Source organism: Peromyscus leucopus, chromosome 4, assembly GCF_004664715.2.
Source record: "Peromyscus leucopus breed LL Stock chromosome 4, UCI_PerLeu_2.1, whole genome shotgun sequence".
Lineage (NCBI taxonomy): Eukaryota > Metazoa > Chordata > Mammalia > Rodentia > Cricetidae > Peromyscus > Peromyscus leucopus.
In genome coordinates, this window is record NC_051066.1 from 16733906 (window position 1) to 16878084 (window position 144179).

Here is a 144179-nt window from a genome sequence, read left to right on the forward strand (position 1 = left end):
TTAAATCTTTGAACCATTCCCTAAGAGAAGAGAATAAATATATTTTGTGGACTGATCTACCTTTAAACACACTAGCAGATAATTCCATTTATTAAGAGCTGTAACATTCCCACAGTTGTCTGAAAGTTCTAAAGTCCTGTAAAGCATTACACACACACACACACACACACACACACACACACACAAGTACTACAGTACTACATCGTGTGAGGCAGGTTGGCTGCTCAGGGAATAATAGCATATTGGAATGAGTGCTCAGAAACAAAGAGCTGTAAACCAGCTAGAAGGCTCTTGCACACATGTAGTACACATACACTCAGGCACACACACACAAACATTAAATAAGTAAATGTTCTTTAAAAAATGAATAAAAACTAAGCTCAAAAAATAGCACTCTATGGCTCTAAATTCTCCAATCATTTCACTCAGAGTAGAAATAAAAGACCATGCAAGGCCCATAGAGACCTGATTGTAAGACCTTGTAATCTACTGGTTTGCATCCAAACATGCTGTCTCTGGGCTCCCAAAGATATCATTAGGATGTAGATTTAAGATCTTTGCATAGGCTTTCTCCAAATATTCTCATATACTCTTTCACTTACTTCAAATTATTGTTCAAAGGGTTACCTACTCAGTAAGTAGCTGTCCAACCACTCTTTTAAATGTTTCTATTTCCCAAAGAGTTTCTTACCTGTCTTTCTTGCTCATTTTTATCTCACATGTGTGATATAGAAATATAGGATATAGATATGATAGGATAAATGGGTAGATTATTGAATCTACTTTTAAAGAGCAGCAACTTGTTTGAAATGTTTTACATTGCTATGGATTTTAGTTTATAGATACAAATTTAGAGTTGATTTTGTTATATTATATATATATATTTCTACTTTTGTTTAAGATATTATGTTTATATAACTCATTTAAATTGTAATGGATAATTTAAAAATACAGATTAATAATTAATTTTTATGATATTCAAACTTATAGTCATGTTAGTTTAGTTTTTTAGGTATATGTATATATAGATATAATTTAGATTGATAAGTAATCTTCAAACACTTCAAAGACCTACAGAATATGGCATTTAACATGTTTTAACAACTTAGACTTTCTTGGATAATGAGACACATCTGCTCCTGGCAGCACTGATTTACTTCAGAAAAAAAAGATGAACGTTGAAGACATTCCAAGGAGTTCATCTTCTTCTTGACAAAGACAGTTGTTTGGGCAAGAAACTGTTCTTGCATGGACTGCTTGACAAAATGTTGTATAAACTGGACATGCAGAACCCATAGGAAGGTGACCACTGAACTTTAGGTTCCTACTTCATAGAAGAAACTGCCAGACATTCTCCAGGACACAGAGAGAAGCAACTGAGAGACTCTAGGTCTGTAGACTAAAGAATGGATGCCCCAACATTGCAAAAGAACTTTGGGTGACTATCCAGACAGCCAACTGTTTCTGTCATTCTAGATGTTTGGAAGCTGCTTACAATGTACTTCCTGTTTACTTAGGTAATATTATATCCTTCTGAGGTCTTTGAAATAGTTAAAGATTAGATAGTTATAATTATGGTTTTCCTTGGTTTTTATAGGAGATAATGTAGATATGGAACCTTGGACTCACAAATATAAGACAGATAGGATATCTTCTTTGATTTTTGCCAAAAAAAAATCTAAACTAGATATTATAACTACAATTCTTGCTTGATAACTATTTTGTTATATGTAACTTTACTATGTTAAAGTTAAACCCTTCCTTTTTGATTACACAGAAAAGGGGAGGTACTGTGGGATGTTCTGTATGCCTGAATGTGTTGCTCTGATTGGTTGATAAATAAAACACTGATTGGCCAGTAGCCAGGCAGGAAGTTTAGGCGGGATAAACAAACAAGGAGAGTTCTGGGAAAAGGAAGGTTGAGTCAGGAGGTGTCAGCCCACAGTCCAGGGAGCAGCATGTAATGGCACACAGGAAAAGCCACAGAAAACGTGGCAACATATAGACTAACAGAAATGGGCTGAGTTTAAATGTAAGAGCTAGCCAGTGAAAAGCCTGAGCTAATGGCCAAATAGTTTTAATTCATGTAAGCTTCTGAGTGATTATTTTATAAGTTGCCTCAGAGTCTGTGGGGCTGGGCAGGACCGGCAAAAACTTCAGCTACATATGTGTCATTACTTTTCTTTATTCTGTAATTTACCCATTTGTTTTAGCTTAATATCTGCCCATTCTCACACAATATAAACTCATTAGAGCAATAATTTTTGTTTTTCTCTTTCCCTTCTTTTATTTGTATTGCTTTCTTTTTACTTTACTACTGCTCTTTTTCAGTACCTAGAACAAAAAAAAACCTTTGAAATAAACATTTTTCAAATGAATCAGCTAGTGGGTAAAGAGGCACAATTGGAGCCGTGTCCCAGTTGAGTTGGTCATTTAGTTTTACATCACCTGTGCCCTCACTTGTAAAATGTGATTCATGATCCTTTTTAAGGTCTCTTTTGTGATCGGAAATTAAAGTCATGATCATAGACCTGCAGACACGTAGTGTTGCTTTGAGGTATTCTCTTTGTACATTGTTAGAAACTGAACTGCTGTGGCTGTTAGAAGGGTACTCACTGTTATCTGTGTTAAAAGCTGAGTTCTAGTATAAACTATGAAGGTGGACCAGAGATCATACGAGCTCTTATCAGCATGATAAATAAAATTTGTCTGATAGTTTCATCCTCACATCTTTTTGCTTCTTGGAGCAAACCAAGCAGTGCTCACTATGTCCACTTAAAATTATGTATTATGCAAACTGCAGTACTTAAAGGGATGTTAAAATTGAAGATTTCTGTTGAGGTTTGTGTTCTAGGAATGATAGCATGAGATGACAATTTTAACAATAGAATTTAAGATTCTAAGTAACTTATCTAAATCTGGTTTTGTCAAACTTCAAAAGTGCAACTTCAAAGAAGCCACTTAATCTTTATGCTTCAGTTTCTTAGTTGTCTTATTAGTCAAGTAGAGATTTAACATCCCTCACTGGATAATTGTGAAGATTTCATAAGGCAATAGATGTAAAAGTACCCTGAAATTTTCAGATATCCTACACACATATTACCTGTTTTTAGTGTACTTGCACAATCATTTCATTTCATTGTTTAATTTTTTAAATTTCACAAAGAAGTCCTCTACTGACATCCTTTCTGCCCTCTCTCCCATTTTCAACTTTTCTTATGTCCCATCCCTTTCAAATCTATGACCTCTTGTTCTATTATTATAACTAATATATAGCTGCCTTGAAACCCACTTGGGCTTCTACTGTTCTATGCAGTCAGCATAGTTGGTGAGTCAATTAAGATATCTTAAAGGGAGAAATGGGTTAAAAGAGAATTTTTCCCACATTAAAAAATGGGGAACATTTTTACAATGAAGGGTGTTTGGTCTCTGTTTGATAACACATTAGGCAGTCTGAAAATGGAACAATTAAATGAGAGGATAATTAATGTTGATGGGATTTACATAACATCCGTTATAAATATTATTTGTTTGACCTTTTTGTTTTATCATTAAAAAAGTTGGTTAAGGGGGCTGAAGAAATGGCCCAGGGTTTAAGAGCACTTCCTATTCTTCCAAATGTCCTGAGTTCAATTCCCAGCAACCACATGGTGCTGTGGATATCATTCTATATAAATAAAACACTGATGGCCAGTGACCAGACAGGAAGTATAGGCGGGACAAAGAGAGAGGAGAATTGGGGAAACAGGAAGAAGGAGGAGAGACACTGCAGCCACCGCCAGGAGAAGGAGCATGTAAAGATGCCAGTAAGCCACCAGCCACGTGGCAAGGTATAGATTTATAGAAATGGGTTAATTTAAGATATAAGAACAGTTAGCAAGAAGCCTGCCACGGCCATACAGTTTATAAATGTTATAAGCGTCTGAGTGATTATTTTATAAGTGGATTGTGGGACTGCGGGGCTTGGGGAACCTGGAGAGAAGCCCTCCAGCAACAACATGGTGGCTTGCAACCAGCTGTAATGAGATCTGATGCCCTCTTCTGGCCTTCAGACATACATGCAGGCAGAACACCATGTATGTATGTATGTATGTATATATATATATATATATGTATATATATATATATTATACATATATATAATAAAACTTTAAAAAAGAAGAAAAAAAAGTTGGTTAATATGAGTGCTAAGATAAAAGTTTTAGAAAAGCTTGTTTAAAAAAAAAGATTATAGAGAAATTCAGACCCAGACAGAAGAATTCAAAGCTGAACCTATCTCAGCATTGCATTATACAGTTACAGAAAAACCGCCTAAGGCTTTCAAACAGCCAACCTTAATCTATCTGATAACCTTACAGGAACTGCCAAATGCTCAAGACTGTATACAAGCTGATTGAACTCCTGTGCAAATGTTAGATTTGAGGATATTCAAAGAAGCTATAGTCTCATATGGTATGCATTCTCCATTCATGAAGCAAATGTTAAACTCATGGTCGACTTGTAATAGAATTATCCCTCAAGACTGGAAAGATTTGGTTATAGCTGTCCTAGAAGCTGGTCCACAGTTACAATGGAGGAACTGGTAGAAAAATGATGCTAAGACAATTAAACAATGATGTAGGGCTAGAGGTATGGAAATTTCCCAAGATCAACTTCTTGGAGAAGGTGATTATGCTGATATACAAAGACAATCTTTATATGATGACCACACCTTAATTTTATGCCAAATGGCAACCTTGAATGATTGGAACAGAATTGAAGAAGTAGGAAAGAAAATTGAGTCATTTACAAAAGTTATACAGGGCCCAAAGGAAACCTTCATGGATTTCTTACAAAGGCTGTCTTCAGCAGTAAATAGAATGATACCAAAATTCAGAAGCTAGACAGATAATAACTGAATCTCTGTCTTTTGAAAATACTAATGTACAATGCAAAAGGATAATGGTTACAGAGGTCATTAGGTCAGTAAAGGCAAGATCAGCACCCTTGGAGAAATAGATCTGAGATCCAATTAATATTGAATCTAATGACCATAATGATGCTTGGATAGGAGAGATGATTTCCAGAGGTTTGAAGAAAATTAGTAATGTCAGGTGTTTCAATTGTGGTAAACAAGGTCACCTAAAAAGGGAATATAAACAGTGCATTCCTAGAAACAATGTTTTTTCAAAGAGTAATCCCAACAGAATGCACCACCCTTCTGGATTATACAGAAGGTGTGGTAAAGGGAAATATTGGATTAACAAATATAGATCTACAAGGGACAGACAAGGTAATTCTTTGCCTTTGCCATTGGGAAACTCCCAGAGGGGCCTGTTGCAAGCCCCCAATGACAAATTCATTTCAGTCTTTTCCTACTATCAAAGAAGAAACCCCTTCCCAGAGCAATTAAATAACCTAATGCCTATTGTAAAAAACATACTACTTGGGGTTATAGAACAGCTAAAGAAGAGAGTACAAAAAAAATTTAAGGAGAAATCATGAACCAAAATTGACAAAGATTAGAAAGGGAACCTCCCCAAAGTTAGGGTTGAGGGAGTGTTTTGTTTTTAATCTTTCAGGAGAATGGAGGCTAAGGAATCTGAAGAACACTGGACAAATGAGACATCTGAAGAAAAAGGACAAGTCATCCAGAAAAAAAATGTCCCAAGAAAAAGAGTAAATTGGCCTATTGGTATATCACATATCTAACAAGATAAAATTTTATAGATCTTCCTAAATGTTTTTTTTTTTTTGCTGTTCTCTACAGACATATAACATAAATGGTCTTTATTTAGTCCCAGTTCAATTAATAATTAAAGCTGGCTTTGGAGTTGTAGTGTGGCTCTCTCCTTCTCAAACCCAAGCATGCTTGTTAAAAGAAAATGCAAAATCTCTGTTTCATGTCAGAAGAGCCAATTGATATGGGACAGAAGAAAAACCAAAATTAATTATTCTATAGCCACTAATCTCATGATCTTTTGGTTTTATTTTCACTCTTCAAAACTTTTTTATAAGATATGAATATTATCTCAAAATTTATAAGATTAATATATATATATATTTTAAACTTTTTGTCATATTTTAATGGTCAAATAGAATACTAACTAATCCTAGGAAAGAGGCTTCATCTAGCTTCTGTACATGATTTTGGGTTTGAGTCTTTATCAGTTTTCTTCAGGGAATCATGACTGTGCCTGACAGTGACTTTGAAGTCTGCAAAAAGATGATAGGGCCCCACAACGATGATTCCATCAGGATGATGATAATACCACTAAGCTGACAAACATCACCCAAAAATCTTCTTTGGGCTACAAAATGCTCAGAACAACCTGGAGATGGCTAGCTGAGATGATCCAGCCACACAGACTACTCAAGCAAGGATTTGAGACAAGCCCTGCACTTTCCCATTATGCAGAGACTGGACAACAAATGATACAGATATCTCTCCCAGGACTTGATAATCAACCCAAAATTTTCTTTTCGGGGTTTTCTAGAGGTAAGAATGTGGCTGACTTGTTCTATTTCTCTGAACTTTCAGCTTTTACCCCAGTGTCTGGCTCCAGGTTTTTTATTAATAAGACCATTTAGCAGTTCATGTTACAAAGGTAAGTACTTAAATTATAGTCAGAAACTATATTTACTTAAGAAAATCACAATAATTGGCTCTCCCCTCAAGGCTATGACCTCTCTAATCATGGGTAGTGAAGTTTACAAGACCAAGTATTAGTTCTCTTGCAATGAGGAGACTTAGATCCAATGCCAGTGCTGCAGCACTGGGGATGTATGTAAGGGCTAGTGATTGTTGTAGCTCACAGGCTTTACAGATGCTTTGACTACTGATTGATTTTTCTCCTTTAATGTATTGCATAGCACCTTCTGATATGACAAGAGCTAGCCCTCAGGAAGGAGGCTTCCAAATCAGTGCTAATTCCATTCCTCCAAGTCTGGTGGTCAAAATGTATGGTGTCCCCAGAAAAAAAAAAAAAAAAAAAAAAAAAAAAAAAAAAAAAGCAGAACCTTCAAGTTCTTGAAGTCATTCAAAGGCAAAGGCAATAATTTATATGTTTAGGGTACTCTTTTAATACATCTTTAGTAATATGTACTTTTCTTTCCTTCCTCTCCCATAAAATTATGCTCTCTCTCTCCCAAGTTCTTTCACCATTTTTCCCTTTCCCACTTCATAGCACCTATGTCCTGCTTTCCTCTCTGGCAGAGATCCTTCTCTCCCATCCACCATGGACCCTCTCTGTTTTCCTGGACTCTCAGTTACTCCCAGTTGTGTACTCATAGATCCATCCTTTTAAGTCATTAACCATATGTTAGATGTTGAAAGTGACAACAAATTAAATGTTGTCTTTGTATATTAGTTTACCTAACACGACATGACATGAGCACCAGGAAACACTCAAGGAGAAAGGCTGTTGACACAGTAGAAAAGTCAAGGCCTACACCATTACAGTGTTGAATCCAATCACTCTCATGAGTTCACTGTAGATATTTATGGATCATTGTGGGCTTAAGTAGGAATGTGACATTCTGAAGGGGTGATAGGAGAGGATTTCCTTCAAAAATGTGAAATTACCAAGACAAATTCACTGCTAACTTAGGAATTGGATGTTTTACAAGATATCCAGTTTGTTTTTTTCAGGCTTAGCATTTGTGGCATGCAGCAACCGAGTTGTCATGGGAGCACAGTAAATGTTCTAAGTACTATACTTGGTCCTATCACAGTTGTAAAAAGATAGATTATAATCAGTACCCCCCCCCTTTGGCTTCATAAACATTGACATCATGCATGATTTCTTTTTCCAGAACCCAGGGCTTAGGAATTACTACTAATCAAACAAAACACATATTCCCTTTGGTACTGAATTAGATTGGGCAGAGTCTGTACAGAGCTCCTAACAAACAAGAGAATGAATCATTTTTCTAAGCTAGTAAGTCTTATTATAGTATGTCATACCAAGAAGGGAAGCCACACATTTTTATTAATGGATGGAAGGGAAGATATAAGAATAACCATCATGACATCATTATTGGAAAATGATATTCAACTAAATTTTATATTCCTATAATAGCTATACATGCCTAAGTAAGCATGTATAAAAATGAATGCATATGTTAATTAATGAAAGGCAGGAAGCCTAATGAAAATCTTATAAGTCTCTAGAAGTTGGTTCATTTTGTAGAATTAGAAAATTCAATGTTGGGGACTTGGTCACTACTGAATAAAAATACAGCTATTACTTCTGATTTTGTTCATGTGGCACAGCTACAGAAAGTAAGCACCCTTTAGAAGAAGCAAATTCATACTCTACATTATGCACAGTCTCATTAGTCAAGGGCACACCAATAAGCCCTGCAGAAGAATCATTACCACCATTTGTATTTGAAACACAAGTCTATTCTTAGAATGTCAGTACCTTACAAATACACTAACTGTTTTTAAAAAAGTGACTATAAGGCTATATAAGACCAAAGAGATTCTTTAACAGAAATGAGAAATGCCTTCTTCTAAATTATCTGCTAGATCTCCTTCAACCTTAAAGTCCTCAAAACCATTTATGCCCTTGATTCTGACACTGTCAATTTTGGAAAGATCTCCAGCTCATATATGAAGGAATTTCTTTTATATGATACAGTTAGGATGTATAATAACCAGGCCCTACAACATCCTAGTAACTGTAAAGGTATAGATCAGACATTCCATAAAAGGTTTTCCACAATCATAATTTTCCAACCATAATTCACAGTTCTGTGCTTAATTATGTTGCAGTCATTAGTATACTCAAATGTAATCTCCTAATGTCTCACAATGTACTTTAGGATAACAATGTATCTCAGTTGTTTAATAGATTCCTGGTACATGCAACAGCAATTTTGCCCCAAACTATTTGGTGAAACCATAGCTTTCAGTAGCCCTAGGCATTTTGTTGTTGTTGTTGTTGTTCAACTACTCATCAAAATCACCTATATATAGTTTTCTAGGTCAAACAAATGCTTTAAAGACATTTGCCTATGCATATATTTATTCAAGTTTTGTATTTCCTCCAACAGTCTCTCTCCATTGTGTTTTTATTTGAGATTTTTCTTCAAATTTTAAGTTACTATTTTCCATAACAATTTCTTCCCCTTAATATTTATTTTAAGGCTGTACTCAGCAAGTCCTCCAAAACAGCCCTCTCTCCAATCTTAATGGATATAAATATGGCAAAATAACTGATATATTATTTAGGAAGCAACCAAAATGGTCCTTTAAACAATATAGTTTTGCATTCCAAATGCCTTAACTTGTGCAACTCTATCTTTGTTTTCTGTATTAGGATTCCACACAATGTTGTTTGTAAAATAAATAGGAGAATAAGTAATGTTGTTCCAGCTGTACTAATAGAAAGTGAATATTTCACTTTGATGGGTCTTCTTGCTTGTTGACAAACCTACTATTGAGCAGTAGCAGTGATGGTGATAAGTAAAAGTACTTTGGGACAAAAATATTTTAAAACACAGTGCACAACAGTGACTAAAGCTCATATATTCCAAATACTTACGGTTCAATGTAGCAAAAACAGTTAACTCAAATTTTTCTTCATAATTCCAATGTTAAGTACACACACACACACACACACACACACACACACACACACACACACTACTTGTCATTAACAAAGATTTGCATTACAATATTTCAGAAGCACATATGCATGCAATTTGACTCTTCATACTGGAGTAATTACCTAGTGTTGTAGCTGGACTCAAGGGATTTGGAGTAACGTAATGAGTAACTGCAAATCTTCCAAGAAATATAGAGCCATATGTCTCTGGGACTGGGTTGAGTCTGCAGCTTTAGATAAGAATGTGAGAAGGGAATGAGAATGCTTCCAAAGCTAACTACTAATGTGAATAAAGCTGGAATGCATTCTTCCCAAGCTGTTTAGGGTAGAATTTGTCACATAATAGGAAACTGGTTGCTAAACTTCATAAGTTGTTTTCTAGTGATCAAAGAACAAAATATCCAGATACTTGGGATTTTCATACTACATGTTCAAAATTACTAGAACTTCCATTATTTTTGTGGTTACAATGTAAAACTCTCAGGAGCTTTGGCAAAAGAAAAAAAAAAAAAAAAAGGCCAGAAGGAGAATGAAATCAACAAGAGTTAAAACACAGTAGATCAGAGAAGTGAGCTACAGACATTCAAGGACATTCAAATTGAAGCTAGGAATAAAATGCAAATTAGAAAAATGCAACCTAACCAATCAGATTTATTCATTGTTTGTGTGTAGAAAAAGAATGGGGTATATTTGTAGAATCACAACAGTTCACACTAAGGTAATTTAAACTAAGCAGGTTTCCAAAATAGTCTAGTAAAAGGTTTATTCAACATTAGAAGAAAAGAGACTGTACTTAGGTCACAAGAAGTGTATTGTAGCCGGGCGGTGGTGGCACACGCCTTTAATCCCAGCACTCGGGAGGCAGAGCCAGGCGGATCTCTGTGAGTTCGAGGCCAGCCTGGGCTACCAAGCGAGTTCCAGGAAAGGCGCAAAGCTACACAGAGAAACCCTGTCTCGAAAAATAAAAAAAAAAAAAAAAAAAAAAAAAAAAAAAAAAAAAAAAAAGAAGTGTATTGTAGCTATGAATAGGGGTAAATCAGCAAACTTTTTCTAAGTTTCTTTATTATCTTTAAGATTCCAAGAAAGAAAGGATAAAGAGTTGTGTGTGTGGGGGGGAGCCATCTACAATCGTTTGACTTTATTTAAAAGAAATAACCCCAGGTAATCTGACTCCATCCATTGAATGGCCTTTACAGGGAACTGAGCTTTCCAGGGAAAAGGAGAAACTGTTTGTGATGTATAACTTCATTACAATTAAGAGTTCTCCCTGCCCCCCACTCTACTTCTTCTGGACTTGCCTACCCAGTTTCCAAAGCCAAGTGAGCCAGTAGAATAAATATCCAAGAATATGTTGTCTGGTGGTTTTGCTTTTTTCCATTTAATCTCATTTATTTTTCTATGTAACCTTTCTTAGGCAACTAATGCAGACCATGTACTTGATCAAATAGAAAGAAGCCTTATGAGTCCTTTCTCCTCTGTTATGGGATGTTGACAGGCAAAATATCAAGCAGGGAAACACAGCTACTATGAATGAGTTCAAAAGTCAAAGCCATGTGTCCAGATGACAGTTTTACACAGGACTCTTCTCCGTTCTCTGCCTCTTCCTTCTTTCTATCCTCTCTTCCATGATGCCCCGAGTGGTAGAGGAGGTGACATAGATGTCACATTTCTGGCTAAATATTCAACCAATCACTTATTTTCATCACTTTGACCAGTTACGAATTTTTGCAGTTATACTACCTGCCTCATTAAGAAGCTTCTCTGACAAAAGCTGACAGCTGCAATAATATATGGGAATAAACATCACCATTTAAAAGACAATTTAATTGGCATGCCATGCCTATTTAGTAAAAACAATAGCTAGAGCTTTCACACTAAGGCCTATGACCTGCCTAGCCACTCTTTTGGCTAGGTTTAAGGTACCAATTTTCTACAATATTTAATTCCAAAAATGACTCAAAAACTCTAAAACTCTAAGCCAGATGTTGGATTTAATGCTGGATTATCTTTCTGTTCTCTTATTTATACAAGATGTTTGGTCCAATAAGATGTAATTGTGTTTATGACTTCATTTTACAGATCGAAGTTCAAGCTATGTTAACATGTTACAGAAAAACACAAGAGCATGAGAGTCCAGGTCACCTGACTACTGCAATTGGCTATGATGCTTGTTTTCTGGAATAATGGTTGACCTATGGGAGGATTAAGTAGCACCTGGGGCACATACATTAACTCAGTAATTGAATTCTGTGAAAGTGCTACATGATAAAATTTCATAACTGAAACAAAGGAAGGTTTTGTAGAGTAGTAATCACACTTCTCTTTCTTATAAAAGCAGGAATCATAACATTGTTAGTCATTATTTAGAGTCACAGTTATTAGATACTGATTTATGGATTTCTTTTGTGATTTAAAGAGCTGCTTGTTCTTTCTATTTGCCAATCATGACTTCACTTGCTACCTGAAACAGAATGACCTGGAAAAGTAGCTGAAACAATGGGCCGTTGCCCTTAACCTACTGACTGTCAAGAACACTTCTCTAAAATCTTGCTTGCTTGCCTGCCCCTCCCTTTGGGATTTGTGTATAAAAACAGACTACAGGGAGGAGGGGACTGAACCTGCCTGGACTGAGTCTATCAGGTCGATCTCAGTCCTTGGGGGAGACCCTGCTCTGGAGGAGGTGTGAATGGGGGGGGGGTGGGCTGGAGGGAAGGGGAGGGGGGCAGGAAGGGGGAGAACAAGGGAATCTGTGGCTGTTATGTAGAACTGAATAGTATTGTAAAATAAAATAAAATAAAATTAAACTAAAAAAAAAGAAAAAAAAAGTAAAAAAACAAACAACAACAAAAACAGACTACAGAATTACAACCTGGACCCAGGACTGAAGCCTTTCTGGAATTTCCCTGGCTTCTGCACACCTGTGACATCACCTCTCTTCCACTCTCATTGGTGTCACAGTGTTTATTCCAGAAAGATTCCCACATTTCTAGAGCCTCCTGTTGCCCAGAAAGATCTCTTTCTCTGCAACTCCAGAGAGGCTGACACTCCAGAGCCTTTTTGCCCACTGAATGTCTCTGAAACAGGGAAGCAAGTGCCACCCCCCATGGGATTCCAGGGTCGCCTTCCAGTGGTGAAGGCAACTGTCAGTCCCAGAACCAGACTCTTCATGTGGAAGAAGAGACTAAGCTAGATGTTCAGACCATGCAAGGACCCCCAGGGAGATGGGCAGGAAGAACTGAGCTGGCTTGAGTACCCTGCATGAGATTGCATCTAAAACCTCAAGAAGATATTGAGGTGGCATGGGTCTCCAAGGAAGAGCTTCAAAAAGATACTGAGATACTGGTATTGACCTCTGGAGAAATAGACATACTAGGAACTTAAATGGGAATGTATAGGTTCTGAGTGTGGATGCTTGCCACTGTCCCACAGCTCTGTGGCTATGAGATCCGACTGGGCCCCAACCTGTGCTTCCACTGCCATCATTTAACCTAACCGTGTTCACCTTCCCTAATCAGAGACTACTGATCTCAGAGATCTATGTGTGGCCCTAAAGCAAGTCCTTTTAAGTCACTGCTGTGAGGTGGCAGGACAGGCAGGTACCTGCTTGCAGGAGACACCTGTCTTCTCCATCCCACCCTAAGCACCACATGGAGCTAGGCATATATAAACTTCCCAATTCCTGGTTAGAGAACTCTTGTCAATGGGTCTGCACTGTCCTACAAACTATGCTTGACAACTTTAAGAGATGATTTAATATTACACATTTATACTACAGAATAAAGATGAAGCTCTCCAAATTAAAGACTCAGTGAAATTGGTTAGATTACCTTTGATGTCTTCTGGCCATCTCAAGGAACTCTAGATTTGACTCTGATTGACAGAGCCCAAGAGGTCTGTATGGGACCACCTGGCCACCCAGACCAGTTGGTGTCTGCTGGCTCAATAACCTCTGGATGGCTTTACTACCAGATACCAGGACCTTCCCAGTCCCAGATGATATTTACTGCCAACATTGTTAAGCCTGAAGACACCAAGGAAGCACCCCCTTTAGCTTCCCCAGAGGATGTATTTCACCCATGATGCTGTCTCTCCACTATTTCTGATGCAGTCACAAAACCTCCTCCTCCTCCTGCTGCTGCTGCTCCAATAAAATCTGCTGGCATGCAATGTTCAACAACTTCATCCATCCGGCCAGCTCCATTAGAATCTGGTCCACTGTGTTTCAAGGATGAGCTCATTCAAACATGTTAACTAAGGGGAGTGCTAGGTAATTCCCTCATCCAAGAAGATGGAAGATATGTTATTCTGCCACCTACTTGTCAATGATTGTAGAGAAATTACAAAAGAGATTTTCTCTTCATGGCTAGTCTAAAGGACAAGCCACTTCCCAAAATTCAGATCTGGAACATTTTACAGGTGGACACTGCGGCTTCCAACGGGGGGCATAGCCCTTCACACCAGAGACTAAAAGCAGCAAGGTGTTGAGAAAGGGGTTTGCTTACCTCAGGGGACAAAGAAATTAAAACAGAGATCAAGTCCTCCAACTGCTAGAAACTGTCTGGGCCCCCGGCTATGGCAGTGGTGACACTGCCATATTCACATAGAGCCCATATGGGCACACAAACAGGGGTCCTATGCATCTGAACTTCTAGAAGTAGACTTTAGTGAAATTAAACCCAGCAGATGGTACCAATACTTGCTGGTCATGGTGTGTACTGTCTTAGGCTTCATAGAAGCTTTTCCTACATGCACAGAGAAATCACTTGGAACTTGCACACATGATACCACCTCCAATCAGGCCACGTTGAGAGACTAAACCCCTGAACCTGCAAACCAGCCCCAATGAAATGTTTTCCTTTGTAAGAGGGGCCATGGTCATGGTGTCTCTTCACAATAATAGAAACCCTAACAAGTCTAAATTTGATACAGGAATGGGACATTGCTATGATAGGCCTGACTATGGTTCTCTTTGGCAGAATTTGGATTTTGGATAAGGAAAGCAGTTGAATATTTTAAGTGGGGAGATAAACAGATTAAAGAAAAACCTGATACTAGATGGAATAAAGAGAGTGGTGCCCTTAGGGCACAACTCCACCCAAGTAAACTTTTAACTTGTGATAATTAATTAAAGAAAAGCTTACGGCCGGAGATGTGGTGGCACAAACCTTTAATATCAGCACTTGAGAGGCAGACTGAGGTGGATCTCTGAGTTCAAGGCCTGTCTTGTCTACAGAGCAAGTTCCTGGACAGCCAAGCTTAGGTAGTGAAGGAAATCATCAAAAACAGAAAGTTAGTGAAAATGTATTTGAATGAGGTGATCATGTTCCAGCCCCAGCCAACAGCAGAACTTGGCAGCTTCATCCATGTGGTTCTGGCATTAGAATCAGGGATATAAGAAGGAGGTTATGGAATATCCCTCTACGATTAAGAAAAGCCACTGGGGCCGGGTATATGTTGGGGGAGGGGTTCTGTATAGAGGCCTAGAGAGGCCATTATGTGATGCTGTGAAGCTGAAGCCTGGATTACCTTCAAGCCACCAAGATGTTGAAGATGCCAGAGTTGTGGGATTTCTACCACAGAAAGCTAATAACAGGAAGTGGAAACAGTCCAAGAGAGAGAAGTGTGTTGCAGTTAACAAAGATGAAAGGAGTTGGAGATCAGAAGAGCATTTTGACATCATATGTGGAGTGCAGAATTTGGAGTTTGCCCAGCTGTTTTTGGTCTTGTTTTGGTCCAGTATATCCTCACTATGCTCCCTTTATTCCCTTCTGGAATGGTAATGTATAGCCTGGGCCATTATATGTTGGAAGTATGTGATCTGATTTTTCATTTTGATTTTATTGGGTATTGCCCCAGTGAGTACCAGCCTCCAGCAGCTCATGGCTCAAAGGGAATCCACGGAGTCAGTGTACTAAGACTTTTTATCTGAGGAAGTAAGGGAAAACACACACACATTCTCTCGATGGTTTTCTTCTGACCTTTTCTTTAGTCTTTTTCTGTATTCTTCCTCTACATATTTCCTGGTGTATTCCTTCTTTCATTCTTGATGTTTTCCTTCTAACTCACTTTATTTTTTCCCTACTGCTTATACACCCCAACAAAGTCTTTCAAGCAATGTAAAAATTACAATGTAGTTACATTTTATTTTTCAAGTGAATGATTACAATGAATACAAGTAAAAAACAGCATGTTTTCCATATCCCTTATATTAAACATTTTACATATTACAAATGAAAAACAAGTTGTCCCAAGAACCCATATACATTCATGTCCAAGCCACTTGTTATAGATTAACAGAGTGTGAGCAAGCAAGGTATTCTTCTTAGCCAAGTCTTTTACTAACAGGCTGCATATTGCAGTTACAAAGAAAGGACCAATCATTTTATTATTTATCTCAAAAGGTAACCTTATAAGAAATCTTAGAAGGATCACAAATCTAAACTTTTATATATAAAGAAGAATCAGTCAGTTCTATTTTAAATTCTCAGGCACCATATATACTCATCAATAGTTTTTTATATTGGGAAGTTGAGGGCAGGAATGGGTACAAGGAATTAATCATCATCTTTGATCATCAACCCATTCTAGCAAGAAAGGTACGTCAGCTAATAATAATTGGACTGTTTTGTGTTTGATCCCAAACCTTAACGAGTCCCTCACACAGCTATGTGCCTTTCTAAAACGTCAGATTATCTTTTTGGGTTTTTCACCTCAAAGCTATTTGACAAAAACATCTTCATCTGACCTTAAGTTATTTTAAGGCTTTGTTTCAGCTATGATATAATCCAAAACCTGTGAATATATCTCCCAACATTAACAGTAGAAGAATTTGAACTAGCTGGGCTACTGGGACTCAATTGTTTCTCTTAATCATTAATCTAAGCCATAGTCTATATAGCTCCTCAATAGAAAGTCATGTGTTCTAGCTGTGTGACACTTCCTTGTTTTATTTTTATCCTCTGCAGCCTCTATTTTATTAGGAGCAGGGGCAACATTTTATTTCTCATTTATCTATGTTAATTTTTCCATTAAACTAACCTCTATCTTAACCCCTTACTATACTTTTAAAAAGCCCTTCATCATAAAATTCCTATTTAAACTAACACTACTATTATTGTATACAATCATTGCTTCAGTTAAACAGTACAGCTTAGGAGGAAATCATTTCCATAATAATACACAGGTAAAGATGCCCAGTAGAATGAGATATTTCCAAGAGATGATCATCCTGCACTATGGGCAGTGGGGATCTCCCCACACCCATTCATAGCAGGCCAGATACCAGAGAAAAATGGCGGCAGCAAGCATGCAGACACAGCAGTAACAGAAAACATTCTGTGGCCAAGGCTTTCAGAGCCTTGCCTATCCAAGGTTCACCCATCAGGGTTTTGTTTCCTGGTGGGTCAATCCCCTGAAGTCAATTGACATCTGCTGCTCCTCTGACATGGCCACCAGCAATAGGAGATTACAGTTAAGAGATTGCCTTTTGTCTCAGAAGAGACTTTGGATTTTTATACAAGGTTGAGACTTTTATAGACTATGGGGACTTTTGAAGTTGGATTGAATGCATTTTAAAGTTGGGCTGACTGAGCCGGGCGGTGGTGGCGCACGCCTTTAATCCCAGCACTCGGGAGGCAGAGGCAGGCGGATCTTTGTGAGTTCGAGGCCAGCCTGGGCTACCAAGTGAGTTCCAGGAAAGGCGCAAAGCTACACAGAGAAACCCTGTCTCGAAAAACCAAAAAAAAAAAAAAAAAAAAAAAAAAAAAAAGTTGGGCTGACTGAATGCTATAAGCCTATGGGGGCCAGAGAGTGGAATGTGGTGGTCTGAATGAAAATGCCCCCCCATAGACTCATAGGCAGTGGCATTATTGGAGGTGTGGCCTTGTTGGAGTAGATGGGCCTTTTTGAGCAAGTGTGTCACTAGTGGTGAGCTTTGAGTTTTCAGAAGCTCAAGCCAGGCCCAGTGTCACTCTCTCATCTTGTTGCCTGCTGATCCAGTTATAGAATTCTCAGCTGCCTCTCAGGCACCAAGTTTGCCTGCATGCTGCTGTGCTTCCTGTCATGAATGATAATGGTCTAAACCTCTGAACCAGTAAGCCAACCCCAAGTAAATGTTTTCCTTTATAAGAGTTGCTGTGGTCATGATGTCCCTTCACAGCAATAGAAACCCTAACTCAATCACCATGCATCCCATCCAACAATTTCGACATAGTCAACTTTCTTCTCAGATTGTTCAGGACAACATAGGGGCTCTTCAGAATGAAACAGATTCACTGGCAGCAAAGTTCCTCCAAAATTCTTGAGTATTAAACTTGATTAACACTGAAAAAAAGGAATATATGTTGTTTTCAATAAGGAATGTTGTTTTATTCTAATCAGTCAGAAATAGTGTGAGAAAATTCGAAAAAAAAAAAAAGTAATTTAAAGGATTGAAGTTAGAGGTACAAATAAGTGCCAATCAAGTGCAATGCAGATAGCATGCCAGGATATATACTATTTTGAAGAAATCGAACCATTTCTTCAAAATAGATTCATAGGTGTTAGAAGAGGAGGGAATGGCCAAGCGGTGGTGGCGCATGCCTTTAATCCCAGCACTTGGGAGGCAGAGGCAGGCGGATCTCTGTGAGTTCGAGGCCAGCCTGGGCTACCAAGTGAGTTCCAGGAAAGGCGCAAAGCTACACAGAGAAACTCTGTTTCAAAAAAAAAAAAAAAAAGAAGAAGAAGAAGAAGAAGAAGAAGAGGAGGGAATGAAGTAAAATTAGGTATAAAAGAGCAATTATTGGGTACTGATTTATTGGTTTATTTTGTGATTTACTTAAAGCATTGCTTGTAGTAACTATTTGCTAGTCACAACTTTACTTGTGTCTCAGTCACTGTTCTGTTGCTGTGAAGAGACACAATGACGTTGGCACCTCTTATAAAAGGAATCGTTTGATTGGGGGCGTGCTCACAGTTTCAGAGGCTTTGTTCATTACCATCATGGTGGGAGCATGGTGGCACTCATGGTGCTGGCACAGCTGAAAGCTATATCCAGATCTGCAGGTAGAGCAAGTACCTGGGCAGGGCTTGGGCTTTTGAAACTTCAAAGTCCACCCCCAAGTGACACACTTCCTCCAACAAGGCCACACATCCTAATCTTTCTTATCTTATCAAACAGTTCCACTCCCTGGTGACTAAACACTCAAATATAAAGCCTCCAGGGGACATTCATATTCAACTACCACAACTTGCTAACTAAAACAGAACTTGAAGAAATAACTGAAACAATGGGTCATTGCCCTTAACAACCTGCTAATGGCCACTCACACTTCTCTAGAATCTTGCTTGCTTTCCTGTCTCACCTTGTGGTTTTAGAGTATGAGAATACAAATTGGACCAGGGATTGAAGTGTTTCAAGAGCTATCCTGGTTTCAGTCCACCAGTGACATCTCCTCTCTTATCCTCTCACTGTTGTCAGAGTGTTTATTACAGAAAGATTCCCACAACACTAGGATACGGTTTAATAATATTTCATGATACTAAACATTTGACTCTTTACATTAACAGTATGGGCAAAGACACTAGTTAAATTCCTAACTCCATTTGTAGCTTTGTGTATCATTCTTATTTTATGACAACATAATTTAGTCTTTAAAGTTTTTAGAAAATGTAGATATCTTTAAATCAATGTCTTGAAATAAAAATTTCAAAAATGATAATGATATTTTAACAAATTCCTACAGTTTCTATATGATTTGTGACACTAAAAACTCATTTGGCTGGTGAATAGCTCAAAAGCATAGCAAATATTTGGCTAGCATAATTATGACCTGGTTTCAATCCCTCCTATCACAAAAACAACAAAAGAAAACCACTAAGTTATTTTTATTTTTTAAAAAAATAAGAATTAAAACATTTCTAGATTAAATATTCTTGGAATTGATATCCATATTTCTTTATTTATGCAAATCACTTATTAAGGCTTATTTCCATCAAAAACTTGATTAAAGAATTACTTGATGATGTATATCTTGGGTGTGTCTATGAGAGATGCAAATGAGAAGGAAAAAGCTACCCCATTTGTGGATGGCACTAGCCTATATGCTGTAGAGTATTAGGCTGAATAAAAGGAAAAAAGGAAAAGCCAGCTAAGTGCTGACATTTCTACTCTCTGCTTCTTGATCTGCCTAGATGTGAGCAAATTCCTCCATCCCCAGCCTTGAGTTGCTCCTGCTACCTTTCTGGACAGAATGAACTGTGCTTCCCTAAACACAGTGGATAGTGTCTGTGAAAAACAAACCCAAATAAACTTTTTATCCTTCAACTGTTTCTTGTAGGCTGAGGAGATAGCTTACCTTGTACTGACAAGGACATGAGATTGGTGCCCAGAACCCACAGTCCCCCACAAAAGGTGGGTAGCATATAAAGATGCTGAGCTTACCCCCTGGTCTCTACATGCACACAATCATGTACACTCACATATGTACACACATACATATACACAGGTCAAAAAATGCTTATCAGACATTTAGTAACAGTAACAAGGAAAATAATTTATTATTTTGCTTTGTTCCTATAAGAAAGTTCAGAGTATTACCAAGATAAAACAATAAGAATTCACTTTGTTTTACTACCTTTTTCTTTTCTATTTAATTGCCTTGCTGTATAGCCCAGATAAGTCTTGAACTTGAGATATTCATGATTCTCAATCTTGAATATGGAAGTTATAGGTATATACCAGAACATCCTGCTTAGTAATTCATCTTTATATTCCTGGGTCAGTTAAAACATAAGTTATAGATTTGTTGATATAAGCTACGTGTAAAAAACAAAACAAAACCATACTAGTTTAATAAACAAAATTTAGATGTTTGTTTACTCTGGGCCTGTTATGGGTGAAAGTCAGTCTTCAGGCAAATATTATTCATTTAGAGAGTCAAGAAATCAAGCTTGCCTGTTGGTTCATTTTCTAACAGTTTATAGAACATAAATTTATTACTTTCTCAAAAAATACTGATTAAGAAGATACAATAGAAATAGATACAACACTGTTGATTGTAATTGTTATTTTTTATGGTCATATACAAGTATTTAAATTATCATATCTTTCCTTTTTTATAAAAAAAATATAATAAGATAAAACAACAACTATAACATCAAGGCAGGACAAGGAAATCAAACAGAAGAAAAAGACCCCAAGGGCAGGCATAAGAAACAGAGACCCATTCATTCACACACTCAGGAGTCCCATAAAAATATTATGCTAAGACCTGTAATACATACACAGAGGAACTGGCATAAACTTGTGTCAGCCGGGAGTTTGCTGCTTAAGTCTCTGTGAATTCAAATGAGCCTTCCTCAGATGATTCAGAGGGCCTTGTTCTCCTGGTGTCCTCCATTCCTTCTGGTTCATACACTATTTCTGCCTCCTCTTCTGCAGGGTTCCCTGAGCTCTGAAGGAGGGATTTGATGGAGACATCCCATTTAGAGCTGTGTGTTCCAAGAAGTCTTCTTCTGTGTGATGTCTGGCTATGGATCTCTGCATCTATTCCTGTCTGCTGCAAGATGAAGCTTCTCTGATGATGCCTGAACAAGGCACTGATCTACGAGTATAGCAGAATTTTTTTTAGATCAGTAGTGTTTGGTTATACCCTATGTCTCTGGGATATCTAGCCTCTGGTTCTTGGACAACCAAACAGTATCAGATATGAGTTCCATCTTAAGGAGGTGGCCTTAAGTCAATCAGACATTGGATGGCTACTCCTGAAAGTTCTATGCCACCATTACCTTAGCATTTCTAGCAGGAAGGACAGATTGTAGGTTAAAGGTTTTGTGGCTGGGTTGGTGTTTGTATTTCTTCTTTGATAGCCTGCAGAGTATCTTCCCTTACTAAATTCACTGGAACATAGGGGTGAAAGCTCCATGTAGGCACCAGCTAAAAATACCATGTTGTTTTATGATTATAGCTCTGTGGTACAACTTGCAATTGGGAATGATGAGTCCTCCAACAGTTCTTCAGGATTGTTTTGGCTAGCCTGGGTGTTTTGTTTTTCTATATGAAGTTGAGAATTTTCCTTTAGGAGTCTGTAAATACTTGTGCTAGAATTTTGATGGGGATTGGGTTGAATCTGTAGCTTACTTTTGGTAGGAGGGCTATTTTTACTATGTTAATCTTACTGATCTATGAGCATGGGATATCTTTCCTTTCCATCTTACATCTTCTTCAATTTCTTTCTTCAAAGACTTGAACTTTTTATCATACAGGTCTTTTACTTGCTTGGTTAGAGTTATATCAAGATACTTTATATTATTTGAGGCTATTGTGAAAGGGGTTGCTTCCATGATTTCTTTCTCAGTCCATTTGTCATTCATATATGTGATAACTAATGATGTTGTGAATTAATTTTGTATCCAGGTACTTTTCTGAAAGTGTTTATCAGCTCTAGGAATTTGCTAGTAGAATTTGGGGGAGGGGGGCTTTACTCATGTATACTATCATATCATCCGCAAATAAAACTTTGTATCTTGTATCTAGTTGATCTCCTCTAGTTGTCTTATTGCTCTAAGGCTTCAAGTACTATATTGAATAGGTATGGAGACAGTGGACATCCTTGACTTGTTCATGATTTTAGAGGAACTGTTTCAAGTTCCTCTCCATTTAAGTTGATGTTGGCTATGGGCTTGCTGCAAACTGCTTTTTATTAAGTTTAGGTAAGCCGGTTATATACCTAATCTCCACAGGACTTTTATCATGAAGGAGTGTTGGAATTTGTCAAAGGCCTTTTCTGCTTCTAATGAGATGATCATTTCTTTTGTCTTTCAGTTTGTTTACAGAGTGGATGACATTTATTGATTTTCATATATTGAACCAACCCTACATCTCTAGGATGAAGCCCACTTGATGATGGTATATGATCTTTTTAATATATTCTTGAATTCTACTTGCAAGTATTTTATTGACTATTTTTGCATCTATGTTCATAGGGAAATTATTGGGTCTTTACATGGTTTGGGTGTCAGTGTAACAGTGGCCTCAAAATTGCACTGAGCATTGTTCCTTCTGTTTCTATCTTGTGAAATAATTTGAGGAGTATTGGCATCAACTCTTTGAAAATCTGATAGAATTCTGTGCTAAAGCAATTTGGTTGTGGGATTTTTTGTTTGTTTGTTTGCAATGTGAGAAATCCATGGGAGTCTGCTTAAGGAATACTAGGGAATTTATTAGGATATAAATTGAGGAAATATGCTCATGGATATAGAACCAAGTAGACAGCTGAAGTCATCCTCTGCCCTGACTGGGAGCGAATCCACTTGGCAGTTTGATCATACGGGGAAGCAGGAAGCAGGGAGAAGGGGCCTTGTGACTCCTCTTCCTTTCCTTTTAAGAGGTCACATACAATGGCAAAAAGCATTTCTGGCCTTTAGAGTCCCCACTGACATGTCAGGTGTAATTCTAATAGGTGTGCCTTTATATGCTTCTTGTTCTTTTTCTCATGCAGCTTTTACATCTTTCTTTGTTCTGTATGTTTAGTGTTTTGATTATTATATGTCAATCTACCTTTCTATTCTGTTTCATTCTATTTGGTGTTTTGTATGCTTCTTGTACCTTGATAGGCATCTACTTCTTTAGGCTAGTAAAATTTTCTTCTATGCTTTCATTGAAAACATTTTCTGGGGGTTTGAGCTGGTTTTCTTCTTTTTTTCTCTATTCCTATTATTCTTAGGTTTGCTCTTTCTATAGTGTCCCAGATTTTCTGGATGTTTTGTGTCAGGAGGATTTTAGGTTTAACATTTTTTTGATACATGTATCCATTTCTTCTATCATATCTTCAACAACTGAGATTCTCTCTTCCATCTTATGTTGATGGAGCTTCCATCTGTAGTTCCTCTTCCAATTTCTAAATTTTCATTTCCAGAATTCCCTCAGTTTGGTTTTCTTTATTGATTCCAGTTTCATTTTCAGGTTTTAAACAGTTTTCTGTTCAATTTTCCTTCCACCATTTATTTGTGCTTTCCTGGATTTCTTTATTTCCTCATAGTACTTACGTTTTCTTGATTTCTTTAAGTGATTTTAACTTCCTCTTTAAAGACTTCTATCATCTTCGTGGTTTTAAGGTCCTTTACTTGTACTTTAGCTATGTTGGAATATTCAGGGCCTGCCATGATAGGAAAACTGGGCTGTGTCTCTAGTGGACATATATTGCCATGGCTGTTATTGATTATGTTTCTATGCTGGCATGTAGGCATCTGGGACTGTGATGATTATAGGTCTAAGTGATGATTTCTGGATTTGTCTTTGCTGAGTGTGTGTGTGTGTGTGTGTGTGTGTGTGTGTGTGTGTGTGTGTGTGTTTCCCTTAGTTTCTGTTTCCTCTGTGTATTTTTGAAGAATGTGATGCCTGTGTGTTGCCAGGTAGGAAACTTTCTTTGGACTTGATACTTGTGGTCACTGGGAGTTGCAGGTAAAAATGTGTTTTTTGCATATTGGGAACTAACATTTAGGATTGGGGATAGGCTAGAGGTTTGAAAGGGTTCATAGGAGGAAGGAGACCAGAGTGTTCAACCAGGATCTGCTTATTTCAGGTCCTTGGAATGGAAGGAGATAGTGAACAGAGTTCACCTCTGCCACAGCACTGGGGATGAGGCTAGGGTTGTATCTAAAGGAACAGAAGAAGAAAGGAAGATCTACAGACAGCTTCCCTGCCTCCCTGGCAGGAGTGGCCTTCGGGTCAGCAGTGACTGCTTGCTGGAGTAGGGCCTGGGATAAAGCAACAGTGGGGAGAGGGAAGCAACCAGGGGAGGTCTGTGGGATCCACAGGAGATACAGCAGAGGATGAAGGAAGACTGAGTCATGTTGCAGAATCGGAGATGAGACTCAGGGATTGGCTTTGGAGGAGAGGAGGGGACTGTGAACTTCTTCAGTTAGCTTATCTGTTTCCCTGGTTTGCTCACCTGCTGTGTTTACAGGGAATGGGTGTTGGTGTTGGTGGCTGGGATACTGGGATGAATTGTGGGAAGGAAGGGTGTCGGAGAAGATAATTTGTGACCAGTTGGGCATGGCGTCAGAGAGGAAAGGGATACCAATGCAGGTGTTCTGCTACAAAGTTGGGGATGAGCTTTGGGGGATTGGAACTGGAGGAGCAGAAGGAAAGGCGAAGATTTGCAGTCAGCCTTTCTGCTTCCCTGGTAGGAGAGGCCTTTGTGTGGACAGAGGAAGGAGGTTAGGAGAGAGAGAGAGATCTGTGGAATCCACAGTAGTAGATGAGGGTGGGGTGGGGGACAGGGAAGGCTGCAGCATGTGTTCTGTTGCATGAGACTAAGGGATTGGGTCTGGAGAAATGGAGGGAGAAATGAAGAGCTTCAGTCTATCTACCTGGTTCCCTGATGAATATGAGTTAGCGATTTTTATTTTAAACCACAAGTTCTATCTGCATGTTATTTAGATTGGTTTTTAATATATATTTGTTTCTATTTTTAGACAGCATGATGCACAAATACATTCACAATAAATGATTGCTGCCACATTAAGTTTAAACATATTACTACTATAAACACATTACCATTACATAGATGCGAACCACACTGGCATTATACAGACACTAAACAAACAAGCATTTTACAGACACTCTTTTAGTCAGGGTTCTCTAGAGGAACAGAACCAATTTATTACATCTTAAAATAGTAACAGCCAAATCACACCAGAGAAGCTGTGCACCCATTAGTTACTCATCCTTGGGGCTGAATGACTCAACAGTCAGAATAGTCCCATGATAGCTGTTTCTTTCTTGAGGGTAACAACCGGTCGTTCTTTAGTCCCCATGGTAGGGTACCTCAGTAGTCCCAATGTGATGCCAGAAGTCCAGCGGGTTCCTGGAGAGTTGCTGGTTCCTATTGCAGCATGAAAGCTTGGAAACAATGGTACTGCCATCACAAAGCAATTATCAGCGGCAGAAACAATGGGGCAAAGCAGCTAGCTGGTCAGAGGGAAGCCAAGTGAGCAAAAGTGAGATAAGCTTCCTTCTGACTTTGCTTATTTTCTCTTCAGTCCAGAGAACTCTTTGCAGTATTCTCTGTAGGGCTAGTTTGGTGGACACAATTTTTTCTAGCCTGTTATTAACATGTGAAATTTTTCTTTTGTCTTTCAACTGTGTGTCTTCATTAAGGTTTCATTACTGTGACGACACCATGACCATGGAAACTCTTATAAAAGAAAGCATTTAACTGGGGCTAGTTTACATTTCAGGGGTTTAGTCCATTGTCATCATGGTGGGAAGCATGGCAGCATGCAGACAGATACAGAGCTGGAGAGGTAGCTGAGAATTTTACATTCAGATTAGCAGACAGCGGGAAGAGAGAGTGAGCCACTAAGACTAATTTGAACTTCTGAAACTTTAAAGCACACCCCCAGTGGTATAATGCCTTGAACAGGGCCACACCTCCAATAATGCTACTCCCTATGAGTCTATGGGGGCCATTTTCATTCAGATCACCACATTACACTCCCTGACCCCAAAGGCTTGTAACCATATCAAAATGTACGATGCATTCAGTACAATTTCAAAAGTCCCCAAAATCTAAAACCGTCTCAGCACTATCTAAAAGTCTGAAGTCCAAAGTCTCTTTTGAGACTCATGAAATCTCTTAAATATAATCCTGTGTAAAATCAAAATGAAAAAGCACATCACATACTCCCAACACACAATGGCACAGGATATACATTATTGTTTCAAAAGGGAAGAAAGGGAATATAGTGAGGAAATACTGGACCAAAACAAGACTGAAAACCAGCTGGGAAAACTCGAAACTCTCCATCTCCATGTCTGAGGTCAAGGCACTCTTTATATCTCCAACTCCCTTCAGTGTGGTGGTATTCTAATTGTACTGAAATGTGATTTTGATTGTATGTTAATAAATAAAGTTGCCCAGGGGTCAGAGCTATTAGAGCCATAGCAAGAGTGTGGCGGTGGTGGCACATGCCTTTAATCCCAGCACTTGGTAGAAGAGCTAGGTAGATCTCTGTGTGTTCAGGGATACAGCCAGCATTGGAGACATATACTTTTAAGACCTGGGGGGCTGTACATACAGACAGTGATGAGGCAGTCACGTGTTTGGGTTTACAACCAATGAGAAGGCAGAACAGAAAGACTATTTGAAGACAGACACACAGGAAGTAGCTCTCTTTCAGGGAAGCTAGGAGCACTGCAGGAGGTAAGATTTTAGCTCTGAGCTCTGACCACTCGGCTTTCTCTTTTATATTGGTTCTGTGTTCTTATTTAATAAGACAGTTGGTTACATCTACACTTCAGTTTTGTTGATTGCAACATACTTCTCTGTCTTGGGCTGGTTCCACTCCCTGTTTGCAGCTCTCCTTAGCAGACATTCCACAACTCTGGCACTTTCAACATCTTGAGGTCTCCAACATAATACAGGCTTTACTTCTATAGCTTCACACAATGGTCTCTTGGTGTACAGACTTCCCTGATGAACACCTGGTCTCAGAGGATTTCCTTTACTGCAGAGGAAGATTCCACAACTCCTTTACTCCCATATCCTTCCTGACTCTAAAATCACACCACTGAAGTGGCCAAGTGGTCTGAATAAAAATATTTCCCATTAGACTCATATATTTGAACACTTGTTCCCTAGTGAGTGGCACGATTTGGGAAGCATATGGAAGCTTTAGGAGATGAACCTTGCTGGAGTTAGACAGACTTTGAGACTTCTAGTTCTCTCTACCTGCTTTGTGCTTGTAGTTGAAGATCTGATCTCTTAGCTTCATACTCTGCTGCTGCCATGCTTCCTCTACCTGGTGGACTCTCCCCTGGAACTATAAGTAAGAATAAACACTGTTATCAGTTTTAATCAGAGTAGCCTCTCTTTCCTCAGATGCCTGCACTGCTTCTTAAGAAAAAAATGGGCCCATATATAGTCAGTCATGTACAGAAGAAGGGTTTCAGGGTACCAAATCCCTCACTACTGAACACCTTTCTTTTGATATATTCAGAGTGAGCATTCACTATTGTCTTTAGTTGTGTACCCAGTGGAGACCTGCTGGTCATTCAAGTTCAAATGAGATCTGACCTAAATCCAACCATATTTTCACTACTTATGGTACCTGATCCTCTGGAAGATAACCTCCCACAACTGCAATGTGACATGTTGTGTCCTAACCACCCATGTTCTTTGATTTAATGAGGCAATTAAATATTCTATTGTCAAAATCACAGGATTAGGGGAAATTATTCAAAATACCAGTGTTATAGCCATGGGACATTCATAGACAATTCTATTAAACAAAATACAATGACACTATATTTCCCTTTCAGAATGTCAATTGGGACTGACCTAGGCAGTCTACATATATGTGTGACAGTTGTGTAGCTTGGTCTACTTGTGGGACTCCTAGCAGTGGAAGCAGGGCCTGTCCCTAACACTTTGGCTGGCTTTTAGGAAACTACTCCTCATACTGGGTTGCCTTGACTACCTCAACTTGATATACCATGCTTTGTTGACACCCACGGGAGATCTGCACCTTTCTGGACAGAAACAGAGGAGGACTGGATTTGAGGGTGTGGAGGGGAGGTGGGGGAAGGGAATGGGAGGAGAGTAGGGAGGGGAAACTGCAGTTGGTATGTAAAATAAATGTGTAAATTTAATTAAAAAAAGGAAAAGAAAAAAAAAAGAAAATGGCATTTGCCTTTGCCCTCAATGGGCAATGGAATGGGACCAAGACTTCACCTAAATTTGTCTTCTACTGTCCACTTCCATCAAAAATTATGTATGGTATATATTGTTGGGAAGGACTAATTAATAATGCAGTTCCTCTCATCAATTTCTCACGTGAGGTTTCCAAACAGTCCTTCCGTCCTGCAGGGCTTTCACGCACTACTTTCTGGTCATGCAGTCACAGTTTACCTTACTACAGAAAATTTATGTTAATCATGATGTCAAGGAACTTTCCTCTCTAACCTTGTCTCCTAATGTTGCCCTGAGGTTTATAATAGAGGAAACTCAATAGCTGACTTCTGAACTTAAATTGGCTTCTTGAAGTCCTGAACTAGACAAATGGCTCCTCCAAGGTATACACATCTTAGAGTAGGCAATGGTGGCAGAGAAATCATCATTGTCATTGTTACCTATGACAAATTCTGCCAAGATTTCTTGGGATGATTTTCTTTCCTGTCCTCTTCCCCTCATAAAGGCAAAACTGCCCCAGCTGTTTTTCTAATTGTGCTCTCAGAAGGAATTACAGCACTACAAAGTCTCCTTTTTTATATGTTACAGATGGTATCCCACTTGTACGACAAGTTTCAAATATACACATCATCACCAAATGGCTGTCCTATGCTCTGGATCATTACCATCAGTTAAATTTTATTGTGGCCCCTTAGATCTTCCTCTGAGTCACTTTAATTTACTTTGGTTCTGAGAGACCCCCACCCCAGTTCCCCCTAAGGCCTGGAGAGCTGAGGAAAGGGATATCTTAAAATAGCCAAAACCAAGTCAGTTCCCCATTCCCAGACAGGGTGAAGTCAGAAGTTTTAAAAGTACAAAATCAGACTGTCTGGTGGTAGCTAACCACGAGACGCCCCCCTCCCCTGAGATAATATGACCAAATTTTGGAGATGGGCTGTAAAACTCCTGACAGAGCAAAAAATAAGATAAAAGTCCAAACTCAGGAAAACTGGACCAATCAAGGGTGGACCCGTACTAACCCCTCTCTGAAGAATTCTGTGGTTTTTGCCTTCAAAAGCTGATCTCCCAAAGAAAGAGGAACTCTCCTCCCTGCCTCGCTGTGCAGGGCACTGCGGATGAGGGTTCCTTGCTAGCTTGTATTGCGCCAAGAAGTAAACCTTGCTATTGCATTCTGGATATATCTGGTCTCCTGGTGGTCTCTTTGGGGGTCCTTATCTGGGCATAACAGTTCAATCTCCAGTTGTTGTCTGGTCTTGTCGAAAGAGGCTCTACAGACTTCTCTCTTGTATGAGAAGTCCCCTTCATTCCCTCCAACCTAAAGTGTCTTCAACTATTTACCCACACTGAGTTGGTTTTCAGAAATTAGTACAGTTAAGGGCTCAGAATGGGAGGTGAGCAAATGTTACACCCTGGTGCATCCTAAAGGGTCCTTGGCCCTCCGGTTTTCTCACTGTGTGGAATTTTCTGAGTTAGGAGGCATCCCAGGGAAATTTTCTATTGGGAGGTGGGAAGGGGAGCTTAGCAGAAGGCTTTCAGGGGCTGCAGCCCGCCGGGCACATCGGCCGCCGGAAGTTCCCAGCTTCAGAGCAGGAAGAGCTCTCCGGCGCACGCGCCCTGGTGACTAGCGGGGCGGAAACTGGACGCCCGAGCCCCAAGGCCGGGCGGGGGCTCGGGCTAAGCGCAGCCTCTGGCGGCCGGGTGTGTTGACGGTGGGGGAAGAAGTTTAGCCGCCTGTGAGAGCAAAGAGGGAGGCCGGGAGGAGGATGCGGCTTGGCCGGGGCGCCCGCTGCAGGAGCTCGCCGCCGCCTCAGCCTCGGCCCCCGGGGCCGCCGAGGGTCCACCCGCCGCCCCGCGTGTCCGGGTAGGTGCTCCTGCGGCCGCCCGGCCCTGGGCCGGCTCCGCTCGCCGCGCTTGTCGCCGCTGCTCCGGCCCGCGCCCTCCGGCCCTGTCCCCGGGGCCCTCCCTCTGGCGATTATGCTTCCCCAGGACGTCCCCGGCCCTCCGGGAGCCCGCTGCTTTGGCCCTAGGTCCCCTTTTGCTCGTGTCTAACTCCCTCCTCACCTGCATCCACGCCTGTACCGTTATGCCTTTTCCCTTTCTCCCCAAAGCAAGCAGCTGCACCCCTCTAGCGTCTTCACCCGTCCCCCTCATCTCAAGCATGGGTACTGAAAACTGTCGTTCTTGTTAGCTCATTTCAGGGCGACTTTTCAGCTCTCCAGACCACACACTTGCCCCTCACTGCTCTTATTTACCAGGATGTGACAGGCTAACCCCGTGATTCAGTGTCTAGTTTTTGGATATCAACAATTTGCTAACCCCTTTTATCTTTTGCTGCTGTCTTCTCCATAATTCTTCCTCCTCTTAAGTATGTGTATTTGTGTGCTGACTCAAGGGAAATGGGTGATAGAATTTTCTCCCTCGAAGAAATGAAGGTCCCTGTAGCAATAAAAGGCACCCCTCTATTTCTACGACAGAATACTATGGCTAAGCTGTCTGTCCATTCTTCCCACGTTTCTGACACTTCATCTATATCTGAATAATTCCGAGCTTAGTTTGCCCAATTAGGAAACTTTTCTTATTTTCTTCTACAGTTGAAATCCACTGTTTATTTGGGCTGGAAACTGAAGTGGTAAAAGCCTTCAGTGGTCAGGTGCTCAGAGAGTGTAGTTGAATTGCCAAACTCCCTACCTCTGTTCTGGTTTTGAGAAAGTCATTTAGCTTCTCCAGCCTGTAGTATAAAGGGGATGGTGATAAAATTCTGGTAGTAGTGCTTGTACAAGTTAATGCAGTTAAAGTACTTGAAAGAGCCTGGGATATGGTAAATGCTTCAGAAATGTTACCTTTATCATCACTGCTTAGCCTGACATGATGTGATTGTTGGTAAGTTGATGATAGGAAAGGAAGGTAAGAATTGAGGGTTGTGCAGGGTAGTGGTGTGGCATGGCTTTAATTCCAGCACTGAGGGAGGCAGAGGCAGGTGGATTTCTGTGAGTTCCAGGACATCCACAGCTACACAGAGAAACCCTGTCTCGAAAAACAAAACAAAACCAAAAAAAAAAAAAAAAAGAATTGCTTGTTTTTTACTTAACATCCTTTTTTAATGTATATATGATTTGTACTGCATTATTATTTGAATTAATATTTCTTCTTTAAAAATACAAGGTTTTAGCTTTTTATATTCGCATAGGAAAATTGGTGAGTTCCTATTTCAAATATCTGTGTGGAACAGGTCAGGTTTTATCATTGTTTTGAGAACAAATGAAGTAAAATATGTAGCAGATTTTTCACAGTGGAAAAATTACAAGCTGATTTTAGTACTACAAGTTAAATACTCAAAGCTGAGATGGTAGTCCTTGTGCATGACTTATATAGAATTGTTACATGAGGCAAAGCTCTGCCTTCATCTGGAAGACTGGTAGCTCTTTTCATTACACCTGTTATGGTCATTCATCTTCCCAGGCTTTTGCCTGATTACTAAAATTTACTCATCTGTAAGTGGTGACTTCTTTTTTTCCTATTTTTTTTTATATCTTCTATGAACTGTAATTTAAGATATTTTTGATTCACTTCATTATTCTAAGTAATAAAAATTTGAACTATTTGCTCTCCTAATTACACGAAAATATATATGTACATGTATTAGTTACTTTACTTTTAAAAGTTCTTGTTACTAAAAACAAACCCAGAGCCAATTATTGGGGTGAACGCTGGAAGATCAGAGAAGCAGAACAAGCCACAGCTAACCTCACCTCACCAATTCCTCAGCTGATCCTTTATCCTCAAACTGGAAGCCTCTGCGTCCTCATCCGAATGGCTCTCAGCTGAACTGCTGCTCAAAAGCCTAAAAGCTTAACCAGCTCTAGTTCCTGGTTTTCACGCCTTATATACCTTTCTTTCTGCTTTCTGCCGTCACTTCCTGGGATTAAAGGCGTGATCCACCATGCCTTGCGGTTTCCAGTGTGACTTTGAACTCACAGAGATCCGGATGAATCTCTGCCTCCCAAGTGATAAGATTAAAGGTGTGTGTGCCACCATTTTCTGGTCTTTATGTCTATCTAGTAGCTGTTCTGTCCTCTGACCCCAGATAAGTTTATTAGGATGCACAATATATTGGGGGACACAATATATCACCACACTTTACTGTTGCTGTGAAAAAATACCACTACCAAAAGCAACATAAGGAATTTATTTTAGGCTACAGTCCTCAAGGGGGAGTCCGTAATGGTGCAGAAGGTGTCACAGCAGGCAGTCTTAGCAAGAAACCAAGAGAGTGCACATCTACCACACATAATGAGTCTTTGTCTGTCGCTACAGCCAGCTCCCAAATAATGACATGGAGACTCTTTGTTAATTATGAAAGCTTGGCCTTTACTTAGGCTTGTAACATCTTAAAGTAACCCATATTTTGTAATCTATGTTCTACTATATGACTTTATACTTTTCTTTCATTCTCTATCTCTGACTTGTTCTAAGTCTCCTGGCATCTCCTCTGTGTGACTAGATTCATCCCCTGTTCTACTTTTGCTCAGAAGTCCCGCCTGTTTTCCCTGCCTAGCTATTGGCTGTTTAGCTTTTTATTCAACCAATCACAGTGACACATCTTTACACAGTGTAATAAAATATCTTACAACAAGTAAGTAAATGGGGTTAGGCTAGAAACTCCCAAAGCCATCTCCCAGTGATGTGCTTCTTCCAGCAAGATGGAACTACCTAAATAGTCCTTAGCCCCCAAACAGCACTGCCAGCAGGGCCACATCTTCAAGCACATGAACCCATGGGGGACAGTTCTCATTCTAATCACCATAGTACATAACTTTGGAAATAAAGACATTTTTCCCTGTAGAACCTGAGATGGTTTTTGTATTACCTATTGAATGTGCATTACACTTTGGGTGACATTGCCTTTGCTGAAGCTATACCTTGGCATAGAATAGTCTGAAGTTTTGCTTATCCAGATTCTATGTCCTACCTTTAAACTAGTTGTTAATATTAGTTTCTTGGTTTGCTCATATTTGCATTTGTTTTTTTTTTGGCTTTGAAATAATATAGGAAGCACAATTAGAAGAAAAACAACTCACATAGAATCTGACTTTTTTTGTTATTTTGGTGTAGAATCTGACTTAAAGCTTATAGAAACTTTGAAGGGGGAGGGGAGAAAATTGGCATGTAGTGTCTATCACTTGCTTAAAACTGCCTTTATTTTATAAAGGTTCATTACTTTTAAAAATATTTAATGAGTATTTGTTGTGTGCCACACATTGGAAAACACTGAAGTCCTTATCCATGGTCCCAGAAAAAAATCAAAATTTTAATACTCCAATGTCTTTCAGAGTATATAATGAATTCATCTCCTAAGCACCTTTCATGATACTAGCTGTATACCATTCTTGAGAGAAAGTTTATTTCAGAGAACAAAATAGTCACTGCTATCAGATTTTTAGGATTAATTTTTGCCGAGAATTGGATCAGGAATGCCCTGTTAGAGAATAATTATGATGATGACCTCCTCAGTACCACCCCAATTATAGTCTAGTGTGGCACTGACAGATGGCCACAAGTAAGCAGATCCATTGAAATGAGGACTGCTAATATCAAAGATAATGATAGTGGCTAATGTTTATAGAACATTGTGCCAAAGACATACTCACATATTAACTTACTTAAACTGGGAATCCTTTAAAGAAGGCTTTGTTGCCATTCCCTGTTTGCAAATGAGGGACTTGAAGCAATATCACTTCCACAGTTGAGTAAGCTATGCAGTGACAAAGAGTGACTTAGAGTCTTATCCTTTGCTACCACCTCTCAAATCTGCCACTTCTTGGCCGACTACCTTAGATAAGCTTCTTACCTTTTTGAATATCTTATTTTTTTAAATTGGGTCTACATGCTGAGGTTTCTTCTGGGTTGTTTAGGGAAATAAAGTAGTGCTTTTGTAGAGCAGTGGGGACAGTTTATCTGAGGCCTTAGGTGTGACCAGATATGGAAGACATTTGTGTTTGATTGTCTTGCTCATTGTCTTTTTTTCAGCAACACACAATAGAATGAATACCTTGATATGTTAGATGGCTATTAATGTTTTTAAAAGTTTGTGGAGTAGTAGTATTGTTAGTTTCAAGAACATACTTGGAATGGCTTTGAATATAGCTGAAAGAGTAATTTGGATTGAGCATGCAGCTCAGTGCTAGAGTGGTCCATATCTAAGGTGCTGCTTTCTGTTCCAAGTAATTTGGACAAGAAATGACGAAACTTTAGGTAGGAAGAGTAGAGTTGAAGTAGCTTTTATTTTACAAATACTTGAAAGGCAAAATTGATAGGACTTGGTGATGGATTAGATTTGGGATCTCAGGAAGAGGCGAAGGCTGGCACCTGAAGTATGTAGAGAGGCAAGTATCCATGACTAGTAATATGTATGCATGTGTACCACAGGTATGCAGTGCCTGCGGAGGACACTTCCGGAAATGGAGTTACAGATGGTTGTGAGCCACCATGTGCTAGAAACTGAACACAGGTCCTCTGCAAGAACATCAAACACATCTAACCATTGAGCCATCTCTGCAGATCCCAGGAAACAATTTTGAATGCAGCTGAGAAAAAAACTACAGAATACACTTTGGGTTTAGTAACATAAAGACAGTTTTGAATTTCTCAGTCCACCCAAAAATATTTGATGATTAAATTCTGTTTTAATTGCCAAAGCTACCACTGTAAACATAGAGGGGGAAACATCTATAGTGTGAGCCATTTTTTTTCCTTCCTGAGCTCAGGCCCATGTTTTTTAATGACATTTGGATGCTATATATATCTGCACCCCGCACCCCTTAGTAATTTAAAGTCTTTTTAGAAGACTCACCATAAGATACTGAGTTCTAGATATAGGTATGTAGTTAAGAATTTGGAGTGTAGATAACAGTGGACAGGTAGATGCATGTTCATTACTCTGTTGTGAATAGTGCTGTCAAAGCAGTTTGTTAAAGTTGACTTGGAAAAGAGTGACATTGGACCAGAGTGTTAAACAGAAAGTTGAACTTGGGTGGAGTGGGTAGTATAGTAGCTGAGAAGTATAAAGAAATACTTCAGGTGTTTTGACAGCATGTATAGACAGAGGTTGTTAATGCTGTAGCTGGCAAAGCCTTGATTGAGCAGAGTCCCAGTCAAAGAAAACAGTGATGTGAAGGAAAAGGAACTTTAGATGTATCTTACATTGTTTTGAGGTAATCTCTTTTGGTAGGTCAGGCTGTCCTTGAATTTTAGTCCTCTAGTGTAGGGAATGAATATGTTCATGCATAGCATACCCAGTAAATGGGTTTTAAATTGCTTTTACAATTTTCTACCCCCGGTGTGTGTGTGTGTGTGTGTGTGTGTGTGTGTGTGTGTGTGTGTGTGTGTACACGAACATGCCATGGTGCATGTGTAGGGGTCAGAGGACAATGTGAGGGAGTGACTTCCTTCTACCATGTGTTCCAGTGATTGAACTCAGGTCATTAGGCTTGGCTGTAGGTGCACTTAACTGCTGAACCGTCTCACACAAACATATTTTAAAACAAAAGGCCTAGGAAGCATTGGTTTTAAAAGGAGAGAGAGGCTCTCTAAGATATGCTGCTGAAACACTGTGTTATTCTAATCTAAGGTAGTCTCCTTACATTTTAGGTTAAAAAAGTTGTGACTTTGAAATTTCTTTCTACACTTTCTTGTTGTCCTTAATAGCTGCTGCTCCTGTGTTCTCCCTGCTTTTTAGTTTAGTAGGTTGCAGTAAGTAGCAATTGTGCTTTTCATATGTCCTTGAGTGGTTGTCATTATTATTTCTTAATTGGAATAATATCTGAATTGTGCAACATAGTTATATACAACTGAACTTTCCATAGCTAAAATTTACCAGATTTAAAACTTAAGGGAGGCCCAGCCTGGGTTACAGAGTGAGTTCCAGGAAAGGCGCCAAAGCTATACAGAGAAACCTTGTCTCAAAAAACCAAAAAAAAAAAAACAAAAAAAAAACCAAAACCAAAAAACCACAAAAACCTAAAAAAAACAAACAAACAAAAACAAAACAAAACAACAACAAAAACTTAAGGGGCTAGGTGTGGTAGCACACACTTTTAATTCCATCATCTAAGAGGTTGAAATAGGAAGATTGTCAGTTCCAGGGATTTAGGAACTAGGTAGTGAAACAGTTTCTCTAAATGCATCAAGTCTCAAATTGTGGTTTTAATAGGTTGTATGCACTGCAGACTTGAAAGTGTGCTGTTAATAGCACCTTTAATAACACCTGTAGAACAGGAACATATTTAGAAAACATGCTCCCCCCACCTTTGGGACTACTGTTTGCTTACAATGCATAAATCAGAAGTGAAAATTTTAACTAAAGGAGCAGTTTTATTCTTTTAGTAGCTAATACAGATATATAATCTTATATAACTAAAGCATGGTATTTATTAAAATATTTCTGGTATTTATTAAAAAGAATATATAGAGGCTTAGGAGATGGCTCAGTAGTTAAGATCACTGGCTGTTCTTCAGGGGACATGGGTTTATTCAGAACTGTCTGTACCTCCAGTCCCAGGGGACCCATTACCCACTTCTGGTATCCATGGGCATTGTATGCATGTAGTGCATAGACACACAGGCAGGTAAAAAAACACCCACACATAAAATGAAAAAAGAAAGAACATTTTGTTGCTTCCCGCATGGGTATGTTTTCTGAAGCAAACTAATTTTTAAAAAGTTTTATATAAAGTGTATTTGTAAACTTCTCAGTTGCCTTACCTCAAGTAATTAAATAATTTATAGAGGAGAAGAAGAAACTTTTTGAAGCTGTCTGTTTTCAGTTGACAGCAAGTTGAACAGAAGGTACAAAGATTTCTCAAATTTCTCCTGTGCCTGTACCTACATAGTTTCCACCATTATCACTCTCATCTACCAGAGTGGTTCATTTTTTACAGATGATTAATCTGACTTAACAGATCATGATTACTCCACTCCTTACACTAAGAACCACTCCTATTATATAGCCTATGAATTTCATCAAATTTATATTTACCTATCATGGTAGTATCATACGGAGTATGTTTGCTGTTACAGAAATTCTGTGTGCCTCATCCACCTGTCCTCAATCCTGGGAAAAACCACTAAATTTTAAGAAATGATTTTGACTTTCCAAAATGTGATATAAATGAGGCATACAATATATATTTTTTTCATTCTGACTTCTTTTACTTACTAGGCACTTAAGCTTCCTTAGGCTTTCATGGCTTGAATAAAATACTGCTTTTAACTCTGAGTAGTATTCCATTGCATGGATGTCCCACCATTTATTTATTTGTCCTATTAAAAGACATATCTTCAAAGTTTGGGCAATTATGAATCTAGCTGTTATGAACAACCAATTTGTAAAGATACAAAATTTCAACTCCTTTGGGCAAATAACAAGTATTGTAATTGCTATGTGTAGGATTATGTTTAATTTTATGACACACTGATCAGCTGTCTTCTAAAGTAGTTGTCTCACTGCATTTCCTCCAGCAGCGAATAAGACAGTTTTGTTTCATGTTTTTCTTTGCATTTGGGGTTGTCAGTATTTGGGACTTTGACCATTTTAGTAAGTGTAAGTGATGGAGAAGTACCTCTTCCTGTACATTTTTGGTATTTGTGTAGTCTCTGTCCTAACGTGTTTGTTTTCTTGTTGTTTCAAGATCTCCTTATTTTCTGTTACAGTTTTGTTTTGTTTGTTTTCTTTTCAGCTGCACAATTTGGAAGTATTTTCTACCAGTCTGGCTTATGTTTTTGTTCTCTCAACAGTGACTTTAACAAGTCAGAACAATTATTATTTTATTTCTTATGACTTGCATTAGTTCTTTAATGGATTATACTTTCGGTTTCATCTTTAAAGTAATCATTAAATCCAAGGCCATCTAGGGATTTTCCTGTGTTATCCTTTGGCTATATTGAGGCAGTTTCCCATCCTCTCCCAAGAATGGATTAGGGAGACAGTGAAGAGTACAGTGAGAAGTACTTTATTGTTGATTTGGGCTTAAGTACCTTAAATGGGATAAAAACAAACAAACAAGCAAGCAAACAAACAAACCTAGAACAGACTGCTGTGTAGGATTTAAATGAACTAGGTTTGAAATCTGGTGGTTTGAATGAGATGTTTCCTGTAGCCTGGAATATTTGAATACTTGGTCCCTAGTGGAGCTATTTGGGCAGTTTAGGAGATGTGGCCTCCCCAGAGGAAGTATATCACTGGGGAATGGGCTTTGATAGTTTAAAGACTCAATTGCTAATTTTCTCTGTATGTTTCCTGCTTGCCTTTGGGGTATAAGTGCATAGCTGTTCCTGCACTCCTGCCTGCTGCTTTCCTACCCTAATAGACTTTAACCTTCCACAAGGGTAATCCTAAATAAACCCTTCCTTCTCTAAATTGCCTTGGTCATGGTATTTTATCACAGCAATAGAAAAGTAACTAATACACCAGCAGAGAGCTGTTCCAGTTCTGAGAAATGTGATAGCTCAGAAATTCTCAGGGTTTGGGGTTGCCAATGAAGAGCAGTTGCTTGCAGAGCAAGTTTACAAGTAAGGGTATAGAAAGTTTTGGAGGCTGCAGAAATGAATTCCCATCTGTAGCTGAAATTTGTGGTGTCAGAATTTAAGGCAAGAATCAGCCTGCCCTGTGCCTCTTGTTCAGTCCTGGATGTTGGCCCAACCATGCTTCTTGACGAGGGCAGAAGCCTCAGACTTCAGTGGTCCTGTCCTCAGAGTTTTGAGTTAATCTTCCTTCTTCAAAGAGTAAGCTGCCTGAGAGACAGGCTTCTTTTCTTCTTGGGGGTGGGGGTGGGGAGGAAGATCTGGGGACAGATGCATGGCCATAGTCAGGAGCAGGGCTTTCTCTTCTTCCTCTGTCTACACCTGCTGTAGTTCTATGCCTGTGTCCTGAAGTCAGAATTTATAAGGTGTCAGGTGCATGTGATTCCAGATTGACAATATAAGCATGCAAATAAAGTGAAAAAATAGGAGCAATCAGGGAAGAACTGTCAGATCTGTGGAACTGGAGAAGAGGTGTGTGGGGGGATTGGGGAAGGGGGAGAAGAGAGACTGAGAGAGGAAGACTAAGAGGGCTAGCTGAAGTAGTAGAGTTATGAGGGGAATGAGTAGCTGAGGGGAGAGAAGCCTGTGAGCTGGGGGAGGAGTTGTGAGGTAGTGGAGGAGATGGGAAGAGCTGCTATGCTAGCTAGCATGGACTTTGAAATGTGTAACAGGTACTTGTGATAGTGAGGTAGCCTGGAGGGCAGCGTGCTTTGGTATGCTAATCGCACCATGGATAGCCATTTGTCCCTTTTGCGGTTGGTTGGTAGCAGGGAACTTGCTTCACAAGTTCCTGAGGAATGCTGGCTTTTGTCTCACCACCAGGAAATGGAGTTTCCTTTGGACCTGACAATTTATTGTTGGTTTTGATTTACCTACATTGTTCTGAGGAGTTTTCTGTTTATGACAAATACTTATTTGTACATTTCTTGAAGTGTTCTGGTCTAGTTTAGTATTAAGGTTATAGTAGGTTTGATATTCCAATGGTTTGTAGAGATTATAATATCATTATACCATTTCTTCCTTCCCTTTCATCCCCCCTCTAAACCCTCTTACATACCCCTCCCCTTTTTCTTTGTTGTTACATACATACATACACACACACACACACACACACACACACACACACACACACACACACACTGTAAGGATTATGTCCTTTTATGGTGTCCCAGCCTAAAAAGCGGGTGTGCCCTCCCATGGACTCTCTTTCTGTATCCCCTCTGTACTTTCCCTCCCTGTGGTCTCTCTGTCTCTTTGTTTCTCTTTCTCTCTGTCTCTCTCTCTCTCCTTCCTCCTAATAAAGCTTTAAAAAGGTAACCATGGCTCGTGATCTTCCACCACTGCAGCATCCAGTGCTCTCTTCTGGGGGGCGGTGACTAGCCCTTCACACATACTCATACACATTCTTCAATATCAGTCTGTATAATGTTACTTATATGTATGTTTTCAGGGCTGAGCATTTCATATGGAATAGCCAATTGGTGTGGAAGGCTTTTTCTCCTATTATCAGCATTCTTTAGTAATCTATAGTTCTGTGTACAGGTTGAGGCCTTGTGGTCTTTCCCCTGTATACTTTATCATGTCTGTTATTATCCTTGCACAGCTCATGTTTAGGCAGTCATGTTGGTGAGACTTTATGAGCATAGCCTACTTCTGACTTTATGGGAGACAGAATCTCACTGCAAACTCCCTGAGTTTGCTAGCTTTTATAATCTTTCTGCTCCATCTTTTTACTATGTTCATGAGTCTTGGGTTCTTTCATAGATATATCTCTTGGGCCTTTTGTTGGTTCTGGTATTGTATAATGGTCTCTCTTTGTCACAAAGAAAAGCATCCTTGATGAGAGGTGAGGATTGCATTTACATTGCTCCAAGTTTCTTTTCCTTTTAAGATTTATTTTTATTTATGCATATGTGTATCTCTTTGTGTATATGCCAGGTGTATTAGGATGCTCACAAAGGGTAGAAAAAGGTGCTGGATCCTGTGGCATTGTAATTACAGGCAGTTGTGAGCTGTTCTACATAGGTGCTAGGAACCAAACTCAGGTACTCTGGAAGGGCAGTATGCACTATTTATAAACCACTGAGCCATCTCTCCATTCCATTAATGATTCATTATTTTTATGTGTATGTATATGCTTGTGCCTTAGTGAGTTTATATGCACCACATGTGCACAAGCACCTGTGAAAGCCACAAGGGGGCTGTAGGGCCCCTAGAACTGGAGTTATAGATGATTGTGAACTTCCATGTCGGTTCTGGAAACAGAATCTTGGCTTCTGCAAATATAGTAAGCACTCTTAACCATTCCCCAAATTGCTATAATTTCTTCCTTAAATATTTGGTAGAATTATCAGTTCAGCTATCTAGGCATGGTACCTTCTGTTTTGGAAGTTTATTTTATTATTGATTTAGTTTTTTTCACAAATCAGCCTTTTCTCATGGTCTATTTCCTGTGTGAATTTTGAAGATCCTATCTCAGGAAATTGGTCCATTACATTTTGACTATCAAATAGTGGGTATAGAGTTGATTGTGTTATTTCTTTATTTACTTTATTCTATTATTTATTTATCCATTTCACATCCATGGAGTCCTTTATGATCTTGTGTCCTTTCTGTCAACAGTTGGTGTCCTTTTTTTTTTTTTTTTTTTTTTTTTCTGGTTACCAGCTGTGCTGTATGCTTATCAGTTTCACAGGTCTTTCCAAGGAATGTCATTTTTTTTTATTGCTTTCTTACTTTCAATTTTATTGACTTCTTTTATTAACTTTGGATTTAATTTACTTGCCTTTTTTTTTTTTTAAAGTTTACTAAGGTAGACATTCAGGTGAGATTGTAAATCCTTCCTGCTGTTTTGATAGTTAGTTGTCTTTTGTTATTAATGGGGCATTGGTTCTAAGATTCCTATGAATGTCTAGATAGAAAGTTGCTCAAGGACTTTATAAAAGGGGGCAGTATTTTCATATAACCAGGACATAACTTCTCATATGGTTTAGATGAACTCAATATGACCCATATTACCTATATTGTATATTGTATATACAGAGAGTATTATATTACCTGTAATGTAAATAATTTATTATTACAGTATATTGTCTTGTTTACAGAAGAAAGACAAGTAAAAACAAATGTAATTTTTAGTATATATGCAGTTTGTTTCTTTAAAAATAATTTTAGTCTGCACTTTGTTTATTGACTCCACAAATGCATAACAGAGGTCAACTATATATTCATTCATGTTCCTAACTTTCTTTTAGGGGTTGTTTTGGTATATCTCACAAACTTTAATAAGTTGTTGTTTAGTTTTCATTTAGTTTAGTGTATTTAGCAGTGTGCTGTTCAATATCCACGTATTTTGGGTTTTCTCTACCATCTCTAGCTTTGATTTCTAGTTTAATTCCACTGTGGTTTGCTAGCAGCATTATCTGATTTATGCATCTACAATCATATAACAGTGAACAGGGATTCTGGTTCTCACATATTCTGCCACAGTAGCTGTATGTCACATCTTATTTTCTAGTTATCCTGGTCGCTATAAAATGGTATTGCACTGTAAGTGGGTTGTTTTCTCAAATAAACATGATCTGACACACTCAGGGGAAATGGAACACAGACCTGCATATTTTCACAAAATCTTTAAGATGGTCCCAGTTGACCAGATGCAGAATATAAAACGCATTTAAATATTGTTTGAGGAAAATAAGATTCTCATGAAAATTATAGCTTCCCAGTATAGTTTATTAGCTTTTGGCAAATAATAATACATTCCTGTGTAACTTGATACACATGGAACAGCTTTTCAAACTTTGCAAGCTAGTCAAGTTTTTTTAGGTACTTAAAGAGTTAATCTGCGATATTGCCTACAGCTTTAATAACACAATATTGTAATATACTTGCTCTTGACCTACTATCAAGGTTGTGATTGTCTCTTTTGTTTTTCTGTAAGATTTTGCTGCATTTTAAGAAAAGAAACATTGTCTACACAAGTTTACTCAGTTCCCAGAACTTGAAATGAACAAATACGGAGAAATTCAACTTTATTATGGGCTCACAGCATGCTTATTTTAATATTTAATTTTTTGTTCTTTGTGTGTTTGGTTACTTTTGTGTTTAAAACTTAAGTTTCACTGAAGGAGGTGTTGCTAAGTTTTATTTTTCATTATTAAGTTATGGAATTAAAGTCACAAAATATTTCTTACTGTGTATCTTTTGATAGTGAATATTACAGTTCAACTCTTAATAATATAATATTTTATACTTTGAGAATTTTATACATTCGTACAGTGTATTTTGCTCACATTCACCCCACTTTGCTCTCAGCAGCAGTCCACTGCTTAAAAAAAGTGTCGCTGAGGAGGTCTGGGAGCTGCATTAATCCGTGGCTATAGAGTTACCTATTGAGACGGCAATTTGATACTATGCCCATTTAGAAAGTAGTAGTACAAAGTTTTCTCAATTAGGGTTATCATTGCTGTGCTAAAACACCATAATCAAAGCAACCTGGGGAGGAAAGTGTTTATTTGGCTTATATATCACATCACAGTCCATTGAGGGAAGCCAAGGCAGGAACTCAGACTGGGAGGGCAGAATCATGGATGCAGGAGCTGTCCTAAGGGTCATGAGTCAGTGCTGCTTAATGGCTTCCTCTTCATGGCTTGCTCAACTTGGCTTTCTTACAGAGTCCAGGGGTGTCTCCACCCACAATGCCCTACAGGATTGTCTGTTTAGATCCTGATCTTCTGGAGGAATTTTCTTAATTGAGGTTCTCTCCTTTCAGATGACTATAGCTTGTGTCAAGTTGACATAAAAGTAGCCAGCACATAGATTGATTCCAGGACCCATGAGCTCTCCTGCCATGAGTTCTTGACCAGAGTTATAGTACCAGGTATGCATTTTCTCCTCTGTTGCTGTTCTTAAATTGAATCAAAAGTAGTTGCTTACCCTTTAATTTTCATGTCACTATTGCACTGTGGACAGACATATCATGCCAGGCAGGTGGTTATTGTAGCTTCTGGGATTCACAGATAGGTAAGATTGTTGATGATATTTCTCATTGAGCAGCATGCTAGCACCCTGTTGTATTATGAAAGCTAGCCATCAGGAAAGAGGCTTCCTAGTCAGTAGTCACTGGCATTCTCCGTGTTCTGAGATCACAATGTGCAGTATCTTCACAGTAGGGGTTGGTGGGCAGCCAAGAGCAATAGCAATATCCTGTATTATTTGTATTATTTTTCGGATGTTTTTTTTGGATATTGGGGGCATCTAAACTCTTCATGAATGTAGGTTATGTTAGAATCCTCCCACATCAATCAGTAATCAAGAAAATGTTTTACAGACTTGGTTACAGGCAATCCAAAGGAGGCATTTTTTTCAGTTGAGGGTCCTCTTCTCAAATGACTGTAGCTTGTGTCAACTTAACCAAAACAAATAAACAAACAAACAAAAAACAAAACAAAACACAACAAAAACCTAACCAGGACACTGAGGGTTAAGAGCAGTAAATTCTTTCCTGCCATGAGTGATAACAGAGCTATTTGATACTGCTCCATTTATTAGCTACTTTTGAGTTTAGACAAGACTATATTTCTGTAGCTTGATATTCTTGAACTGCCAGGGTGGGACTAGGTGGAAACTGGTTATTATCCAGGCGTCTCTAGAGGAACAGAACTGATAGGATAAATCTATATATAGTAAAAGGGGACTTAATTGAATGGTTTACAGGTTGTGATCTGGCTAGCCCAAGAATGGTCATCTCCTGACAAAAATGTCAGGAATAGCTATTTAGTCCACAGGCTGCCTGTCTCAGCTGGTCTCTAGACTACATTGGAATCTCAAAGAAGACTCTAATGCCAGCGAAGGAATGAACTTACCTGTGAGAATGAGGTCGAGCAGGCTAGAAGCAAAGCTTCCTTCTCAGTTGTTCTTTTATGTGTGCTGCCAAAATGGGTCTTCTGACCTCAAGTGATCAGACTCAGGGTAGGGTCTTCCTCAAATGATCCAGTGAAGAAGATCTCACAGATGTGTCAAGCTGCCTGGGTTTTAGTTGATTCCAGATACTGTCAAGTTGACAGCTAAGATTAGCCATCACAAGTGGGGAAGGGTATATGAATTGAAATATTGGCTCATTCATCTTAGAGCATGCTTAGTGGCTCTGTTTAATAAATCTGTGTATCATGATACAAATATTCTGCAATCTTTGCTTTATAACATAGGAGTTATTACTTTTGTAGGTCTGTGAACAGCCAAAGTGAATCTAGAATAGACTTAGAAATGGATTAATAATTTTATAATTTAAATTGAAATAGGAATGTTTGGCTAGGGCCTAGCATTATGAATAGTCAGAAAGCTCTTATGATATTATATTTAGATATAGTCTTAAACTCATTATTTCCTCATTTAGTAAGGCTTTTGTTTTGAAGCAAATCATTTGACAGCTGTGAGTTTAAAAAAGAAGTACTGATTAATGAAATCTATGTTCTTTCAAAGCTTCTCTTCTGCTTTCTTTGAAGCCTTTCTGTGCTTTCCTCATCAGCTCAAATAAAGGTGGTGAGCTTGGTGTGGCCTAGAGGATTACCTGGAAGTCATGGTAATGAACAGGAGTGAAGTTTTAAGCATGCCATCTAGAAAGTGTTTGAAGCGAAAGTGATACCACATAGATTTGAGGTCTGATAAGGAAGATCATTGTAAGAAAAGCTGGTGACAGAGCAAGGATGTATTGGTAGTAGGGTCTTAAAGGATTAAATCTGTGTTATAAAAAGGTAAAGCAAGATTTATTTTCAGAGTTAGTAAAGCTTACTTGAGAAAGATTGATAACATGTTAAGTAGATGAGATTATTCAGAAAGGCCAAGGGATTTTGTCCTGAGTAGGTTGAAAGTCCAGAGGTATAAGGAGTAATCTTAACTGATGTTAGGAATAGTAGAGATTAGAAGTGAGGGAGGCAGTCATGAAATCCTCAGTAAACCAAAGAGTAAGAGGTGATTAGATGATAGTGATGGAGAAAAGAGTCCAAGTTTAGGCCCTGAAGTTGTCAGTTTTGACAGAAGGCTGGAACAGTGGTCTGGAAAGAACGATGAGGAGTTGGAGGAACTTGGGGACAGTGCTTCTAGGTCTTCACAGGTGTCAGAGAGGCCAGTTAGTTTGGGACTCTCTGCTTATCTACTACACCTCTCTGATCTTATCTTTTATAGTCTTTGTTTCAGTTCTTGGTCTATTTAGAAACTTGTTCAGTATATGCTAAAGAAATGAAAAACAAAATAAAACAAAAAAAATCAAAAACAAAGCAAAAACTCAGTATCTTAGAGCTCTAGAACAAGAAGGATTACACAACAGATAAAATAAGTGTTATTTTAATATGTATTTTAAAATATGTAGTTAACCAGTTGTAATGAGACATTTGTTTCAGAGGGTTAATACAGAAATGATAGTGTAAGTATTTACATAAACTGGTAGATTGCAGTTTCTTGATTTTTTTTTTTTTTTTTTTTTAAGAAAAACTTTTACTTCTATCTGCCCCACCTGCTCACTGGGTACAGCCATTGTGCTTTCAGCCCCTCGAGCTGCATTCAGCAGAGGTGGCTTCATGCTGCAGGCCTGGTGTGCTGGCCTGATCTGCTGGCAGACCAAAGACCAACCAGACTTAGCAATGACATGATCCTTTGTCTGCTGCAGCTGCACACCCACAGGCATTGCCATCGAGTCTCTAGCCTTGCTTCTCTCCCCAAGTGCTCTTGTCTATAAAGTGTCACGAGATCACTTTATAAAAGCATCTTCCAATAAGACTTGCCTTATCTAGTTGTTCCAAATATAATACATTCTCTGCAGACTCATCCTCCTCTGCCACATCTCCCCCCAGAATCTCCAGCCTTCTTTTTTAAGTTAACAAGTTTTATACATAAATTTTTAAAGGTAACTTCAGTGAGCTTTGATAGATGTGTTCAACAGCTCAGTGAAGATATCAGCTGATCTCATTGTTTAACAAAGTTTCCTCAGTCCAGAATGTGATTCCTGGGAGAATGCTTGGGTATCAACTGCTGTCACCTAACTTGGATTAAAAAGTAGATGAAACTGTTAGAGATAAGTACCATCAAAGGCTCTAAGTAAATAGCTGATAGAAAAACTGATGGGGAGCCCAGTGATAAAAAGTAAAAAAAGCAAGGGTAAGACCTCAGAAGCCTTATTTGGTAAAATTCCCTCTTTCTTTCATTGTTCCCTTTAACACTGGTTTCTAGGTTAATTCTGTTTTTGAGGTTTATATTAACACACAAGTAAGACTATAAGTCTTTCTCTGTACCAGGCACCTCACTAAATATCTTCTAGTATTTTGTAATTATTACTCCCATTTTGTGGATAGGAAAATTAAGGCTCAGAAAGTTCACACTGCTTTTAAACCCAAATCTAATATCTGTGACCAAATTATCAACTTCGATAATATTCTCTGAATTGTATTAAGAGTAGGCTAACTTTGTGCTTTGTTTTTGAAGGCAATAAATTATGTATTGCTTTTTCTAAATATATCATTCTTTGGCAGTGGATAGTTTCAAATCCGGTTAATAATAAATTTGGCTTACTATACCAAGTAAGCAGTGGTTGCATGTAGAGGAAAATGTAGTAATCAAAAGGACTTTAGAATTGAAAAAGAAGTAATATTTTCAACTAAAAATTATGAGTTTAATTTCTGATTTCCTGACCTTTTAGAAAAAAAATTTATACCCTAAGATTATATCATTTTTCTGCATTTAACGTTTTTGCAAAATAGACCTTTCACATCACTTCTAAATCTCTTTAATCAAGTGTTTGTTGATTACATTAATATAATTTTAATATTTTATTATTTTATTTTATATGTTTGGGTGTTTTGTGTATATGAATCTCTTGATACCATGTGCAGCCTGATGCTCTAGGAGGTGTTAAAGAGAGTTGTGGGTGTTGGAAATCTATCCACTTTCTCTGGCTGAGCAACAAGTGTTCTTAAACACTGAGCCATCTCTCTAGCCTCCCTCTTCACAGGACTTTTTAGAAGATCAAATGAAATAAATAATATGTATAGACATAAAATTTAAGGTATGAAGCAAACCCTGACTGATCATTGTATAATTAATTATAGTATATTTGATTAATTCTTGAAGAAGCATTACAAAAATGGTCAGATAGCTTGTGAGCAAATTATTTTGTGAAGGAAAAGGTGGTTAAGTTTTATCATAAAGGTGATGTTGAAGAAAAACAAATTAGCTCTGCCTCTATGCACATTCCTTTCCAGTCATGTCCAGTTCTACCTGGTACCAGTGTCCCTCACACAGTGAGCTTCAGGCAATTGACCAAGGAGGAGTTGAGGTCATGAACTAGCTCCTGTTAACATATGACCTCCAGAGTGAAGTGTAGATGTAACCAATCATCTTATTAAAATAAGAAACACAGAGCCAATGTAAAAGAGAAAGCCGAGAGGTCAGAGCTCAGAGATAAAATCTTACCTCCTGCAGTGCTCCTAACTTCCCCGAGAGAGCTACTTCCTGTTTGTCTGTGTTTAAATAGTCTTTCTGTTCTGCCTTCTCATTGGTTGTAAACCCAAACAGGTGACTGCCTCATCACTGCCTGTAAGTACCGCCCTCCAGGTCTTAAAGGCATATGTCTCCAATACTGGCTGTATCCCTGAACACACAGAAATCTACATAGCTCTTCTAACCACCACACTCTTGCTATGGCTCTAATAGCTCTGACCCCAGGGCAACTTTATTTATTAACATAAAATTAAAATCACATTTCAGTACAAATAAAATATCACCATAGTGAAGCCTTGTTACAGGTAGATTGATGGTCTGAAAGATGTGGCTAGCCTATGTATGCTCATGAGCAACTGCATGCAGGCCATGATTCCTAGATCAGAGGCTCCATGCATAACTGACACCAGCTAGAAGCCCTCTCCAACTTCAAGGCCATGGTCAGCTATGGTATAAACCTGTTGGAGAGTGGAAACATGATGCAGCTGACAGGGAAGGACATGTCTTGGAGCGGCTGGACACGTCATCAAATGGAGAAGCAACAGCTGAACTTGCATAATGGTAGCTAAGAAGATATGCTGGTGCCTCCTTGGGCTGCAGATGTTCACCAACAAATGTGCCAACCAACCAAGTATGGTGGCCTGTAGTACCAAGTGATATTTCTACAGCCACAAGAACCACTTCACTGCTGTGGATTGACTGCACCACCATCCTTTAGATGGGGGATCAACAAGTACGGTATGACAGCCCAGGGATCCAGAGACATATTGCAGCACACACAAGTATGACAACTCTTCTCTTTTCCTTAAGAAGGGGTGTATGCAGGGTACTGACTGGAATGGCCATGTCTGGAGAGGCAGATGCAGGACCCTCTGTATTGCCTGCAGAACTTCATATAGGGGCAGTTGCCCAGGCTAGATCCTAGAGCATCCCCACCATTGCCAGGAGGAGGCTGGCTATTGTGAACTATTTCTTATTCCCTTTAAGAATGAGAACTGTGTTTTTACATTGACAGTCATGGTACCAAGCCTCAGGCCCTGAGAATGATCCACCTTTCATGGGATGAATCCCATGAATGGAAGCCAAGTACCTGCATGGACCCATTGAATGCAGTGCATCTGATGTTCTGTCCTCAGGTGCATTGTTAGTGCTTTCCAGGGCTCTGGATCTCTCTTAGTTTGGTTGAGGATCCATTTTCTGTATTCTGAGCTGGTTCCGAAGGATCCTACTTCATCTGGTATCATTATTGTCTGCTTTCAAAGTATTTGGTTTACAGTATCTAGTTTGGTTGCTTTATAAGTAAGCATTTTAATCTAGATACTTGGTTTCATTTGCTTGCTTGCTTTTGGATCTCTAAAGACATTTTGGATTCTGGCTTTTTGGCTTGTTTTCAGTATTTTGTTCAACTTTGGAATTTTGAAAGCATTTTGGTTTTTGTTTTGTCCTGCTTTTTCTTGTCTTTGAAATATTTTGATTTCTTATCACTTGTCCTTTGTCTCCTGACATTTCTTCTTAAATGACAATTCTGCATTTTCCTGCTGCTTCTCCCATGACCTTGTCAGGTCTTTAGCTTAGGAATTTTATGAGGGCCTGCTGATAAAGGTATCAGGCCAAAGGGCTGGCAAAGTCACAAGAAAAGATAAGAGTCTAGTCTATAAATTAAACTACAACTTCACAAACTCTTCCTATCCAAATTATACAAAAGACATAAATGACTAATAATAATATTAATAATGTTTTATGCTTTAAGATTGATGTTTCTTGATTTAATTATCTAAAATGTTCCATAGTACAGTTTGCTGAGATTAAAAATTAATTAAATATTTTAGTTATATAAAGGAGAGAGTACTACAGTAGCTACTTTTTAAAGTATCATTTCTAACCATTTAAGCAAGACAGTTCATCAAATGCAAATAACTGTAAATAGAGGGGACTATATAGTCAATACAGTAAATTTTGTTTATTGTAGACATTTGTTTCATCTGTAATCTTTACTTCATCAGGCCAAACTGTGTTCACTCTTATTTAATTTTAGACACAATAACCTATGTTACATGTAAATATTATGTCAAATAGAGAAGGTGAAAAATTCAGACCTGGATCATAATGGCTAATAAGTTTGATATGATCCAGTAGTTTTCCTCTTAATGGCCTTTACCAGCTGTATCTCTCTCCTGAAGACTGCTTTGCTGCATACTGCTCAGGCTTATCTGCATTTGATCATAGGAATAAGATTCCTAGCTAGAGGGACCTTATAATAGCTAATAAACAACACATGGCTCCCGAATGTACAAAATGTGATGTTTGGCCAACAAGGTGAACTCTGAATGAAAACTTTCGAAAAGAAGTTGCATCTGGCTGTGAACAAAAACTTCTGAAGGAGTCTGTCTGCAGAGACTGTCTGATTACAATTTCAGTACTGTGGAGATAGTGCAATGTTTAGTTCTGGAGGGTTAATTATGTTGGACTAAGTTCTGGCCTTCTGGAACAGTCATTCCTTGCCAACCTCTGTATTGGAACTAATATCTTGTGACAATAGGTTAAAAAAAATCTCTCACACACACAGTTTGTTGCTACTTGAAGATACAAGGCTAAATTAGAATTTGTAAATTGTTTCTTCAATTGAAGTGACTTTTACAACTTAAAATGGTATAAATGTACTGCTCATTTTGCTAACTTGTATCAACCTCTTACCTGGTTGGCTAAGCTAGCTATAGTTTGGGTAATTTTTGTTTTGTCAGAGCTTTAAACCATTGGTAAAATTTTTGAAACATTGTAAGCAGATACCAAAGTAAGTGTATTCTTATTGACTATGAACTTGAAGATGATGCTTAGAGTTAAGGGCATCCTCCAATGACCCTGTCCTTTTTATTATGCTTGTGCTACTTACATCTTCACACACACATTTACATACATTTGAGTAAAAATACATTTTAGTGATTTTAAACTTCCTCAAAAAGAGGTCAGATTGCTGCTACCTTCCTTATTCTCTTAAATAGTATTGAAGTATAGAAAATTATATCCAAAATACCTGAGTGCTATATTAAATTGAAACTAAGGACTGCCTCCTCTGTCCTTTCCTGTTTCTACAGGGCCCAAATCAGTGTTGGCTCACCACAAATACTCACATGGGTTAATGATTAAGAGAGAGTGTACGAATAAATGAGTGATTTAAAAATAATTCAAAGAGATTATGAGGTTGGCATGATGAATAGTCTGTCTACTGCTCTGTTCAATATGCTGTTTACGTACTACACTTGTTTAAAATAATGTTACTTACAAACTCTCTCCTAGGGTTTCTGTTGCTATGATGAAACACCATAACCAAAAAAAGTAAGTTGGGGAGAAAAGGGTTTATTTGACTTATTCTTCCATGTCGCTGTTCATCATTGAAGGAAGGCAGGACAGGAATTCAGACAGGGGAGGAACCTGGAGAAAGGAGCTGATGGAGAAGCCAATGACAGAGTGCTAGTTTCTTCCTTATGGCTTGCTCAGCCTGTTTCTGTTGTTGTTTGTTTTTGCTATTTTGGGGGGACCTGCCACTCAGCTCCCAAGTAAATCACACACAGAAGCTTATTATTACTTATAAATGCCTGACCATAGCTTGGCATTTCCTTAACTTTAAATTAGTCACATCTATCTTTTGCCTCTGGGCTTTTCCCATTCTCTTACTTCTGTAAATCTCACTCTTTCTCCATGGCTTGCTGTGTAACTGGGTTGCTGGCCCCTGGAGTCCTACTCCTTCTCTGGCTACTCCCTTTCTCTCATTTCTTTCCCCAGATTTCTTCTTCTATTTATTCTCTCTGCCTGCCAGCCCTGCCTATCCTTTCTCCTGCCATTGTATTGGCCATTCATTTCTTTATTAGACCCTCAGGTGTTTTAGACAGGCACAGGAAAACAGCTTCACAGAGTTAAACAAATGCAACATAAACAAAAGTAATACACCTTAAAATAATATTCCCCAACATGTTTTCCCATAGAACCCAGGACCATCAGCCCAGGGAGGGAACCACCCACAGTGGGGTGGTTCAATCACTAATTAAGAAAATACCTTATAGATGGAGCTTATGGGGCATTTTCTCAATTGAAGGTCCCCTTTTCAGATAACTCTACCTTGTGTCAAGTTGAATCAAAACTAGCCACCACATAGACCATGCTAAACAAAGCTGATTTTAAAAATTGCTATTAACTGTCTTTTGGAACTGATTTTTAAAGGTGAAACATTTTTCTTTATTTATTTTACAGAGTACATAACTATAAACATAGATGCCAAGAGCCTGTATGTGTGTTGTTAAACAAGTAATAAGACAATAATTGGGCTTTGTTACAAGCGTGACACAAATATTATTACATTACAAATGCTGATTTTAAAAATGGTACCCAAAGATCTAGTGACATGATTTTATTATGCTGTCAGGTTTACAGTCATGTTCTGCATGGCCTATAGCTGATTTTTGGAAAGAATATAGGGTTGTGAGAATATTACGTGGTGAAATTATAGTATATAGTGTACAGGTTGGGGTTCTTTCTGTTAATTTATGGTAGAACTGAATAGAACTTAGTGCTTCTTAAAGTACTTTTATTCTTTGAAATTTTCATAAATGTGTAAAATATATTCTGATCATACCCAGTTCTCTCACTCTTCTCAGATGACTCCTCCTAACAAGCCCCACCCAACTTCATGTCCTCTTTAAACTTTTAGTTTTAAATTTCAGTTATTTGTATATGTATACATGTGTACTTTGGTGCATGAATGGAGGTGAGAGGACATATTTAGGAAATCAGTTTTCTCCTTCCACCATCTTGGTTCTAGGGATTAAACTCAGGTCATCATGCTTGATAGCTTACCTGTTAAATCCTCCCTACTCCTTCAGTAACCCAGTGAGTCCAGTTAGTTTTGCCCATGTGCATGTGGGTGTGAGGCTGTGAGCAAACTGTTCATTGTCATGCCCCAGTGAATAATTACTCTCCCTTCATAGTATCCCTTAGTTGCCAGTATAATTCCTCAGCTAGAGATAAGGCCTCAGGACCGTTATCTCTCACTGGGAGACTGGAATTTTGACTAGTTTGATTTGGTTTAGCTATTCACGGCTGCTATGAGGTGCTTGTATAAGGACCACATTATGTCTAAAAGACAACATTTTATATCACTGCTCCATATTCTTGGCTCTTAAATTTTTCCTGCCTCTTCTTTTGAACTATTCCTTGAGCCTTTGGGGGACAGGGAGTACAAGGTTGATAGAGGTGTCCTGCTAGTATTGAGCACACATGATCACTTATTCTCAGAACTTTGACCAGTTATAAATCTCATATTAAACACTTCTTACTACAGAAAGAAACTTTTCTGACCAAAGTTGAGATTAGCACAAGTTAATATGTATAAATATAAATACTGGGAAGGCTGTTTGACTATGTAACCATTTAGCAAAACAACAGTGGACCTTCACAACACACACATACACACACACACACACACACACACACACACACACACACACACACACACACACACACACACCCTGCACACTCCAGGGCCTATGGGGTGAAAGGACTGTTTAATTTGAGCTGCCTGGCAATCAAATGTAGTTTCAGTTTTCAAAATTGGCATACTGGATTGTGTACTTCCCTTTCCCCTGCTTAAAATACACTTTTAAAAATAGATGTTCTAGTCATATGAATCTTTCAGTTACAGAGTAAAAAGACCAAATTCCTGTCCAACACCTAGTTCTGTTCTTGAGCTGTGTCTGCCTGTAGCTATGTTAGTAGGTTTCTATGAAAGTTCTCTTCCTTAGCTCTCGACAGTGTTACCCATCTTTATGAATAATAGTCTTGTTTTTTTCCCTAACCCTCAAACTCCCAGTCCTCCTGCTAATTTATATCATCAAAGTATTTATATAATGCATGATATTTTCGTCATTACTTTCTGAGTCCATGCTAAAATATTTAATTCTAGAAATATGTTATTATATGCACACTCTGTAACAAAGCTGAATGGTATTTCCCACTGAAAAAATTACAAAGAACAAATTCTTATAGATTCTCTTTTAATTCTTCCTAGTTTTCTTGTTTCTTCAACTTTTGTGTTTTCTCTTTCTCAGATTTCTTTTTCACTTGGTTAGAGCTGTAGTCCTCAAAATGAAACATCCACATTATAAGGGATATAAAGTATACTGTGAAGGAGTAAGGTTATAAAACAAATCATCTGTGTGATACAGAAAAAATGTAGGGTTCATTTGGTTCAGAATACAATATTGAGTAATTGTTAGTAGAGGCGAGTGAACTGTTTAAGTGTTTGTAGTTTGAAACTGTTCTTTTTTTGATACTCAAATGTAAGTAAATTTGATTATGGAATTCCAAGCTCTTTTTTTTTTCTCATAAAATCTTAAGAATACTTACTATTTGTGTTAGCAACATTTAGATTTCAGTGTGGCTTGGTCTTTCCTAGATAACAGGGTGAATTTTAGGATTTTCTTTACATTTTTAAAAAATAGAATCCTGCAGTTTTACTAGAAGTGTCTGTGTGTTGCTCTCCTCTCAGTAATCATTCTTGACATATAATGAGACCTGACTATAACCTTGTGCCTCCTTCATCTCATGACTATTATCTTTTTTAATATCTTCTTTTAATCTTGTTCATGAGTACTTGTTGCTAAATCTGGTTCCCAGTGGCTTGTTATTTCCTCTATTTGGGTCTTCAAAAATAATCTTTATCTTTTATTTTCCAATTATGAGTGAGTTGTAGCCTTTTTACTTATGTTGCAGATTGAATTAGTCTTTCTCTAATAATTCCCATTTATGAACACCTTTTCAAAACAGCTTATTCTTATTTTATTCAAATTAACTTTATCAGAAGACTTTTACTTTTTCTCACATGTATCCCTGGATGGCCTAGAACCCGCTGTGTAGACCAGGCCGACCTCAAACTCACATAGATCCTCCTGTCTCTGTCTATTTTTCTAAGAAAATTTAAGTCTATCTTTCTGTTTCTTGAATTGATTATTTAAGTTACTTGTTTTTGTTTTTCTCTTATTTTGGTTTTTCTTTTGAATGTCATTTGTTCTTCCCAAATGAATGTTAGCCCTAGTGCTTCTACTCATATTTTTTGTTTAAATATGTTTTCTTTAATTTTTTTTTTTCTTTTTTTTTTTTTTTTTTTTTTTTGGTTTTTCGAGACAGGGTTTCTCTGTGTAGCTTTGCGCCTTTCCTGGGACTCACTTGGTAGCCCAGGCTGGCCTCGAACTCACAGAGATCCGCCTGGCTCTGCCTTCCCAGTGCTGGGATTAAAGGCGTGCGCCACCACCGCCCGGCATCTTTAATTTTTTTTAGATCATATGTATTATATCATTTCCTCTTTCTCTTTCTTTCCTTCCAATCCTCCCATGTACTCTCCTTTTTCTCTTTCAAACTCATGGCCCCTTTTCTTTAATTGTTGTTGGATACATGTGTTTATGTATATAATACATAGATTGATACACGCACACAGAAAACCTGCTCATTCCATATATACTACTTGTATATATTGTATGTATATGTCTTTCAGGGCTGACCATTTGGTATTGAATAACCAATTGGTGTATTCTCTAGGGAAAGACTATTTCTCTTGTTCTCAGCATTCCTTGTTTGATCAGGACTGAGGCCTCAGGAACTCTCGCCCTTCCATGTTAGCATGTCCATTGGTGTTGCCCTTGTTCAGGTCTTGTTTAGGCAGCCATGTTGGTGAGACTTCATGGATATGGCTTTTTTGACATTTCTAAGAGACACAATCTCACGGCAAACTTCCTGTTTATTTGGCTCTTAAAATCTTAAAATAAAATAATCCCCAAGCTTTAGGTGCAGGAGTTGTGTTGTAGATGTTATCTTCTGGGATAACATCTGGCCTCCATAACTCTTCATTTTGATTGGTTGTAGTTTTCAGTAATAATAGTCTCTAGATATGTTTCAAAGAGAAGTTTCTTTGATGAGGGGTGAGAAGTACATTTATACTTCTACCATATATAAGTATAAGGATAAATACTTAGGGATTATGCTGGTTTAGTTAATTGCTAGCTGTAGTTTCTCTTTCATGATATGCTTGTATTTTAAGGTATAGGACAATTTTGCAAAGTAATGGTATCTGGCTGGTATGCTTTTTTCTCAATTTGTGCAGATTTGTTTCCTCAGCAATGCTTTTCTGAGTAGAAATGCTGTGTGCACTTTCAATGAAAGAGGTAAGGGTGTCTCAGTGTGATGACTTCCTTGTGTGTTGGGAACTTTTACACATGTCAAAATAAGAGAGGATCTATTTTTTATAGAAAAGACCTTTAAGTTTATTGTTTATCTTCTCTTACATCCCTAATATCTCTTAGGATATTCAGAGTGAGTCCTGCGTGTCCTCTTTGCTTCTCATGAAATGACATGCTTAGAAAAAAGTATATGTATTCAAATGTTCCATGTCCTTTGGAGGACAGTTCTTAGAGTTTAGCAAGATGGTAAAATCATGGCTCATCATTGTGAAAAGCCAACTGTGTCTGCCAGTCCAGTCTAGTCTGCTTATGAAGTAATGATCCTGATGATTGCATTATCCTTTTTGCTGGCTCTTTGTATTTACAAAAAGACTTTTTTTTTTTTTTTTTTTTACTTCCCCAGAGGAATTATTTCTAGTACCTTGGATTCTAATATTTCTTTTATAACTTAATATTTCTTGACATTGAATATCTCAAAATTTATCTTTTCTACCAGTATCCATCCCCCCTTTTAATTTTTAAGCCCTATTAGAGCTTATTATTTTCCTCATGAATATTTTTATCTCATTGGTATATTAGGGAATAAACATGGCAGATAAACACTATGCATGTTACTGTCTTAAACTGTACTGTTTAAAAGTTCCATCATAAGTAACTATCTTGAAATTAGACAATTGGATAGAAGGCCTTATGTCTGAGATCACAAGCTCCATTTCCACTGCTTTGTGGCTTTAACCAAACATTATTTTATGCTACTAACATGCTTGAAAGAATTCATCTTCAAGCATCTAGTGTAAGCCTTTGCTCAAAACAGGCAAGTGCTACCAAATTATTCTGTGACAGGATCTCAGTTGCCTAGGCCGACCTTGAACTCAATGTGTATTTAAGGAATACCTTGTACTTGGAAAACTTCTGCCTCAGACTTTTGAGTGTCTTGGGTTACAGGTGTGCACCACTACTGCTAGTCACTGTCAAATGCTTTTCTGCCACTATCAAAGTAAGCTTTTTACTTCATTTTTATGATTAATGTGATAAATTACAATAATCACTTTTAATGATAATTATTTACCTTTTATTAGTTCATTGAGAATTTTGTACAATGTGCTTTGATCATACTCACCTGTCTTAATTAGGGTTTCCATTTCTGTGATAAAATACCACAACCAAAGCACCTTGGGGAGGTAAGGGTTTATTTCATCTTTCAATTCTCAGGCCACACTTTAATCACTGGAGCAAGTCAGGGCAGGAACTCAAAGCAGAAACTAAAGCAGAGGCCTTGGAGGAACACTGCTTATCCTCTTGGTTTGCTCAGCCTGGTTTCTTACAATACATGAGATCACTTGCCCAAGGATGGTACCACCCATTGTGAGCTGGGTCCACCAACATCTATCATTAGTCAGGACAGGATGCCATAGTCTTACCTACAGGTCAGTCTTAATGAGGCATTTTCTCAATTATTGTTTCCTTTTCTCAGATAATTCTAGCTTCTGTCAAGTTGACATAAAACTAGCTAGCACACTCCCTTACCTAACTCCTTCTAGTTCAGTAGTTCTCAGCCTTCCTAATGCTACTACCCTTTAATACAGTTCCTCATGTTTTGGTGACACCCAACCATAAAATTACTTTTGTTGCTACTTCATAACTGTAATTTTGCTACTGTTAGGAATTGTAATGCAAATATCTGTGTTTTCCAGTGGTCTTAGGTGACCCCTGTTAAAGGGTAGTGACCTACAGGTTGAGAACCACTGGTGTAGGCATTTAATTCTGTGAAGTCTCTTTTTAGAACTACTTCACTTTGTCCCATAGATTGTGGTATGTTGTGTTTTCATTTTTAATCAATTCTAGGGATTTAACATTTTCCTTCATTTTTGCCTTTGTTGAATTCTCATTCAGTAGTGTATTATTTCCATGAATTTGTGTTACTTCTGTTCTTTCTATTGCTGTTGCTATCTACTGTTATTCCACTGTGGTCAGATAGAATGCAAAATGTTATTTCAATTTTCCTATGAGTGTTAAGACTTGCTTTGTGCCCTCATGTGGTTGATTTTGGAGAAAGTACAGTGGGATGCTGAGAAGAATGTGTATCCTTTTGTGTGGGAGGAATGTTCTGTAGATATGTTAGGTCCATTTGACTCATGATGTCATTAAATCTAGGCTTTTTGTTGTTGTTTTTCTAGATGACCTTTCTATCTGTGAAAGTGGGGTATTGGAATTACCCACTATCATTGTATTGGGTTCAGTCTGTGATTTTATATCTAACAGTATTTCTTATATTGAATTTGGTGCCTCAGTGTTCGGTACTTACATGCTTAGGATTATACCATCATGTTGGTGCATTTTCCCTTTAATGAATGTAACATGCCCTTATCTTTTCTAACTAATTTTTGTTTGAAGTCTATTTTGTCAGATACTGGAATAGCTATCTCTCTGGTTCTTAGTTCTATTTGCTTGGAATGCCTTTTCTTATCCTTTACCCTCAGGTGGTAGCTATCATTGATGGTGAGGTATGTTTCTTGGAGGTAGCAAAAAGATGGATTTATAATCCAATCTGTGAATCTTTATCTTTTCATCAAGGAATTGAGACCATTAGTATTCAGAGTTATTTGAACAACACATGGTAATTCATGTCAGTTTGTTGATTTTGTGGTGGTTTTTGTTTTGTTTTGTTTTCTGGTTTCTTTTGATAACCACCTGTGCTGGTATTTTTTTTTGTTTGTTTGTTTGTTTGTTTGCTTGTTTGTTTGATCTCTCTGACTTCTTGGGTGTGTTTATTTTTTCCTCAAGTTGAACTATTCCCATCAGTATCTACTGTGGAACATTTTAAGCAGATAACTACCTGTAATCTCTTTTTATTATGGAAGGTTTTAATTTCTCCTTCAATTTTAATTGAGTTTTTCTTGATATAATAATGTGTTTGACAATTGTAGTCTTTTGGAACTTGGAATACATCTTTCCAGGCCCTTTTGGCTTTGAAGATTTCTGTCAAATATCGTAGTATTCCAATTGGCCTGCCTTTGTATGTGACTTGATATTTTTCATTTGCAGCTTTCAGTACCCTTTGTGTAATATGTGTTTGTAATATTTTAACTGTAATTCATGATGGAGAATTACTTTTCTTGTCTTGTCTGTTTGCTGTTCTGTAGGTCTCTTTGTTTGGGCATCCTTTTCTCTTAATTTGGAGAATTTTCTTCCATGTTTCGCTGAAGATATTCTGTATGTTTTCCCTAAGGTGTTGTTCTCATTCAGGGTTAGGTTTCAAACTTTTCCTTGGTGTTTACTAGGTGTTCAGTTCCTCTGATTCATCTAACACCTCTGACTTTCTGTTTTTGAAGTGTTCAATTGTGTTGGTGAGGCTTTCCACTGAAATTTTAATTGGCTTACTGAATTTTTCATTTCAAGCATTCTTAAAGCTTGGGTTTTCTTCATAGATTCAAAATCTATTTTCCTGTTTGGGATTGACCTCCTTATTTCATTCATTGCTTTGTCTTTGTATTCTTTGAGTGGTTTAACCACATTTACAGTCATTCTTTTGAATTCTGTATCTGGGAGTTTTTCCAGGTTATTTTCAATAGAGACCATTATGGGATTTTACTTTTTGGATGAGATATTATATATATTTTTTTATGTTTTTATTTCTGTGTTTGGATTTGCACATTTGTAGTTACTTAAATTTTTCTTTGTTGTTCAGATCACTTTCAGCATGGGTGTTTATAGTGTTCAGGAGAAAATCATCTCAGGGTTGGTTCCCTATTGGTGTGCTAATGGGGCTGTGGCTCATCTGTTTGTCAGCTATAGTCTGGGATCTTCTATAAAATGATCAAGTCACTTGGAACAAGTGTCCCTTGGCAGTATGTACTGAATATCAAGACTGGTTAAGACAGTTGAGGATCTCAGTCAGGCAGCTGCCTGGGCTCTGTTAAGTTGTGAAGGGAGAAAGTTCTCTAGCCATGTCTGGAGAGTGCTTTGTGGGGAGCAGACTGAGAACTGGCAAGTCCCCAAGGAAGGGAGATTAGGAGGCAGTCATGGTCCTGGCAAGCCACTATGGGGCATAAGAGTGACCTGAATGGAAGAGGGCTGGCAAGGGGAATGCAGATAACCTCTGTGTATCTTTATGGTTAAGACAGAGTGGCCTTGGTGTGGAATGGTCTTAAAACCTTTGAAATGCATGTGTTTAGCTTAGCTACTTGTCTTAACTCTGAGCACTGCTGTCACCCCATGTCTTAAGCTGTGGTGTGTTGTTCTTTTTCTGTTTGTTTGTTTCCTTATCTCATTGTATTTTATAGTCTTGTGGGTTTTTTCCATTTATTGTTTAATTTCACATACTTATGAATTTTACTTGTTATAAATTTCTAGTTTGATTTTCTTAAAATCAGAGGAAACAGTTTATATGAACTAAATCTTCAAATCTGTTGCATTGTTTTATGGAATTAAGCTTAAAGGATGAAATGACTGCTAGGTCTGATTCATTTATACTACTGTTAAAGTCATCTTGTTACGACTTGGTTCTTCTGTGTATTATAGAAGGTTGAAGAAAGATGTATTTATCCATTAATAGAGGAAGCTCTGTTCTTTTCTGTTAATTTTTGCATGATATGATTAGAGGGTTCTGTGTGTGTGTGTGTGTGTGTGTGTGTGTGTGTGTGTGAATTACATATTAAAACTTTTTTATGAATTGACTCTTTTTCAAGGTAGTGTGTTACTGATCACTTATAACAATTTTTGACTAGCCACTCAGTTCTTGATTAGATATTATTTGCTTGAGATTTTTTTTTTTTTGTGTGTGTGTGTGTGTGAACTTAGACTTTGGTTTCTGTGAGTATAGAGCTGGAAGGGCAAGAATGATGCAGATGCAGTGCCTACATAGTAAGTTCTTAAGACAAATTAAAACTGTAGTCTCTGCATATTGGCTGCTACTTTGGGGACACTTCTTTTTTTTAAAAAAAAAAATTCCTCCACTTTTTTCTTTTTATTGAAAATAGATTATTTTTTTTTTACACAATATATGTTGTTTACAATTTACCTTGCCTCTATTCCTCCCAGTTACTTCCCACCTCCCCTCCTATCCAGATTTACCTCCGTTTCTGTCATTCCTCAAAAAAGAACAGGCTTCTAAGAGAAATTAGTTTCTGTTTCTATTGCTGTGATGAAACACCATGACCAAAAAGCAAGTTGGGGTGAACAGGTTTTCTTTAGCTTATACTTCCATATTCCTGTTCATCATTGAAGGAAGTCAGGACAGGAGCTGATGCAGAGGCCATGGAGGGGTGTTGCTTACTGGCTTGCTTCCACTGGATTGTTTAGCTTGGTTTCTTATACAACACAGGACCGATCACCTATCCAAGGAAGTACCAGCCATGATAGACTGGACCCTCTGTTATTTGATCACTAACTAAGAAAATATGCTACAGGCCTGACTATAACCCGATCTTTTTGAAGCATTTTCTCAATTGAGGCTCCCTCCACTCTAGTGACTCTAGCTTGTGTCAAGGTGACATAAACCCAGACAGCACAATAACAAAAATAAAACAAAAACATCATATTTGAATTGGACAAGACAAACCAACAGAAAGAAAAGAGCACAAGAGTCAAGAGACCTACTTGTTTGCACACTCGGGAGTCCCATGGGAACACTAAACTGGAAGCAATAAAGTGTGTGCAGCGGATCTGGTGCAGACCTGTGCAGGCGCTGTGCATACTGTTTCGGTCTCTGTGAGTTCTTCTGAGCTTTGCTGATGTTGATTTAGAGGGCCTTATTTTCTTAGTATCTGTCATACCCCCGGCTCTTACACTCTTTCTGCTTCCTCTTCTGAGGGGTCCCCTGAGCTCTGAGGGGAGGGATTTGAAGGAGACATCCCATTTTGGGCTAAGTGTTCCAAGAACTTTCACCCTCTTTGAAATGTGTAGCTGGGGTTTCTATGTTTGTTTCCATCTGCTGCAGGAAGACACTTCTCTAGTGATGGCTGAAGAAGTCACTGATCTATGAGTATAACAGAATATCATTAGGAGTCATTTTATCACTTTTTTTTTTTAGATACCAGTAGTATTTTGTTTTACCCGAGATACCTAGCTTATCTAATCTCTGGCTTTTTTCCAACCCAAGCAGTGTCAGGTATGGGCTCCATCTTGTGGAGCGGGCCTTAAGTCAAATCAGATGCTGGTTGGCTATTCCCACAAGCTTTGTGCCACGATTGCCCTAGCATCTCTTGCAGGCAGTACAGCATTGTAGATCAAAAGGTTTGTGGCTGGTTTGGTGTTTATATTTCTCTTTTGGTGGTATGTAGAGTGCCTTTCTGTACCAGCAACATAGGACATATGGGTGAAGGCACCAGCTCAACTTTTCTCTGTTCAGTGCATTCTATAGATGTTGTCGTCAGCAATGGGGCCCTGCTGTCAGTTTGTAGAGAGAAACCTGTAGTCTTGGCAACTACCTGAGTTGGAGATTCCTGTGTCACCCCTTTGATCACCAACTCAATTAGATGTGACTCAGTTCCAGTGCTGGGAGATTTGTTTGGTAATGAGATTACCTGTTGGGACTCTTCCCATTATTTCATGATTTCATTTAGATTGCTTTTATATATGTATATATTTTAGGAAGATTCTGCTTTATTTGGTTTTCATACTACCCGTCAAATGGTCCTTAATTTTAGCTGTTTCTCCCTATATTCCCTTCCTCAACCCACTCCCTCTCCTGTTCCTCCTTCCCTTTCCCCTCCCAAGTTAATCCTCCTGATCCAGCCATCCTCCATCCATCTATAATTATCTATTTGATTTTTCCATTCCTAACAAGAACTATCTATATCCTCTAGTCCCTTACTCTGTACCTAACCTCTGTTGTTCTAGGGATTGTAATTTGGTTATCACTGATGTAAGAGCTAATATCCACCTATAAGCAGTTACATACCTTATTTGTCCTTCTGGGTCTGGGATACCTCACTCAGGATGATTTTTTTTTTCTAGTTTTGTTGCACCAATTCCTAAATTATGCTATAATAAAAACCTGGAGCCAGATATTGGAGTAAATGCTGAAAGATCAGAGAGACAAAGGAACAAGCCACTAGAGAAACTTCTCATCACTACCTCAGGCCGAAAGGAAGATGAGATCCTATCTTCACAAATCCTCTGACCGAAAGCCTCTGAATCCTCAGTCTCCTCACTCCTTATATGCCTTTCTTCGCCCAGCCATTTCCCTTCCTTCCTAGTGCTGGGATTAATGGTGTATATACTTTCCATATACTGGTAGCAAAGTCATGAGATCTCAAGTGCTAAGATTAAAGGTGTGTGACTCCCCCTGGGATTAAAGGTGTGTGCTACCACTGTCTGGCTCTGTTTCTTTCCTAGACTGAATCAATCTCATATAATCCAGTGTGGCTTTGAACTCACAGAGATCCAGCTGGATCTCTGCTTCCTGAGTACTAGGATTAAAGGTGTGTGCCACCACTGCCTGGCCTCTATGTTTAATCTAGTGGCTGGCTCTGTCCTCTGATCCTTAGGCAAGCTTTATTTGATACAGAATATATCACTACATTCATCCATTTGTTTGCAAATTTTAGGATGTATTTTTTTAATGGCCTAATCATACTTCATTGTGAAAATGAACTACATTTTCTTCATCCATTCTTCTGTTAAGAGACATCTAGGTTGTTCAGTTTTTGGCTATTGTGAATAAAATAGCAATGAACATACTTGAGTAGATGTGTTTGTACTAGGACGAACCATCTTTTGGGTATACGCCCAAGAATGGTATATCTGTATCTTGAAGAAAATCAATTTCTATCTTCTTGAGAAACCCCTGCACTGATATCCATAGTGACTGTACAGGTTTGCACTCCCACCAGCAATGGATGAATGTTCCTTATTCCACATCCTCACCATCATGAGCTGTCACTTGTTTTATTAATCTTAGCCATTCTGACAGGTATAAAATGAAATCTCAAAGTAGTTTTGGTTTGTATTTTCATGATGGCTAAGGATTTTGAATATTTCTTTAAGTGTTTGTCTGCCATTTGAGTTTCCTCTTTTGAGAATTCTGTTTAGATATATACCCTATTTTTCTTTTTTAAATTCTTCTCTCATACAGTACATCCTAACCAGAGTTTCCACTCCATTCACTTCTCTGAGCTACCCCACACCTGTACTCTCCCCTCTCTTTCACTCCCCCTACCGCCCTGTTTCTTCTTTAGAAAAGAACAGGCCTCCAAGAGGTGACAGCTAAATAGGATAAAACAAGATACACTAAGACGAGGTGAAAGCCCTCATATAGAGGCTGGACAAGGAGCCCAATAGAAGGAAAAGAGTCTCAAGAGCAGGCAAAAGAGTCAGAGATACACCAGCTCCCACTGTTAGGAATCTCACAAAAGCATCAAGCTAACAGCCATAACATATACACAGAAGACCTGCTCTGTACCCCATTTTTTAATTGGATCATTTGCTTTCTTGCTATCTTGTATTTTGAGTTCTTTACATATATTTTGGATATTAGTCCTCTCTTGCATGTATAGTTGCTAAAAATCTTTTCCCATTCTGTAGGCTGCCGCTTTGTCTAAAGTATGGTGTCCTTTGTGGTGCAGAAGGTTCTCAGTTTCATGAAGTCCCATTATTAATTGTTGATTTAGTGCCTGTGCTAATTGTATTTTTGGGACACTTATTTAAATGGTTAGCCCAGTCATTTACATCTTTGACTTAGTTTTCACTTTCACTTTGTTCAGCACCTGTATTAAGAACTGAAAGATTAATATCTAATATTATTCTTTCTACTAATATAGTTAGCCCTTGGCATGCATGTGGCGTTCACGATTTCCAGTATAATGTGGGAGGTCTTTTTCAAAGCTTTAGTCCACTAGTTATCTGTATTAGTAACTCTTCTGTTCCTGTAATAAAGTATCTTGACATAAAACAGGTTAGTGAAAAAAGTTTCTTTTGTCTCAGTTCCAGAGGAGATACAGTCCATCCATCATGACAGGGAAGGCATGGCAGCAGGAGCTGGGCTGGCCTGTCAGCTAGGAAGCAGAGTGATCACATTTCATCCTCATACAAAAGAAAAGGGGTTGGGAGTGAGACCTCAGAGCCCTCCCCTGGTGATGTATTTTGTCAGCAGAGTACAACCTCCTAAAAGTTCCATAATCTATCCATATGGGCCACCATGTAGGGAACAAGAGTTCAAACATACAAGGCTGTGGGAGACATTTTACCTTCAAACTACATTATTTTTCTTTTTAGACTTTTCTTTCCTCTACTGTCATTTATGACCTCTGCTGCTTGCACTCATTCCCATTTCTTGTTCTAGGTGACTTCAGCTAATAGACTTACTCTTAAGTGTTTTAATGAATGTTAGAGACCAGAATGCCACTTCTGCATTCCCAAAGTGTGGACACAGGTGAAACAGGCAAACCCTTGAGCCAGGCATTCAGAGAGTTGCCAAGCCAGTTAAAGATAGAACAACAGTTGTTTTAGAATAAAGTTCACATGCTCTCTTTGGTACTGGTACCCTGGTACCATGTTTTCAGAACATGGGCTAATAATGGTATGGCTACTGATGAAGGAGACCCTGACAGATACATTTATTAAAATGTCAGGTCATTTATAACTGAACTTAGTAAGTTCTTTCTTCATTAACAGTCCACTAACTATAAGGGTTTTATTACTATTATTATTCCAGTATCGCAAAAAATTATTTTGACAGTCTTTGCTAGATTATTTATTACATTTAGTGTCATTACTCTAGTATTTCTTAGTCATATCTGTCCATATATTTATTACATCTATAACCTTCTGCCTGTAAAGCTTAGGGATTCACTGATAAATCTCTCCATATTCTTTTAACATTATCAACATCTCAGGCTATAGGTTACTTCTGGTAGAGAGAAGAAATGTGTAGGTACATAGTTATTTGACCTGATCTTTATTTTCTCCTAAATACTGGGAAATTTTTGTAGTGAACATAGGTAGTTATGTTAATATACATCTGTTTAAAACATTAATTCTGATGCTTTCATAAAATAGTCTTGTACATGTTCATTCTAGTAAGACTCATTTTCTTTTAGTAAGTAAAGTGGGAAATATCACACTTGAAATTTCTAAAGTGTGCCCAGACAGTCCTTCACGTACATTGATTTAACATTTGACTTTTACTACTTTATGAAAGTAGTGTACATTCAGTAGACACTGTACTTTCAACTTTAAACTTTGGTATTTTCTTAGGCGAGCACTGTTACATTCTCACGATATTAGACTACAGCAAGATACACTTGCCATTCAGCTATGCAAGTAAATACAGTAGTGTATTATATTATTATGCTGTGATATTCAGTGTGTTTTTAAACTTAGGATGGATTTATCATGCCATGGCTCTGTCATATATCCATAGAATAAGGAAGAAATCTTTTGTTTATTGGTTCTCATACATTGTTTGTTACACTAGATATTATTTTATTTATGTTTTAGTTTTTTGGGGTTATCCCTTTTCCTCGTGCGTGGTCCATTGCCCACCAGGCTACTAGGACAAAGGGAGCAGAGGCAGCCTGCAGGGCTCTGTAAGGCCTGTGACTGTGATGGAACAGCTTTCTGGGAGATAGTTTCAGTGTTACAGCTCAGCTTTATTTCAGAGTGAAGGGAAATATAGGATGGAGACAGCAGTTGGGGCATCACCTAATTTATATTTGGCAACACACTTATATCAAGATGGGAGCACAAAACCTAATTATCATATGTGCAGCAGGGGGAGAACATCTGCAGGGAGCTGTGTCAAAGGTCACATTTGAGATAGATCAGGCATCCAGGCTTAGAGACAGCTTCCAGTTAAGGTGAGGACTCCTGGAGACACTATCCAGGTGGGGAGGGAACACTGCTGGAAAGGGAGTCCTCAGTTTTACTCCAAGCTCAGAGCTGTCTGGACATGGTGGACTGCAAACTTAGATGCAGTGTACTCTAGCATCTTTTTATGCAAGCTTTTTTTTTTTTTTTGAAAGAACAAAGGTAAGAAAGCCTAAATGGCATTAGATAATAGAATATATTATTTTTTTTCTTTTAAAATAAAGAGATTGGAAAAGAATACTGGAAATAATAAGGTTGACATTGGGGCCTCATCTTTGTCCCTTACTCCAGTATTTGCCTATCACTGTAAAACTGATGGTTTATTATTCTATTTTAATCTATGTCTTTTGATTATCATCTGTAATATTAAGTGTTGAAATGGTGGATCTGTTACATCTCTATACTTTTTTTTATGGGCAGCAGTAGTCTAGGGGAGGAGCATAGGTTTGGTATAGCTGGAGAGTGGTCCGCCAAGACCCGGCAGTCTGACAGCCCACTTGTAAAATAAACACACAGACACTTATATTATTTAAACTGTTTGGCCTAATGGCTCAAGCTTCCATAAGTTGCCATGTGACTCATGGCTTACCAGTATCTTACATGTTGGTACTTATGGCGGTGGCTGTCAGCGTCTCTCTGACTCAGCCTTCCTGTTCCCAGAATTCTCTTCTCTGCTTGTCCCGCCTATACTTCCTGCCTGGCTACTGGCCAATCAGTGTTTTATTTATTAACCAATCAGAGCAACACATTTAACATATAGAACATCCCACAGCAGTTTGGAGACAGGCAAATGTGTGTTCAATCCCTTGTCAATTACGTACATTCTAAAGTAGAAGTTTTTAAAACATTTGAAATATTTTTCGTAGTTAAGGTGAGGTTATCTCTACTAACAGCATTACTGAAACATAAACAGTCATAATACCTTATAAAGTGCAAGTGCTCAAGATGCAGTTGAGCAGTATTCTCTGTAACCCCATGTCATAGATACTTCATTTGAAAAGAATCCAGACCAAAAAAAAAAAAAAAACCATCCTTTCTAACCATGCAAACCTTTTCTTTAGTTTTTTTCTTGAATAGGTTAATGCTGTGGCTCAGGCATTGTGAACTATGAGGAAACAAACACTTGAGTACTTTCAAGGTTGCCTCCAGTATCCTGATTTTCAATTTTACTTAGCTACTTGTTGAACCCTCAGTTTATCATTGTGCTACAAGCATGTTATGACAGGTTCTATTTAATTATTTACTTATTTTATGCAACCTGTGAGCACATCTGGGCCACTACATTAGAACTGATGTTAATAATGAAAAGGAAGCAGCACAATCTAATGGAAAGATTAATTTGAAAGTTGTTCCACTCGAGATATACTGTGATGTTGCACACTCACTATATTGGAACCTGTTCTCCAGCCCCCAATTTTATCCTGTTTTCCCTGTCTTAGTGTATGGTATCAACATTCTCCCATTTCTCAAGTCCTAAACAAGAACTTATCCTTGATTGCTCCTCACTTTAATTTCAGCCCATCAAAAATTTTGTTGATTGTCAAATATTTCTTCAAATAAGAGGGCCCTTTTCTGTAATTTTACTGAGGTAGCATTATCTCTTGTCAAACTATTTTTAATAGACTCATAATTTGTTTCCCAGCATGTATTCTTCCCTGGTTTTTACTAAACCAGTCTGTTCTCTGAAAGTTGCCTTTTCAATTGCACTATTACCTAATTTATGTATATTTTTCCCTTAAAATCTTGAAATGACACCAGACACATTTGATTACTATTGGTATTGTCAGGACTCTCATAGGCTTTTCTGCCCAAGGCATTCACATTTGCTGCCCTTCTCTTCTCCAAATTACTGGCTTTGACTTGTGTCTGATGTTATTTAATCTTCTGGTTTTCCATTCAAATATAATTTTAGAGAAGCCTTAGAGATTACCCTATTCTTCAGTAGCCTCCTTCCCGTCTAACTGAAGATTTCTCATCTATTGCATACCAATTTCTTAATCTTATTTCTTTTATTTGCTTTTAATTTTACATATTTCATATTAAAATTAATGTCTCCCAAGCTTGAGGAGCATATATCAGTGTCAGCTACTTAAAATAATTGTAGATAAATGAACTATAATTTGTCTCTTATTGTATACCAAACCTTATCAAATTTCGCTTATAGTTTCCACTAACCTTTTTAAAAAATAAGATGAATATATTCCCTTTATGTATTTAAAAATAACTTATTTTATAGTTTTAATTACTGTTTTAACTTATTTTATTTAATCATAGTCTTTTAAGAGTTTGTTTTTATTATTATTTTTGAGAAAAGGTCTTGCTATGTAGCCCAGGCTGGTCTCACAATGACAGTCATTGTTCTCCTGCTTCTGAGTGTTGGGGTTATAAGGGTTATGGGTGTGTGCCACCATGCTTGGCCACTATCTCTTTTAAAACATGAATTTCTTGTTCATATTCAAGTGGGATAAAAATCAGAACTGCTTTTTATGGAGATTGTTGGGTTGTTTTCCTCTGTCTGACTGGGAAGTAATTTGAGGGAATTTATCTCATTCAAGAAGTAGGTGAGTATGGTATACATGTTTTACATATCTAGAAATGTTATTTTGCCTTTTAAACATGAAAAATGTCTGTGAGACTAGTAATCATTCTGTTTTTTTTAGGTTTTAATCAACAAGTAGAAAAATGAGGCCACATTCATTTGTTTTTTTTTCCCCTCATTTTGAAGTTCATAGTAATATATTTCATTGGTAATTTTTGTCTGTGTTTGGTTTGATTGTTTGTTTTACTATTTTTGGTTTGTGGAGGGGGTACTTGTATACCATGCCCCACATGTAGAGCTTAGAGGACAACCCCAGGAGTCAATTCTCTTTTTTTATCATGTGGCTAGTTCTCTTTCTTTATCAGTTTTTCCTTATTTAAGGAATAGAAATCATGTTGTCAGGCTTGATGATAAGAGCTGTTGCCATCTGAGCCATCTCACTGGCCCAAGTTTGAATTCTTATTTTGCTTGGTTATTATTAACCTCACTCATGTAGTCCACATTTGTTAGTTATCTCAGTCAAGTCTAAATATCTCAGTAGTGTTACACCATTGAAGACAGTGACTCTCTTTCCCTGAACACCCATCAGCTATCAATAGTCTGGGCCCCATGTGGAAAGCCCTTCATTCATGAATGGATGGGTCAAACCTTGTGCAGGCCCTTTTCAGGCAACTGTAGCTGTGAGTTTAAGTACAAATGTCATTCCCCCCCAAATACAGAATTTCATAGCCCTCCTCTCCATTGTGGGGCTCTTAAGTTCTCTCCCTTTCCAGTAGATCCTCCTGGAATTTTCCATGCAGACCAGGTTGTGTTTCCATGATCCTTTTGCTCTCTGCCTAGGGATCCAGGTCTGCACAGTGATTCCTGGCTCCTGCTTCATGTCTATATTGCAGAGTTTTAAAGTGCTTCTTCATTAACAATTTTATTTGTTGTTTTATCTTTTATAGCTTCATTTTTTCTCAGTCTTTCAAGTGGCTTACTTCAATCTTCATTTTCTCATCTTAAACTACTGTCCTACAGTTTTAGAGACAGTTATCTCTATTTATTTACTGAAGGATTTGTTGTCTTCTCGAAAGTATATCCCTCCATAGAATTAATGTGGTTTCTTTATCGGTTCTTAAATCAAACGTAGATTCTCCTTGCTCTTACACAGTACAGTATATTTAGCAATATCAACAACAACAGTCAGTGGATGGGAGGAGAGTGGAAGACGTGAACATTGAAGAAAAGAATATAGTTCAACAATAATGAAATATATTGCTTTAGTATATCAAAATTTTCCCATGCAAGTACAACCAACTGATTTTTGACAAAGTTTGCAAAAGTACAAATTGGAGAAAGGAGAATATCTCAAACAAATGCTGTTCAACAACACCCAGATAGACTGTTGATTGTGCATCCAGTTGATTTGGTACAGGAACAGATAACTAAAAGGGAAATACATGATTCAGTCCATCTGTGAAGGAAACACTCTGACAGAGATACAGTATTATGACACATCCAAGTTGTCTGCATTCTCTGTAGGCTCTTTTTGAAGTCTGGGGTTCTTTGGTAAGAACTGGGAACTGGCAGATGATGACAAGTAGTTAGTGATAACTTGCTCATGGCCCTTTGGATTTCAGGAAGTGATGGCAGAGGATGAATCAAGACATTGATGTCATTAGGTTTCTATAATATGCTACATGAATATTTTTGATTTGTGATACTTTGAAAAATAGTGTCATATATAAGTATTTGCTTAGACTTCAGATGTGTATTTGACAGATGTTTATGGTTTGATTTATTAAAAATTTCTAAAATTTGAACTATTAATGTGTTGTTTCAAATCTAATTTTAATAGTAATTTCCTCAATTTATATTTTCTCTCCTGATTTTCTCAAAGGTTGATCAATAAATTTAATTTCTTTTCTTGTAGCTAAATTACTCAAGATTGTGGGGATACTATATGAATCTTAAGCCTGTTATAAGGTGGCAATGTCTCGGGAACCTACTCCACCGCTGCCTGGAGATATGTCTCCTAGCCCTGTTGCAGAAAGCTGGTGTTACACACAGGTACAGCCATTTAAAATGCATTTGATGCACTCAGGAGGCAGAGGCAGGTGGATCTCTGTGAGTTCGAGGCCAGCCTGGGCTACCAAGTGAGCTCCAGGAAAGGCGCAAAGCTACGCAGAGAAACCCTGTCTCGAAAAAAAAAAAAAAAAAAAAAGAAAAAAAAAAATGCATTTGATGCATGTCACTAAATTTTCTAGTCATGACAAGTATTACTATAAAATTGTAAAACAGTGTGACATCATTGCTAAAAGGATTAGAATGAATATTTGACTCGTGACAAGTTAAGAGATTAAGTCCTGAGTTTAAAAATTGGCTTTCTGATCTCATAGGTTAAAGTGGTGAAATTTTCCTACATGTGGACTATTAATAACTTCAGTTTTTGTCGAGAAGAAATGGGTGAAGTGTTAAAGAGTTCAACATTTTCTTCTGGCCCAAATGATAAAATGAAATGGTAAGCATTATTACTATATTTTTTAACTATATTTTTTCTTACTTTGGGTTTATTGTTGTATTAATATAATTTTACATTAAATTAGTAATTAATTCCTACTAAAATGGAGAAAGGGAAAAAACATGGAGTTATTACAGGAGTGTTGTTGTGATATAATTTGCAAGTGATTCAGTATCGCCTGTCTTTTTGTTAATGTCAAATACTAAATTCCTCTAAGTGACCTATTGTTTTATTTTAGGTGCCTGAGGGTAAACCCAAAGGGATTAGATGATGAAAGTAAAGACTATTTGTCCTTATATTTGCTTTTAGTCAGCTGCCCAAAAAGTGAGGTTCGAGCAAAATTCAAATTTTCCCTTCTGAATGCTAAAAGGGAAGAAACAAAAGCAATGGGTAAGTGATTGGTAGACTGGATGAAGAAGTCTCTTTATCTACATACAGTGATTTTATCTGGAAAAGTTTTGGATTATTTTCCTCCCTTACATTTCTTCAGCCCAAAAATTTACCTGTAACCATTACTATTTAATTTTGTATTTCACATTCTAGCTAGAGTTTCTTCATAAGTTTTAGCTTCCATAGACATATAGAAGTACTTCAAATAATATTAGAGTTTAACTGCTTCATACCCCTAAAATGACTTTTCACTTGTCACTTGGAAAAATAGTTGCTGCTAAAACAGGATGCCTGGTACATGTCACTAGGGAATTTCTCCTCCCTTGCCTTCTTGCTGGGCAAAAATAAAAAGGAGGTGGAATGGCCTCATAGTTTGTCCCTGGGATTTATTTTTACCAGTTAACTAACACTAAATGAAAGAAAATCAATTTTTCTGTTATTCAGAGCCTATTAACCTTAGTGGAAATGCTTTACTTTGGAGCTTCATAATAGAAAAATGTTAGAGAATGTTTACAATGTTTTTAATGGATAATAGACTATTACCTGTCACACTGAATTGTAAATACTTTCTAGAAGGGAATCAAAGAACCAAGGAACTTATTACACACACACTTTTTAATGTTTATGTTTCCATATTATATGACATTTAAAATAGAATATTTTAGTTAAAGTTACATCCTGATTGTATAGATAATAATATGTAATGAATACTTTCTGCTGAGAATCTTGTGTATTTTACAGTATACAATTGAGCAATATCTGAGATGTTTGAAACATCTTAGGTATTTATCAAAATCTTTTACAAATTATACTGAAAGCGTCTTTTGGCCTTTTATGTATGAAAGTATATTCTATGAGATTATATCTAAAGTCTTGGGAATGGTAGGAGGCTTATTAGTGTTCTTACAAATTTGAAGTTTTCTATAATTCAGCAAACTTAAATAAATAGGATGGGTTTGCCAGCAGAGCTTAAAAGGTTTTGTAATGGATTAAGCACCTAGTTTTAAGGGAGAAACAGCTAATAAGTTATTTTGCAATTAGATTAGATGACTACTTATGCCTATGTCAGTATGTTTTGAATTTGTTTTATTTTAGGGGCAGTTGTGTGTGTGCACATGCAAGACAGAGAGAGAGAGAGAGAGAGAGAGAGAGAGAGAGAGAGAGAGAGAGAGAGAGAGAGAGAGAGAGAGAGAGAGAACGAGAACGTGTTTCTGTGTGTCTTTATGTATCTTTCCCTTCTAGCAGATTTGATGACTTCGCTTAGGAGAGTCATAAGTCTTAATTTAAGTTCATTGACTGTGGCCAAACTTTTGAGCAACAATGTAGTGGTTTGATTCTTCTTGACATATTTCTTTAGATACCTTATTTACACACATGGCTGATATATCATAGTGATTATTTATGTCCTGTAAATGTATATTTCTTCACCATTAAGAAAAAATGTATCTTTGATACTTGTTTTATTTTAACTTCTGTTTTCTACCAGAAAGCCAAAGAGCTTATCGATTTGTACAGGGGAAGGACTGGGGATTTAAAAAATTCATTAGAAGAGATTTTTTGCTTGATGAAGCCAATGGTCTCTTACCAGATGACAAGCTTACATTATTCTGTGAGGTGGGTATGTTTTTATTAATAAAGACTTTCATGGTTTATTTAGTAATGTGGCAATGTTGTTCAAATCTTAGATGTTCTTTCAACCCAGAGCCAGATATCACAGTGAAAGCTGAAAGATCAGAGAAGCAGAAAAGCCATCCATTAGTTCTTACCTCTATGAAATCCTCAGCCTCAAGAGTGAGAGAGAGAATTCCTGTTTCTTCATGCCTTATATACCTTTCTCTGTCTGGCAATATTATTTCCTGTGATTAAAGGCATGCGTGCTTCTCAAGCAAAGGCATGAGGTCTCGAGTGCTGGGATTAAATGTGTGTTCCACCACTGCCTGATCTCTATGTCTAATCTAGTGGCTGGCTCTGTCCTCTGATCCTCAGGCAAGTTTAATAGGGTACCCAATATGTCACCACATGACAAAAATACAAGCTAGATTAATACTGAGTATACTTTTTAAAATTAAAGTAATTGGTATATTTCATAAGTTCTTTTGTAAATTCAACAGAAAAAGCTGACAAAAATTATCTTACAAATCGATGTGGTGGTCTATATTTTTATCATATCTCTAGTTGTTAGATTAGTTATACCTACCACATACTAAATCCTTCTTATTGAAGAAGCTTCTTATGTATATCTTTGTTGAGTTTATTTAATATCTTTTTCATTCTAAGTAATTCTGATATAGAGAGCCAGTTTTTTAGGTTAATCTGATTCTACTTTATTATTCACAGTTTGTTAGTTTGGATAAAAAAGCATGTGGAAAATATTGGAAAACTTTCTAGTCCTTCAAGTTATTGGACTTTTAATATAGTCAAATATGTGTTAATAGTCTAAGAAACAAATCTGAGATTTTAATGACATGATCATATAATTTGGCAAGCATACGTGCTTAATTTATATTCATAAAGCATCCTATTTTGAAAATTATAAGTATTTCTTCTACCAGGAACTTACTCTTATGATTTGTGTTGATTTTAGGTTTGGGCTTGCTTCTGTCATTTTTATCGTTGGGTAGGTTTATTTATATAAAACCATGAGATTCTTTTTTTTTTTTAAGTAAACCGAAGGATTATATTTTCAAGATTACAACTGTGTGTCATTGTATTATATCGTATTGATACATGTTTTGGAATTGAAATAGGACCACAGAAAAATACTTGGGTAAATGAACTATATAATCTGTTTGTTATAAATACAATTATTTGATGAGTTTCTCATTATTTCAAGGGAAAAACTGAAGTATTTGTTTGTAATAAGCAGGTATTTAAGCAGTATTTTAAATAGATAGAGGTTATACTGTTTAAGTTCTTGCCTTTTGCATGGACTCTTCCAGAATTTTAGAATTTACCCTTATTTGAAAATGTTAGTTTTTTTTAAACTGTCATTTTAGAATTTAATGGTCCTTAAAGATTATTTGAGTAATGTATTAAAAAAGAAAACCCAAGCAACAACAAATGAATGAACCTTTTTTAGAAAATAATCTAAATAGTCTACATTATAGAACTGAAATAGTGTTTGTTAATAGATATTTTCCTGGGTGTATGTACTGGAACCTAGACAATCAATAAATTCAGAATTAAGGCTGAAATTAATTTTAGGATTATTCAAGTATGCAGTTTTGAAGTCTGTTTGGTATCTATATGCTAAATACATCTGGTGACCCATAGAATATATTATGACACATGTTTTTAAGTTGGTGATAATCAGATCCCATTTTTAGATCTTGAAATGTGCTTTTCACTAGCCCAAACATTGTCTCTTGGACACTACCTTTAGCATAGGTGGCCAAAATTCACCTTTAAACAACATTCTCTGTGCCCTCCATCATTCCTTCCACTCCTCTCATGGATGCCCTTCCTTCTACAGCATCTTCAACACTGCTTGCAGAAGAGGAGGAAGCATTGTACTGCCCTCCCTAAAGAACTGGCACCTCCCCCTCCACTGCAAGTGGTGCTGTAGACAGGTAAGGCAGCTGGGGGCTACCCTTTTTAAGCAAGACATAGCTTAGTCTTGCTGTCTATGTAGTGGCACATGTGGCAAGAGTTAGATGAAAATTTCTAACAGTGTAAATAGCTCTGCTTCCTTTTTCCAAAGTGATGCAACAAACAAGAATTCAGAATAAGTTAGAGAAAGAAAACACTGGCCAGAGTCACTCATCTTTTGAAACCTTAAAAATTTTTAAATTCTTGATAGTCTGCAGATCTATGGCATTCTTTGATAAACAGAAAAAAAATGTATAGCTAAAATACATGAGAAGCTTTTCATAAAGCTAAACTCATTCATTCTTAAGGGCATATTAAAGAAAACCAACAAAACATTTTCCTTTTGATGAGGTTTCAGATTGACTTGACTGTAAAAACACTTCGGTAATGAGTGGAAGATGGGTTTTATTTTCTGAACTCTTAGCTGTGAAAAGTAAAAACTTGACTACCCTGTTGCTGTCACCAGAACTTTTAAAATGGTAAATTGAAAGCCCCAAACTCTTATTAGCTATCTTTTCTAGGAGATACATAAAGCTAGACTTTTAAAAGTTTCTGCCTTTGGAGTGAGTATATAGGTTAAGCAAGTAGTTGATTAGAGAGACAATATTGTAATACTTTGTGGATTTAGTAGCAGCTCCCTTATAGGATGGTTTTGGAGGGTTCAGGTTTTTAAAAGCTAGAACTAGTATTGTCTTTAGTCCCACAGAAGAGAAGAACCAGATTTGTTAGCTAGATACACATTCAGTTACACCCCTCAAATGTTCGTCTTCGTTTTAAGCTATATCTTTAGGGTCAATCAGTAGCAAGTTTAATAAGAGAACTATGTGTTAAGTCAGCAGAAAATCTCAGCCTTCTTCCTGAATTTTTCTCTCTAGGTTCCATAAATAAAGTTGTTCATTACCAGTCCTCAAAATTTTTATCATTCAAATTATAGATATCAAAGCAATGAACCCATCACATCTCAATTCTGATTAGGTCATTAATTTCCATCTGAATTGAAATGTGTGATATAAGAGGAATACAAGTTCTTTAAATTATGATTATTTATACAGAATGCAGCTGTGCTCCACAAGTATGATGATAATGCCTGCTTTCTTTCATTCTTATTGATTCGTTCATTCAATAATTTACTTCCCACTCCCTCTCCCTCCCCCTCCCTCCCTCCCTCCCTCTTTCTTCCTTCCTTCCTTCCTTCCTTCCTTCCTTCCTTCCTTCCTTCCTTCCTTCCTTCCTTCCTTCCTTCCTTCCTTCCTTCTTTCTCTCTCTCTCTCTCTCTCTCTCTCTCTCTCTCTCTCTCTCTCTCTCTTTCTTTCTTTCTTTCTTTTTCTCTCTCTCTCTCTTTTCTGTTTTCTTCCAAGTTTTTACATTAAATATATTATCTTGGGGCCCAAGGAGATAATTTAGTGGATAAAGTCACTTGCCACACACATGCCTGATGACCAGAACCCACATAAAAAGCTAAATGTTTTGACATGTACCTGCAATCCCAGGACTCCTATGGCAAAGGAGAGTCTGAGACAGGAGAATCAGAGAAATGGTGGTCTAGCTAGAAATAACATGACAACAAGAAAGACTCAACCTCAGAAACAAGGTGCAATGAGAGAACTGACTCCTCAGAGTTTTCCTCTGACCTTCCCATTGGTAGTATGACGTTTGTGTACTTGCAGCACACACACATGCATGCATACACACACATACACATAAATATATTATCTTGAATTAGAGACAACACATAGAATTTAAGAAATCTTTTTAAAATCAAATTCTACCATACTTTTTTATAACTACTATATAATTTATGCAAGTTAATAAACAGATCCAGTTATTTCTACCCAAAAATTTCAAGAATAATGCTTAATATAATCAATTAAATATATTATATACTAAAAATTATTTCTAGATAAACCCTGAGTATTTATTTACATCAGCACATTTTATTTTTGTATCATTGACTTGTGATACATAGTAAAATAGGACAATCAAGCAAAGATCAGGCAAGTGTTTTTTTCTCTTTGAAGTTACTGAAATTTTAGATAATATGAATGATGGAAATCTTAAGATAGAACTTTTATGGATGGCTTTGTGTGCATAATATCTTGGCCCTCATATTTATAATACCATCTTATAAGATTATTGTAATAAATACTTTTTATTTTTACATTTTTTGTTTTGTTGTGTTTTTCTTTCTTTTTCTTTTTTTGGGGGGGCGGGATTGGTTTTTTTGAGACACGATTTCTCTGCGTAGTTTTGGAGCCTGTCCTGGATCTCGCTCTACACCAGGTTGGCTGCGAACTCACAGAGATCCACCTGGCTCTGCCTCCCGAGTGCTGGGATTAAAGGTGTGTACCTCTACTGCCCGGTTTAAGATTATTGTCATAAATACTTTTGATCATAACTGTTACAAGGAAATAGAAGTTCCAGGGTTTCTCCTCTCTGCATGCCCAGTGTTAAGATTACATTTGGAGCTGTAATTTTTTTTTTTTTTTTCTCGTGGGTGCTAGAGAGCAAGTTCTGGTCCTCATGTTTGCACAGCAGGCAGTTTCCCAACTAAGCCATCTCCCAAGCCCAGTGTGTGTCCTTAAATTATGCTTTCAAGAAATGAATTCAATTCTCTATTGCTTTATCACAAAGGCTCCCAATATTTGGCACTTAAAAACATAACTAATATAGCATGTGAAATTTAATGTTTAAAAATTGTCCATTTGCTCTGAATTATTTGCTTTGTTAGTTGAAGTACTTCTTTTTTGTTGTTTATTGTAATATGAAATTTCCAACATAATGTAATGGAGTGCTTTCTTTTAAAGGTGATGTGAAAGTTATTTTGATTCAGTAAACAATGATATTTAGTGGCGTCTACATAAAAGCAGTGTCAAAGTTATCCCAACTCTTACTTATGATTTCACAGATATATGAAGTGTCTGCAAAGTGACAAACTAAAGTACATTTATATTGCACTCACTTTGGACTTTCCCTAAAGTTTTGTAAACTTTGATATTTATAGTCACTTTTGTGGGACTTCTTGTACTTAAAATTTTAAATCAATTGGCTTTAGTTGTGAGCTTTTTTCTACTCTGATGTACAAATTCTACTGCCGTGAAATCATTTAATCTTAGGTGTCCCACCACCCATGTAATTTGAGCAAAATGGAGTGAAGACTGGGGACTGCAGTGGTGGCAGCCTTGGTTCTGTCTTACCAGCCCCTGCTCTCTAACAACTCTTCTGATAACCTGTCCCAGGCAATCCTTATCAGTTAATGTACAGACTTGCTCTCTGTATACAACAATGCACTCAGGAAAACATCATGGTTCCTGGAGGTGATGACTTATAGGACTGTGAACTATGTGAAAGAAATAGTAGGAGAGCCCCTGTCGTTTTCTAAGCACTGTTTCTGCGATTCACCCCCATGTGTATCATCTCAGTTATTTGTGATAAAGAAATTCATGTTCATGGGGTGTAGAGTCAGCGTACGCAAGTCTAAGTGAAGAAAAGAAGGCCAAGACTGATCTAGGTGCCTCTAAAGGCCACACCTTTTCCTATATTCTCAAATTCCTGTCTGAGCAAAGGAGAGAGTCCCTGCTGGATCTCTGTTCATTACTAATAAATATGACAGGAAATAAAGGAAGCGTGGAACACTAAAATAAATAAATAAATAAATAAATAAATAAATAAATAAATAAATAAATAAATAAATAAATTTAGCAGATATTTAAATCCATTCTACTGATGTTGAAACTTCTTGGAATAATAATTAAGTTCTTTTCCTTTTTATATTTGTTTTATTTTATCATTTTCTGTGTGTGGATGTTTTGCATCTATATCTCTCTGTACCACCAGAGTGTCTGGTGCTCATGGAGGCCAGAAAACAGTGTTGTATCCCATAAGGTTACAGATGGTCAGAACTTCCATGTCAGTGGTGGAAATCAAACCTAGGTCCTTTGGGAAAAGAAGGCAGTGCTCTTAACTCTTGAGCCATTTCTCCAGCCCGAAGTTTGCAATTTTTATATAGTAATAGTTTTATGTCTCTGAAAACTATATGCTGCAGGCCTCATAATTATGCAGTAAGATTTCAGCTGTTATTTAGAAGGTCAACCTACCAGAAACATGGATATTCTGATGCATTGCAATGCATGTTGGAATTATTGCCTTTGAATGAATTGGCTGTTCTTCATGTAGATTTCTTACATGAAGCCTTAGCTCTTCCCATCTATTACAGCTCTGGGATTTATCCCACTGATTTAGCAGTGTGTTGATCATTTATTGAGCACAATTTCCCCTATGCATTGGTATATTGGATAACTTCCCCCAGCAATGTGTGAAAGAAGTCACACAGTCAAAACCTTTGTTCTTACAACCAGATCTTTGTTCCATTTCCCCATATAAACTTAGAAGACTGCCCTCCTGCAATTATTTTTGTTAGCAGACAGTTGGTCAGTGTTAGTGTCCAGGCAAAAGGATCTCATTTGAGACATTCACAGATGCCCAAGGACTTGGAATTATGACATGTCTGAATTTGTTGAATCACACACAGCTCTCAGATTTGCCAACAGATAAGAGAAATTATGCCCTAAGCTAACCTTGCACTAACCTTAAACAAATTCTTAACTCCTTATATTTATTTTCACCTCTGTTTATTAATACAAGATTTTAGCTTAAAAGATTTACTGCTTGAGTTTTACCCTAAGAAGATAACAGAAAAAGCAATTAACCATTTACTCATTCCTGGAGAAAGATAATCTTACCATAGACACTGCCGAGATTTACGCTGCAAATGACCAGGGTGGCTGGGAGGTGCCAGACTGGGGATCCTATACCAAATAGGCTTGGATTCTTTCTTTGTTCTAACTGCTTAGGGTAAAGGTTTGATCCTTAGATCTGAAAGCTTCTTTATAGCTAGCTAGCATTTGGTAAAAATGCTAACGTGGACCAAACATTGCGTGTTTCCAGCTGTTGTTTACATTGGTTACCCAGATACCTGAACCTTCCTCTGCCTGCTGGGGAAGAAGGCAGCACATGGAAGATAAAGACAGTTTTTACCTTGCTTGTGATTTTACTGATTATAGACCTTTAGCTTAGTACCTACCCACATCCAGGAATGTAGTGATGTACACGAGATCCCCTGTTAGATTCCCATGTTGATTTAATCTCTAGCTGACCTCACTGGGAAATTTCTACTTACCACTCCCACCTTGTGCCATAAAAGAAGCTGACACTTACTGCCTTGTTAGTAACTCTTACCTGCTTTTTATGACCCTGAGACATTCTAGCCCTGTTCCTTGGTTGCCAAGAATTGCTGATTGTGAATGTATGTAAGCTGGAAACTTTGTAGCAAGAGGAGAACAATAGAGAACAAGAAATAGACATAAATAGAAGGAGAACAGTGTGAACCAATTCTTTTGCCCTCAGATCATTAGGTTTCCTTTGCTTGTTGTAGGGTCTTTTTCTGAACCCTAAAAGGGACTTTGAGGCTGGACCTTAAAGGACCATGTTAACTATACAAGTTGTATGTGTAATAAAAGTGAAATGTTAATAGGCTTGAACTGTAAGTGAAAAACAATAAAAATTCCTCCGCAAAAATGTCAACTTGTCAAGTTTGATGATATTGTGGAGTTTCTATTAGGAAATAATTTTGTGATTGTAATAACTGAGCTTTTTAATCAATTGATAAGTCATTTATTTAAATACAGTGTCACTACTGAAAACGATTTAGGTTATTTCTATGTTTCTGTGCTATTTCTTTCACTTATATTAAATTTGTTTAGGAGGGTACTAGGATTTTTAATTAGCAATATATTGAATTAACCAAGGTATTGTAAGTTAAAAAACTAAATGTACACATAGTAACTGATTATTTATAATACTGTATGAATATGTTTTCCTGTTGTCTTCTTTATCAGGTGAGTGTGGTTCAAGATTCAGTCAATGTCTCAGGACATACAAATACAAACACTTTGAAGGTGCCGGAATGTCGACTAGCAGAAGACTTAGGTAATCTCTGGGAAAACACAAGATTTACAGATTGCTGCTTTTTTGTGAGAGGAAAAGAATTCAAAGCTCATAAGTCTGTGCTTGCAGGTATCTTCTCCTTTGGATAATATAATATTTTTTAAATAAATTTGTGCAATAAGTAATGGTGCTTATTCTTGTTATAGCTCGATCCCCAGTTTTTAATGCAATGTTTGAACATGAAATGGAAGAATGCAAAAAGGTAAATGTTGTTAAAAGGCTTAATACTATTTAATTTGTGTACATGTATAATGATAGAATGCACATATAAAAAATGTCTGTGGGTGTTCTTGTTCTAAAGTTCTAACAGAGAAGAACTTTAGAAACCACAGAATTGGGGGAAATGTGTTCTGAAATAAACAGTAGGTGCCTCTCAATGTGAATGCTCAGTGAACATCCTAAGTAACAGATATTTTGATGGTCTCATTGCTAGAGCGCTTGCCTCCGTGCAGAAAGCCTTGGGTTTCATCCGTAGTGAGAGAGAGGTAGGAGGAGGAACCACACTGGAAATGTTGTTGAGTAACTTCTGGCTTCTGCGGCATACATTACCCACCCATTTGGAATACCTATGTTCACACATTTTTTAAATTATATTTTTAATAAATCAACTTACAAAATAATAGTAAGCTTTGTAGAGCTTTTTTTTTGTCATTGCTTTTGATTATCTCTTCACCTACTTCTCTTGTGTCTCCCAACTTGTTCCCCATGTAAGTAAATTTTTTTATCCTTAGTATTTCCTCCCTCTACTTTCATAGCACATGCTTTCTGCTATCGTCCTCTTCCTTTTAGGCCTATATTTTGTTTTACTTCCACTAATAGACCCTTGCTATAGTCTCTCCAAGTTAAACATCACAGTCTGAGAATTCAAAGCTAGGATCCTGAGGGAGACCATGGGGAATTTTTCTGTCCAAGGCCTGATTACTTCATATAATATATAGTCTTTTACAAATCCACCTGTTTACCTAAAAAATTCATAATTCATTTTTTGTACCTAATTAAAATTTCAAAGTATATGTTTACTACATTCTCACTATCCACTCGTCAGTTGATGAGACCTCCAGGTTGCTTACATTGCCTGACTATTTTGAATAGAGTAGCAATGAACATGGATGTATAAGTTTCTCTATAGCCAGGCATACATTCTTTTGTATATATTCCCAGGAGTGGTATAGCTGGGTCATGTGGCAGACCATATCCACACAGATTTTCATAGTGGTTTTATCAGTTTGGACTCCCATAAAAAGTGAATAAAGGGTTCCTTTTTCTTCACATCTTCAGCATATTTTCTGTTTTCATAGTAGCCATTCTGAAAGGGTTAAGATGGTATCTCAAAGGAATTTTAATTTGCTTCTTCCCACTGGCTAAGGATATTGACCACTGCTTCTATTACTCATTTGTATTTCTTCTTTTAAGAGATCTCTGCTCTAAAGCATGGTCCGTTTTAACTGGGATGTTTGTTTTCTTGATTTTTAGTTTGTTTTTAGTTCTTTGTATATTCTAATTATTATCTAATTATTAATCAGATGCGTAGTTGGTAAAGATTTTCTCCCATTCTGTAGCCTGTCTCTTTGCTCAATAGTTTCTTTTGATGTATAGAAACATTTAATTATATGAGGTTTAATTAATTATTTGTTAATTGTTGGCATTATTTCCTGAGTTAGCAGAGTCATCTTTAGAGTCCTTTCTTGCATCTACATATTGTAGTATCTTTTCTATTTCTTCATCTAGGCATTTCAGAAGTTCACATCTTATGTTGAGTTCTTTGATCCACTGAAGTGTGTGTTCTCTCCTGTGCTTCCTGCATGCACTTTCCCTCCCTCCCTCCCTCCCTCCCTCCCTCTCTCCCTCCCTCCCTCTCTCCCTCCCTCCCTCCCTCCCTCCCTCTCTCCCTCCCTCCCTCTCTTACTCCCTCCTTCAAGCAAGGTTAGAAAGCTGGTTTTCGTTTTAGTCTTCTGCACGTAGATACTAATTTTCCCAACATCACTTATTAAAGTTTTTTTTCTAATTTTTTGGCGTCTTTATCAGATATCTGTAGAACATAGACTTATATTTACACTGTTTTTTCTTCCTATTTCATTGATCTGTGTGTCTTGTTTATGTGCCAGCAGCATGCTATTTTTTATTACTGTGGCTCTGTAGTATAACTTGCAATCAGGTATTGTAATACTTCCATAAGTATTCTTTTATTCAAGATGGTTTTGGTTATCCAGAGTATTTTGCACTTCTGTATGAGTTTTAAGACAGTTTTTTTTTGGGGGGGAATGTGTGTCTGTGGGATTTATATTTGTTTTGTTTTGTTTTCTATGTCTGTTAAGAATGGCCCTAGCATTATATTATAGCTGTGAGGCACAGTGTGAAACCTGGACCCAGGTGTTCTGGGAGAGCAGCCAGTGCATTTAAATTCTCAGCGATCTCTACAGCCCCCTTACTTTGTATTTTTGACTTCTTTACTATGATGTGTCAGGGAGAAGTTCTTTTCTGGTCATGTCTACTTGGGGTTCTAAATGAAGCTGGTGTTTGGAAGTCCATTTTTTTCTGTAGGTGTGAGGATTTTCTGTTACAGTTTAGGTATCAATTCCTTGTACTTTTACCTTAGCTCCTTCTATCCCTAAATTCTGATTTTGATCTGCTGAATATATCCCAAGCTTCTCAGAAATATTAGTCATATTCTTTAAGTTTTCCCCAAAGCATAAAGGTGCATCATTACGTTATTATTATTTTTTTTTAAGATTTTCTTCTTGAGGCCACTATAGCTTTGAAATTTCATTGGCAGAGCTTCCCTGTCACATATGGAAGATGGAGTCATCCAGCAGACTTCCTGGGCCTCTGGCTCTTATAATCTTTCTATACCTCCACTTCTGTAATGTTTTTGTAGGTGTAAGGATTGTGTTACAGATGTATCCATTAGGGCTGGGCACACTGGGCAAGTTCTCTGCATTTTTACCAGTTGTGGTTTTCTGTAATGTTCTCCTCTACTGCAAAAAGGCGGCCCTTTCATGGGGGAATGAGAGCTGTACTTTTATGAGAATATAGTTAGATTCTACTGGCTTGGGCAAATAGCACTAGTAGGGTCTCTTAGGTTCCACAGCCTCACCAGATATGAGTGTTCAGCTAGTTTTCGGTACCAGGCATGAATTCCCTCCTATTGAGCAGGTCTTGAGTCCAGCTGGATGGCTGATAGCTACTCCCAGGATATTAGTACCACCATTCCACCTTTAGAGATATCTTGCCTTCCTGGTCATTGCTGTGGTTTGTAGGTGTCACAGCTTGGTAGGGCTATTCTTTGTTTTTCTTCCTTTGCAGCTTCTAGTCTTCAGGGAGGAAGCTTCAAGGTTTGAAGCAGCTCAGTTCTTCTGAGTCCTATCCAAAGAGCATGGTGGCTTCAGCAATAGGGACTTAACCTTCATATTCTGGAAGGCATCCAAGGGCAACAGTGATAGCCTACATTGCTTTGAGTATTGCTCTGTCCAGCAACTAGAAGGGAGGTTTGTCATGCCTGCTATTTAGATTTTTGTTAGAAAGTCTTTGGCTCTTGGAGGAACACTATCACCTTAAGTGGTGTAACATTTCTAAAAATAAAAATGCGTTCGCGCACGCGCGCCACCCCCCCCCCCGCCTCCCCCTCCACAAATATGCATGCATATATATTATAAAAGCATTTTTTAGTAACTAGGAAATGTTTTTTCTGTGGCTTTTTTATATGTACACTACTTATGCTCCCCGCCCCCTTTTCCTCTTGCCCTCCCCACCTCTCTCCAGTTTAAAGCCCTCTCCATTTTCCCATGTCCTTCATAGCATTTCTATCCTGCTGGTTCCTTCTCTAGAGCCCCAGACACCATGGTTGCTTTTTGCATTTCTGTTTTATGAGGATAATCCAGCTAATGTACTCCCATCTTAAGATTTGTAGCTAGGAGCCGGGCGGTGGTGGCGCATGCCTTTAATCCCAGCACTCGGGAGGCAGAGCCAGGTGGATCTCTGTGAGTTCGAGGCCAGCCTGGACTACCAAGTGAGTCCCAGGAAAGGCGCAAAGCTACACAGAGAAACCCTGTCTCGAAAAACCAAAAAAAAAAAAAAAAAAAAAAAGATTTGTAGCTAGGAACTAGAGACAAGAGACAACTTACACCAACCCAGTCTTTATGGGTCTGGATGTTCACTGGATTGGGGTGTGTGTGTGTGTGTGTGTGTGTGTGTGTGTGTGTGTGTAGAAGTGTTTTAGTTTTATGAGTGTGTGTGTGTGTGCGTGTAGAAGTGTTTTAGTTTTATGAGTTCCCATTTCTCTTGGTCTTAATTTCTGAGCACTTGGAGTCCTAGTCAGGAAGGCATTCCTACTCCTATGTCCTATATCCTTTGTTTTCTTCTAGTAGTCTCAGATTTTAACATTTCACATTGAAGTCTTTGAATCATTTGGTGTTTGTTTTTGTAAAGGGTGGTAGACACAGTTCTAAATTTCATTCTGCATGTAAATATCCAGCTTTTCTGACACGATTTCTTGAAGAAGCTATCTTTACTCCAGTTTATATTTTTGCCATCTTTATCAAATATCAGATGGCTGTAGTTACATGTACTTGTGTTTGGGTTTTCAGTTTTGTCCCACTGGTCTGAATATATGTTTTCGTCCTGGTATCATATTGTTTTTATTACTATGGCACTGTGTTTTATATTGAAATCTGAAATGGTAACCCCATCAGTAGTGTTCACTTTTGTCAGGATTGCTTTGGCTGTCTTCTGTCTTTTGTGGTTCTATATGTGTATTAGGATTTTTAAAAGTATTTCTGTGAGGAATGTTGTGTAGATTTTGATAGGAATTACATTGAATCTGTAAATTATTGGCAGAGTGGTCATTTTCACAATATGAATTCTACCAACCCATGAGCCTGAGAGGTCTTTCTGTTATCTAGTGTCTTCAGTCAGTTTCTATAGGTAATTAAAGTTTTCATCATAGCAGTTTTTCTCCTGCTTGGTTAGATTATTGCTAGGGACTTTCTTTTCTTTGAGGCCTTGTGAGTGGAAGCATGCCCATGATCTTTTTAATGTGTCTGTTGTTAGTATACAGGAAGAAAGGCTTTAGACTTTTTAAGTTGGTTTTGTATCCTGTCACTTTGCTGAAACAGTTGATTTCTGCTCTTTCTGAATATTTAATGTAGGAATGTAGAGCTATAAAATTTTCCTCTTCAAACAGTTTACAATGAGTCTCAGAGGTTTTGTTGTATTGTTTACATTTTCAGTGAATTCCATGTATTTTTACATTTCTTCCTTGATTTCTTTGCTTTTTATCATTAATGATTGTGTTATTTCATCTCCATGAGTTTTATAATTATTCAAGATTAATTTGCTATTGGTCTTAAACTTTATTCCATTTGGTCAGATTTGATACTTCCTGACCTGAAATGTTGACCCAGGGTAGGGTCTGATATCTTAGGTTTCCTTACTTCCCATCATATCCTAGGGTAGAGTCTAAAGTATTAGTGTGCTCCCTGACCTCAGAGGGTGGCCAGTGATGGAGTCCAAAGTCTCCTACACACTCCCAGACTTCACAGAGTGACAGGATGAGGTCGGAAGTGTCAGCCCATGACATGTGTGCAGAGCAGTGGCCAATGGCTGTGTGGTGCTCAGCAATTAGGATATTCACACAAGATTTGTCTTTCAAATATGCCTGGTTTATTCACACAAACATCCCTTATAATAGCGTACTAATTTAAAAATCAAATAGATAAATCTCCAAATGGGGAACAGTTGACTGGGAAGAAAAAGCTGTTGTGAGATTCCACTGGGGAATCTTCTCCAGCGGGATGCATCAGAAGCTTGCAGGCTGAACTCATATCCAGAGTGAAAAGGCTCGGGGGATGGCACTGGTAGAGGTCCCAGGAGATCCTTTAGAGCATAGGCAAGTGGCTTTATAACTGACAGGCAGGCATATATGAGCCCAGCAACTGCCCCTGGTGTTGCACAGCTCTGGAAGTTCAGTGTTCACTGAAGCCAGGGCCACACAGTCTCTCATCTTCTTGCAACTGAGTATCAACTGAGGCTAGAGAAACTTTTCTTTGGAGCACAGTAGTGTGATCCTAGGGACCGTTTCCAAAATTCCAATTTTTTGTATCATTTCATTGGATGATAGCTTTGCTCTATTAGGGCATATCAGTACCACCTTGGGGTTAGTTCATTAGCATATCAAGGCCTGTCTTGGGCTATGTACTAATCTGGGGCTTCCTTCTGATGCCTAGCTTTATCAAAGCTCCCTGGTGGCAAGCTTAGGCAGCACATATAACAAGTCACACTAAATTGTTTTTAAGTTACACAAAATGATTTCACTTATATTCCTAACACCTTGACTTAACAAAAATGATCCAGGATGGTTTCTGAAGTGTTTACACTTCTTGCTTCCTTTATCTTATAAGAGAATTGGATATAAGGCTTCAAAGTATAAAAGCAACTGGTCTTACTTGAACTGGAGTATGTCTCAAATAAGCACAGAAGGAACAGAAATAATATTACATGGCATTTTGCAAAAGCAAGTGTTCTTAGCTAGTGAGTTTTCATCAAAATTACATACAGACTCTTCTTTTGCTTCATAACTGTGAATAGTGTATGTGGTTATAGGGTTTAGGTGTTATATTAGGTCCTAAAATTCAGCCAGGGAAATGTCAGTAATCGGCCTCTGAAACTGTGATCAGAAACTGAACATGGATGAATTTTATTTGGGCTGCAGTATTTTGTCTGTTTTAATTATGAAAATTCATAAGCTTACCACATGATAATACTTAACATGGTCACACTATCCATGTATTTACTTTCTGACTGATGTAAGCTCTTACAAAAAAAAAAAAAGGTGTATGTTTTCATTCTTAGAATTACCTATACTGTGCTTTGGATGGTTAAGTTACTACAGATTTACTTAACTTTGATGTAAAAAGAGTTTGAAAATATTAATATGTTTTTAATTACTATCAAAGATTCATATGGATTCATATATGTATCCATTCCTATTTGTGTGTGTGTGTGTGTGTGTGTGTGTGTGTGTGTGCATGTGCGTGCTGTTTTCAATAATAGAATTGGGTGGAAATAAATAAACCATGTGAACTCACATATATGTACCTGTTCCTAATATTTGTGTGTGTTGTTTTCAATAATAGAATCGAGTGGAAATAAATGATTTAGACCCTGAGGTTTTTAAAGAAATGATGAGATTCGTTTACACAGGAAAAGCACCAAATCTTGATAAAATGGCCGACAACTTGTTGGCAGCTGCAGACAAAGTAAGTAATGTGGTTTTAAAGGACCAAAAAGAAAAACAAAACCAATAGCAACCCTTCAAATTGACATTATAGAAAATATCATACATAAAAAACTACAAATAACTTTTTACATAATTTGTGCTATTTTTAGATAGCTTAAAGAGTTTTATGAAATAGTACAAAATAGAATACTATGGAAATAAAATTGTCTAAAAGATCTATATGATAGGAAAGTATGAGGGGTCTAGATCTTCTCATGGAAGATTAAATCATAAGCTTAATAATTTCTGGGGTAAATACAAAATACAGTTGCATTTATAATGTATTGGAACTTGCAGATGTTTTTAGTCTTAAGATACACTATATAACCTTTGTTTTCTTTGTTTTTTTTTTCCTTAAAAGCAATATACTTATATTATTCTCTTTGTAGATTTCTTTTAATATGATAGTATAGAAAGGAAAATTATTAATAATTTTGTTCTGTTATAGATATGTTGTGTCTTTTTGAACACAGAGAAAATGCAGAAATGTCAGAAAATTTTTGAATCTCGTGCTTCTCAATCCTAAAAACATATTCATTGTACATATATTTAGGACTTTTGTATTCAGACTGTGTAAAGAATATTTAATCTTCAGCTAAAAAGAAATGTTATTGCTAAGAGTAGACAATGTTTAAATAGATACTTCCCAAATAAAACCAATGAAGCTTATTAAATAAAGATGCCCAGTGTCCTTAAAGAAATGGAGATGGAGATTAAACCACAGCACATCAATCATAATAGCTAAAATTACGAAGTCTATATAAGACTTGTCAAAGATTGGAAGAATTAGCATTCTCAGACACTGCTGATAGGAGTATAGAATGGTACAACCACTTTGGAAAATTAAGAGTTTCTTTTTTTAATGTAAACTTTAAATGTAAATTTACCCTGTACTCCATTGAGTTTACTTTGAGGCTTGTATCCCCTGTAGTTCTCCCCCCCCAAACAACAACAACAACAACATATATGTATGCTAATTTAAGATTTATATGAGTATCTATAACTGTAATAGCTAAGAACTGGCAACAAATACAATATTTTTCAATTAGTGAATGTTTGTATATGTATATATTTAGCTGCCAAAATATTGGTGGTTATTAACATTTAGTTAGCTTTCAGTGGTGATTCTTTAAGACTGAATATAGGCAAAATAAATATAGTCAATAATGCCAAGTGTGAAGTACTTGAAAATGACTTGTTACAGTAGGTCACTGGCGTGCACATGTGTGTGCAAGCACATACGCACAAATATGTGTAGAGTGAGGAGAGGTGGGAAGACACTGATACTCATATTTAATGGCCTATAACCTAGCATTAAGAAGGTCTGAACTATATAAGCAATGATGTGCATGAATCTGAAAGTAGTCACACTGAGTAGCAGTGCTAGAGGATGAGTATATACTGTGTGATTACATTTGTAAAAATAACTTCAGAGAATGCAAGCTAATTTCTTAGTAGCATATCACAAATATTGCTTGGAATGGTATGGGGAAGAGTATCTTTACTCTTGTGGGTGGATGATGGGTTTACCATGGGTATTAAATCATCAAAGTACAAACTTTAAATGGCCGCTGTTTATTGTATGTCATTAAACCTCAATACAGGTACTAATATTGCAGCTTTACATCAATAACTGCAAAAATTAGTTGTTATTAATATTTACTTGGCTTTCAATTTAATCACTCAAGATTAGTGACAAAATATAGTGTGATACATGCTAAGTATGAAGTAGTAGAAAAGAAAACGAATTGTTAAAGTAGGTAACTAGTGGCACATATGAGCAGGAGCGTGGAGAGTATTCTGGACAACCACTACTTCTACAGTTAGGCACAGTCACAATGAGGAGGCAGAAAGCTAGCTAAGCTACTTGGTAACTGTTATCTCCTGGTAGTCAGGATGCCCTTCTATAGTCTGACATCCTTGAAGCTGAGCTTGGTTTCTTCCCCTTAAATGAGAACTTGAGATTTTAGGGCACTTTTTACGATGGCACATATACTCACCAGTGAAGATCTAATAAACAGGGAATTTAAAATGAGGGCATCTTGGCCCCAGACCATGCACAGTAGAGTGATGTAGCATGAATTTTAACAGGTCTTATTAATAAGAACAAACCTGAGCTAGGTATTGGGGTCAACACTGGAAGATCAGAAAGACAGAAGAGGCCACAGCCACCTCACCTCGCCAATTCCTCAGCTGATCCTGTTTCCTCAGACTGGAAGCCTCTGAGTCCTCATCCAGAATGAATCTCAGCTGAACTGTTGCTCAAAAGCCTAAAAGCTTAACCAGCCTAGTTCCTGGTCCTCACGCCTTATATACCTTTCTGCTTTCTGCCATCACTTCTTGGGATTAAAGGCGTGAGTCACCATGTGTGGCTGTTTCCAGTGTGGCTTTAAACTCACGGAGATCCAGATGGATCTATGCCTTCAGAATGCTAGGATTAAAGGTGTGAGTGCCATGATTTTCTGTATCTAGTAGCTGTTCTGTTCTCTGACCCCAGATAATTTTATTAGGGTGCACAGTATTTTGGGGAACACAATATCACCACAGAGTGAGATGAAATGAAAGTGCTACCTAGAAGAAGGAAGTTAAAAATGAGGTCATAAGAGATAGGGACTGTAAAAACCTTAAAAATCCATAATACAAAATCCAGCCAACTGCTACTATGTATGCTTCTCCTACTTAAGGACAAGCCCACTCAGGTCTCTCTTTGAAATATACTCATTACTTCACTTTCTATTACTAAATAAAACACAGCTTAATTTTTCTCTCAGGTGAATTCTTTTCTTTGAGAAGACAAGAACTGAGATAAATGTTTATTTGACAATGTACTTTTTAGGATAACTGAATACTAAGATAACTGTCTTGTAACTCCTACTTTAAAATCCACCATATTTTGAATTTATGATTTCTAAAACAAATTAGTATTTCTCCTAAAAGCATTCATTTACAATTTCTTCATAAGCTAAAGCAACAGTTTATTGATTTAATATAACAGTTCAAATCATTTTTTCTTGTGCTTTATCTGCTAAGTTACAGATATCAAGTACTTACACTCTAAATAACTGGAATTAATGTTTAATGATTATATTTTTCTTTTGGGTAGTATGCACTGGAACGGCTGAAGGTCATGTGTGAAGAAGCTTTGTGTAGTAGCCTCTCAGTAGAAAATGTTGCTGATACCCTTGTCCTTGCAGATTTGCACAGTGCAGAACAGTTGAAAGCCCAGGCAATAGACTTTATTAATAGGTAAGCTATACTTGGGTTTCATTGTATATGACACATTTAACATTCTTTCACTGGGCTTTCCTTAAACCTTGTTTAAATCTTCTATGCAGGTGCAGCGTACTTCGACAACTTGGATGTAAGGATGGGAAAAACTGGAATAACAAGTAAGATGGCGTCAGTTTCAGTCTGCATACGATACATTCAGTGAAGTGTTTGTATAGCCTTTTGCTCATGAACAATAAATGTGATCCTGATGAAGCTAACTGCCAGTTATTTAAAAAAAAAATAATTTGACTGCTTTTAGTGAATTCCTTGTAGTTTGGCTTTTCACACAAACTGGGAATGGGTGCTCTTAATTTTTTGAGTACATGCATACATATCACATAGTATATAGCTGAGTACAGGCATTATAGGCATTGCTGGGAATCTGGCTTCTGCCCTTTTAGAAAGTGTTAAGGAAGACTACATCCTCAAGATTTGCTTTGGAAGTCTTTAATTTTTTTTGTTGATTTGATAATGCTTATTGATTGAACCCTAGATTTCACATGCTACACGGGCACTACTACAGAGCTACCTGACTCTTAACCCTTTTTGAAATTTAATTTTGAGGCAAGATTTTGTTAAGTTTTCTACGATAGTTTCAGATTTCACTCTTCCTGCCCTAGCCTCTCAAATAGTGAGGATTGCAGATTAGAAGGACTTCATAGGTCCATGAAACTCTTTTTATTTTTGTTTGTTTGTTGAGCTTATTTGTTTGCTTGATTTCGAGTCAAGGTCTTGCTGTGTATTCTAGACTTTCATCCAACTCAGAGACTTCCTGTTCTACCTTAAGAGCTAACTTGCTACTCTTTAGATTAGCCAAACACCTTGCATTATACATTAAGCTGCCTAATATTTTAAATCAGTAGCAGGTTAATTGCTAAGAGATTGGATGATTCTAGATCTTTATATACACAGTGTTAGAAGTAATTTTTACCTTTTTCTTTCTCTTATTTAAGAGTATTCTTTTTAATTATTTGAGATAACAAAAGGAAGAAATGATAAATTAAAGGGTTTTGTAATGTTTTGATTATTTTTACTTAGAAACCCCTAAGTTTTACTACTTTTGAAAATTATGAAAAGTTGACATACTGAGTTATAGGCCACTCTGGGATATCTATAACAAACCACATTATTGCATGGGGATAGTTGATAAAAGAACATTTAAAAGGGGGCAGTATTAAAGATAATTGTTCACTTAACTTTTTTCCATTGCATTTATTTGTTGGTTTCATATTAGTTTTAAATTTTGTTTTCTGAATGTAAAGCATTTTACTGCTTTTAAATCTGTGGGAGTTGTGTTTAATGACAAGTGTAAGATGCCAGAGGATTATCAAAATAAAAATATGAATTTAAAATTGGACATTAGCAGCAATGGCTCTCTTTGATCCTTATTACGTAGCTTTAGTTTTAGTTTTTCAAGATTTATTTACTCTATTAAGAAAATACATCTTGCAACTTTTCTTCTATTAAAATGAGTTAATTATATACTTTGATGTTACATGTGTAAACTTTCAATAAATACTTATTGACTTGGTAAAAGAAAAGGTTAATGTAAATTAATAAATAGCACTGTTCTCCTAAACAACTACTTAAATTTTAAGACCATGATGGTATAGTAGTAATACTGGACAAAAAATATTATTTTGTTGATATCAGCTACTATTTTGTTCAATATACTTAACTTTTATTATATTTCAAGCACGTCTCTAAGGTACTGCATATAAAATGACATTTGATGAAATGTCTTTGCTTTTAAGAAATTGATCTAACAGAGATAGATACACACATATGTCCGCTTTTATTTTAAAATGGTGATGATAGAAGAGTATATGTACAGATACTTGACTAAGCCCTGGGAGTTAGGAATGGCTTCACAGAGCAGGCTGTTCATTTCAAAACATGAATAAGAGGTAGAAGAAGGAATAAAAAGGAAATAACAGATAGGACAGACTGAAAGGGGTTACATGAAACAAAGCAGAGTTGCGTGATTATTTGTTTACTGAGTTTCCAGAACACTATTGCTCGGTACAGAGAATATAGTGGCAAGCATAATAGATGTTTCTCCTCATACAAGTAGTTTATGGTGTATAGCAGATTGATTAAACAAGCAATTGCAATGAATTATGGGATCTACTTTCATTTGTATTACAGAAAAGCAGAATAAGGAGTGTGTGAAGTAGGTATATAATGAATAAAAGCTAGAGAAAGCAAGCAAAGATCAGATCCTGAAAACAATGCAAAATTAGGACTTTTGACAATGAAGTGAATAATAATGAATCTCCAGTAATGGTTAATGCCTATGATTGAACACAATAAGGCTTCCATTCTTAGCAGTGTTTCTGCACGTTGATAGATGAGCAGAGGAAAGTTGGAGTAATGTTGGTATTTGAGAAACAAGGTTAAATACAGGTAAATAGAAGGGGCAGAGGAGAGAAGGAAAGTATAAAGAACTAATGTGTTGCTTTTCCAGTTATTCTGATTGCTCATTGAGAGAATGTTATACATATAAGACACAGTAAATAAAATAGTAACAGAGCAGCTGGAGCATAGAAGTGGGAATGAAAAGCAATAAAGAGGATGGAACCACATTTCTCATTTTTAAAAAACAAATATAGGGAAAGGGAAAAGTGGAGTACTGCATAATATAGTCATACTCCTGTTGCTACAGCAGCCTTATGGAAGCTACAGTAAGAGAAACAACTTATAAGATTAAAGACAAAGAAGAAAATGTGATAATGAATCAGTTGTGAGATTATAAGGATTAATTATGAATACCTGATGCCTTTGGAAATTAAAATGGGAGTTTTATGCTTAATTAGAGGACTGGTTCTAGGATACCTTCCGGATATTTAAATTAAATGCCATGCAATGGTGAAAACTTCAAGCCAAAATGAAAGACAAACAATTTGAGGCTTAAGGAGAAAGATGATGAGTTCTTATGTGACTGATACTTGAGGCTCATTCAAATGAAAAGAGCCAATGATTGATGATGTATCTTGTGGGGAAGCACTAGGATTTAACTTATCAGTAGTTAACTATTGGGCATGTATTAGAAATGTGACAAACAGATGAGATAAAATGCATAGTGTACTAAAAGAGAGTGTAAGTAAAAGATTAGAACTCTAGAGAAAACCTGTAGGAGGTACTCGAAGGAAAAATAGATCATCAGGTACTTGGAATAGAATTTGCTAACAGAGAACAGAGAGCTATGAGAACAACCACACAGGTCCTCGGGTTCAAACATGCAGAAAAATCTTTTTAATTTTGACAAAAATGCTAAGATAAAGATAATATTTTTAAAAATTCAAGTGAATGTATGGAAAGAGGTAAAGCACTATTTAAAATCTCAAAATCCACAAATTAGAAAAAGCAAAACTGATAACTCAGCAATGTATTTGAGAAGTGTTCTTTTAGTAAACATCACTTAATCTTCTTTTTCAGCCAAGCAACTGACATCATGGAAACAGCAGGGTGGAAGTCTATGATTCAGTCTCATCCTCATTTAGTGGCAGAAGCCTTCCGAGCACTAGCATCTGCACAGTGTCCACAGTTTGGTATTCCACGCAAACGGCTAAAGCAGTCTTGAGTCTTCCATGGACAGTAGGAAAATTGATTGCCTTTACTCCCCCAGGTCCAGAAGGATTCCAATACAAACCATAAGCAACAGTTGTTTCTGTCTCTTGTCCACAGAACAAAAGCTAGAAAAGCAGATTGCTTGCTTTCAGGTGGATAATTTATGGTTTATACTTCAGCTTTAAATCAGACTGATTAATTCACTTCAAGGCCTTAAATTATCTTCAGTGACTTCTCTTGTTCATAATAGTTTAATTTTTTTATTGTGCCTTGTCAGTTTGCCAAGGCTATGCAGGATTGCACTAGCTCCATAATGCAGTAATATTGATAACTGAAGATACTGAGTTTGAAAAGGATCTTCCATTATTTTGGAAACAAAAGAATTTTATAGGTTTTGTTCTATGCAATCTCCAAGTTTAAAACTAGGTTCTTCTGGATTTGGAGATTGCCAGAGGCGCCTCCAGTCTCAGTTCTGTTGACACTAAAGAGCCTATTACTGTTGAGGTAAGTGGTGGCCACACACTGCTCTGGTTAATTTATTTTTCATTTCATGGGGCAGATAAGTAATGAGTTGGCCTAAACTTTTAGTAAAATTTTTGGTGTTTATCTGTATATTAACTGCTCAAGAAACTGGGTTTATGTGCATTTCAATGATTGAGAAATGATTTGAAGTTGAGATTTCAGTGAAAAGAAAGCATGGTTTTTGCTAATGTGTTAAATTTATACTGACTTACATTTGAAAGAATAATTTAGTAGATGTTAAAGTCAGGATGACCAAATGTACATTACATGAGTGGGCCAATTAAGAAATATATATATATATGCACTTTTAATGTGTAATTTTTCTATGATGAATGGTACATATATATTTTTTTCCTTTTGAGGGGATTAATAAGGTATAATTACGTTTAAACATTTAAAAGAAGTTTATATGACACATGGAGCCAACTTGGATGTTTGTGATAATAGATAAACATTTGCTTGATTATAGATTAATTGATTTGGATTTCAAATAGTCATTATTGAATTTATTACTATTTTATCACGCTTTGAAAAAGGCACCTAACAATAAATGAGTCCTGTACAATCTACTTCCTTTTAAACAATGAATGAATAATATTTGCGTGTGGGAGATGTGTGGGAAAGTAGAGAACCCTCTGAAAGTATGTGCAGCCTCATTAGGAAACTTTATTTCCCCTTGTTTTCTCCTTGGTGACTCACTTACTGATTAACTGTAGATTGCTGAAGTTTTACATAATGTGAACAGGATAAACGATATCAACTGTTTTTCATGAGCCAGTTCTTTATTATGAATTTAGCTTTACACATAAAAATGTTTGAAGGTTGGTAATTGTGAGATGTGTTCTGATGCCTTGTCCTAGAGAAGCAGAAGTGGTCAGTGTCAGATCATCTATGATGGAAGCATGGTAGTATGCTTCCTACATAAAGACAGAGCATGTTGCTGGAAAAACAGGTACATATGCCTGTATGTTTGCATTTAAAGCTTTATTTCCCATATTAAAATTTGTGTAATTTGTTTATTTAGTCTTAAAATTCAGGACAAAATAATTAAGCATATGGTTTTAAAATAGACTTTATTTTTACTATAGCTTTATTGGATGTTAACTGAAGTAATTCTAAAATACTTGAGAAAATATTGTCAAATTAGCACAGTTCAAAAGAGCAAACGAGCAAAAATCTATTTTTAGATATTTTAGTTTGAGTCTTTCTTGTGTTACATTAAAATGGAACGAATTATCTGTGATAGAAGAAAAGTTTTTCAGCTGACAATGGGCTTCACCCTGTATAGGAGAATCATGACAAGTAAAAATTTACTCCCTTAATTTCATCATAATATGAAGCCTATTACCTTAACATTGTACAATTTTAAAATACACACACACATACATACATACATACATACATACATACATATATATACTTTACTACAAGATTTTCCTGTGGTCTTACTAAAAAACAAAGATGTCAGTCAGCTGTGAAATACATTGTCACATATCATAAAAACACTGAAATCTATATACCACGTATTGTAAATTGATTCTCATTAATTTGGTCTACATTTCTAAATACAATGAAATATATTGACCATGTAGTGGTCATTAGAAATGTTTTTTTTTTTTAGAAATGTTTATTGATCTTAAGGATTTTGTTATAAAGATTTTTGTTTTTAGTTTGCTAAAATATTTTCTACCAAAAATGTCAAACAGTGTGCTCTACAAATGTCAGTGTTATCTGAAATGTCCACTTTTCTGATAATACAGTACCTACCATTATACCCACAAAATCACTCAGTATTTTATTTTTTTTTGTATATTTTAGTAGCATATTTTAGGTTCTTGAGTCAGTGATAAGAGGCTGTTAATGTATTCTTATTAAGTGTCATAATAGCATTTCCCCCACTTACCTCCCCCATTTTTAAACTATATAAAACTTGGCCAAAATAGGTACGAATTCTGTCTAATGCAGTCTTTGTCTTTTAAGTTACCAGTTTGCTCCTATTACCCTCTTGTCACCCAAACAAAGCTTTCCTCACAACACAAGGAGTGGTTTTAAATATTACAATTAAGAAATGTAGCCATTGCAAAACTGTTCTTTGGACTAAGATTTAGAAACACTGTTATTTGTGCCTTTTTCATTTTTTTACTTTTAATGTGTTTGATATTTGGAGCACAAATATGAAGGTGCCATAATATGGCTTGCTGATGTTACCTCCTTAAATACTTCTGTGTCACTGTCTTCAGATAGCTATTGGAGAACCTTGAATCAAATGTGGTCATTTGTGTGAGGTATGTATGTGTTTGTATCTGTATTCCCTTGGGCTGTGTGTAATACGTTTAAGACTGAATTTATGAAAATAGGACTTAGTTAAAATATGCTGAAAGTTCAGATTAATTGATGTATCTCATTTTAGTGTGCTTTATTTGAGAAGACAGTGGATTGCCAGAAGACAGTGTAATCCTCAAAAATGTGACCAGCATTCTGCATGATAAAATAGGAAAACAGTGCTGGTTTAGGATATCAAGTATAATTAAAATTTAAAATAATTGCTTTACATATCTTAAAAGTGTCATGAGCATTACTGTTTTATTTTTAACTAGATCTAATTGAAAGTTTAAATTGTCAAAGATATTAATTTGCCCGTTTAAAATTTTGTATATAAATTCTAAGAATTTTTTATATGAAATTATAGATAAGGACTTTGAGAGTGGTTCAGTGATAGAGTGCATATCAACATTTGTGATCCCTGGGTTGGATCCATAGCACCACCAAAACACACAAAAAATGAGGAATCAAAGATAATATTCCTTGTTAGAGAAATACAACAAAGACTCGTGTAAGTTTTATGAAAATCCAACCCAGTAAGTTTTACTAAAAGCCACATTCATGAAGAGGTAGACTAACCTGACTTGGACATGCCTGGTCTTAAGTGAGTGGATGAGTGAGTTGTTTCAGTGTTCTCAGAGTATAAATACAGCACTTTCAGCACACGAGAATATTTTGCAAACCTTTTTATATATAGATTGTGAGCTCCAGTTTAAGTGTTCATGGAATGATGTCAATGTTAGGTCTCGCTGAACAAATACTGAGTGCCTCAAATGCAAGACTTCTTCACTAGGAATGAAATCACACTGTATCTTCTGTTGTTGTATGTGAACTTTATGTCTGAGAAGGAATACTTATATTTAAATATTTTCCTGTTAGTAAAGCTTATTGTATACTATAATCTAGTTAATTTTGCATTGCTTAAAAGTGAATTGAGCCCATTTATGGAAATAAAGTTCTGCTAAAATTATTTAATTATTAGTTCTGAAGGAAGTTGACTTCAAGATTCAGATATATAAACATTTAACTTTTCGGCCTTTATTTAATAATCAGTTGGTGTTTTATGATGAGATACATACTATTTGTGTCTTGATGTTGGAAATAGATTTTGTGTTTCAGCACGTTGAGTTAAAATAAAATTGTTACTACTTATTCAGAATTAATTTGCTTGTTTGAGTTTATTTGAGTCTTCTCAAAAAAGTCTGCTTTAGTGTACTACTTTAACATGAGAATTTAAATTTGACATACTATTGTCTTCTACATAGGGAAGCTTATATTTTTGACAGTTTTAAATATTTACTGCTATTAAAGGGTAGGCCTAGGCAGCATATTCCTAAACCAGCTCATTGAGTGTAACAAAGTGCTTAATAGTTGTGGCCATGGTTTCAGCTAACACATATGTAGGTATATGTACATACACTGAGTTTTTCTTAGGATTATAAAATAGAACATTTTCCAAGCAAGTGTAATCAAATAAGATAGAGAGGTTGGAATTCAGACTCAAAAATGAATTCGAAAGAGTCTTTTACTCATACAGTGCTGCAGTCAGCCTGCTTAGGAATGTTGAGATGAATGTTGTGTTATCTACTACCTCAGAGGAGTCCTAAAGGACCAAGAATAGTATTTGCTTTGTTCACAGTTTTTTTTTTTTTAAAAAAAACAAAACAAAAAAAAAAAACCTGTTTCTTTTATTTTTTGAGATTATATTATTATTACATTTATCTCTTCCTTTTCATCACTCAGAACTCTCCTTGCTGTTTTTCAAATTCATGAACTCCTTTTCCATGAATTGTTGATACATATGTGTATGGGTGGTTGGAGGGGGGGTGTTTCATGAATACTTAAATACAGCCTACTCAGTCTGTATGATGTTACTTCCATGTACTATATATGTTTTCAGGACTGATCATTTGGTATTGAATAACCAATTTGGGTGCTCTTCCTGGTGGAAGACATTTCTCCTGCTTTCAGCATTATTTAGTTCCAGTAGGGGTTTTTTTTGTGTGTTAGGGTTGAGGCCTTCAGGGCTCTACCCCTACCTCTAACCCATCCACCATCAGCCACACTAACATGTCTATTGTTGTTCTTATTCAGCTCTTGCCTAAGCATTCTTGTTGGTGAGATTTGATGGGTCTAGCTTCTGATATTTCTAGAAGACACAATCTCACAGCAAACCCCATGATCCTCTGACTCTTAAAAACTGTCCATCCCCCTCTTGAGCCATGATCCCTGAGCCTTAGTGTTCTAGTTGTATTGTAGATGTATCTCTTGGGACTGGGATCTACAATTGATTTTGATTGGTGTTCAGTTGTAGTCTCTGGCTCACCCTTGCACTATCCTGGAAGCCCCATTCCTGTCTCTTTCCAAACCTGACCTACTTGGAGAGTCTCCAGACAAAGGAAAGGTACTAAAATCCTAGTTTTCCTCATTCTTGATTGCTATTGCAGCTTCATCCCCTGTTGTGGCCAGCTACCCAAGTCCCTGCCTAAGCACTTAGCTTTTGACCATACTTGGGCACAAACCCAGCTTGTGGCAAACATGTCATCACCCCCACCTACAGTCTCTAAAATCTCCTTCCCTTAGCTTGGATACACATCTTCTCTGGTCTGACTCTCAGAGGCCAGTGAATCCACCTGAGAGTTACTTTGCTTAATATACATGTTGTTATACTTTTTCAATTGAGCTTGATCTTTCTTACTGTGTTGGCAGAGAAACTTATTAAGGGGGGCAGAAAACCTGTTAGTTGTGGTCTGCTTTAACAGTCTCCAAGTCTGTTTCAAAGAGAACTTTCCTTGATGAGGGGTGAAGATTACACTTATTTGTGGGTGTTAGGGATTATGCTGGTCTTGTAAAGTGATGGCTATAGGTTCTCCAAGATCCATCTCAGTAACCCAGAGCAGTTGTCTAATTTTCCAATACCAAGGATTATTTCTCTCTTGCTGAGTGGGTCTTAAGTCCAATTAGAGAGCTGTTGATGACTGACGAATTATGTATGCATTACTGCACCCTTAGGGTTATAATGCCATGCTGGTCATTATTATGTTTCATAGGCATCATAGCTGGGTAGGACTTTTGCTTCCCTCTTTTCAAAACTTGTATGGCTCCTTCTGACAGCATGAAATGTAGTCTTCAGGAAGAAGGCTTTCATTTAGGTCAGATCCAGATCAGGTTCCTCTGGGCCCTTTGTCTGAAGTACATGGTGTTATCAACAATAGAGACTTACCTTCCAACTCTGGGTTATAATAGCAGTGGCTATTACAATGTGTGTAATACAGAAGTAGTTCTCAATCGGTGGATCACAAACCTTCTGGGGATTGAATGACGCTTTCCAGGGGTCACCTAAGATCACCAAAAAACACAGATATTTACATTACAATTCATAAAAGTAGCATATTGTTATATTATGAAGTAGCAATGAAAATAAATTTATGTTGGGAGTCACCACAACATATGGAACTGTATTAAAGGGTTGAAGCATTAGGAGGGTTGAGAACCACTGTATTATACTGCTGTGGATATTGCTCTATATAAATAAAACTCTGATGGCCAGTGACCAGGCAGGAAGTAAGTTGCCAGGCAGGAAGTAGGTGGGACAAGGAGAGAGGAGAATTCTGGGAAGCGGAAGGCTGAGGGGAGAGACACTGCAACCACCGCCAGGACAGGCAACATGTAAAGACTCTGGTAAGCCACCAGCCACGTGGCAAGGTATAGATTTATAAAAATGGGTTAATTTAAGATAAAAGAACAGTTAGCAAGAAGCCTGCCACGGCCATACAGTTTATAAGTGATATAAGCGTCTGACTGATTATTTTATAAGTGGATTGTGGGACTGTGGGGCTTGGGGAACCTGGAGAGAAGCCCTCCAGCAACATTATACTATTTTGGGAGTCTCTTAGAAAACCCCGATGAACAACTCAAAAGAGGACTTCTCATGCCTGGTGTTAAGGTTTTCATTAGAGGGTCTTTGGATCTTGGTGAAAGAATTATTACCCAGATGAGAAAATTTCATTCAAACCATATATGTATATTTATATATAGTTATATATTTTTTAGGTAGTAGTATAATTCCTTATGATTTATTCAGATAGCCTTGCTGTTGTTTTGCCCTTTTCATTCCTTCTGTATTTATCTCTGCCCCTCCCCACTCTGCCCCATATCTCTGTCAGATAACTTGTTCTGTGCTATTCCTGTTTCTTTGCTCCCCTACCACAGCACTTGTCCCTTTTGGCTTTCCTGGTTCCTGAAGTTACTCTAAGTATGCTCACACTCAAATGAGAGAACGTATCTTTCTTCTTTCTGGGTCTCCCTTACCTCATTCAATATGGTCTATTCTAGAACCATCTATTTACATGCAAGTTACATGAATTAGTTTTTCCTTATAGCTGAGTAATATTACAGAATATATATGTGCCATATTTTCATTATCCATTTTGGGTGAAATCTTTAGGTTGTTTCCATTTCCTAGGTATTGTGACTACACCAGCATTGAAGATGGCTGAGCTAGTATTTATAGAATCTTTGGGCTTATGCCAAGGAATGGAATAGCTGGGTCATATGGTAGATTTATGTTTAATTTTTTGAGAGTTTTTCACACTGATTTCCAGAGTGTCTAGACCTGTTGACAATCGTACCAACAGTGACTGCCCCTCCACCTCCATCCTCCCCATTCCTTTTCTGTTGTTATGTTGATCTTTGTCATTCTGACTGAGGTAAGATGAAATCTCGAAGTTATTTTCACTTGTATTTCTCTAATTGCTAGGGGTCATAAACATTATTTGAGGTATTTCTTGGCCATTTTCATTTCTTCTTTTGAGCACTCCCTGTTCAGATCCCAAGCCCATTTTTTAAGTGGGTGGATTTTTTTTTTCTGGTATAGTTTTGACTGTTTTTTGAGTTCTTTTTATGGTTTGGATATTAATCCTCTGACAGATGCATAGCTAACAAAGATCCTTTCCCATTCTGTGGGCTTACTCTTCACCTGGTTGATTATTTCCTAAGCTGTCAAGAAGCTTTTAAGTTTTTAGAAGGCCTTCCTGTTGATAGTTAGCCTTAATATTGGGCAAATGGAGTCTGACTCAGAAAGTTCTACACCTAGATCATGTATAGTACTGCCTCTGTCTTTATCTAGCAGTTTTACTGTTGCAGGTTTCACATTTCCATCTTTGATCCATTCGGAGTTGAGTTTTTGTGCAAGCTGTTAGATCTTTGATCCATATGGAGTCGAGTTTCTGTGCAAGCTGTTAGGTACAGGTCTAATTTCACACTTCTGCATGTGGATATCCAGTTTTCCCAGCACTATTTGTGGAAGGTACTGTTTTTTTTATCAGTGTATATTTTTGACGTCTTTGTCAAATGATCAATGGCTGAAGTTATATGTACTCATGTTTGGGTCTTCAGTTTTGTCCCATTGGCCTACATGTCTGTTTTTCTATCAATACCATATTGGTTGTATTACTGTAAATCTCTTATATATCTTGAGAACTGAAATGGTAACTCCAGCATTATTCTTTTTGTTCAGAATTGTTTTGGCTATTCAGGGTCTTTTGGGATTCCCTATGAATTTTAGAATAGTTTTTTCTACTTTTAAATAATGAGATAGGGATTTTGATTGAAATTGCAACAAATCTGTAAATAGCATTAGGTAAAATGATCATTTTCACAATATTAATTCTACTAATCCATGACCATAGGATAGCTTTCCATTTTGTAGTGCCTTTCTCTATCTCTTTCTATAGTGTTATAAAGTTTTATTGTAAACATCTTTTACCTCCTTGTTTTTTTTTTTTTTTTCCTAGATAGGTTATTAGTTTTGTGGCTGCTGCAAATGGAAGTATGTATCCATGATCTCTTTTTTAGTATGCTTGTTGATAAATAGAAAAGCTATTGATTTGTGTAACTTGTTTTATATCCTGCCACATTGCTGAATGTATCATTTATAGAAATTTTCTGGTAGAATTTTTGAAATTTCTAATGCATAATATCATGTCATCTGCAAATAGGGATTGTTTGACTTTTCTTTATTTTGTAAATCATTAATTTCTTTCTCTTGCCTTATGCTCCAAACTAGTTCTTCAAGGTTCCTGACTTCAATGAGATTGATTCAAGTTTTTCTCTATTTAGGAAGATGTTGACTGTGGGTTTCTCATATATAGCTTTTACTGTGTTGAGGTATGTTTCTTCTGTACCTACATTTTCTAGGACTTTTATCATTAATGTATGTTGGGTTTTGTAAAATACTTTCTGCATCTGTTGAGATGATCAAGTGCTTTTTGTCCTTAAGGATATTAATATGGTTTATTACATTTATTGACTTGCATTTGATGAACCGTCCCTGAATTTCAGGGATAAAGCCAACTTGGTCATGGTAGAGAACCTTTTTGGTGTGTATTTGTAATACATTTGCAAGCATTATGTTGAACATTTTTAAATCTATGTCCATTGGGGATATTAACCAGTAGTTTTCCTTTTTATTGTGTCTTTACATGGATTTTGTATTAGAATTATAGGGGCTTCATTGAAAGACTTTGGGAATACTCCTTTTGTTTCTTTTCTTTTTTACTATATATATATTTTTTTAAGGTTTGCCTTAGATTTTTTGAAATTTAGGCTTTTCCTTCACAGCTTCACACAATGACCTGTCTAGGCCTCCATACAGGGACACTCCTGACACATGCTTGGCCTTAGCGGCTTTCCTTAGTTGTGGGGGCACATTGCACAACCCCTTTCTTCTATCCTTAACTCTACAACCATGTGACCGAATCTGCCAAGTTCCACTGCTGAGGCTGGAACATGGTCCCCTCATTCAGTTACATCTTAACCAGCTTTCTGTTCTTCACTGCCTGAGCTTGACTGTCCTGAAACTGGATCTGTAGGACAGGCTGGTTTCAAACTCAGAGATCCTCCAGCCTCTGCCTTCCAAGTGCTGGGATTGAAGTCATGTACCACCACACCCAGCTATAAGATTTTCTTTAATTCCTTTTCACAACTTGGAAATTTAGTTGGGTGAGATCTTGCCCTGAGGTCACCACTCCCTTTATTCCATTTCTTAATTTGTTTATCTCCTTGAACACATTCCACTTCCTAATGCTCCTTCTCAAAATATTTTTCCCCCTTGCTCAGTTTTCTCCTTATCATTTATTTATCTTCATTGGAGTTACCACTAATCACCAAACAACAGAGTCAATACTAGGCTGTTTTGAGATTTCCTCTGCCAATGGAATTAATCCCACACTCTTTACTTTAGCCTCAGGCAGACTCTTCTGGAGTCTGGGCAAAAGCAATCATAATTTTCACCAAAATATCACAAGACTGATTTCTTTGCAACATACTAAACTTCTCTGAAACCTCTTGATCCAGCCGCCCAAAATTCAAATTACTCTTAGCACCACTGTCTTCCATGCTCCTACTGGTTTGGCCCATTAAGCAGTTCATAAAGCATTCTAACTGCTTCCCTAACCTAAAGTACCAAAGATCTAATTCCTCCAAATGAAAACATTGTTAAGCCTATCATAGCAATACCCAGGTCCCTGGTGCCAACTTCTGTCTTAGTTGGGGTTTCTATTGCTATGAAGAGACACCATGACCATGGAAAGTCTTATAAAGGAAAACATTTAATTGAGGTGGTTCACTTACATATAGTTCAGTGGTTCAGTCCGTTATCATCATGGTAGTAATATGCAGGCAGAAGTGGTGCTGGAGAAGTAACTGAGAGTCCTTCATCTTGAAGACAACAAGAAGTGATCTGTCTCACTGGCCAGGTGATATTTTGAGCATATATGAGACCTGAAAACCTTTCTCTACAATGACACACTTTCTCCAACAAGGTCACACCTCCTAATAGTGCTACTCCCTTTAGGAGCCATTTTCTTTCAAACCACCACAGTTGGGCCAAGGGTCTGTCATTCTAATTTATCTTTTTAAAGAACCAGCTTTTCATTTGTTAATTATTTGTAGTATATTCTTTGTATTTATAGCATTAATTTCTCTGATTTTTCTTATTTCTTGTTATTGACTGAGTTTAGACTTGGCTTATTTTCTTTTTCTGAGTTTTAATTTGTATAATTAAGTAATTTATTTGTGCTTTTTCTGATTTTTTTTTAAATGTAGGCAGTTAGAGATACCTTTTCTTATAGGACTGCTTTCAGTGTGTCCCAGAGTTTTTGTTATAGTTTGTTCACTTAACTCTACCTTTTTTTGTTTCTTCCTTGACTTCGACTTATCTGCCAATTTGTAATGAATTGTTTAATATTAATAAGTTTGTGTATTTACTAGAGATTCATATGCTGTCTGTTTTAAGTTTTCTTATATTGTAGTCAGAATATATGGAGTTGTTTCAGTCTTTTTGAATTAGTACACATTTGTTTTGTGTCTGGGATATGGTCTAGTTTAGAGAGGTTTCTGTGTGCTTTTTATATATTTAGAGAAGCTTCCATGTATATTCTTTGGTGTTTGTGAGAATGTTCTGTAGATAGCAGTTAAATCTATTTGTTGTATGCTGTGATTTCATCCTGATATTTTGTTGTTGTTAGATTTTTGTTTTGTTCAGATGACCTGTCTGTAATGTGTTTAGGATAGTTTTGTCTTCTTGGTTAACTATTCTTTTGATTAAAATGAAACGGCCCTCTTTGTTTCTTATGATCAGTTTTAATTTGAAGTGTGATTTTGAGTTAGTATAGTGGTGTTTTCTTACTTCCTGATCCCATTTAATTGTTGTACTTTTCCCCATCCTTTTACTCTAAAATGATGCCTATCTTTAAAGGTAAGATGTGTTGTTTGTAAACAACCGACAGATGTGATTTGGTTTTTGATCCATTCAGCCTATGTTTTTTGATTGGAAAATTGAGACAATTGATATTTAAAGTTACTATTGAAATATGTATTAGTTGTTGTCATTGTGCTCTTTCTATTGGGTGGTATTTTTTGTGTTCTCAGTGGTACTTTGTGCTTTAATAATTAAAGCATTATATTTCTTTGTACAGTCTCATTCCTCTCTTCAGCACAGAATAATGCTTCTTGAATTTTCATTAGGTTTGTTTTTTGGATATTAATATTTTTAGGCTTTGTATATCAGACAGAGTCCTTCCTTCTCCTTTAGCTATGACCGATATTTTTGGGTGTATTAGTCTAGCTTGCTTGTCATGGTCTTTTAGGACTTGAAATGCTTTGCTGCAGGCTCTTCTGGCTTTCAAATTTTCCATTGAGAAATCAGCTGTTATTCTAATGCATTTTCCTTTATACATGAGTTTTGTTTTGTTTTTGAAACTTTCAGTATACCATTTCCTTGTTTTGTATACTTCATGTTTTAGTAATTATATGCCATGGAGATTTTCTTTTTAGGTCTTGTCTATTTGGTGTTTTATGTGCTTCTTGCATATGTATGTATAATGCCTTTTTTAGTTTGGGGTTTTCTTTTATGATCTTGTTGAAGATCTTGTCTGTGCCATTGGTGGGATTTTTCTCCCTCATCTATGCTTATAATTCAATGGTTTGATCTTTTTATGTTATCCCATATTTCCTGTATGTTTCTTTCCTGGGTTTTATTGTATATTTTTTTATATTCCTTCCTTCTTTGGTCTAGATCCTCTACTTTTCTTAGAGTCCCGTTATTCTGTCTTCTACTTCTTTTTGCTGTAAGGCTTTCCCTTGAATTTTTTAGCTGGGTTATTGTATTTTTCAATTCCATTTTCATTTCAGCTTGAGTCCTCTAAAGTGTTTCTCTTTACTGAATTAATTTTCCAAGTCCTGGTTGGACTTCATTTTGATCAGTCTTTTGTTGATGTTTTCTTGTTTATCACTCAGGCATTAAATTCTCCTTAATTTCTTTCTCCTCAGTTTTTTTTTCCCCCAAACTGTTTCTTCAATTCCTTAAATTGTCTGATGAGTTTAGTGGTTGTTCTTTTAAATTCCTTGTACTGGGATTCACCTAGGTAAGTCTATTAGCAAACATTTCTATGGCCTGATAGCTTTTGTAGGGGAGCTACTGGCTCGATCATGTTTATATTTTTAGATCTGGCATTTGGACTTCTTTTGTTAGTTGTGCACAGAACATGCTGGAGCAGAAGAGAGGATGTGTTGCTGGTTTGGCCTAGTTGTTAATGGCTTAGGTAAAGTCAGGTAGAAGAGACTAGGCTGGTATGTAGGATTTTCCTCCTGTTCCAGATGTTGAGTGTGGAGGTGGATGAGCCCTTTGGCTTGGGAAGCAAACAGAGCAAGCAGGTCCTGGTAGAAGCCTAGAGCTTGTTTGTGGTACAGGCAGGGGTGGCCAGACAATGCTGGTATACTGGATGTGGGATTCTGACTAGATCTGACAGGCTAGGGAGTATGTGTGGTGGAGGGCCAGGATGACCCCCAGAGAGAGATCCTGGGTGCAGGTCATCTCTGCAACTATTACAGCCAGCAGAATAATGATATTCGAGAAGCAGGAAAGCAGTTTGTTCAACATGACTCAGTGACTGGTTTTGATTCAAACTCTGTGAGTTTCTCACCCCTGTAGATGAATTCTAAATGGCCTTATTAAATAAAAATCATGGAACCAAATATAGGGGTGAAAGCCTTAGAGAGATTAGGAAAATAGGGAAAGCCATCAGGCCACCTTACCTCACCAATGCTGTAGCTTTCAAATGCAAGTTACCTCCTGTCTACCCATGTCTATATGCCTTGCTGTTCTGCCATCTGATTTGCTCTCTCTGTTCAGCTACATCACTTCCTCTTCCTACACAGCTCTGTCACTTCCTGTCTGTCTATACAGACCTCCATGGTTAACTAGTTTTGGAATTTAACGCATGTGCCACCACACCTGGCTCTGTTTCCAGTGTGGCCTTGAATACACAGAGATCCTGCCTGCCAAGTGATAAGATTAAAGGCGTGTGCTAACATTGCATGACTTCTGTGTTGTGGCTAGCTTTTTCCTCTGATCTCCAGGCAAGCTTTATTTATTAAAGCACAAATAAAATGTCACTACATAACCCCAAGTAGTTTATTTAAGCACAGCACAATTTGACAAAATCTCTTCTGGTAATAATTACCTTAATCCCATGTGCACAATAAGACTCAAAGTAAGCTATATAAAGATCGGATGTGACTACATCAAAACCCTTTGTAAAGTACATTACACCTTCCCTAAAAATATATTGATTGAGAAAAAGAAGCTTACAGTAAGGATGGGGTGGATGTGGTGTAGTCTCCTACCACACAGATAGTGCAAAGGTCACCAGGGTCTTACCTACATCTCCCAGCCTTCTAGGTTGATAACAGGTTATACATCCTTCCTTTGAAGAAACAACCTTATGTGTTTAACATTCCAGGTTCCCCTATTGTAGTGGTTCTCAACCAATGTGATTCTTTAATATGATTCTTTGTGTTATGGTGATTCCCAACCCTAAAATTATTTTCATTGCTACTTCATAACTGTAATTTTGCTACTGTGATGAATTGTAAATATCTGTTTTGTGATGGTTTAGGCTACCCCTGTGAAAGTCACTTGCTGCCCAAAAGGGTCATGACTTACTACTCCTAGTGCTTATCTGTGATAAGGACAAAGACCTCTGTGCCTCCTACACCTGAGGAAGGATGTGTAGAATCTGATTGAGTGAAGAAGTTCAGTCATACTTTTTCAATGAAAGACAATTAGTAGAACTCATTCACAAAGCATGCAGTTCCTTTTTTTTCTTAACACCAGGAAAGCTTTCACACATTTGCAGTTTCTATGGGGCTTCCGATATCTATTTCTGTTCGTTTCTTTTCCTCTTTCCCAAGGACTCAGATGTGATCTTCTGCTAGTATGTGATAGAGCACCCATACAATTCTTTATATAACCCAATCTTACCCTTTTCCTCAAATTCAAACCAGGCCTTAATAGATGTAACTAAAGAGAAAAATTGTGTCATATAAGAAGAGTGATTATAGTACACACACACACACACACACACACACACACACACACACACACACACATTCTCTCTCTCTCACTCACTCACACAGCCAGTTCCCTAAGCAGGATTTTGAGAGTGTATACTTTTCAAAGTACTAAAAGTATATGAGGTCCATGAAAATTAAACAGAGATGAAAAATGCAAATGGTATGCACTTAACAAGGAATATAAAGTTGGGTGTATTAAACTTAAGGGTATTAAACAGCAGGTTTTTTTTTTTTTTTGGTTTTTCGAGACAGGGTTTCTCTGTGTAGTTTTGCGCCTTTCCTGGAACTCACTTGGTAGCCCAGGCTAGCCTCGAACTCACAGAGATCCGCCTGCCTCTGCCTCCCGAGTGCTGGGATTAAAGGCGTGCGCCACCACCGCCCAGCTTTTTTTTTTTTTTTTTTTTTGGTTAAACAGCAGGTTTTTGAATCAGCAGAGAATACAGTCATATGATTGCATACTACAAGAGCAAGAATAGAGAAGTGAAAAAAAAAACTGATTTCCCTTTGATTTCATTTATTAGTACATTAAGTGGGCTGTCTAGTACTGTGCTGGTTTGTATATGATAATAAAGTAGAAATGGTTTAAGTTTTCTGAAATTTTATTTTCTTAAAGAAAGTATAACTATTTCTGAGAAAATTGCTGGTAGTAGTTGTGATATGTTGTGTCCCCCAATATTTTGTGTACCCTAATAAAACTTATCTGTGGTCAGAGAAGAGAACAGGCACTAGATTAGACATAGAGGCCAGACAGTGGTGGCACACACCCTTAATCCTAGCATTCCGGAGGCAGAAATCCATCTGTATCTCTGTGAGATCAAAGTCACACTGGAAACAGCCAGGCATGGTGGCACACACCGTTGATCCCATCATTTGAGATCTCATGTCCTTGCTTTGGAAAGACTTACACCTTTAATCCCAGGAATTGATGGCAGGAAGCAGAAAGGTATGTAAGGTGTGAGGACCAGGAACTAGAGGCTTTTAAACTTTTAGGCTTTTAAGAGCTGAACTGAGCCCCCTAGGGGTGAAGACTCAGAGGCTTTCAGTCTGAGGACTTGTAGAAACAGGATCAGCTGAGGAATTGGCGAGGTGATTCTGTTTTTCTGATCTTTCAGCATTCACCCCAGTATCTGGCTCCAGGGTTTTTTCTGTTGTTTTGTTTTTTTATTAATAAGACCATTTAGCAATTCGTCTTACAAGTAGTACAAGAGGAACACTAATGAGGGAGGTGGAAGACCCATACATCTAAATTGAGATTGGTTATATATGTTAGGCTACTTATTGGGGGTGCTGTCTTAACTATCATGTGAAGTTCAGTGGGAACATTCATAGGACTTGACATGTCACTTTTCTAGTATGGAAGGAAAAATAATGTAAAAATCCAGTATTTGTTTTTTAGTACACTTCATTATAAAAGTTATACTTAACCTATGAGTTCTGACAGATTTAAAATTAGAATAGAAGTGTTATTGTGATCAGCAATCTCTCCTTCACCAAGAGTACAGGAGCCTAGAATGGAGAGTCCCTCTTAAAAGATAAATGATGTTAGTGCTCAATGCAAGCCTTTGGAACATTGCAGCAGAGAAGACAACTTGGGAAGAAATAGTAAGAAAACTTCAAGGTTAGTAGGGTGTGATAAGTGGGAGAGAGTAGAGTGACTCAGGTTTACAGTGACTAATCAGATAGATGGAGATCACTGTTGACAGAGCATCACAAACATTAAAGTAGTTTTGAAAGAATTCTCATCCCAACTTAAGGTTCCTGTGGAATATTCTGCTTGGATATTTTAGATGAGATTTGAGAATGATAACACACAAAGTCAGGAAGATAAAGATATTAATTGGGATAGGAGGGGTACTAGTTATCACGACAGAACTGAGAATGAATCACAAAATTCTAGGTTGAACTGAAATTGACACAGATTCTGAGTGCAATTGGGCCAGAAACAAACTGTATGTAACAGCCTACAGTGATGATCAAAGATTGAACTGCCTTATTGATGGCCAATTGATTGTCTATTGGAATGGACCATGACAGCAGCAGGACAGCTCCAATCAAAGAGCACAGCAATAGCTCCTGTTGAGAAGTAATAAGAACATCACCTTAGCAACTCATAACCAGCACAGACTCCTGGGTGCCTACAGACCTGTGTGTCCATTTGACAGCTGCCAACCTGCTTCCCTACTTCTCTACCACCACTATGGCAGAAAAGAAATGGAACCCAGACCCACTTAAAATTATTTGGATGAGATGAGCTTCTGTTCTCAAACCCTCACCGTTTAGGTTTGGCAGCTCTTTCTTGATTGTTTGGATTGTATACCACAGTTAAATGCACATAGACCAACCCAGTCAGGGCCCTCCTGGCTCCATATAACAAAGTATGTGGGTTTTAAATAGGTACACTCTTTTCATAGCTCATCAGCTATGGGAGGAAAGGAAGACTGCCTTCAGAATGCCGCCAGAATGTTCCTACCTGCTATCTCCAAACAGATACCTACTATTCTAGTTTACAAGATTTGACCATTGTGGTCCTGCCACAACTTACAAGTCTCTATTCCCTGGCTTCAGATGGGCACTTGTTCCTGCTGCTCTCCATATCCACCAATCCTATGACCTGTAGCATTGGCCTTCCAGACTTTCTTGTCCAAGAGACCGCAGGAGCCGTAGCACTTCTTGTATCACACTTGTTGGCAAACTCTTGGCTACCATCCCACTTCTACCAAGAGTGCAGATACTACTGTTCATTTGAGTAGTTACTTACCTGTGGCAACCTGTTTTCCCATTTTTTTCTTTTTTCTTTTTTTTTTTTTTTTTTTTGGTTTTTCGAGACAGGGTTTCTCTATGTAGCTTTGCGCCTTTCCTGGAACTCACTTGGTAGCCCAGGCTGGCCTCGAACTCACAGAGATCCGCCTGGCTCTGCCTCCCGAGTGCTGGGATTAAAGGCGTGCGCCACCACCGCCAGGCCCCATTTTTTTTTAATTAAGAGATTTTCTATTCATTTTACATACCAACCACAGATTCCCCTGTCCTCCCTCCTCCTGCCCCTCAGCATCCCCCCACAACCCACCTCCCTTTCCCACCTCCTCCAAGGCAAGGTCTCTCATGTGGAGTCATCAGAGCCTGGTACAATCAGTTGAGGCAGGTCCAAGCCCCTCCCCCCTGCACCAAGGCTGAGCAAAGTGTCTCACCATAGGCACTTGGTTCCAAAAAGCCGGCTCATGCACTAGGAACAGGTCCCGATCCCACTGCCTGGGGGCCCCTAAACAGTTCAGGCTGAACAACTGTTTCACTTATCTAGAGGGTCTAGTCAAGTACCATGGGGTCTCCTCAACTATTGGTCCACAGTTCATGTGTATCCACTAGTTTGGCTAGTTGTCTCTGTACTTTTTCCAATCATGGTCTTAATATCTCTTGCTCATAGAATCCCTCCTCTCTCTCATCGATTGGACTCCTAGAGCTCTGCCTGTGACCCGGCCGTGGATTTCTGCATCTGCTTCCATCAGTCATTGGATGAGGGTTCTATGATGACAGTTAGGGTATTCAGCCATCTGATCACCAGAGTAGGCCAGCTCAGGCACCCTCTCGACTATTGCCAGTAGTCTGTGGTGGAGTCATCCTTGTGGATTCTTGGGAAACTCTCTAGCACTCTGTTTCTCCCTATTCCCATGGTGTCTTCATTTATCATGATATCTCTTTCCTTGCTTTCCCACTCTGTTCCCATTGGAGCCCCAGAGACCAGCCAGCTGCCCCTTCCCCCCGCCCTCTTACCAAGAAAACAGCCCTCAGAGCTGTTTTCCCATTTTAATTGTTAATTATGGGTTAATAAAGTTCTGGGCATTTGTTCACCCTTTGCTCTCTGCCTACTTCATTCTTGTAGAGGGCAAGGCAAGAACCAGCTGGAGACAGAAAAATTAACTGTCTAGTGGGATCAAAGAACAAAATGCAGATGGAATCACTGAGGTTGTGGTCATAAAAGAAGAATGGAGTTAGGTCCCAGACAGAAAAGTTGCCCTGTAGCACATTAAACAAATAGATGGAGATTCAGATCCTTTTTTTTTTTATCCAAATTTGATATTAGACTCTTTGTGAGTCATGTATGTATATGTATATACATATATATGTGTGTGTATACATATGTACATATATATTGTGTGTATATATATGTGTGTGTGTGTATACACACACACACACACACACACACACACACACACACACACACACATATCTTGTGATACTGTATGTCCAGGGTCAAAAGATGGGTGATTAGTTTGGAGCAGAAGTAAATGAACTTACTTTGTAAAGGATAAGACAGTAAATATTTTAAAGCTTGATGACCCTCATGCTTAACCATGTCATGGTAGTGTGAATACAGCTATAGGCAATACATAACCATTGAGCTTGGCTATATTGCATTACAAATATTAATAAAAGCTGGCAGTGGAAAAGATTTGACTCTGCCACATTGTGCTAAATTGGAAGATGTTAGTAAACGTTGAAGTAATTGATAGCAGAGAATAAAGCATGGGTGGCCTCATTGAGTTTGGAGGCCAAGAGTTTGCAGATGATGAGATCTACTGTTTTCCTAATTGGTGTTTCCACAGAAGTAATTGGAATAGTAATGTAGAGGAAACTGAAGTAATAAAGTTGCTGCTATAAAGGGTTTACTAATAAACTTGCTTAGGGTATACTAACTTACAGAAGGGAGCATTGCCTCCAACATGACAGGAAGATAAGTAGAATACTAACTAAGCTTGTTAAAATCTATGGGAGAGAAAATTTTGTACCATAATTGAAGATTAAGGTTTCTGAGGAAAACCTGCTAATGTTTGTTCATAAACATTCCCATAACATAAGGAGACAACCCTGACTTTAGACCACCATTAGGCCAGTGGTTCTCCATCTTCCTAATGATGTGATCCCTTTTTACAATTCCTCATTTGTGGTGACCCCAAACCATAAAATTATTTCATTGCTACTTTATAACTGTAAATTTGCTAGTTTTATGAATCTTAATATAAATATCTAATATAAAGATATATGATATGTGATCCCAAAGGGGTTGTGACCCACGGGTTGAAAACTGCTGTATTAGGCCCATCCTCATATAAAAGAACATGCCTATAAATGGCAGCTCATGAAGGCTGTGCAGAGTCCCAGCAGTCATTAAATCCTGACCTGCCATTAAGTCCTCTGTGCTTTTCCAGGAAAAGTATAGTTCTGCCAGGCGTGCAGGATGACCATAGGTAACAACTATTTGAAAAGAACACTGCTGTACTTACAAAAAATAATTCTGGCAATATAATTGCTGTGTAAACCTACCATGAGCTCAAGGGGCTAGACTTGACAGTTTCCTGTCTCAGATTGTTCAGAGTGTAACCTGAGGCCAGAACCCATAGAGGCTTTATGGATTACAGTGTTTATGAAGTGACAGTAACCCTAAGATCTATATAAGCTGGTAAAATTTTCTGTTTGAGACTCATTCCCCTTTGTTTATTAGCCAGAACCAGTTGTGTACTGGTGTGTATTAAAGAGTGTTTTCCTTTATTAATCTCTTAAGTAGTGCAGAGTGATTCCTCATTGGGTAGGCATATTAATTCTGTAATGAACTTTAGAAATGAGAATATTCATTGTGAAAAAAAGAAATTTTTGAACACCTAAACCTAGATATAACTGATTTTTAAATTAGAAAAATAATACTCTTGATATCTCACCAGTATATGTTAAGGTTCCATGTCCTCATAAAACATTTCAATGTGGTAAAAATGACCCAAGAATTCTTATTTAATGATTTGCTTCTCTTACATAGATGTGGATTTTAAGAATAATCATAGTTCCCCAAACTGAGAATTTATCTATATTTGTCAAAATGAATCTGAGTTTAGTAAACAAACTTTTTAAAAACCTGCAATTAAGTAATAAATTATGGGTGGGAAAGCTAACTTACTACGATATTAGAAGACAAGTGAATATACATTATAAAGAAGCTAGGCAGAAAGAGCAATACTTAACTTTATATGGAAAAACAAAAAACCTAGGATAGCTAAAAGAATCCTGTATAATAAAGCAACCTCTGGAGGCATCATGATCCCTGACCTCTACGATAGAGCTATAGTAATAAAAATAGCTTGGTGCTGGCATAAAAACCGACACATGGGCCATTGGAATCCAATTGAAAACCCTGACATTAATCCACACACCTGTAAACATATGATTTTTGGCAAAGAAGCCAAAACTGTACAATGGAAAAAAGAAAGCATCTTTAACAAATGGTGCTGGCATAACTGGATGTCAACATGCAGAAGATTGCAAATAGATCCATATCTGTCACCATGCACAAAACTCAAGTCCAAGTGGATCAAAGACCTCAACATAAATCCAGTTACACTGAACTTGATAGAAGAGAAAGTAGGAAGTAGTCTGGAATGCATTGGCACAGGAGACTGCTTCCTAAATATAACACCAGCAGCATAAACACTGAGAGAAGCAATTAATAAATGGGACCTCCTGAAACTGAGAAGCTTTTGTAGCGCAAAGGACACAGTCAACAAGACCAAACGACAGCCTCCAGAATGGGAAAAGGTCTTCACCAACCCCACATCTGACAGAGGGCTGATCTCCAAAATATATAAAGAACTCAAAAAGCTAGGCATCAAAATACTGAACAATCCAATTAAAATGTGGGCTACAGAGCTTAACAGAATTCTCAAATAGCTGAAAGGCATTTAAGGAATTGCTCAACATCCTTAGTCATCAGGGAAATGCAAATCAAAACAACTCTGAGATACCATCTTACACCTGTCAGAATGGCTAAGATCAAAAACACTGATGACAGCTTATGTTGGAGAGGATGTGGAACAAGAGGAACACTCCTCCACTGTTGGTGGGAGTGCAAACTTGGACAGCTACTTTGGAAATCAGTATGGCAGTTTCTCAGAAATTTGGGAATAAGTCTTCCTCAAGACCCAGCTATACCACTCTTGGGCATATACCCAAGGAATGCTCAATCTTACCACAAGGACACATGTTCAACTATGTTCATATCAGCATTATTTGTAATAGCAAGAACCTGAAAACAACCTAGATGCCCCTCAACTGAAGAATGGATAAAGAAAATATGGCACATACACACAATGGAGTACTACTCAGCAGAAAAAAAACAATGATGGCATGAAATTTGCAGGCAAATGGATGGAACTACAAAATATCAACTTGAGTGAGGTAACCCAGACTCAGAAGGACAAACATAGTATATACTCACTCATAAGTGGATACTAAATGTGATGGCCAGACTGTAACCCACAACTCCAGAGAGGCTAGCTAACAGGGAAAGACCCTAGGAAGGATACATGGATGACCCTATGAAGGAGAAGTGGATGGGATCTACATGAGTGGATTGGATGTGGTGGGGTGGCAGAGGGCGATGAGAACATAGGGAAATGGGAGGGTCAAGCTAGAACAGGGACAGAGTGGGAGGGCAGGCAGGAAGATACCATGATAGATGAGGACATCATGGGAATAGGAAGAGGCAGGGTGCTGGGGAGGCTTTCTGGAATCCACAAGGTTGACCCCACCTTGATCTGCTGACAGTGGTCCAGAGGATGCCTGGACTGGTCTACTCTGGTGACCAGCCTAGCAAATAACCTAGCTGTCATCATAGAGCCTTTGTCCAGTGACTGATGGAGGCAGATACAGAGATCCACAGCCAGGCACCAGGCTGAGCTCCGGGAATCCAATTGATGAGAGAGAGGAGAGATACTGTAGGCGAGGGACTTTGAGATCATGATGGGAGGACGTGCAGAGATGACCGGCCACACTAGTGGAAGCCCATGAACTGTGGACTGGTGGCTGTGGAGCCCCCATGGGACTGGGCTAGGCCCTCTGGATACGGAAGATGGTTGTTTGGTTGGAACTGTTTGGGGGGCAACCAGGCAGGGGGACCTGGTCTATGGGCAGACTTCTGGAGCCTGGTGCCTGTGGTGTGACACCTTGCGCAGCCTTGGTGCAGTGGGAAGGGGCTTGGACCTGCCTAGTCTCAGTGTGCTGGGTTCTGCTGGCTCCCCATGGGAGACCTCGATTTGGGGCATGTGAGGATGTGGGGTGGCTTGGGAAAGAGGGCTGAGGGTGGGAGGAGGGGGTATCTGTGGATAGTATGTGGAGTGAGTAGAAAATTTCTTAATAAAGAAAAATGAAAAAAATAAAGAAGCTAGGCAAGGACAAAGAGGAAAAGGTAGAGGAAAGAAGTAGAAATGCACATTTCTTTTTTCATGCATAGTCATGAAAATTCTTATTAATTTTTAAACTGAGTTGTAATTGATAAGTATTTTTAATCATAAATTTTCAGTCTCAATTGGTAGAACTTAAATGGCCCATATATCCATAAAAGCACAAGCTGCAACATTGGTTTGTGACAGTGACAGTTGTATATATAGCAATGTGAGAGAGAAAAATATGAATACTGAAATGAAAGGCATAGATAACAAATATTTAGCAGAATCAGAATGACAAGTTAAATGAACCTACTATAAAAGAAAGCCATTCAGCTATGATTGAATGGGTATTGTAGCTGTCTGTGGAATAGATATGAAATGGATGGATGTAAATTAATAAAGCAAGCTAGGTGAATGTTGAAGTAAAGGGTATCAGGAATACATCTCCGTTTCTAATTGCTAGCCAGAGAAGAGAGTGTTCCTAAATGGACCAGTGTGAAGTTTTTGGGGTGAGAGAAGACAGTGGTTTCATTAAACTCTGTGTCTGTGAGAGAGATTTTGCTCTTTTGAGTTAAGGTCTTAAGAGTATTGCTGTGTCGCTGAGGTTGGTTTCAAGCTCTTGGTCTGAAGGAGTTCTTATCTCACCCACCAAAAGTAGCTGGGAATAAGACCCCATCCCTAGCTGAGGAGTCCTCAGCCACTGGGAGCAGACCAGTTTTCTTCAGCATTGTTGTACATAGCTGGTTTGTCCATGCTCCAATAGGTGATGCTCTACACCCATGCATCATGTAGACAGTACTAATAGGACTTAGTAGGTTATTTTTTAAAAGAAAGGAGACAAAATGAAGTTGGGAAGGGGTGGGACTAAGATTAAAGGTTACAGGAGGAATTGTAGTATGGGAGCAGTGAGTGGACGTGATGGAAATATATTCTATTCATGTATTAAATTTCCAATGAATAAATAACACTTTCTTAAAGGCCTAGATGTAGGATGACTTTATATGGGGATTATCCCAAACATTCTGGACTGCTGATTCACATGACAGATGAACTAAAACAAATAGTGGTAACAAGTACTAATATGAATCAGACTACTAAATAATAATCACATAACTAGGTAATATACAGAGAAATGCAAGGCAATAAGTGAAATATTCCATGGAAGACTCTCCTGTAATGGTCTAGCAAAAGCACTTACTTTCACTGCCTGGGAGGCCAGCTTCCAGCAGCACAGTGCTAGAAGAGAAATCCACAGGGTTAGCGCAGACTAGACTTTTCTATCTGAGGAAGCTAGGGAAAAAGACACACACCCTCTTGATGCTTTCCTTTAGACCTTTATTCATTTGCATGCTCTATTCTTTATTTTCCTGGTGATTTCCTTCTCTCATTCTTGGTATTCTAAACTCTTTCATTCCTGTTGTTTTCCTTCTAAATCATTTTAACTCTCTCATTCTTGGTGTTTTCCTTCTAATTCTTTTCTAACCCATTTTAACTTTATTTTTATTCTTTTTTTTATAGCTTATGTACCCCAGCAAAATATTTCAGGCAATAGAAAAATTACAATGTGGTTATGTTCTTTTTCAAGTGAATGATTACAATGAATACAAAACGAACAGTAAAAAAAAAACAAAAAAAAAAAAAAACAAAAAAAAAAAAACAGCATGTTATCCATATCCCTTACATGATTAAACATTTCACATATTACAGGTGAAAAACGAAGTATCCCTAGAACCCCCATACATTCATACCAAAGCAACTTGTTATAGTTTAACAATGTAGGCATGCAAGACATCTTACTCAGTCAGATCTTTTACTGCAGGCTGCAGTTTTGCAACTACAAAGAAAGGGCCAGTTACTTTATTACTTGCCTTGAAAGGTAATCTTATAAGGAATGAGAAACTTAAACTTTTATATATGAAAAAGAATTGGTCAGCTCCTTGGAATGTATACCCACTCATCCATAGTTTCTTGTATCAGGAGATAAGAGCAAAAATGGACACAGGGAATTAATCGTCACCTTTGATCACCAACCAAACTTAATAAGGAAAGTACATCAGCTAGCAACAGTTGGGCTGCTTTGTATTTTTGACCCAAACCTGATAAATCTGTATTTCAGCTATGTGTCCTTGTGGCCTTTAGATTATTTTCTGGAGTTTTTCATCTCAAAGCTATTATCAAAACATCTGATCTAACCTGAGGTTATTTTAAGGCTTTGTTTCAGCTAATGATGCACATCCAACCTGTAACTGCATTGTTCAGCCTTAAAAGAATTAAATCCATCCTGGCTCCTGGGGACTCAATTGTTTTCCTTAATCACTATCTTGAACATTATCTATACAGCTCCTTAGGTGAAACTCATAGGCCCTAGCTATGTGACATTTTTTTGTATTTATTTTTATTCATCAAAACTCTGTATAAACTAACATTATTATTATTAGGAAGAAATCATCTTCATAATAATCCACAGGTAAAAATGCCCAGTAGAATGGAATGTTTTCATGAAATAAATTCACCACGTTAAAAGCAGTAGGGATCTCCCCACACCCATTTACACCATGCCAGATACCAGAGGAAGATGACAGGTACAAGCATGTAAAGGCACAGCAGAAGCAAAAGACACTCTGGGGTCTGTGATCTCAGATCCTTGTGTATCTGAGATTCACCCATCTGGAATTTTCCTTCTGGTGGGCTGACACCCTGAAGTCAATGGCCACCTGCTGCTCCTCTGACATGGCCACTGGCAGGTTGTCTAATAAAATACTGACTCCCAGTCTCTTTCTCCCCTTTTCTAAAAGAATACCCCATGACTGAGATTCACAGACCTGTGTCTTATTGCTAATAGCTAGAAACTAGTAATAAAAAGAAAAAGTAAGTAACTATCTTAGTCAGTGTTCTATTGCTGTGAAGAGACACCATGACCATGGCAGCTCTTATAAAAGAAAACATTTCATTGAGCCTTGCTTACAATTTCAGAGGTCTAGTCTATTATCATCATGGTGGGAAACATGGTGGCATGCAAGGAGACATGGTGTTGGAGAGGTAGCTGAGAGTTCTCCATTCAGAATTGCAGGCAGTAGGAAGAGAGAGACTCTGGACTTGGCATAGGCTTTTGAACCCTCAAAGCCCAACTTCAGTGACACTCTTCCTCCAACAAGGCCACACTTCCTAATCATTTGAAATAGTGACCAAATCTTTGAGCCTATGGGGGTCCATCTCATTCAAACTACCACAGTAACCAAAGATTAACAGAGAACTCTGACACATTACAATAATGGTTTTATACCACATGAAATGGTAACCTAAAAATCATGACCATCTAATTTAATTGAACAAATATTCTATATCCATTTCTCACAAGAAACCTTTTTACAAATCAAGTATATGAAAAAATTCTTTATAGATTGAAAAATACAAGTGAATGTCCTCCTTCTGGTCTAATACCAGAAACAAACAAACAAAAAAAACCTTAGTGATACATTGCTTGTGTCCCTGTTATAGCTGGTATCAAACTCAGGAAACTATTGTTTTTGTTTAATCTATGGAATATATGAAAGAAGAAGCACTAGAATTTTGGTTAAGAAGACCAGTATGTATTACATATAATTATTTCCCAATAGACATAAATAAAACAAAATTTAATTCTGTTTTGATAAAACAGTAAGAATATCTAGAGATGATCAGTGAGATTCATGAGCTGGCAAACAGGATTTATGGAAATGAATACTCCAATCACAGTTGCAGAAAATAGATAAAGTGTGAAAATTATGATATGTGGATTCTGCAAGGGAAAAGTTTTTCAACTAAATTGTACTGACAAACGGATGATACATAAAGGAAAGATAAATAAGTCATATCTATGTACCTATATCAAATAAAATATACTTGAGAAAAATAAGGAAAACATGTCTTCAGATTATATAATGGAACTGTTCATAAGCAAATTGTATTCTGTTATTAACAAGAAAAAGCATAAGTATGTCTGAAAAATGTGTCCAGAATGGTGAAAGTCAAGAACAACAAATAAATAACCCAGTGTGGGGAAAGTATTATATAGTTGTTAGTATGGATTTGAAGTTGGTACTTAACTCTCATTATACCCTTAAGACTGATGAAACATTCTGGACATTCAAAAGTACTAATACCTCTCCAAAGTCTAGCCATGTGAGTCGTCCTAATTCTCCCCTCCATGTACCCTCCTGCGACATCCCCCTAGTTCTAGCCCAGAACCCACATCCCTTGTACCACCCTTGTCTAATCACCCCTACTTGTACTTCTACCAATATCTAGGCTAATACAAGCCTCACTGCATCTGCTCTCAACATTCAGATGTTTCCACACCGTATACAAGTTCTATAGCCAGTCAGATCATGAACAACCATTGTGAGGATCTAGTCAGGTGAGTCAGCCTGATCATCCCATCCACACAATCCCTGAAATGCCATCGCTAATCTGGGTTCCAAATCCATTATTATGGACTAGTCTGGCTAGCTCTGCCAACTCTGATACCAACTCCTAGGCTTCTGCCAGAACCTTCTCTGACTGCCCTCAACCTACAGGTTGACCGCTGCTACAAAACAACCAACATCTCCACCCAGCCAGATCTTACATATACTTCTCCAGCTTCTAGCAGGTGAGTGACTGATTCTCTTCTTCACTTACCCAGGCAAACACCAAGATCTACTACCAATCTACAGACTTGGGCCAGGACACATAGCCCAGTCTCCTGCATCCACCTGACTTCATTCTGCATAAGCCATATCCAACCTTTAATCCCACATTGAACAGCACATCCTGGTTTCTGCCCTGACTTCCTCTGTCTCTATAAGCCACAGAAGTAACAACAATAACAGCAAAATACCAAGAATTCATCACAAGCTATAAAAAAATACAAAAGAGGAAGGAAATACCACCACCCCCAAATCTGCTAGCCCTATAGAAATGTCTAGCAGTGATAATTACCTAGATGAACCCCAGAACAGAGAATTTAAATGAACAATCATAAACTTCAAACAACTCAATAAATTAAAGAAAAAGGCCTTAAAGAGAATACTCAAATGATATCCAAGAAAACAAACATAAGACTGATGGAAATGACAAAGATAATTGAGGGCTTGTAAATAAAATTCAATAAAGAGGAATATTAAAGATAACAAGCTGAAAAGAAAATGGAATTTAAAAATCCAATTACCCAACTAGAAAACTCAGAAGAATAATTTACTACTAGTAGAATGAATCAAATAGAAGACAGAATATCAGCACTCAAACGAAGAATAGAGGATCTAGACCAACAGTTCTAAACCTGTGGGTCGCGACCTCTTTGGTAAACCTCTGTCTCCAAATATTTACATTATGATTCATAACAGTAGCAAAATTACAGTTACGAAGTAGCAACAAAAGTAATTTTATGGTTGGAGTCACCACAACATGAGGAACTCGATTAAAGGGTCACAACAGCATTAGGAAGGTTAAGAACCACTGATCTAGAACACATCAGTGAGGAATATGAAGAATGAAAATTGAGGCACAGGAATATACAGGGAATGTGGGGCACTGTGAAAAGACCAAACTGTAGATTTGTAGGTATAGATGAGTGAGAAGGATCCCAAGTCTATAGCATAGACAAGATCTTCGACAAAATCATAAAACCTTCCCAAACTAAGTATCTTAGGGTTTCTATTGCAGTGAAGAGGCACCATGACGATGGCAACTATTATAAAGGAAAACATTTAACTGGGGGTTGTGATATTTTATTTGTGCGTTAGTAAATAAAGCTTGCCTGGAGAACAGGGGGAAAAGGCCAGCCATTTTAAGTAAACAAAGAGGTCAGGCAGCACACACCCTTAATTCCTTAGCAGACAGGATCTCTGTGTGTTCAAGGCCACACTAGGGAACAGAGCCAGGTGACACATGCCTCTAATCCCAGTACCAACCATAGAGACTTGGAGGTCTGTACAGACAGACAGACAGTGACAGAGCTGTGTAGAAAGGAGTGAGGTAACTGGGCTAAGAGCCAATGAAAGGGCAGAAAAGCAAGGCATATAAGTGTGGGTAGACAGGAAGTCATTCTCCTTGGAAGCTTCACAGTTGGTAAGGTAAGGTTAGCTGTTGGCTTTCTGTATTTCCCTGATCTCTCTAAGGCTTTAACCCCAGTTTCTGGCTCTGTGATTTTTTATTTAATAAGACCTTTTAAGATTCATTCTACGGGGGGTGGCTTACAGTTTCAGAGGTTTAGTCCCTTATCATCATGTCAGGACATGGTGGCATATAGGCAGATGTGATGCTGGAGAAGGGCCTGAGAGTTCTACATCTTGAACTGCAAGCAACAGAAACAATTGTGTGTCACATTGAGTGTAGCTTGAGCAAAGGAAACCTCAAAGCCCAGCCCCACATTGACACAAGTCCTCCAACAAGGCCACACCTACTCCAACAAAGCCACACCTCCTAATAGTGCCACTCCCTATGGGGCCCATTGTTTTACAAATCACCACACTAAAGAAAGACATACCCATCCACATGCAAGAAGCACATAGGACAGTAAATAGAAAAGACCAGAAAAGAAAACCCCCATGGCACATCATAGGAAAAGTATTCAAAGCTGCAAAAGAAAAACCAAAAGTCACATATAGAAGAAAACCCTTCAGAATAATAGATGATTCTCAATGGGAGTTTTGAAAACCAGAAGAGCCTGAACCAAAGCATTCCAAGTACTAAATGACCAGAATAACCAAAATCCAAATATCTGCCATAATTGGAGGAGAAAAAAAACTTTCCACAATATAAACAGCATTTTAAAAACATATTCATCTTTGTTATGGTTTCTTTTCCTAGTGATAAACTTGAATCCCATTATCCTTAGTATATTTAGTTGTTGATCAGTTTTCCTGAGGGTAGTCTGTACTTTCTAACTTCTGTTTAGGCATCGCTATTTTACCACAAATTCTTATTACTCCATTTTCCTTGTCTATGTTGAGATAAAGAGAGGAATGAGCATAGACAAAATTTAAAAATAAATATGAAACTAAAATTACTAAAGCACCAAGTACCACTGAGTATACAACACCCTCAAAATTAACAATGACTGCAGTCAACATACACCTTTCAATAATAACTTTAAACATCAATTGCCTCAACTCTCCAGTCAGAAGACAGACTGGCTGAATGGATCAAGAAACAAATCTGTCTTTTCCCAGCAGCATATCTTACCTTTAAAGATAGACACTTTATTAGACTAAAAGGATGAACAAAATTATTCCAATCAAATGGGACTAGGAAGAGAACAGGTGCCACTGTCCTAATACCTGACAAAACTGACTTCAAACTAAAACTAATCAGAAAAGAAAAAGTAGGACCTTTCATTCTAAGCAAGTTATCAGTTAACCAAGAAGGCATTACTATATTACACATGAGTGTACCAACAAATAAGCAGAGAAACGTCAAGATTAAATGACATCATACATCAAGTGGACTTAATAGATATGTAGAGAATATTCCACCCAAACATCAAGTAATATATCTTCTGCTCAGCTGCTCACAAATACCTTGTAAATAGACCACAATCTGAGGTCACAAACACATCTTACAAATCAGATTGAAACAACTCTGTCTTCTACTAGGCAATAACGCATTGAAACTTAAAATTGACAGCAAAAAAAAATCTCGACTCAATATTTAAGCTCATGGATATTAAGGAATCTATTACTGAATGATGAATGGGTCAAAGAAGAAATTATGGATAAACAAACATTTTCTAGAACTAAATGAGAGTAAATATATACATTCCCCCAAACCTCTGAGACACATTAAAAATGACTTATAGATGCAGCTCAAAACTTTGGAAAGGCAAGAGTAAACATAATTCAACCCAGTCTACATAAAAAAATAATAATAAATCAAAGTAGAAATTAGTGGAACAGAGACAAGGAAAACAAAAATAATTTTTAAAAATCAAAGAGCTGGTTCTTTGACAAGAAACAAAATTGACAGATCCTTAGCCCAGCTATTCAAAAGAAAGAAAAAGAGGACCCAAATTACCAGAATCAGAAATGAACAGGTAAGCAGTACAATGGACAAGAAAGAAATTGAGACTATAAGGGAATACTTTATAAAACTATACTCCATTAAGTTGAAAATCACAAAGAAAAATCAGTTGAGTTTCTAGATTTATCCAAGCCACCAAAATTAATCCAAGAAAAGGTAAATAATTTAAATATACTCATAACAAATGTGGAGATTGAAATAGTAATAAAAGGTCTTCCAACTAAAAAAAAATTCAAGGTTAGATGGATTCACAGTAGAATATTACCAGACTTTCAAAGATCTATATCTATTCCTTAAACTATTCGTGTGTGTGTGTGTGTGTGTGTGTGTGTGTGTGTGTGTGTGTGTGTGTGTGTGTGTAAACATATATGCTGGAGAAAAAAACAGCATCTTCATCAAATGATTCTGGGAAAATTATGTATACATGCAGAAGAATGAAAATAGACCTCTATTACCTTGTACAAAATTAAGTATAAATGGATCAAAGACCTAGACGTTAAATCCAAAACACAGAAACTGATATAAGAAATTAAGAGTCAAGTCGATACCATACAGGACATAGTTGTAGAAAAAGACTTCTGAATAGGATTCCATTTGCCTTGAAATTGAGGACTACAATGGACAAGTAGGACCTCCAGAAACTCAGTGTTTCTATACAGCTAAACAAACAATTGGGTGAAAAAGAATCCCACAGAACAGGAGAGAATCTTCCAGCTATATATCTGACACAAGATTAATATCTTGAGTACATAAGGAACTCAAAGCTCAGAGTCAAAGAAACAACCCTTAAAATGGACTTGGTATCTGAACAAGAAGTTCAAAAAAGAAGAAATAAAAATGGCTTAAAAATGTTAAAAAAAAAAAAAAGAATAGAAAAGAAGGAAATTGTCCATCATCCCTAGCAATTAAGGAGTGGCAATCAGAATAACTTGAAGATTTAATCATACACCAGTCAGAATTGCAAAGATCAGTAAAACAACTAAAACACCCAACAACAAATGCTAGAGAGAATGTGTGAAAAAAGGGACCCTCAGTCATTCTTAGTAGGGTTATAGACTATTCTAGCCACTCTGGAATTAAGTGTGGAGAATCCTCAAAAGCTTTTAAAACAATACTACCAACAACAAAACACCTACTATATGACTCATCTATACCACTCCTTGGCATAGCCCAATGGACTGGACATCCTACTAGGTCAACCATATTCATAGAGCAAACATGCTTTTCTATTCATAATACTTAGGAAATAGAAACACCCTTACTATCTTAAACTCATGAATTGATAATGAAATGTAGTGCATATACACTGAAATGAAAGAAAATGAAATTATGAAATAGGCAGAGATGTGTGGAATTGGAAAAAAGTCATATGGAGTGAGGGAGACCCAGACACCAAATAATAATAATAATGATGATAATAATAATAATGTAAATCAAAGAAAGAAGAAAAGAAGACTTTTACCCAAACACTAAAGAGCCTAATGTACAGCAGTTCTGTGTTGTAGATATACCATTTGGTACTGGGCTCCACATTTTGACCAATTGTAGTATTTTGTAGTGGCCTCAATCTATTGTAAACAGAATTTTTTTGACAAGTGTTAAGGATCACACTTACTTTTGGGTATAAGGATAACTATTTAAAATGGGATAAGGATAATAAGGATAACTATTTTGTTAGGGATTGTGACAGTTTATTTTTTCTATTTATTTATTATTGTTTTTTCAATACAAGGTTTCTCTGTGTAGTTGTGGTAGGGTACTGAAGCCACCTACTATCACGTTTTTTAAGTTTAATAGGTAATTGTAACTGTGGTACTATTTTTTTTAAATGAAGTTGGGTGCTCTTGTGTTTGGTACATAGATGTTTATATATTGTTTATATTTTTATAAACTCTTATATTTTTCTTTTAATACCCATGTAGTGCTTTTCCCAATCTTTTCTGATTTAACTTGATTAAAATATTAAATTATTTTAACCTGATTGCTTCTTCATTCCATTTGCTTGAAATACCATTTTTCCATCCTTTTATCCTAAGGTTTTGTCTGTTCTTGGTGGTGAAGTTTTTTCTTGGATGTAGCAAAAAGATGGATCCTGTTTTCTAATTCAGTCTTAGTCTATGTCTTTTCCCTGAGGAATCGGGACTAAAATATTGAGTTATTATTGAGCGATTTTTATTGATTTCTGTAAGTTTTTTATGATGGTGTTGGTTGTGCTTATTTCGTTTTCCACGCCTTCACTGCAGTGTTGAACAGAAGTGGTGAAGTGGGTATCACTCCCTGCTTCTGAATGACGGACAGAATTACTGTGTTACTGTTGTGGGATGTTAGCACATCCTGGATGCTCCCTTCTTCTCCTGTTAATCTGAGTTTTCTCACGAGTAGGCATTGAATTTAGTTAAATGTTTTTTATTTATTGAAATTACCATATGTTTTTCAGTTTTTCTTTTATTATGAATTAAACTAATTTTAATATAGCTTTACATTCTTGCATTTCTGAAGTAAACCCAACTTGATAAGGAAGTGTATGAGTTCATTAATCGCCATATTAGGTTTTGGTATTATGCATAATCTAGAATCATGGCACAATTTATGAAATGTTAATTAATCCTCCGTTAAAAATTATTATATGAATTTACCACATTTCTAAACTTATGAGTTTTAGGAAGCTGGTTTCTAGTTAACATCCTGTATATTAACAGATTTACTGGCAAAAGTTTCATGCTATTGCATTGAATCTCTTCAGAGCTGTGTGGATGCACAAGGATGGGCCTTTTTTATCCTTGATATTGGTATGAATCACTTTACTGCACTAAAAACATCAGCTGTAATGTCAGAAGTTCAATTGTAGTTTTTAAATCTTATGAATTTTGTCTTTACATGAAGTTTCTATTTTGTTGATTTTTAACATGTCTATTTTATTTTTTAGTTAATGTGGATTTATTTTACTATTATTTGTCTAGCTTCTTAATGTAAGACATTTTAAACCTCTGTACTTTCTGATACAGTTTTTGAAAGCTATCTTGTTTGTCTAAAAGTCTTTAGAACTTTTTAATTATTTTACATTGCATTTTACTTTTTTAACAATTTTCTAATTTCTCTGTATATTATCTTGCCAGTGAGTTATTTAGAAATGTTTTATCTTGATTTCCAAGTCACTTGAATTTTATATTTTTAAATTTTAATTAATTCTGTTGTAGCCAGATGATATACTCTGGCCATTGATCTGACATTTATTTTATCAATCAAATATAGTTGAATTGAGTATGTTCTTTTTATATATTGAACAGAATGTATATTCTTCAGTTGTCTTGCATACCATTCTGTAAATGAATTTCTTTGGTCAGTTTGGTTAATAAAGCAATTTAGTTCTCTGTATTGCTGCTCATATTTGACTGACTTTTACAAACTCAGATGCTAGAAGAGAGGGATATTAACTTCACCATTTATAATGATGCATTTGCTTAATTCTACTTTCAGTTCAGCTAGTGTTTGTGCTCTTTTATTAGACATATACAACTGAGAGCTTCAATGTTTTTCAGCTGAGTTGATTTTACATAAGAATATCCCTTTTTATTCCTGTTAACACATTTTGTGAATTTTTTTTTCTCAACATAATATTTTTTTATTGAGTCTTTGGGAATTTTAACATCTTGTATCCCAATTTCACTCATTTCCCTGTCCTTCCATGTCTGTCCCCCACCCTTTTAACCTCCCCCACAGAAGAAAATAAATAATTAAAATTAAAATCAAGCAATAAAGAAAACACATCTTACCAACCTCTCTGGGCAACAGCCTGCTTCACTATCAGCTGCAGCCTTCTTTTAATACCACTCACCGCGGGCTTGTCTCCAGTTCCATGGTGCATGGACCACTCCACTCCTGTCTTTCTCACTTCTCCATTAGTCATAGTGGCATTGGAGGCTGCAGGGTGTCCCCCAGTACTCCCCCCCTTTTGCCCAAACACCTTTACTTGCAAATGTTCATTGCAGTGAGTCATTGGTTTTGTTTGAGGCCTTTGGCTTCTGCTACACTGTAAATATTGGACCCTCACCAAAACCCCTCTCAGATATCCTGCTGTTGCCCAGTGTCATGGAGATCCTGCACCTATGGTTTCACAGGAATGGCCCCTTCACAGGCTCCAGCAGGTCATAGATGGGATAGATGTTGGGAAGGGTCAACTCAAAGCTCTGGATCTGGGCTGGGAGGTAGTTGAGTTGGTCAGCCCTGCCCTTTGCTGGGATCCCAACTCTCCCATGCCCATGACACCGCTGATGCTGAACAATCATTTTTTTAAAATTTTATTTTATAATTTAATTTAATTTTACATATCAGCCATGGATTCCCTTGTTCTCCCCCCTCCCACCACCCCCCACCTTCCCCTCAGCCCAGCCCCCATTCCCATCTCCTCCAGGGCAAAGACTCCCCTGAGGATTGAGTTCAACTTGGTAGATTGAGTCCAGGCAGGTCCAGTCCCCTCCTCCCAGGCTGAGCCAAGTGTCCCTTTATAAGCCCCAGGTTCCAAACAGCCAGCTCATGTACTGAGGACAGGTCCCAGTCCCACTGCCTGGATGCCCCCCAAACAGATCAAGCTAATCAACTGTCTCACTTATCCAGAGGGCCTGATCCAGTTGGGGGCTCCTCAGCTATTGGTTCATAGTTCATGTGTTTCCATTTGTTTGGCTATTTGTCCCTGTGCTTTTTCCAACCTTGGTCTCAATAATTCTTGCTCATACAAACCAATTTCTGGCCAATTGGACTCCTGGAGCTCCACCTGGGGCCTGGCCATGGATCTCTGCATCCGGTTCCCTCAGTCATTGGATGAGGTTTCTAGCATGACAATTAGGGTGTTTGGCCATCCTATCATCAGAGTATGTCAGTTCGGGCTGTCTCTCGACCATTGCCAGTAGTCTATTGTGGAGGTATCTTTGTGGATTTCTGTGGACCTCTCTAGCACTTTGCTTCTCCCTATTCTCATGTGGTCTTTATTTATCATGGTCTCTTATTCCTTGTTCTCTCTCTCTGTTCTTGATCCAGCTGGAATCCCCTAAGCTCTCTTTCCCTCAACCCTTGCCCTTCATTACCTCCACTCACATCCAGGTTGTTCATGTAGATCTCATCTATTTCTCTGTCATTGGGCAATCCCTGTGTCTTTCTTGGGGTCCTGTTTTCTAGGTAGCCTCCCTGGAGTTGTGAGTAGCAGTCTAGTCATCTTTGTTTTACATCTAGTATCCTCCTATGAGTGAGTGCATACCATGTTTGTCTTTCTGAGTCTGGGTTACCTCACTCAGGATGATTTTTTTCTAGATCCATCCATTTGCCTGCTAACCTCATGATGTCATTGTTTTTCTCTGCTGAGTAATATTCCATTGTGTATATGTACCACATTTTATTTATCCATTCTTCAGTTGAAGGGCATCTAGGTTGTTTCCAGGTTCTGGCTATTACAAACAATGATGATATGAACATAACTGAGCAAGTGCCCTTGTGATATGATTGAGCATTCCTTGGGTATATGCCCAAGAGTGGTATACCTGACTCTTGGGGGAGATTGATTCCCAATTTTCTAAGAAAGCGCCATATTGATTTCCAAAGTGGTTATACAAGCTTAAATTCCTACCAGCAGTGGAGGAGAGTTCCCCTAGCTCCATATCCTCTCCAGCATAAGGTGTCTTCAGTGGTTTTGATCTTAGCCATTCTGACAGGTGTAAAGTGGTATCTCAGAGTCGTTTTGATTTGCATTTCCCTGATGATGAGCAATTCCTTAAATGTTTTTCAGCCATTTGAGTTTCCTCTGTTGAGAATTCTCTGTTTAGTTCTATGGCCCATTTCTTAATTGGACTGTTGGGCATTTTGATGTCTAATTTCTTGAGTTCTTTATATATTCTGGATATCAGCCCTCTGTCAGATGTGGGATTGGTGAAGATCTTTTCCCATTCTGTAGGCTGTCGCTTTGCCTTGTTGACTGTATCCTTTGCTCTACAAAAGCTTCTTAGTTTCAAGAGGTCCCATTGATTGATTGTTTCTCTCAGTGACTGTGCTACTGGTGTTATATTTAGGAAGTGATCTCCTATGCCAGTGCGTTCAAGAGTACTTCCTACTTTCTCTTCTATCAGGTTCAGAGTAGCTGGATTTATGTTGAGGTCTTTGATCCACTTGGACTTAAGTTTTGTGCACTTGGATGGAAGCAATCATTTTTAAATACTTGCTGAGCTGTTGAGAAAAGCTTCTCATCTTACCACATTTATGTCCAGTTTTCATGTGTTGTTTGTTTGCTCGTACACAGGTATTACTAAACAAAGTTGAATATTAGTGACCTGTATAGTTTCTTATTTAAATTGAAAATGTCAGCAGATTTTGAATTATGTTTGATATTCACTTTCAGAAAACAGACCTTATCATATTTAAATAATCTTACCATATAGCTGTTGTGCTTATATTTTTTGACAGCTCAATGTTGTCAAATACCTTCTTAACATCTATTAACATTTTTATATATTTTTCAATTAAGTAAATAAATGGTATTGATAGAGTCTCATGTTTAAATTAATCTTTCCAACATGGAATAAAGCCTATGAGATGCTATGTTGCTGTGGTCCATTTCTGGGTACTGAGTACTATTTTAAACCATTCCATTGATAATCAGTAGTAAGTTTTGTCTGTAAGGTTTTGTTTTTGCTTTATACTCTATCAGGTTTTTTTGTTAACATTATGAAAACAACATAGGAATGACTCTCATTTTCTCAGTATATTAATAAAATGACAACAGCCTTTAAAAATTATGCTGTGCTATTTTTAAATTTTATTTATTTTGTTTCTTTGTTTAAGTCAGAGTCTCACTATGTAATTCATTTGGCCCTGAACTCTCCATGTAGCCCCCGCTATCCTGAAACTCTCCATCCTCCTGCCTCTACTTCCCAAGTGATGATATTACAGGCATGCACCACCACAGCAGGCCCTATATTAACTTTCACAATCTTATAGTAATACAGAGCACATTTTCCCACTTTCAAGTGATTAGTGTTATTATATGTAAACTGACTCTTTTCTAAATTGTGCATATATATATATATATATATATATATATATATAAAACTTTTTAAAATTCTGCCAAGTTCAAATTTTAATTATATGTTTACACTGTGAATGTCTTACATATACTGCATTATGTAATTATTAATGTGTTTTAATTTGTTCATACTATTTTGTTTTTTTTTAATTTTATAATTTGATTTAATTTTACTTATCAGCCACAGATTCCCCTGTCCTCTGTGCATTTTGGTAAAATTTACCCCTCCCCCAACTCCTCCTAGATCCACCCTCAACCAGCTCAATTTTGTGTCTTCATTTATGAAAAAGCCAAGTCCAATATGTGCTCCCCCCCGCCCCCCGTGTACTCTTGAGTGTATGGAGCTTTGTTGATCTACCAAGGGCCACACCTACAAGGAAACCGTGTTTTACAGATGCAGCAGGGAAATTGCACATATGACATCAGAGTAATTGTGAAAGCATGCACAAGAACTAGTCTAGCTCAAGTGAGACAAAAATCTCAGTGTGGTGAAGGAAGGTAGGCATAAAATCCTACCCCCAGCTGAGGAGCTATTGGCAATTGAGGGTGCTCCGGCAGAGAGTTTGTGAGTGAATTAATGATTGATAAGTGGAAAATTGAGCAAATATTTAGCAAAACTTTTTCTAACCCCAGGGACCCACAAAGGTTAAACTCAAAGAAAATGTAGTCAGAACATATTAATATAGACAGTAAATAGATAGCATCATAACCAAAAATCATGTTTTCATATTTTAACCTTAATGGAAAATCAGAAAGTTTCAAACACTATATAACTAAAAGTCTTTAAAAAAAAAAACCATGAACTAGCCGTGTCAGATGTTTGGAGTTTAAAAAGAGAGAGATGAATTCTTGGTGGAGAAAAGATACGAAGCTTTGTAGGGCTTGCATGTGACAAGTAGAAGGTGTCAATAAAGTAGAGACAACTCTTGCTAATTTTATTTCTACCTTTTCATTTTATGTACACATATTATTCTGAGAAACAAACAAACAAAAGTTAGTGACAATATTCCCATTAGAAGAAAATCAGAGTACAGATAAGCCAGGCTAATAGTTGGTGTAAGAGTCCTCAGTACACATGTCTGGACGGTAGTCAGTAAGTTAGATGATTGTCTTAGGTGGGAGAGATAGGTACTGTGGTGAATTTTTACAAGAGAGAATTAGTTAGAGTACATGATGGGTTGTGTTTGCTGGCAGGAAGCCAAGGCAGGAGTCAGCATGTGAGTAAAATGGAAACAATCAGACAATTCACCCAAAACAGCAGCGGTGAAAACAAGTGTAGCTGCTGTTTTAAAATGTGTGCCTGCTGTTTTAAAATGTTTATCAAATCTCTTTTAGTTATTTTTGTTTTCATATTCATACTTTCATCCTGATATTTTGTATTTTAGTTTATTTTATCTGAAATTCCTTTCATTTTTCCCCTGAAGGAAGATTTAACCCCTAAAAAGATATTTGTAGACTTTCAAAGATGTGTTCTCTTTCTGTTCTCTGAAAAGCCTAAAACAGCTTTGACAGTATCTATAGAAAATCCTGAATGTCAGCATCATTCCTCTGCTTTCTTAACTCTAGTGTTCTTGACAATATGTTAGTAATCTAAACAAGCTTAGAATATAATGGGATCACAGAGCAAAGTCTTGAGCATAACGCTGTCTAAAATGCCAGCTTTGAGTTTGGTAGAGGAATTACTCAGCAGTGACTAGAGGAATCTGGTAGATACTAAATGAGTACTAAATGGTACTCGAAGCCTTTTGACTAGGTCGTGGGTGGGCTCAAGCAGCTGTATTTTTCTGCTTCCACCAGAGATTGAATTATAGCTGTGTGGAGCCAGTGTCGCTGTCTCTGGCCCCTTCACTGCTGACCACCCATGTAATGGGGCAGATCACTTATACTCTTAGCTAACTGGCTTATCTTTACAAATGTCGATAACCTCATAACTTCATGAGGATGTGAATTTTGAATGAACAAATAGATCTGAGGATTGCTACCCTAGCTAGCATACATACAAGAATACATTACATATAGGAAAATTTGCTCTCAGTCAGCCAGCACTGCCATCAGAAAAGCTGCAAACACAAAATCTTCTAAATTTGAAAGAACTTGCATTATAATCAAGAAATAATGTGTTCTAATTTATTTTCTTATTCAAGTGTTTGCTTTTCATTTAGTTGCTTATTTAGTTACTTTTTTCCTGATAAGTCTAGTTAAACCTGTAGGCAGTCCCTGGCAGTGAAGTAAGGTAGAATAGTTTTTCTAGGAAAAGACATGAACTCCTTCCTAGCAAAGCTGTGAGCATACTACCAATTGCCAAAATATGAGTGAGTCATTGCTCAGATGGGACAGCTCTGAAATTCACTTTTTTGCATTTGATACCAAGTATGACAGTTAATTTACCATAATGGATCAGTTGTGTACTAGAGCAGATGTTGGCCAAAGCCTTGGGGAAACTTTGAGCTTAATAACATTCCTTTTCAAATGAGCCTAAGATCTCCCAAACCTTCCTCTTTCCTGCAAGCAATATGGGCATGGAAGACATAGAACCTTGAGTTACCAAAAGAAAAGTGTATGAGTTAATGATATTTTTTCTTATTCTTTATTTTACCTTAATATTTCTCTATCTTCTTTCCCTTTCTCCCCTTTCCATCTTTCTCCATATCACCCTATCTCTCTTTCCCTCTCTACAAATGCAAAATAAACCTAAAATATCTCATTGATGTTATAAAAATCAGAAATATACCTAAATTATTTCTGAGATTAAAAAATGAGAATGGGGGCTGGAGAAATGGCTCAGCCATTAACGGCTAGGCTCACAACCAAAAAATAAAAATATAAAGATATATTAAATATTAATATTGTAGGCACTCATAGAGAAATACGTTACATTTAAATTCCTGAAAATTTACTCAATAAATACATTTTTAAAAAGAACTATTTGTTTTTTTCTTGCTGTTAAAAAGTTTATCATTTGAGAATATACTAGTTTTATCTAATTTCCTTTTTATGTATGCCATATATGAATATATTGTCAGCATTTAGACATTTCTAACAATAGAAAGATGTTTTGAATCATAAACAAGATTCCCAATTTCATTACTCATCTTTCCAAAAAGCAACTACTGATTATCTAAAACTTTATATTTTCAAGAGCAGAAACAGCAGCCTCTATTGTTTTGGAAGACTGGGCTCCCCCTGATGAATAACTCAAAGGGAAGTTTTCCACATCTACTACCTGGATTTTCATGTAATAAGCTCAGTTGAGGTTCTCTTCCCAAATGACTCCAGCCTATGTCAAGTTGACATAAAATCTAGCATGCATAATACTTTCATTCAAATACTCTTATTTCTTTTTTAAATTTTATATAACTTACTCTCACAGGAATAGATTTCCATACAATGTTTTATGTGTCTCTTAATTTTAGTTGACCTTATACTCAGTGACCATCCTTCCCACTTAAATTAAGCCTTCCCCAGGATCCTCTGCCTGTACTTTCATGTCACATGTGTTTCTACTATCCTCCCAACCCATGGTGATGCCTTAACCCCCATAGCCCTTTTCTAGGTTCCTGGAGTCTATTGAAATTCTTAAACATACAAATTTAAAAATTTAGAGTTATGGCCTGCATACAAGAGAGGACACATGGCATTGCCTTTCTGAAAAACTTTATATGTATGTAAAATACTTTGTGCTCAATTTAAACATGGTGTGTGTGTGTGTGTGTGTGTGTGTGTGTGTGTTATGCTATTATGTGGTAGACATTAACATATGTAATTTTGCATATTTGTCAATTTAAGGAGAGGGGTGAGCTGGTCTCAGTAGGAAGGCTCTGTAGGCAAGCAGTCTCAGGCTATAAACATAAAGAAGGTGGACTTTGCTAATACATGTATACACCGATCAACTGTGTATAAACACTCATACTCAGACTTCCAAAAAAAGCTTTGCGATTTCTCTTGAATGTGGCCATACAGGAAATGGCTTTGCCAGTTGTCCCAATAGGTCGGAGGTTAGGGGAATCCTTGTGGACATATAGGTAATGGCTTTGCCAATTATCCCAATAGGTCAGAGGCTCTGGGAATCCTCAACAAGGTCATGCCCATGCCAAAATGCTCACTCATTCAGGATTGGCTTACTCTGGGCTTCCTAAGCTTCCTATAAGAACTCTCCATGTCAACTGTCTCCCAAGTAGCTCAGTATACAAGCTTCAGAAATCTCTTTAACAGTTGCACTACGTAGTAAATGAGCAGAAAGAAAAAGACTGGAGAATAGGGGTCTCCTCTTTTTTTCTTAGCTCACCCCTGCCCCAGAGGGGAGCTTTTCCTAGAGCTCATAAAATTAGCAAGCCTAAATTTTTAAAGACATAACTTTCTTAAAATTTACACTCAGAAAAACAAATGCTACCTGTTTTCTCTCATATGAAAAAACAGTGTGTGTGTGTGTGTGTGTGTGTGTGTGTGTGTGTGAGAGAGAGAGAGAGAGAGAGAGAGAGAGAGAGAGAGAGAGAGAGAGAGAGAGAGAGAGAGAGAACTAAAAAGGGGCCATGGGAGAAAAACAATTTTGAAGCTATTCTCTAAATGCTAATCTATATAAGACATGATACATAATAACAAATACTAAAAGAAATGCTTAACATTAATGACAAAATACAAAACAATTGAGTATGGTTACGTATAAATGATAAAAAGAATCACAAATTACCAGTGTCATGTCCCTGGGGAATGGGCTTGCCACATAAGCATGAGGACCTGAGAGTGATCAACTGGAAAGCAGGCCCAATGGTGCACATCTGTAATCCCAGCTCTGCTGAGGCAGAGAAAGAAGGAGGATCATGGGAGCTTGCTGGCCAACAAATGCAGCCCCAATGATGAGCTACAGGTTCAAGGAGAGATCCTATCTCAAAAAAATGGAGGTAACTGAGGAAGACATCTGACATTAACTCCTGGCCTCTACACACATACACAAACACATGCACAGATACCCCCACATAAATGTGAACATTTGTATGCACATGCATACACATAAAAGAGAAAAAGAAAATGGCTTAGTGAACAATTCAGAGGCACTCACCACCCTCAGAATCTCCACTGAATATAGCATATACTTGTAAGCAGAAACGTACTCATTAATAAATAACTTCTTATCTGGGAAAAAAAGAAATAAAAATGAAGTATTTTTAAAGTTTAAATTTCATGTTTTCAGCCGGGCGGCGGTGGTGCACACCTTTAATCCCAGCATTCAGGAAGCAGAGCCAGGTGGATCTCTGTGAGTTTGAGGCCAGCCTGGTCTACAGAGTGAGATCCAGGACAGGCACCAAAACTACATAGAGAAACCCAGTCTCAAAAAAAAAAAAAAAAAAATCATGTTTTCATATACACATATGAACATGTAAATTATGTTTTCTAAATTTATAATTGAAATACACTCTATATAATTTTTACATAGTTGTCATTAGAATACTTTTTGAAATCCTCAACCTCTGAGGAGTTTGCAACACAAAGCACTTTATTTCCTGAACAGTTTAAGAGTAAGTTACTAGCCTAATACTCTATAACCCTGAATACTTTAGTGAATGTGGTGCTTTCAATAGGGATGGCTCCCATAGGCTCATAGATTTGAATGCTTGGTCATTAGGCAATGGTGCTACTTGACAGAGATTAGGAGGTATGGGCTTGCTGGAGTAGGTGTGGCCATACTGGAGGAAGTGTGTCACTGGGGGTGGACTTCGGAGTAACAAATGCTCAAGCTAGTCCCAGGGTGCCTCTCTACATGCTGCCTGCAGATCTGGAGGTAGAGTTCTCAGCTACTCTTCAGCAACATGTATGCCTGTATGCTGCTATGCTTCCTGCCATGATGATTATGCTCTAAACCTCTGAACTGTAAATTAGCTCCAATTAAAGGCTTTCTTTTACCAAAATTGCCATAGTCTTGGCGTTTGTTCTCATCAATAGAACTCTGGCTAAGACATTGTGATTTTCCTACATTCAGACATGTCATCCAATAGAATCATCTAAATCAGGTAATCAAAACCAATTACTAAGGTTATCTGTATTAAGTCATAGAAATAGGATCAATATTTTATACATGTACATAAAGTTTTTATAAAATATCATCTAAGATTATTGTGGTCAACTGTTGTGTACAAGCTGGAAACTGAGGAAAGCAAGTGGCATAATTTGGATACCTGATTGTTGGAGCTAGAGAGCTGTTGATGTGCTCTCCTCTATTTTAATTTGAGTTGGAAGGCCTGAGAATCAAGAGAACAAAGAATAGAAGATCAATACTCTAGTGCAAGCAGTGAGCTGTAAAATAAATTCTGCATTCTTTCTGTTCCATTTAGGTCCTTAACAGATTGGTGAATCCTACCTACTTTGGGGAGGCCATCTGCTTCCTTCAGTCCTCCAGTTCGGAAAGCACCCTCCTAGATACACAAAGTGATTAAAATGGGGTTTCATTGTCTTAACAAAATACCTGAAGTAAGGTCCAGCTAGCTAATGGTTTGAGGTATTCAAGGCACCTGAGCCAGACATCTCCTGTCTGGTGAGGGCTCACTGTACCATGCACTTATGCCATAGTGCACTGGCAGGAACACTTGGGACAGCATATGATCACATCACCAGACAGACTGGGTGAAGGCATATTGAGGTTTCTGTAACAATCCACTGGAGAAATAAGCAGGATCCCATAAGAAATAGCTAAATTCCTTTTGAGTACATGCCCCTATTGCCTGACAGCCTCCCACCAGGCCTTCTCTATTAAAGTTTCTATCACCACTTCCCACTGGCACAGTCCTAGGCACTGAGCTCCCAACACATAAATTTGGTGGAGGCAAACTATCAAAATCAAAGCACCCATAAAAATGTTTAACCAAATTGTGGGCATTCCATGGCCCAGTCAAGTTGACACATAAAGCTAACTATCACACTATGTAATCTGGGACACCATCCACAGTTCAACAGTTGCTTCACTGTTCTTTATGGAAAAAGAACTAGTTTGATATCACATATATGCTTAGTTCTAAAGTTTACTTGATTTCTTTTTCTTTCTTTTATAACCTTAGCACTTTTGAAGAGTGATCACCAAATACTTAGATCCAACCCTCCTGCCTTGACCCCATGATTAACCTATACACAGGATTGATCGGCGAGAACATGAGACAAATGAGTGTGTGGCTGCTGCATCCTATCTGGTTGGCATACTCGCCATGGCATCATATTCACCCTGTTTCATTGTGGTGATATTTTCTATGTCTTCTAACTGCAATGTGATGTTATATTTTTATCTGTTTGTAATTGATAAGCATTTATTTTAAGGAATAATGACACGTGAGTTGCCATATGCATGCTAGGAAACAAACCTGTGTCCACTATAAGAGCAGCTTTTAATTGCTGAGTCACCTCTCCAGCCCCAATAAAATATTTTTAAATACCAATTTATACTTTTATGCCCTTACCCCTTCCCATTAAGTGGTATAGAATAAGAAAGGGACCCACATTAGAAAAAGAAAGTGATATAAGGATTCATGGGAAAATAGTGATGCCTGAACAGGAGAAGGCAGAATGTATAGGCTTAATCATCTTTGTTATAGATTTCTTTCCTAGTGACAAACAAATCCCATTCTTGTTCCATCTCACTTAATGGCTTTTGTATTACATTTTTAGGAAAGGGGTAAGGGCATAAAAAAGTATGAATTTGTATTTAAAAATATTGTATTGGGGCTGGAGAGGTGGCTCACCAGATAAAAGATGTTTTTGTAGTGAACCCAAGTTTGGTTCCCAGCACTTGCATGGTATGGTGCTCACAACCATCCATAACTCAAGTTCCATGGAATCTGATGCCTTCTGACCTCTTTGAACACTAAGCACTAAGCAAGTTTGCAGTGAACACACACACACACACACACACACACACACACACACACACATGCAGGGAAACCACTCATACACATAAAATAAATGAATCTAAATGATTTAAAATTTCATTATGTAAATGTTTATCTCAATTTATAATTTCAGTTTTCTAATATTATAAGAGATCTCTGAGTGTTGACATATCAACTTCATTCTTTTTAAATGACTTATTAATAAAACATTACTAAGTCACTGAATATAGGAATTGTAAAATATACACTTGATTTTATGAACTTTTAAATGTTATAAATAATGGATGTCCTCAGGAAGCTGAAAATCAATGCATATTGCCTGTTGTGTATATTAACAGATGGAAAATAAAATTTTTCAGTTTAGAATATTATAGATATTTTATTTTAGTAATACTCTAACCACATTTTCTTTGCAAGTGCTTTGGGTTTTGCTCACTGGTTTTAAAAACTTCCATGTATTAAGAATTTAAGATACTAACATAAAAAATAAACACATTGACCAATGGAATCAAAATGAAGATCTCCAAGCTATTCCTCACACCTATGGACACCTGATTTTTGACAAAGAAACCAAAAATACACACTGGGGTAAAGATAGAATCTTTAACATTTGGTGTTTGTCAGACTGGATTACTGCATGTAGAATAATGAAAATACATCCTTAGCACAACAGTCATCCTCAGTTATGTCTAGTACCTCAACGTTAGACTTGATACCTGGAATCTTATAGAAGAAAAAAAAAAAATGGAGAATAGCCTTGAACTCACTAGTCTAGGAAAGGTCTTTCTAAACAGGACACCAAAGCATAGACACTAAGATCAACACTTTATTAATAGGACCTTATCAAACTAACCTTATCAAAGCTTCTGCATGGAAAATGACACCATCATTTGGATAAAGAGGCAGATTGCAGAATGAGAAAAGATCTTTACCAATTGTGCATTTTATTGATAAAGGATTAAAATCTGGAATACATAACTAAAAATTTGACCATATAGAAAAACAATAATCCAATTAAAAAAGAATACAGACTAATCAGAGAATTCTCAGAAGATGAAACACAAATGACTGAAAGCTTTTTAAAGAAATATTCAAAATCCTTAGCCATCATGGAAGTGCAAATTAAAACTACTTTGGAATTTCATCTTACTCTAGTCAAAATTTCTGTGATCAACTGAATACAACAAATGATAGTACATGTTGACTAAAATGGAAAGGGGAACACTTATTCATTGTTCATACAGCCATGATGGAAATCAATGCTGTGGCTCCTCAGGAAGCTGAAAATCAATCTACCATAAGATCCAGCTATATCACTCGGGCATATACTCAAAGAACTCTACATCATACAGCAGAGATATTTACTTATCCATATTCATTGCTTCTCTAGTCAGAATAGCCAGAAATAAAAAAAAAACAGCCTAGATGTCCATTAAATGATGAATGGATAATGAAAATGTGTCATATTTATACCATAACATATTATATAGCTATTAAGAAAAATGAAATCATGAAGTTTGCAGGTACATGGATGGAGCTAGGAAAAACTTCCTGAGTAAATTAACCCAGACCCAATAGAAAAAATATTGCATGTTTTATCTTATATGTGGATGGTGGCTTTTGAGCTTTCATTATATGTGATACAATCTGAATAACCACAGAGGTCAGGTATCTAGTAAGAGACTGGGGGAAAGAGAGGGTGTCCCAAAGATGGAAAAATAGAATATAGTAATTGAGAAA

The 144179-nt window shown here is 37.3% G+C and overlaps 1 protein-coding gene across 7 annotated transcripts; it reads left to right on the forward strand.

Annotated features, from left to right (window-relative positions):
* Window positions 1-29863: 29863 nt before the first annotated feature.
* On the forward strand, window positions 29864-100507 carry Spopl (speckle type BTB/POZ protein like). Of its 7 annotated transcripts, XM_028868666.2 has the most exons (12): window positions 43101-43727; window positions 51632-51670; window positions 71823-71959; window positions 72289-72410; window positions 72649-72800; window positions 74287-74414; window positions 82283-82460; window positions 82538-82593; window positions 89522-89644; window positions 92768-92910; window positions 93000-93053; window positions 96373-100507. In XM_028868666.2, exons 3-12 carry the CDS (start codon window positions 71882-71884, stop codon window positions 96515-96517), a joined length of 1179 nt encoding a protein of 392 aa, XP_028724499.1. In that variant the 5' UTR covers window positions 43101-43727; window positions 51632-51670; window positions 71823-71881; the 3' UTR covers window positions 96518-100507. The 7 variants fall into 7 exon arrangements, with proteins under 7 accessions (XP_028724496.1, XP_028724501.1, XP_028724499.1 ...); XM_028868663.2 differs by lacking the exons at window positions 43101-43727; window positions 51632-51670 and adding an exon at window positions 29864-30128; XM_028868668.2 differs by lacking the exons at window positions 43101-43727; window positions 51632-51670 and adding an exon at window positions 29864-30128 and having other exon boundaries at window positions 82283-82373.
* Window positions 100508-144179: the final 43672 nt, after the last annotated feature.

What these genes read in the sequence shown, in the direction of transcription:
- Spopl (XM_028868663.2), top strand. Translation starts at nt 71,882, where the DNA reads ATGTCTCGGGAACCTACTCCACCGCTGCCTGGAGATATGTCTCCTAGC. An exon ending in TGTTGGCAGCTGCAGACAAA is followed by an intron (nt 89,645 to 92,767) that starts GTAAGTAATGTG and finishes TCTTTTGGGTAG; the next exon opens with TATGCACTGGAACGGCTGAA. An exon ending in GGGAAAAACTGGAATAACAA is followed by an intron (nt 93,054 to 96,372) that starts GTAAGATGGCGT and finishes CTTCTTTTTCAG; the next exon opens with CCAAGCAACTGACATCATGG.